At 37.2% G+C, this 116,073-nt stretch overlaps 2 protein-coding genes across 4 annotated transcripts; both read right to left on the reverse strand.

Moving 5' to 3' along the window:
- Positions 1 to 16,718: 16,718 nt before the first annotated feature.
- LOC110700142 (E3 ubiquitin-protein ligase CHFR-like) lies at positions 16,719 to 34,244 on the reverse strand. Of its 3 annotated transcripts, none has more exons than XM_021877635.1 (15): positions 33,883 to 34,244; positions 32,493 to 32,575; positions 29,356 to 29,453; positions 26,764 to 26,828; positions 26,565 to 26,656; positions 26,319 to 26,442; positions 25,363 to 25,449; positions 24,588 to 24,681; positions 22,892 to 22,999; positions 21,512 to 21,612; positions 20,230 to 20,295; positions 20,055 to 20,142; positions 18,023 to 18,083; positions 17,793 to 17,856; positions 16,719 to 17,021 (listed from the first exon to the last, which is right to left on the reverse strand). In XM_021877635.1, the coding sequence occupies exons 1-15, from the start codon at positions 33,901 to 33,903 to the stop codon at positions 16,890 to 16,892; spliced, it is 1,284 nt and encodes a 427-aa protein (XP_021733327.1). In that variant the 5' UTR covers positions 33,904 to 34,244; the 3' UTR covers positions 16,719 to 16,889. The 3 variants fall into 3 exon arrangements, with proteins under 3 accessions (XP_021733327.1, XP_021733325.1, XP_021733326.1); XM_021877633.1 differs by having other exon boundaries at positions 32,493 to 32,640; positions 33,883 to 34,243; XM_021877634.1 differs by lacking the exon at positions 20,230 to 20,295 and having other exon boundaries at positions 32,493 to 32,640.
- Positions 34,245 to 56,638: 22,394 nt separating this feature from the next.
- LOC110700200 lies at positions 56,639 to 65,041 on the reverse strand. Its single transcript, XM_021877707.1, has 7 exons — positions 65,009 to 65,041; positions 64,814 to 64,919; positions 62,614 to 62,666; positions 58,649 to 58,804; positions 58,507 to 58,560; positions 57,951 to 58,088; positions 56,639 to 56,884 (listed from the first exon to the last, which is right to left on the reverse strand). Exons 1-7 carry the CDS (start codon positions 65,039 to 65,041, stop codon positions 56,639 to 56,641), a joined length of 786 nt encoding a protein of 261 aa, XP_021733399.1.
- Between the last annotated feature and the right edge of the window lie 51,032 nt (positions 65,042 to 116,073).

Here is a 116,073-nt window from a genome sequence, read left to right on the forward strand (position 1 = left end):
GCTTTTTGTGAAAATTGTGGAATTGTAGGTCATTGGGAACAAGATTGTAGGAGTTCCATGGAGCAAGTTAATGCCCCCCAAACCTATAATAAAAATAAACCATACTCCAACACTTATAATCCTGGTCTCCAAAACCATTTATATCTTTCTTAACGGAGTACCAATGTGCAAAACTCTCCAACTCCACAACAACCACAACAACAAGCGCCACAACAAACACAACAAAAATATTACCAACCTCCTAAATAAAGGGCCCAACCACAAACTCCACCTCCATCTACTGACCCTGCCTTGTTAGAAATTAGAACGATGTTAGCTAGTATGCAAAAGCACATGCAGAGTAGGGATGCACAAATTGATTTGATCTTAGCTCACAATAAAATCATGGATAATCAAATTGCGCAAATTTCCCCTACTCTACAAACTCGCAAGCAGGGAGCTCTACCATCGCAACCAATACAACCTACAGACCATGAAAATGAAATTACTCTAAAGAGTGGTTCACACTATGATGGGCCTCCTATGCCTAAGGATGACGAACCTGTATTAATAAAAATTGCTAATCTTGATTCTGTTATACAAAATGATCTTGTTACTGGCCCTACAAGGCTCCACGGTAAAACTAACATTGCTGATGATACATTGCAGGGTACAACTCCAAAGAAAGTTACAACTCAAGACAAGAGTGGAGATGTACAAAAACCAGTTATCAAACTACCATTCCCTAATAGACATTTAAGACTAAGTGAGATAAGTAGTTTGGTAAGTTTCTGGAGGTTGTGAAAAACTTGCAGGTAATAGTTCCTTTCACAAGTTCCTGCATATGCTAAATTCATGAAAGATATCTTGACTAGGAAGAGAGCCTTTAATGAGGTAGAGACTGTAGCTTATACAAAGGAATGTAGTGCTTTATTGCAAAATAAATCTCCACCTAAATTAAAGGATCCTGGTAGTTTTTCTATTCCTTGTCATATTGGTAATGTCTTCATTGATAAAGCATAATGTGATTTGGGTGCTAGTGTTAGTGTTATGCCATCGTCTGTGTGTTCAAAGCTTAATATGGGTGATTTAAAAGTTACTAACATTACTTTGCAAATGGCAGACCGTTCTGTTAAATACCCTTTAGGTATTCTAGAGGATGTCCCTCTTAGTGTTAGTAAATTTTTTATCCCTGTTGATTTTGTTGTTTTATACATGGCTGAGGATACACAAATTCTAATAATATTAGGTGGACCTTTCCTCCACACTGCAGGAGCCATTATTGATGTAAAAAATGGAAAACTAACTCTATTTGTCGGAGATGATAATATCACTTATAATTTAGGGAAGGTTTTGAAAGGTCCTATGTTAGAGGAAAATTGTGGTAGTATTGATGTGATTGATGTTAATTGTGAAGATAGCTTATCACAGATCCTTGCGAGGGATCCCTTGGAAGAAGTACTTTGTGGTGATTTTACTACAGGTGATGCTGGTATTTGGAGCAGTGAGATGGATGTTATAGAGAAAGCTCTTGCAATTGAAGACCTTGACTCTAAGAAGAGCAAGAAGGTGGTAAAATTAGTTCAAGAATCAAAACCTGTAGAGGTAAAGAAATCTGAACTAAAACCTTTCCCTTCTCATGTAAAATATGTATTTCTTAATGAACAGGAATTACACCCTATGATCATTAGTACTGCACTTGATGGCCCACAAACTTCCTAACTTCTTGAGGTTCTACGAACCCACAAAAGGGCAATTGGGTACAGTATTGATGACCTCAAGGGTATTAGCCCTGATTTTGGTATGCACAGGATACACTTTGAGGACAATCACAAGCCATTTATTCAACCCCAGAGAAGGTTGAATCATAACATGCACGAAGTAGTCAAGAAAGAGGTTATGAAATTACTTGATGCAGGTATTATCTATCCTATTTCTGACTCAAAGTGGGATAGCCCTGTACAGGTAGTTCCTGAAAAGGGTGGGATGACTGTGATTAAAAATGATAAAAATGAATTGATTCCCGCTAGAACTGTAACAGGTTGGCGTATGTGCATTGATTATCGTAGATTAAATATTGCCACCAAGAAAGATCACTTCCCTCTCCCTTTTATTGATCAAATGTTAGACAGATTAGCTAATCATAAGTTCTTTTGTTATTTAGATGGGTACTCGGGATTTTTTCAAATTTTGATTCACCCTGAAGATTAGGAAAAGACCACATTTACATGCCCATATAGTACTTTTTCATATCGTAGGATGCCCTTTGGTCTATGTAATGCCCCTGCTACTTTTTAACATTGCATGATGAGTATCTTTTTTGAGTTCATAAAGTCTATCATGGAAGTCTTTATGGATGATTTTAGTGTGTATGGGTCTTCATTTGATGTATGTCTAGTTAATCTTATTAAAATTTTGAAAAGATGTGAAGAATGCAATTTGGTCCTAAATTGGGAAAAATGTCACTTTATGGTGATAGGAGTGGTTCTTAGTCATATTCTATCTGATAAGGGTATACAAGTAGATAAAGCTAAGCTTTCTGTGATTGAGCAATTACCTCCACCAGTTAATGTTAAGAGGGTTAGAAGTTTCTTAGGTCATGCGGGGTTTTATCGTCGCTTTATCAAAGATTTTTCTAAAATTGCCAAACCACTAACTCATCTTTTACTCAAGGATGCCTTATTCGATTTTTACTAACGAGTGTCTTGAGGCTTTTAATAGGATTAAGCAAGCTTTGATATCGGCACCTATCATATGTGCTCCCGATTGGAATTTTCCTTTTGAGATTATGTGTGATGCCAATGATTTTGCAATAGGAGACGTGCTAGGACAAAGAAAGAACAAAGTTTTGCATGCTATTTATTATGCAAGTAAAACTTTGGATGAAGCCCAAATCAATTATGCCACCACGGAGAAGGAGTTTCTTGCTGTGATTTATGCTTTAGAAAAATTTAGATCATATCTAGTTGGTTCTAAAATTAATGTTTTTACTGATCATGCAGCTTTGAAATATCTTATAGCTAAGGCGGAAACAAAGCCTAGGCTCCTCCGTTGGGTTCTCTTGCTCCAAGATTTCAATGTGGAAATTAAGGATAAAAAAGGAGCAAAGAATGTTGTTGTAGATCACTTTTCGAGGATCGGGTATGATGAGGATAAGGATTCTCTTCCTATAGATTATTCTTTCCCCGATGACCACTTGTTTGCAATTGTAGAGCAACAGCCTTGGTATGCCGATTATGCTAATTACTTGGTGGGCAGTACTTTACCTCCCGATTTGTCCTACCAACAGAAATAGAGGTTCCTTTAAGATGTTAAACATTATTTTTGGGATGATCCTTTTTTGTTTCATGAGTGTGCAAATGGACTATTTCGCAAGTGTGTTCCCAAATGGGAAGTCCACGCTGTACTTACAAAATGCCACAACTCACCATATGGTGGACATCATGGTCCCACCAAGACGGTTGCAAAGATCAATGAGTCGGGTTTCTATTGGCCTACCATGTTTAAGGATTCTCACTCCTTTGTTCAAGCTTGTGACTCTTGCTAGAGGACTGGCAACATCTCACAGCGGAATGAGATGCCTCAAACTGGTATTTTGGAAGTTGAAATTTTTTATGTTTGGGGTGTTGATTATATGGGACCTTTTCCCTCTTCAAAAGGGAATCGGTATATCCTTGTCGCCGTTGATTATGTATCCAAGTGGGTTGAAGCCATTGCCACACCTACCAATGATGCCAAGGTGGTCCATAAGCTCTTCAAGAAAACCATTTTTCTTAGTTTTGGAGTCCCTAGAGTCGTTATTAGTGATGGAGGATCTCACTTTCATGAGCAGAAGTTAGATACCCTTCTCAAGAACTATGGTGTCTACCATAGGACGGGTTTAGCTTACCATCCCCAAACTAGTGGCCAAGTTGAGTTTCTAACCGTGAGATTAAGGCTTTTCTAGAGAAGGTGGTAGAAAAGTCTAGGAAGGATTTGAGTGATAAGTTGGATGACACTCTTTGGGCGCATAGAACCGCATTTAAGACTCCCATTGGTACTTTCCCCTATAAAATTGTGTATGGGAAAGCATGTCACCTCCCGGCGGAATTAGAGTATAAGGCTTATTTGGCAATTATAGAGCCCAATTTGGATGCTAAGTTAGCGGGAGAGAAGAGGCTGCTACAACTTAACCAACTAGATGAGTTTAAGTTGATGGCCTATGATAGTGCACGTGTCTACAAGGAGAAAGCCAAGAAATGACATGACAAGATGATCCTTGCGAGAGAATTCAAAGAGGGTGATAAGGTTTTGTTGTTCAATTCTAGACTTAAAATTTTCCCAGGAAAGTTAAAGTCAAGGTAATCGGGTCCTTTCACTGTTAAAAGGGCAAACAAATTCGGTTCTGTGGAGTTATATGATGAACATGGTGGTGATTTTAAGGTAAACGGCCAAAGATTGAAATTATATCATGAAGGGGCTACAATTGGTGCAGTTGAATTACTTCACCTAATCAATTCCATCTCATCTTGATCGACATATGGTAAGAAGGTCGTGCGGGACCTAGATAAACCAGCGCTTTGTGGGAGGCAACCCGTATTTTCTTGCTTTTCAGATAGTTTTTCCCTTATTTTTGTCTTTTGAGAAGAAGAGAGGAGGGAATTTAATGTGTTTTAGAGTATTTTGTACAGGTAGGAAAAAAAGAGTTAGCTAAATTTTGAAGAAAATAAGGAAAAGAATCGGACTCATAGTGTTGTAGAGCGCCCGACCGGGCGCGAGAGGAAGTCCGAATATGAGCAAAATTTGCCCAACCGGGCGCAAGAGTGGAGGACGGAAAAAGAACCAACCCTGCCCGACCGGACGCAAGAAGAAGCAAATCCAAGGCTAAACATTCGCCCGACCGGGCGCGAGCCCAGCCGAATTTTATTCGCTAGATCGCCCGATCGGGCGAAGGGCCGCCCGACCAAGCGCGCCCTTATCCTTCCGGATTTCTCTTCTTTCTTCTTTCCTCCATACTTTCTCTCTCTAAAACCTTAATTTTCTCTTCCTTCTCTCTAAGATCTCTCCTCCATTTCTCACCCAACTCCAAAAAATTTTACATATTCTTTCTCCTCTCTTCATCCTCTACATTCCCCCACTAATTTTGTTTGGTTTTGACACAAATTTTTTTTAAGACCCATATTCAAGATGTTGTCAAAGAGGGCAAGAACTCAAGGAGGAAGAGGTTCGGGATCGAGTGCAATGCTAGACCCGGCTCAACAACTACCGCAACGGCCAACGATCAGAATTGCAACCTTGCAACAACGAGATCGGCTCCTCAACCTATATGAACGAGAGGTAGCTCCTCGGTGGTTACACCAAGACACCTTTCAATCTTCAGGTCTTTATGAGTATGTTAGGAGGTTCATGAACGATATTGGCATGCGTAAATTTGTAGATATGCACTACCCTACTTACCGAGAAATAACTTGTGAATTCCTTTCCTCTTTGAAAGTAGTTCAATCAAACAATGGACCTATTGTGCATTTTAGGTTGAATTATAGAAATATTAGTTTAACCTATGTTGATTTTTCTAATTTGTTTGAACTTGATCCCCATCCCCCACTTAATGGCATGAAGAGTATAAATCTAACGATATTTATTTTGCTTTGACGGGCAAACCTTGTCCGAACTCACAACAAGCTAGTGCACTACCTTTTCACCACCCCGTCCCAAAAATCTTTCAAAGATTCTTCGGGACTTGTTTTCTAGCTCATCACAAACCCCCCATAACACTCAAACCGATGAGCTGGCTATCCTAGGACACTGTGTGTATGGGTATGGGAAATTGAACATAGCTAGATACATTATCACCCATTTGAGTAGGCACGCCACTGCTTGTAGTAACAATGTCAAGACTCCTATTCATCTTGGCGACCTAATCACTAAGATAGCAATTAAGAAAGCGGGGTTCAACGAGTCTAGGTACGAGGGGTTAACTAACTGTGGGGAGGACACTCTTATAAACTTTTCGTATCTCCAATTCTTGCAATGGGTTATATTAAACCAACGCCGAGTCCTAGAGTGGAATTTGAGGGTGGGGAAGGATCACATACCCGTTTTCCCTCTCCCTAATCCTGAGTTGATCGCCTTCCTTCCTGGGCAAGATTCTTATACCTATGACATTCTACTTGCCGAAGCTCAAGGTCGGGCACAGCCCCGATCGCGTGCACAACCACCATCTCCACCACAGCCACAACCCGAGATGCATGTGCCACCACATGTGCCTCAGCCATCCCGACACCAGCCTAGGCCAGACCCCGAGACCATTTGGGACCTACAGAGTATAGGTCAAGCTATAGGTAGGGTTGAGCAGTCTTAGGGGGAGCTTAGGAGGCTAGTTGGTTCCCTAGATCAGAGGGTAGGATATGTAGAGAAGAACCAGGGTAGAGCACTTTTTCCCATGTACGACGATTATGCTCGTCGTGGTACTATATCGGATGATCTTATCTACCCTGACTGGTATCAGCCACCATCCTAGGGATACGTGGATCCCAACTCCCATGGCATTTACACACACTACTCCTCATTCAGTGGCTATGGCCAAGGCTTTCCTTTTGGGGGGATGAGGGGTATTGTTGACCCTAACTATTTTGGTGGAAGTGCTTCTGGTGGTGCTGGTGGTAGCGGAGGAGGATTTGGGATGATGGATGAAGATGGTGATAATTAGCCATACTGAGGCTAATTACCGAGTCAATAAGGACATTGTCTGATTTTATCTTGGGGAAGATTTTTGGTTTGAGGTATCTTATTTCTTCTCTCTCTTTTGTTTAGTATTTTTTTTTTTTTGCTTTCTTGAGTAGATTTTATTGCTTTGAAAAAAAAATACAAAAATATGATCCAATAAATGATAAATCATGCTTCCCTGTGCCCCATATATAAAAATTATTTTGATTCTTGGTATATGATGATGAGTATTGTGGATAGGTTAGCCATGATTTGATGTTTGATTGCTTGGATGCCCTAACATGAGTCAATTTTGTCCAACTACTTGTGAATATAGTGCTTGACTAGTTGATTTGGTAAGGAATGTGTGATAGTTCTGATATGTCAATGAAGTTGAGTATTGGTCTTTAACTATGAGTAATGTTTGTATGATTCACTAATATACACAACGGGGAGGACGAAGGCGTTTGTTCTTTTAGGTGGCCTTCAGACGATTTTAGATACATTTATTCCCTTCTTGCTACCCATGTTGTTGCCTTGACTTTTCATTGTTTATTTAGCCATATTACAAGCCTATTTTGCCCCATTGGTTACTAGTCCCAAGCTTGGCTTGGGGGAGCTATTAGTTAGTGAGGTGAGGGAGTTGTAGTGTGCGCATAATTTGCACAATGTGGGTAATAAGAGACGTTATTTATTTGTTCTTATTTTGTGAATTGGAAAAAAAATAGAAAAATTGTTGTTCAAAGTTGAAAAAATTCCAATGTGAGATAAAAGAAAAAAAAAAAGAGCAAAAGAAAAATTTGTTTCAATGTTCAAGTGTTCCAATGAAGGTTGCTCAGAATAAAAGAAAGAGAAAAATAAGTTTCAAGAACAACTGAGAAAGAAAAAAATTCAAGTTCAAAGTTTGTTTGTTCTCTCAAGTTCTATAATGTTATAATTTGTATGAGTGAAGTTGTAAGTGTTAGAAAATTTGTGAAATATTGGATTGGTTGTTTGGTGAATTTTTTTGAAGTTGAGATGAGTTTTGTTGGATATGATTGGTTATTATTTGTTTTTTACCTTGGTTTTACTAGGATTGGCTCCCTAAAGCATGGCTTTACTCTCACATTTTCCCAATTTTATCCTACCTTTTACCCTAACCTTACGTTACAAGCTTTAAATACCTTCCGACCTTTGTGCATAGAGTTGTATGGATGTAAAAGTAGTTGTTTATCAATGCAAAGAATGATTTGATTTATTTCGAGTCGACTACTAGGTTGAGTGCTTTTTTTCTTAAACACACGAGTGTTGTGAGTTTGGGAGGGCATTGTTCACATTAAAGGGGTTGGATGGAGAGCGATCGAATACATCTTATATCCGCTACATAAAGAGTGAAGAGTGCGTGAGCACTAGTTTTGAAATCCATATACACTTGTGGTTTTCTATACTTGACAATTGTTAGGGAGGATGAGTAGTTGGATGGATTTGATTGGTTGACTTTGATGCATATTTGTTGGATTTGCCTTGAATTTGTCATGTTTGGTTTTAATTGATTTTTGGGGTGAAGTATGTTTTATTTGTTCATTGATGAGCTCTTTGCTTTGTGACAAGCAAAGGTTTGGCTTGGGGGAGTTTGAAATGTTCATTTTATATAGTGATTTACACCCATCCCTTGGTCATATTTAGGAGTATTTTTGGCCCTTTGGAGCCACTTTTATTACTAATATGCGCTTGTTAGTGTTTTCGTAGTTTTGGTATTTTTTTTATAGGAAATTGCGGATTTGGAGCATTTTCCCGGACTTAATTGAGCCACTACGAGCATTGGAGTAGGATCGCATTCATATAACCACATTCCAAAACCCAAGGCCGCGTTGGAGCAATCAAACTGGTGATTAAGGGCTCGGTGAAGAAGAAGAGTTTGAGGCATTGGACTGAGTATTAAAGACCCAAAGAGGAAATCCGAAATTGAGCCAAGAAAATAGCCCAAATCGAAAGTCCATGTTGCCCGATTGCTCGCCCGACCGGGGAGTGCCCTCAACTTGAGGCGCGCCCGGCCAGGCGAGGCAGATAGGATGTATTAGCACTTCGCCTTGAAGCGCGCCCGACCGGGCGCGAGAAGAGGAAAATGTCAGCTGGAGGCAGGACCGACCGGGCGCGTGTTTTTGAGGGGTGTTTTGCGACTTATAATCTTCGTTTAAGTTGAGGATTTCTAGCTAAAGTAAATACGCTTTTCTAAGCAAGTGACGATTACGTCTTTCATTGGTTAATTTCTCAGATTTTAGTATTAAGTTTTTGGTTAATACTCTTGTTATCTCTCTCTACACTTTTAGTTTATGCAATTCATTATTTCCGTTTATTTTGGTAACGATTTCTTCCCCTTTTATTTTCAGTAATTAATTGCTTTGATTAATTGTGTCTTGTTTATTTATTTTGCATAGTTTAGATTTAAATATATGTGAGTATGTAGTTTTATTTCTAGGGTTTGGGGATCCATAAGTAATATGAAGGGGTAATTTACTATTGTTGATTGTTAATTCTTTGGTTGATTTCCTTTTGATAGACTTAATGCTATGCAATTAGATTAGGCCTGGTTTAATTGTATGAGTTATGCAATATTGATTCGAGATTCGAGAGATGAGAATTGATGGTTAAGTCAAGATTCGAGAGATGCGATTTAATACCAGTAGATTAATTCTGTGATTGTAATACGTAGCGAAAGCCCTTTATGATCTGATTAATTGATGCATTGATAATTGATTGTTGTGTTTTATCCTGAAATATTATTTATTGGTGACCTATACCCTAGGATTTGATTTATTGATTTCCTCCCTTATTCAATTTGTTTTAGTTTAATTATTCTCCTTAGTTCAATTCCTATAAAAATAATTTAGTTACTTGATAATCTAGATTATATTAATTATTTAGGAATATAAAGACCTGTTTCCCTGTGGATTCGACCCTACTTCCCTATCTATTTTAGTTGGTGGTTTTAGAAATTATTTTTTATTAGGGGATACGACTTTAGCCTGTTACCCCTGCAATTCCATGAATTGCACTTCATTTATCCATCATGTGTTGAACCGATGTAGCAGCCTCATCTTGCATTTCTAATTCAGGACACACTATTTGTTGGTTAGTTTCCCAATCCATTCCAACTACCGTAGCATTCATCCTGTGAGCACATAAAATAGAAGGTCTCAATTTCTTCATAGAACTCGACCCCGTCGAATCAAGAGAGGAGGAAAGTGATGGAAATTTGTGCTTTCGAGCACGAGCCAGAATATCCATATCAACCTTCAAACCCCATTGCCACGCCATATCCTCATCTGATATGGCCTTTGAAATAAAGGTCCGCTTCCCTGCTGCATTTCGTCTCCAAAGAGCAAAAGCTCCTTTTTTTAGACCACCTGTTAAGTGTGTTTAGGCGTTTAATTTTGCCCCAATTATAATCAGGAAAACTTTCTCTGACATTATCTCCACCTTTAGATTGCACTGCCTTCTTTTATCCCCAATTATTGAGAGTTTTCTTCGGGCAAGAAGGAACAGGGGAAGGAGTGTTAAATAGATCATCAATGTTGATTGTTGCGATCGGCGAGGTGGGGGATTTCGGTGTACCGAACTCAGTCAGAGGAAGATTAGAGAAATTTCCCCCCAAAAGGAGATGGAGAGTACGGCAGAAACGACGATCTTTATGCTCTAGGGTAAGGATGAACTCGCGAGCCCGAAAGCCTAAGTGAACGAGCTAATTAACGTCCTACTTGTATAAAACAATTAGCAGTGTTGGTTATTTCAATTTCTGTCAGAGAGAAGGTTGACCGTACGCTTCGACATCAGATTTAGCAACCGTGTTGAGGGTTGGGGAAGGCTCACAGGCGGCGACGCCATGATCGAGAGTAAGGGAAGGGATAAAGCTCTTGTTGCAGCCCGTCTTCTGTAGAAACGGGTGGGCTTGGAAGAAGATTCATCCTCCCACTTCAAAGGTCAAACCATTAACAAAGGGAGCAGAGGAGTTATTTAATAAACCCTCTGAAATCTGAGGAGGTGGTAGGCTTGTCCACTTGTTTTCACCAGTTTGCCTAGTGGATTTTGGAGAATGGCCCACCCAGATCAAGACCAATACCTGTTGAAGCAGTCATAGCAGCAGATAAAGAGTTCACAAAAGGAACTTGAATAGGATTAGAAATTACCACACGGGAAGCCTCAAGAGTGTCTTTAGGAGATAAAGCACATTGAGTATAAGGAAAGAACTAGGCATATGGGTTTCGACCCAGGCCCAGCCGAGTTCTAGGAGGGCTTACAACCCTAGAGATAGCTCCAGTGTCAGCCTCGGGAAAGTTAGAGAAATGCTCAAAGCCAGTATAATCGCCATCCCCACCAAGATTACGGTCCTCCAATGGTATATCCTCTGATACCACATGTCGAACAAGATTTGCTTCCGGGTTCCTGTACCTATCCATGTTAGGAAGGCCTAGAATGAAATTCAAGTAATAATTATAGTCACAGGGGCCGTATAAGACCCTCATGCCGTGATTTTCTAGAGCTGCAACACGGCACTTCAACCGCTGTTTAGCCACCTCTTTCTTTACTTTGCATCACTTCCGTGAATGTCCTACAAAACCATAACTTTTGCAAAAACGAAAGATGCCCTCATATCTAAAATAAACCCAGATGATTCTATCACCTTCTAATGGCACAAAATAGCCCGGAATTAGAGGTTGAGAAAGATCAATAGACATTTTCACACACATATCAGCATAGGGAGGAAGACCCTGACCGTTCAATTCAAACTCTTCTATATAACTAACATGAGAAAGATTTTGAGAAGCCCATTCACTAGTCTAATAAAGAAAAGGTAGACTATGAATCCTTACCCAGAGAGAAGCAAAGTCAAGATTAAGATGATGAGGGATGAAGGAACGATGATACCTTCGAAGATTGATGATTATGCCCTCGAAGAAAGCAGTCTTGAGTCGAACAATTGCTGTAAGATCCTGTGAATTAAGACATTCAAAGATATAGTACACACCAGCCTGGTGTACCCTGATAACACCCCTCCTCCATTTCGAATTTACAATATGCTGAACAAATTCAACAGGAGGAGGCTAAGGTCCAATGAAACTGCCCACAACACTTTGGTTGTAATTAATTGGACCCAGAAAATTAAAATTCTGTGATGAAGTGGCCAGACCACCCATATGTAAACAATCATCATTATCCAAGTCACCCAAGTAGTTTGGGTGCCTATAAGGAGGAATATTAACCATAGTTGCAGAAGAAAAGAGAAAGAAGAAGGAAAATGGAAGGGATTGAGATGGAAGATGAAAGAGCTCAAACTAAAAAAAAAGCTCTATTTACAATCAGATCAAACCAAAGAGTGGCTATACATGCCTTAAAAGTGGAAAAAAAAAAGAGTAAATTAGGTTAACTTGCAAGAGTACTTGCAATGATTTCAAAGATTTGGGTGAAAAAACTGGAGAATAGAAGAGTGTAAAACCAGATCGATAGCTATTGGGTGTTTGAATCTGTAGAGGAGAAGTTGAAGGGATTTTCAATCATGTGTTTGACAAGAAGAGATATCTTGCTCTGCTATTGGTTGCATGGGACTGTAGTATTCAAGGCAAAACTTAAATTGAATTGAATAGCAAAAAACCCACGTTTAGTGGGAGAAGCTCTCGGCAAGAGAAAGAAAGCTTTGAAAGATTTTATAGCAAAAATCCTTATAACATCTTCAGATGCTACTGCAAGGGATGGTGATGAGGTTTCTTAGAGCTATCAAATGAGGGCGGAAAGAGGGAGGTTGAACGAGGGTGAGGAGGAAAAAGCTTTGGCGAAGTTATATGATGAAGATGTTCAATATAAGTGTGTCCACTGCAAAAGCACTGGTTGGATGACTCGAAAAAAGTTGATTGAGCACTATTTGCGTAAACATGGAAGAGTTGTGAAAATTATCAGTATAAAGTGAGTTTTTAATAGGAATTTTGGGTACACTGTTGGAAAGTAAGATTTTCTCATTATCTTTATTTCGGTGAGACATTAATCTTTCTCATTGTTTCATTGAATTATTAAAATGAGTAAAGTGATATAAAATTATGTTTAACCTATCAATATCAAAAAATTATATGTGTCAATAATGTGCAATATAATATATACGTAGTTTCATGTAATTTGTTAATTTATAAATAATTATAATTTAACTTATTTTATTTTGATTTAATTTGAACCCACCTATGTAAAATGCTAAATTCACCCCTGCCATCAAGTTACTCCCTTATCCCGAATAACCCATGCATTATTCAATTGATGAATATAGAGTGAATTAATCTCAAAAACTAGTACTTCACTCATGTTTCTAAATTATTTTTCTTACTTTTTGTTTAACTTAACTCAAATCTTTATTTTTATTTTTTTTTGCTTTATTCCTATTTCGCATAAAATTATCCATCATAATTACAAGACAAGAAGCACTTAATCTTTATCATACCTTAAAGCACAAGCTTAATACGAAAATAATATGAAATAATAACTCTATCTATATAAACCAAACACCATGTGATCTTAATGTTGTGACCATAATTTACACTCCTTTACACCAACTCTCACCTAATCATAAGGTAAAAAAAAATTAAAAAAAAAAGCCCCTAAAAACTTCAAAAATAGAATAAAAGATACTGAGTACTCGGTATTATCTTCAATAATGTAGGAGGTGAAAGTCAATCCCGATATAGATAAAAGATGCAATAAACAAGATTGTTATATAATGTTAGAAAATCTTAACACAATGATATTCACTCTACATCACTTTCAATATGTTTTGCGTAAGGTGGAATTACGTTAATTTTATTGCAAAATGGTCAATTTAAAAATAACTTTAACAATTTTTATGGTAACTTTAACCACGTTAAGAATAACTTTTAATTTGTATAAATTTAATTGTATTTTAATGTGTAATTTCTAATAAATGCATGTTTAAAGACTAATATGATTAATTTAATTCATTATAAATATTTTTTAAGAGTAAAATTTTAGTTAACAAAATACTCTCTATCTCATAATACTTGACACAGTTATCATTTTCGTCCGTCCCAAAATGCTTGACACGTTACTAAATATGGAATAAGACCACAAACCCTAAAACCCAATTAAATCCTACATTTTCTCTCTCCTCATTACTCCCACTCCCCCACTTTTTGTTTTCTTACAATATAAAGATACAAAAGAGAATCCTTTATATAATAAACAAATGTTTTAAATGGACCCACTTGTAGTTTTGTTAAACTATGTGTCCACCCCAACGTCCCAAGTATTAAGGGACGAAGGGAGTAGTAATTTTTGTACTCCCTCCGTCCCATTATATAGTTCATGCTTGTGTTTTTTCACGGTATTAAAGAAATGGAAGAAAAAAGTGAATGAATTACATAAAAAAAGGTAAAAAGTACAATTATTGACAAAAGTTAGAGAGGAAAAAGCGAATGAAGTACATAAAAAAAAGGTGAAAAGTACAATTATAGACAAAAGTTAGAGAGAGAAAAGGGAAAAAAAGTACAAAGCAAGTAAAAAATTCAAGGGTAATTTAGGAATTACAATGATAAAGTTAAAAAAAAGGTATAATGGTCTTTACATACTATCCAAAATAGAAATAGGAACAACATTTTGGATCTCCAAAATAGGAAAACATGAACTATATTATGGGACGGAGAGTGTAGAATAAATGAGTAACTTTATTTAATTTATGATAACTTTAACCCGTCTTATAATAATTTAATAAAAGTCCGCCTTAATCAAAAATTTGTGTATCACTTTTTAGTAGAAATCTTCTATTTCTTAGATCTAATTTTGTGGAAGAAAATAAGATTTGAAGTTTGACTATATGAATAATTATGAGAGTAATGTTGATTTATGAAAAAGGTGCTATTTCGCAAATTTCTAATCTCATGTCAATTAACACCTGAATCCTTTTGAAATTTTTAAGATGTGACGGGACATCGAGTAATTGAAGTTTGAGATGTCAAATCTTTGAAAATTATAAAAGAAGAGAGGCACTTAGGATAAAAAAAAACAATATATATATATATATATATATATATATATATATATATATATATATATATATATATATATATATATATATATTTATTTATAATTTGATGTAATACATACAAGGACTTTTTACTCTCAAGTAGCTTATATATATTGACCGTTCAAGCTGTTAATGCTACTAAAGTTTTGGAGAATAATTTTCTAACTCCAATAATTTGAGCCCAACAAATTTGAAATTGAAATCCATGATTTTCTTGACTAAATTTCTGCATGTAAAAATGTTGATTATTGAGGTAATTATGAGAATAAAAAAAAAGATCGATAACTAACCTATATATTAATGTCAACTACATAGAGACAAGATTAAGAGAGCAAAAAGAACATTTGTCTTATAACAGGATTATGAAAAGATAGATAGTCTAAAACTCAATTATTGATCTGAGCTTAGCCATATTCCCATATGCTTTTTATTTTTTATTTTTATTTTTTTTAGCACGCTTATATTAATTCAAGGACATAGAGTCCATCAAAACATATGGGGAAATCTCATAAGGAGCCTATATGTGTTTGTTTAGCTTAACTACGTTGACCATAAAATGCAAAGGAGAGGTTGCATGCTTGCATCCACTAGAGACAATGATACTTGTGAGAGTCGAGTCAAATTCGAGTTAAGCCTTTAAAGTTATTTGATTTTAAAAAATTAAACTCAACTTCTAATGGTTGAATTAAAAAAAAAACCCTAGCCTCCTCTCTCTCTTCTCCTCTCCTAAACTCTAGCCTTCATTGTTAATTTTGAAGGGGTTTTCATTGGATTTCACTGGTAAAAAGCCCCAATCTTTATTTCTTTTAAGCTTTTTGTTTCTTAGGTTATAATAATGTCTCCCTTGAAAAAAATGGTTTATCTCCTTCAAAAGACAAGATTTTTTTCGATATCCTTTGAAAGAAAAGGTTTTTCGGACTCCTTTAAAAGACAAAGTTTTATTTGTGTTTAATTTGGTCTCTAGTTTTGCGGAGCTACGATTGATTGTGGCTCAGATTTGGGTTACGAAATCAGCACAAGAATTTTCTTTCTCACAAAATTACAAAGCGACGACAAATCCACTCAAAAAGTTGTATGAGACAACGAATCGAGAATGTGCTGAATTGTTATATTTATGTATTTGGATTCTTATCCCTTCCCCGAGAGCTATGATCCAAAATAAATTCCGTATTTTATAAGTTTTTGTTAAAATTAGTACCTATAAACATTGTGTAAGTTTAATTCTATTACTTGAAAGTGCAATTTTTACATTAAGCCAAGATATGACTGAAATTAATGTTAACAGCCTTTCAAGTCTAGCTAAATCCTAAAATCTTACTCTATTCAATAAAATCTCAAGTCAAAGTTTGCACAGTCAAATTCACCATTCATTATATGAGTACCAGTTATGAATACTTTTTCGTCTAAAATGGTCATGTTGTCCTAATGTCTCATTGCTAAGTATATAGCATACTCGTATTTTACATATATACCCTCCAAATTCCTCCGCTAATCACCTACATAAAGTATGTGATGTGGAAATTGCTCGTAAATCATTTATAACTTGAACAATATAACCACCTCTTCCGGACATTCTAAAATAGTGAATGCGGTTATTAATTTTGGGCAATGCAACTCCTAGTATCTCATGTCGTATTCCAAAATTGAATTTCTATTTCCTATTGCTATAAATGTTGGTATAATAACCACCTTGAAACATCATAATTAAGCGAAAAACCATTATTAACTGTTTAAATGAAGGGAATACAGAGTTGAAAGCATCAACACATAAGTCCAGATAAACTAATACTTCCTCCGTTTCTTTTTAGTTGACACGTATTTTAGTCACGTTTGTCAATGCACAAATTCAACCATTCATATTTTTAATTACCGATAAGCAAAAAGTATGAAAAGTTGATATTTTGAAAATATATATCGTGACGAATCTAACAAGATCCCACATGATTATAATTTTCAGTATGTATAAAGCACAAAATACAATCAAAGGAGAGAGTGTGAATAGTGCTAAAGTCAAAACTTGTCAATTAAAAAAAACGGAGGTAGTATAAAAGTAAAATTAAAATTTCCAAGAGTTAAGCAAGATTACACAACTACTTCAGAAATCAGCAGCTGACAATGCTGATCCTGGACGCCCCCCCTCCCAAACCAAAATTATTTTTGGTACTCTGCATCATGTATGGGAACCCCTGGTTGGTCGGCAAACATGATTACGCTTACGAGCATGATCTACACTGTGATGTTGCGTTCGACAAGCATGGCCATACCAGCAGTCTTGCCTGCTTGATGCCTCTGGCGGTAGAAGCTATAAAATAAACAAGGAAAGCAAACAATAATGAATGACAAGATTTGAAGGAGAAACATGCAAGTGCAGAAAGAATGAGAACAGGCACCCATGGCAAATCCAAAACATGGCAGAATATTCGGGAATCAGCTCATGTCTCATGAGTGGCAATTACTATAAAATTTACATTAACAGTTCCTCAACCTATCTCAAAATAATTTACAGATAATTATGACTTTTGAAATCAAAATTTGTCAATTATAACTAGTATTGAAATTTCAAGTTATATCAGTAATAAAAAGCTATACCAAAAATTTAAACATCAATTATAGAACAGGCATTTTAGATTTTTAACATAGCTACAACCTACAAATAAGCAAGTAGAGTTGATCGAGGTCAAATAAAGCTTGGCCAATTCCCGTTTATTGAGTAAATAAACAAGCTTAAACTTAGCAAATGAGCAAAACTTGGACAACTTCATGTTCAACTTATTAATGTTTGCGAATTCTGAGTAAATATTACAGAGCACAATTTGTGATATAATCGAGGCCTTTAGAGTGAGCTGAACAATCTAAGTAAGCATACTCATTTTGGGACCAGTCACTACAAACAAGACATGAAAGCCTTTTGCTTTAACTTGCACAATCAGGCGGTTATACCAGGACGGTAAATCAAGCAGATAATTAGCAAACATGTATAAGAGCCTACAATTACAAAACATTGGCAGCCTTTAGAGCTAAAAGTCTGTTTACTAGCAAACAAGAATAATGAAAGAATGGCAGAAGTGCTTACATGGATAGGCAATGAAATCCGGAACCAGTAAAGAAGAAATGAAACCAGTGTGTTGTAACAATCACTGCACAAAATTGGGCCAAGAAATGGCAAAGAATTTTAGGAAAACAACTATGAAATGCTAAGTGTAGAATTATGGATTGTGTCAAGTCAACCTGAGTTCTCCGAGTCAAACAGCACATGATATAACATTATAACCCTTATTATAAGAAAACATCAAAGCAACTTACCTGCAGACATGAGTGCCAGCAGTTATCATCTCAGGATGCTTCAAATGCAATCGTGAACGATCTGTGGGCCACACATAAAATTTTAAAAAAAATGCAGGTTCAGGGCTGCGTGCTCATTATGCAAATTGTTAAAAAAAGAAACTGCATGCTAAAAAAAACCAAAAACATAATCAAAGATATATGAGACTATGGGAAGCAAATTAAAGTTATTGGGATTAAGTTCCTAAACCAAACACAGAAAGTGCATGCCAAGTGACATTTGTAAGAATCATCCTTATTGCCTGTTTTTAATCACAACCATACCCATTGCATTAAAAAAAAAAAAAAAAAAAAAAAAAAGGATGATCTAGTCACTAGCTTTATTTAGAATTTAGATAAGCTCTGATATCATAACCAAGTCTAAAAGACATAATTTCAATCAGATGCACAGTAAGATTTCAATACATAGCCCAGCCTAGAGCTCAGAAAGAAATATATCAGTCATGGAGGGAAGTACGTATGTTAAAATGGTAATCATACAAACAAAAAAAATAAAAAAAATTACATTGTCACAATTGCTGATGGAGGAAGCTTGGTACTATATTGCTCTATGGTAAAAACAGGCCAAAAATTTCATTAGTACAAAGTGGTGTTATCAAGACCCTTTATAGAAGTTTGTAAAAAGAACCATAGTGTGTTAGGATGAGGGAAGTAAGGAGAGGTAGAGCAATGGAACTATTTTACTAAGATTTGGAATAGGAGAGGAAGGGAAATAATTGGAGGGTAAAAGAACCATCGTCACTTAAATGGGTGAAGTAGTTAGAGGAATAAGCTTCCAAGATTTGGAGTTTATTTTTATTGATGCAGCACCTTTATGTCTATGATGACACCTTGAAAATTGAGAAACAACAAGCCTCGAAAAGGATATTATCTAATGGGTGATAAGGAAAGTAATGTAGCTCCAACTAAGGAGAGTATTTTCAAATGGACTCCAATTATTGCTGAAACAAGCAACTCCTGAAGCAGCTTGTGGTGTAAACGACTCCTCAATCAGCCGCACTGCAAACTAAATGATGAACATAGTGATAATACAATAAATCATAAGTTCTGCAATTGGGAGTAGCCTAATAGTGTCTTCCCTGTGTTCTATACGAGAAGTTCAAACCTCCAAGTACACTATTTCTAATTTGATTGCCACAATATGGTTTTTTGATGGAAGATTGGTAGTTTCTGAACTATCATAAGAAATCCAATAACAGTTTTCTCTCCAATAAATCCATATCAATGAAAAAGGTTCATAAAAAGGAAAACTGTAAATTTGGGCCAGGAGAAACCCCAGACCCTTAGTGCCAATGATTATTTACCATGAAGATGCATCTTCTAGGTAGTGGCTGTGGACCTATGGTTCCAAAACTTATTCTTCAATTGGTATATTTGTTTCATCTTATCTTAATTTATTTCAGAAAAACTAAATTCAGAAAAAATAAGTTTTTTAGACAGTTACACACAAACAAGACAATTTCATACAAGATTAGTTCAGACAAAAATCTCAAAATTGATTCAGACAAAATATGTCCAGATAATTTCAGATAAGTTCTGATAAATTATTTTAAACAAAATAAGTTGAACCATACATTCTTAATCAGCATAATTTGGTAGAAGTCGATCACAAGTGAATTATTTCTGTAAAAGTTCTTTACATTATATTCTACTGCATGAAATAATGCTCAACACTGTGAATAGCATCCAGAAGGTAAACTCTAATATGATTTACTCGGTAGAAGATATGACATTTACATCTTAGCAGGTAGGAAAGATCACACAATGAAAGAATAGAGCATGTAAAATGAAATTCAATACATTCATGAGCTTAGAGCACCTAGAAGGTCCATTTCTGTGCTTTTTCTGAAATAAAAAAAAATAAAATAAATAACAATAAGGATTCCAGAAATTTGACAACAACCAGAACATCCTTCGAGGTTACATAACATCACCTCTTATGTATGACAAACAGTAACAAATAAAATAAAATAAAATAAAAACACAGCATTACCAATTTCTCGGTTGTCCAATTTTGTAATCCATTCAGCAATCACTTCTTGTAGTGTTGTACCCATCTGTCTAATGCACCTATTTGTGATCTACGAAATGAATCCATAAGGTAATGAACAAAAAAAAAAAAAAAAAATCAGAAGAAATTAAAAGCATCAACTTTATGCAATACACACATCTTGCTCGAATTCATTCCTTTCATGCGCTGTAGAAGGGATATTAAACACTCTGTGCTCCGAGATCTAAAAAAAAAAAAAAACAAATAGCACCAGTAGATATTATTCATTAATGAGAAGAAGCAACTACAAAAAGTCAAACGATGACCAGGAATACTCTAATAACAGGAAGAAAGTGTGATATCTGTTTACACATCATTTAGAAAAAAAAAACCCCGAGAAAGCTCCTGCACCGTAGGAATTGAGAATCGAGGAGAACAACTATATCCTATGTTACTCAGACTCAGTCTGACACAAGTGCGTGTCTAAGTGTCTAACTCGGCTATTTTGTGAAAATGTTTCCATGATTTTAGCCAAAATGAAGTGTCAAAGTGTCCCACCCATGTCGGAACGTTGAGGATCTAACACACGAACTTGAGGTGAAATCAAAAGTCCAAGTAACATCGAATGTATCCTAAGTGAAGTCTAGCAAACAAATTGAGCAGGTCCGGTGCACCTAAAACTGCGAATAGCACTTAATGATGCACCAAAAGAGAACTTAGAAAATTCAAAAGCACACATATAAGCTCAGACAGACAGCCAAAGGGAAATGGCAACCCCTACTAAACAGGATAAGGTGATTATCAATCTCCCAATTGGAAAAAAAAATTATGCACATCGAGGAAGATAGATTGATTTGCTTTCGCAAGAAATTCAACAATTTGCAGTCCCATCCTTGCCCCCAGAAATAGTGTTTTTATTAGTGCGCCCCTTTGCAGAGAAGATTTGGTAAAGGCTGCTGGTTGTTTGTAATAGAGTAACCTTAGGAGGGGCGATTTGAGAAGTCTAGTATTATTAGGTGTAATAGACTAGATAATCTAATTTGCATATTTATATAAATAAGCAGAAATTTAAGGCTGAAAGCTTGAAATTATATTAAACTTGCTAATGATTTCTTACAAAAGGTAGTAGGTTTAGCCTACAAATCTCATATTAGTAACTTTAAGTCACAACTCTCAAAAGGATTCACTCCAAAATTTTGCCTACCTTCTCCTTTCTCCCCTCTCTCTATTTATCCTAAAGCTAAAGATTATCAACCTAATGTAATAGACTAACCTTAGGAGGGGCAATTTGGAAAGTCTAGTATTATTAAGATACGTAATCAAACAAAAGACACATCAGTATGAATTAGATGATTTCAGAGCATGATACATTAAATGATTATAAATTCATCAAAAAAGAGCACAAGACACAATTGATACATGTAACCAAACGAAAGTACAAAGCCAATTTAAAAACATACAGGTCTGAAAGTTTCAAGTTGGCAGATGGGGTGATGATCTGTCCTAGTAACTCCCTGAGCGTGCCAATAAGCACCACAATATGTTCTATCGCAACCACAACCTACAAAAGATTGAGCAACTAGAAATTGGGATCATATTTTCAAAATCAAGTTGTCAGCAGACTTTACAACTACATAATACAGGAAAGAAAGATTTCAATTGGCAGAATCAAGACTTGTTCCAACAGTAGTACTAATAAACAGAACATCAAACTCATTATAGCTTTATTTTCATTTTAATGAACTGGTGTAATTACAATTCAGAAAGGCATTACTCCCTAACACTACCATCCATGGTTTGCAGCTGTTGCAGCCAAATATCTTGGTTGCAATAAGCTCCAAAGAGATAAAGGCTTTGAGGTATACAGAAATACATCCAAGAAGGGATTAGGTTACATGCTTAAGCAGAATGATAAGGTTATCGTGTATGCATCTTGACAATTGAAGCATGAGAGATCCACCCAAATCAGAACCTGGAGTTAGAGCTGCCCACAGCTACACAGAAGTATTTACCTAAAAGATAAAGCAATATTACCTCTACAGGACAACATTAAGATTAATAGACCACAACTCCACAAGAGTCTCAGATACATCCTCGCTCAAGGAACTATCTATGACACAGTAGTTGGCTTGAATTTTTTTTTTAAAAAAAAAATTTATGAAATGGAGATCCAATACCAAGAGAAAAAGCCGAAGCAATCACAGATGCATTTGAGTAAAAAGTCTAGGCATAAGTAGTGAAGAAATTTCAAGCTTGGTGGCTTAGCCTTGAAATTATAGCTTATGGTCAAGTCCAGTCTTGGTATAACTATTCACAATTATTATGACTCCATTAACATTTGTAGGGATCAAAACAAATCAACCTCAATTACTCATAATGATTGAACATATTCACCAATATAATATTTATAAAATGTTCAATGTTTCAAGGTTCTCGAGAAAGCTAATAATGATAATATTAGTGATCCATTTGGTAAGTGGTAATAAATGGTGGTTATGGGAATGAAGTGCATAAATTTGTAAGAAAAATCAATCTTCATTCTCATAACAATGCTAGTTCATCCCAAATCATCTATTTTACCTCACAAATTTTCAGTTTTTCATCGCCATCCAATATGACTTTGGGGGTGGAATTGGGTGGTAATGGACTTTTATAGAGAAAAACACAAGTTAGGGAATGAGATTGCATTATAATGGAAATTAAGATGTTGCTTTGCTTTTCAAATCATCACTTAAATTCATTTACATTACCTCTCTAAATAAGTCATAAGGCCTTTGCAGCCGTCGCTATCTACTAAATAATAAAGTAGGTCAAATAAAGTGAGAGATCTAAGAAATTACAATGTTGTGGAATGCTAATATCAGATCTTGATGGCATCATCCCACCACATGCATGGCATTGCAAATGGGCAATATTCTCAGTGCAACGGAAACCTCCAGATTGAGTTCCTGTAGTAAAACAGAAGTTGCATGCGTTAGATGAGGGGAAAATGGGGATAAAAGATTGTACTCCCTCCATCCTTTTATTAAGAGCTTATTTGGGTTTTTTCACAGGAATTAAGAAAGTTGTAGATTCCTTAAAACTAATAATTGGGATATGCATGTGGGGTTAGAGAGAGATAGAGAGAAAGAAAAAGTGGTTGGAAATTATTGATGAGAGGGAGAGAGAAAGTATTGGGAATTGATGTCAAAAGTACACAAAAGAAAAAGAAAAAGGATGACAAATCATCAAAAAGAAAATAATATTGTCAAAAAGTACAACCTTTAGATAGAAATAGGCTCTTAATATTGGTTACCCCAAAATGGAATACAGATTGTTAATAAAAAGATGGATGGAGTACAAAAGATTAATTGCCAAATGAAACCCACAATGTAAAGCATTTATTCATTCCTTAAATACATCATCATAGTGGACGAAAATTCTGATTAAATTAACTATTTTTTGTAATCCAACTAGAAATGCAGATATTACCACTACACAAGATCAAAGCCACAGCCATTTTTTACTATAAAAAAATGGAAAAACCAAATAAAAGTTGAACAAAAATCATGTGGGGGACAATTGGTGATTAGTAAATGGGTGCAAAAAAGTAATGTGGAACTGTAAAAAAAAATTATTTTCATTCAAAAAACCAATTCCCTACTTTCACATTCTCCTCAAAATTTGAACTGGAGTTCTTCTAACGATTTGTATAAGGTTTGTAACATCGAAATTGATATTGTATATAGTGCGAATCTGGGTTCTGAAGTTTCAAATACATAAAGAAGAACAGAAAGAGTCTAATTGGTCTCAAACATTATTTTCCTTTCTTCAATTCCTATCCAGACAAAAACTTGTATACATCAAACTGTATATTGTCAGCTACAACATAGAAGATTTAACAAGTCAAGTTTAGTTGACAGTAAAATTCACTTGCAAGTTAAGAAAATCTGATAATTAATCTAAAATATATTCTGAATCCCAATCATATGAATGAAGGTGTGATTTTCATTTCCAATTTGCTTCATTGGTATAAGTGATTTTTCAAAATAAAAGAATTTTTATGAAACAAGACGAGAACAAGAAAGAAAAATGCATGACCACATAAAGATGTGAAATTAGCCCATATCTTATAGCTACAAATTTGGAGCACTTTCTTAGCACTGAAAAAATAATTTATTTAAAGCACTATGAAAGGGAGTAATAATGATAACTCCCTCCGTCATTTATGGATCTTCCCATTTGCATTTCAGCGATATATAATGCACATCTTTGACCATGAAAATTTGACATTATGATAATACATATTGGTACAAACCTAAAAAGATCTGACATGATAATTTTTTTTTCTTATATCATCAAATACAGGAAAAGTTATCTTACTTTAACCTCTAGAACAGTAAGCACGAAGATCTTTAAAGAATTGATGGGAGTATACCATTTAGGCGTAAAGTTATATTAACAATCAATTAAAAAATTTAGGAGCATAAAATAAAAGTTACGAGATGCATGGTCAATTAAAAATATGTATTAACTGCTTAAACAAGAGTACAATACCACATTGAGGACATGGTAATTCCATTTCTACACGCTCTTCATGAATTAGTGAACGCGCCCTCTTTTGACGATTTCCTTTTCCGTTTGTAATGACCTAAAAAGCAAAAGCAATCTAATTGGTCTAAATAAAGTAAATGACGAGACTCTTTACCACCTTCCTTAACCCCAAACCCTCAAATTTTCATGAATTTCATGAAATTCATAAACAAGTAATTTTGGGGGCCAAATAATCTGGAAACAGGGGGAGAAAATTATGAAGAAGCATAAATATATGCAGAAAACAATTGACACCATTTAAGCAAGCTTATACAGAAACAAATCATTTAAATTTTTTGAATTCAATCATCAATTATAAATTGATAACAGGACCGTGATGAAAAGGAAGAAGGCTGTCGGGGAGAGGGATACTGGCAATATAGAGAACGGGAAATGGAAGGGAAAGCGTCATTATCATTTTCTGCTTAGGAGTTAATGAAATGAGCATGTAGCATAATATCAATGTAAAAAAAGAACAGGAGACGAAAGTTTCTTACAGCAATCATGTTATTGCATCTCAAAGTTTACTCTGATTTTCTTTGAAATTTCCCTTTTTAAAAATGATATAGCACCAAGAAATTAAAGAGATCAGGTTAACCTATGACATCATGCAACTCTAAAAATATTCACAAATAAACAACAACAAAACCAATTTTCAATGAGCGATAAAAAACTCTAGAGCACCATGATTATGGTCCTTATTAATATCTTAATCATAGATGCTGAAGTAACCACTCACAAGGTTGGATTTGATGGTTGCATAAGAATCTAATATAGCAAGTTCTTCCGCAGAGCGCCGTAATGAAGCATCTGCCTGCAAAATGTCCTACAGAAAAAAGAAGCACATCACTGAAGCTCACTCCAAAAGCTGCAAGCATTCTGATTTCAAAATCATGTAAAATGATTGCATTCTTCAATAATACTTCCTGAGATAGGCAATGTTAGGTCCAAATACTGGCAAAGTATTCTATATGACAGATGGACAGCTATCATTATCTTCTGTGGTTATTACCAAAAAAAAGGCTTTCAATACCACTAAAAATCAGATCAGAGATTAGTATTGTCAGCTTGTAGACTATTGTTTGCAAACAAATTAGGGCCCTGTCCTATTCACCTTATTTTCACTTATTTCCAGAAAAAACAAATTCAAATAAGTCCAGGCAAGATAAGCTCGGGGAAAATAAGTTCTAATAAGGGTTATTAAGGGCAACCCAAGTTCAAATCTCAACTAAAAGAAGCTTTAATAAGTCCAGATAAGATAAGTTCAAATCATTCCAGATAAGATAAGAAAAAATCAGGTGAATAGAGCGCACCCTAAGAGAGTTTCAGTTAGAGATCAATAAACAAACATGCTAACATGTAAGCTTAGACAAAGAACAATTGTCTTATACATTGACAACAGTGATGACAAGGCAGAGGTGGATTATATGAGAGTTAATATATCCAGTGATTAAAATTGCAAGATGGTATTAACAGAAAAGCACAACCAGTCTAACTTTACATCTAAACAATAACTCTACAATTTTGAACCGATACGTTCATCATATTAATTATGGCATACATGAATAAGATGGGTGAGAAGAAAACAAGTTGATAACTTTACGCTATTTTACATCACTCAACCGGCAATGCATATTAATCATATTCATTCCAAAAAATGGACATTTAGACAAAGGAGGAAGAATGTTGTAGCACCTCCTCAATACCATGAAGAAAATGGTTTCTTCCAACAAATTGCACAACTGCTCTACACTGGGGGCATAAGACACTAGAATGTTTCTTCTGACACCTCTTTAACCACTCTGAGAAGCACCCGTTGCTGATAACATCAAGAACATATGCAGCAGAAGCTGATTAGTCCAAGCAAATAATCCATTCCTTTTTAGCTTAAACCACTTAGGCTAGCCAATATAATTGTCAATGAAACTAAAATTGACAAACCAGAAATTATGAAGGCAAGGAGCTACTGTCACAACATCATGCCAAACATTCAAGCAAATGCAGCATTTTGTGTGCTCTGAATCTAGAAAAATCTGAAGAAAAAAACCACATTTGCAACCATAGTAAGAAGAAAAAAAATATATTTCAACCTCTTACTATTCAAAGTAGAACAGTTCTCAAACTATTAGCATAAACCAACCTTCAACTTATTCTCAAAGCGGTGTTCTTGGACAGGCATCACCTCAAATTTAAAGCTTAGATGCTCTGTGTACCAAAAAAGTTAAATTAATTGAGACCGTAAAACTCAGAATGTTACCAAGTGCTAGTGTTTCATATAATGATAGTATATCTCTGAAAATTACATATAGCCATATTGGAGACCTTGACACAGTAATGCAGTATAAGGAAAAAAATAACATAAAAAATAGGGTTTCGCGGGTGGGGGCGGTCGACGGTTTTGCGGTTAGGGAGGGGGAGGGGTTTCGTGGGAGGAGAGAGCTTTTAAGGTGGTTTGGGCCTTTAGGGGGAAGGGGAGGGGCGGCAGGGGTGGCTGGGTGGTGGGGGTCTTCTTGTTGGCCGAAGAAAAAAGGAAATAGAAGGAAAGAGGTGGTTGTGTGGTGGTGGTATGGTGGCTTTTACTCCCTTTCTTATTTATAACAAACAACTTAGTAAATGTATGAGTTTTTGTTTCCATTCACCCTGCTTACCTTTCTTAAGCTCATTCCCTTACTCTTTGATGAACCAAACGGCCCCTAATTATAAAGCTTTGAATTTCATAAAACAAAATTCTAAAATACTTTGGGTTAATAAGTGAGAATTCCAAAATTTAGAGGATAAAGTACTCCCTCTATCCACAAATAAAAGTCTCATTTCTCCCAAAAAAAAAAAAAAAAAAAAAAAAAGCCTTGTCTGTTGTCTCTAAAAACAGAATCTCGTTTCACTTTTAACTATTATGTATTCAGCTTTAATCAGCAAAACTCTACGATCTTTTTTATTTTTAATTATTCACTTTTAATCAACCAAGCCCCACTATCTTGTTTTTATATTCACCTATAATTAACCAAACTCCACTCCCTTATTTTTTTTATCCACCATCCTAAAATCATGTGATCAATGCAAATGGGACTTTGTCAAGGGACGAACTGACGAAGAGAATAACATTTGAACGAAAGCAATATGCTATAAACCAATGTTGCCTGATAACCTAATCCTCACGTATAGCACATTGAAAAAGGTGAATTATACTACACATAAAGTGGTAATTTTAGGCCCAGTTTAACAAATTGCGTAGTGCATCACATATCATACTAACTCTAATACTCGCATATTAGGCAACTTAGAGTTAAAACCAACCTGTGGTAAATAATATTTTAAATTGCATAATCATGAATAAGGTGCTTGCTTTAGCTGATAAAATTAGATTCACGTGATCCAAATATATTCATTGCTCATTATATTAATAGAAAGTCATTGGTTGCCTCATGAAATTTGTTTGTCTAGCTTTCTCATATTTCCTTTTGTTTTTAGTCATTGGTTGCCTCATGAAATTTGTTTGTCTAGCTTTCTCATATTTCCTTTTGTTTTTAGTCATTGGTTGCCTCATGAAATTTGTCTCTCTAAGAATTATCGAGTTTAGGCTCAATAAAATCTGGATTTGCAGAACAAAGCTAGGAGTTAATGAGTTATGCCCTCATAAAATTAGGGGTGGCAATTTGAGTCAACGGATCAAGTTCGGGTCGATTTCGGGTTGTGCTTAAAAACTACTTCCTCACTTTTTAATACTTGCAACACTTCTCTAAAATCGAAATGTTATAATACTTACAACACACTGTAATTGAAATTTTTTTTTGGTAAAAGCTATACTATTACCCTTATTTAAAGCTCATGACCCACATAATTATACTCCTAACAATCTCTAAACCCCATTTGATGTGTATTAAAAACATGTGGACCCACTTTTCTTGAATAACGTGAAAAAGTATGTGTTGCAAGTATTAAAAAACGGAGGAATTATTAAAAATAGTGTAAAACTTAATATTATTACAAAATATGATAATTAGGTCAAATTAGGATGAATTCGGGTTGTTCGGGTTCGATTCGGTTCGGATTCAGGTTTCTCTCAGTAACTTTGTGTTGTGATCAGGTCGGGTTATTGGGCTCGCATCAGGGATTGCGAGCACTACATTAAACTATGATGTTCTACTGCTTACAATCCATAACTGCCTACAATCCGAAGTTGTGGTTCAGTTACGTTTATGATTTCATCGCTTTATTTATCTTCTTCAGATTTAATGGCATATATGGTAGACAAGTTGATGGTGGTTAATGATGGTCAAGCTAATGGAGGTCTTCAATTCTTTGTCAGAGGTTATATGCTAGAGTTCAAGATACTAAACTAGTTTCACCCTTATTAAATTGAGCTTGCTTTTATTTATGTCTTTTTGAGTTTTATGAGCAAAATATGATATTAATTCATCATGAAAATGATTTGGTATACAACTTTAGTCTGGTTCTATGATTTGACCTATATTATTGTTTATATAAGTTCTAAGACACCAAAACAGCCTAACAAGTATTAAGTAATGCCCTTTCAAACAAAAGTTAAGTCCACTTCCTTCGCCGATAATCTTAAACAAACATGACAAAGTGACAAATATTGAGGATTAGCCTACAATTTGCAATTTGATATGTAGAGCAGAACATTCATTTTCACCACAAAGATAAAGTGAGGCCTTGGTTACATGATAATCATGTCCTAATATTGCAAACCTTCTAAAAATGAATAACTGACCTTTTTTAGTGGAAGCTGGCACTATTTCACAGCCACACTTAATACCAACTACATCTTCACTCTCCAATACAGCCCCATCAATGAGTATAAAATTTGACCTGCATTTATTATAAGATCACCAGAAAAAAGTAAGAGATCAAGGATAAATCTGGAATGCTAAAGGATACCTACATTTCAAAACAAGAAAGAGCAACAACTATATGAAAAAGATAGACCCTGCCCCTACATTAAATATATGGTTATCTGAAAAGGTAAAGGAACAACCTGGAAAGTAAATGGTACCTACACTTCAAAACAAGAATGAGCAAGATATATTTACTCATGGTTGGCACTGAGCCATGGTGAGCTGGCACACACCCCATGCCATGGTATGAAGACTATGAATAGGCAGCAGGCCAATGACATTCAATATCCTGAGTTACGACATTATACATAAGGGTCATGCCAAGCCAAGTCATGCCTCTCCACCAAGAATGCAGCCCAAACATGGCACAATAGGTAGCCAAGGCCAATGATTGCCATGAAGACTTTCTTAAAGGCACATTCAATACATCAAATGATGAATTGATACTCACTCCATATCACAATTACTTCATGTTTGAAATTGACACAGAGATTAAAAACAGCTGCTAAATATAAAATTAAAAAGGGAAAAACTGAAAGTCTATAACGAGGTCAAAACAAGTGAAGAGATTGGGAAAAGGAAAAAAAAAAGAGAGAGAGAGAGATAAGGAATAAAAGTAAGTGTTAGAGGAAGAACTTAGATTGTGAGAGAGGAATGCTTTTTAATATTATGTTTCTGGGGAAGCCCATCACGTTGACTCACTGTACCAGGAAGAGCCAGCCTCATGCCACCTAAAAAAGACAGCCTCGGCATAGCTGGCCACCTCAAGGAGCCTCATGCCGGCATGGTCGGGTGGAAGCCTCATAGATATATGTATAAAACAGATAATTAAATATAAGCTCATATACATACTCTTCTCAAAAGACAACTAAGGAACTCATCTGGAACGTCCAAACTACCATATCCGATGGTTATATTTTGCAATGTACAAACGGACATTGTCCCAGCATTTGAGGGGAGACTCTTCCAATCCAAATCTGCCAAACTGTCCACATATGGCCTTAACTCAAGCTTGCATCTCTTTTATACCTCCTCTTACTTCCTCCATTTCCAATGAGAGGGAAATAGCAAATTAAAATCCAACCCCCACCCCAACCAAACTGTTCCCAAAATGGCTTCGAGCCTGCATCTCCTTTTTCCCTCCTCTCACTGCCTCTTCTTCTGCTCTAGTGATGGGGAAATAGCTAAAAAATGAAACCCCCTCTCTCTCTCTCTCTCGTTCAGTTCACTTTGCAAAAGTGTAAATTGGCTCAACATAGAAGATAGAATCAAATGGCAAAAGGTATGATCAATCTTTATATTGCCAAACTTGGGTACATGTTTATATACCAGACTTTCCATGATCCAATTTACAATTTTACAACACTCGTGATACTCGGACTCTTTATTTCACCCCTCTCTCTCTCTCGTTCAGTTCACCCCTCCTTTTCCCCCTCTCTCTCTCTCTCGTTCAGTTCACTTTGCACAAGTGTAAACTGGCTCAACATAGAAGATAGAATCAAATGGCAAAAGGTATGATCAATCTCTATATTGCCAAACTTGGGTACATGTTTATATACCAGACTTTCCATGATCCAATTTACAATTTTACAACACTCGTGATACTCGGACTTTTTATTTCACCACAAGTATGCGACAATCAGACATGGAAGGACACTTTGACATTTACAACGCTATAGTGTTTAAGTAGTATATTTACTCCATATAAGTAAATTACACACCCCAAAGTCTCTTTTCTTCCCTTTGACCTTCAGTAGTCATGTCCAAGAGTTGAAAAGCAGTATCCTATGAATGAAAACCCTAAATATGAGGTGTCAAGAAGACAGGGGAAGTATATCATCACTATTGCTTTTATAGTATATAAAATCTATATAAGTAAATTGCACACCCCAAATTTTCTTTTCTTCCCTTTGAACTTCAGGCCCTCTCTCCATTTTCATTAGTTGTTAATAATGGAGTGATGGATCCAAATACCAAGTTAGGCATAAATTCCATAATATATCCCTACCGTGTCGTGTCAAAACAGTAACAACAAAAATGTCATCTACGATTAAAGTCAATGCCTCTTTTTCAATAGGTTATCTTCCACCTTTCGACATCTCCAAAACTCATACACCTCATTTTCAGCTCACCTCTATAGTATCTAGCAACCAACTTACCAACTTCATGCTCTGGACCCTAACCCACATTACACTATTCTGACCTTATCTCCCCAAAACTATGTTCCTCTCCCTAATCCTCTTCTTCCCTCTTCTGTCTAACTTTCATTTACTCTTGCAAACACATCTATCCAACAACTACCACTGATTCTCTTTTTGAGGAATGAACATCTATCACAGCCAATATATACATTTAACCATGTGACTCATGGTTCCCCTGCGAATCAAGATGATAACCTCAATGTGCCAAAGCTTTGACAAGCCACAAATTACACCATGATCAAGAGCAGCTACAGCGAACATTCACGTTCACATGCCTTGCCCAGCCATGATCAACGAGTTTCAGGCTAACTTACTCTTATGATCCCTTACTGCCTTCCTGGACATGATCATGGGTTCTTTGGAGATTTATATTCTTCAACTATTTGAACCTATCACATCATGGTTCTTTTAGAACGCAAGGGCATACACTTTTGAACCTATCTAATAAAAAGTGTATTCACGGTCAAAACTCAATGAAAGTACAACTATGATCTAAAACCTTAAGGCATAATGCATGTAATTGCTTAATTAAAAAATCAGTCATTCATGTAAATAATATTCTATACATGGTCCAATATTATTAAAAACTATAAGTTCATTAAAAAGTTTTTATACATCAAAAATCATATCAAGTGATGTTAAGAAAACTTGATTTTTTCTTTTTAAAAAAAAAATAAAATAAACCTACCCCTCCCCTCCCCTTCCCCCTCAAATATTTTGTATAACTCAAAATTCTACCCAATTTATTCTGTTTTGATAAAGCCCCTCATCAAAATCTATTAGCTCGAAAGGAAGCACGACAAGATGTGTACCTTTTGTTTCTGATAGTGGCTGAACATCGATCAGAGTTCCTTATTATCTGGCACCATTCAAGCTTATCAGAAGTAGACGAGATCTGTGAACATACAATTGTATTATCTGAGCTAATCTCAATGCTTGCATAGCTTGAATCAGATGGCACTACAAAGATGTAAAAGAAACTAAAGGTTATTTGAACTCGTATGTTAAGAAAATGAAACCAACAATAATTTCTTTTCAAAACATAAAAAATCATATTCGCTGGTTCTAAACAAAGGTCCATTCAGTGAAAAACACATGATCAGAAATGGCATCAAAAGAAAGTGTATTTGAAATGAAAACAAGATGATGCCTCACTGGAAAAATCTTCCCAACTCGCCATTAAATATTATGTCATACTCATCTAGCATCAAATTTCCTAAATTAATATCCTGCTACAATATACTTTAATCTGGTGTTTGACGGAAAGCATCTCGAGAAACTTTTGGTTTAAAACCAATTACAATATAATAATAAATAAAAATGAAGAAGATAAGAAAAGAAAAAACAGAAGGAACCCCCTAAAACTGAACCTTTGCTATTGGATTGAGGCAGTATATCCCATTACTTGTCTGTCCTCTCTACAATTATAAATTTCCTAATTCCTAAAGTCCTAGTAAAACTGTTCAATACAAGCATGCAATTTGGTCTGTTTTGGCATGATTTACAAAAGGAACTAAGCTTAGCAAAAAGTCAATGTCTCAAGGTAGCAAGGTACTACTCGAGCAGGAATAAGCGATAGCCACAGCGATTTCGGGATTAGCAAAGTTATTCCATGTACAATGACTCTAAAGTTGAACTTCCATATAGTTACAGCTAAAAGACGGAAACTTTTGGATGGGATGAACAATGAAATACTTGTTTTTTTTTTTTAATTTAAAGAGTGAACATGAAATACATCCAACAAAGGTATTGACGATTTGGCATTTAGCAAAAATACATTGTAATTACCAATAAAAATGTTATTTCATAACACTAAATTTAGACATTCTAACACTTGGAGACATAAATTGGCACAATTGCGAAAATTAGAACCTTGGAAAAATCTTTAATTCTTGCTAATATCAGTAATCTACTTCCAAAAGAAAAATGCAGTCTTGTAAACAAAGAAAAGCATCCCACCATAATCAAACACCAAAAAAATGTATGATTATATCTAATAATTTACAAAATGCATGATAACAGAAACTAAGAAAAACCCAGTTCATAATTCCATAAAATTCACAAATTCCAACATATAATAGCATTAAAGGTCAATTGAATTAGGAGGGTTTTCTTCCAAAAAAAATATTGCCTAGAAAAATTCCAGAGAATAATGGTATAACTATATGATAGACAGAAATTTAAATATGGAAATTAATGTACCAAGTTTGGCCCAAACTTCATCAGTGGAATTTGAACCAGATGATTGCCCAACGTCCATTGAATTTTTTTTCTGGGTTTGATTTTTTTTTTTTTTTTTTTTTTAGATTAATTTTTCTTAAATTTTGCAGAAAAAAAAAAAGAATTGGATTTTTAAAATGGTGATGAAAGTGGGTTGCCACTATAGAGAAGCTTGTGAAGGAAGATGGAGACTAAAAGAAACCAATTTGCTACCTCCTTGGAGTAATTCGTACGAAGTACTACTACGTAGTATTTACTTTGGTTTTTTATTTGTTTTATTTAAAGTAAAGAAAAAAAAAATAAAGACATTAATAAACAAGGCCGCCCCAATTACTCAAAATGAGAAACAAAATTACACATAAAATTGATTTTTTAAGAAGTTAAATTTGTAAAATCAAAGGTAAAACCACTACTTTAAGTAGCGGTTTATGGGCAAAATCGCTACTTGGTTTATGGAAAAATCGCTACTTTAAAACACAGTAAAAAAAAAAGTGCTCTTATTTACGTATTTGCCATTTGAGAAACATAGTTTGTTTCTCATGTTGAGAAAGTTGGAATTTCTCTTAGTAAACATGTTCACGAAATTGTTTGTTCAAAAAAAAAAAAAAAAATAAATAAATAAATAAAAATAAAAAATAAAAAATCTTCACGAAGTTGTAGGTTGATTTTGAGCACGAACAATGGCTAGCTACAATATGCATCTTTGTTTCCTATGTCATAATTAAGTTATAAGCTTTTGAAACTATGGCGGGAGATCAAATAGGAGACCCACACCTAGGGCGAGGATGGTCTCGGCTTCACGAGTCGTGGAGCGAGGATAGGTATAAAAATTATATCCGCCATGATTGATGGGGCGGTGGAGGATAATTTTATATTGTATCTACCCCATATATGCCTTGCCCTGCCTTATTCGCCCGTCCCATTTCGTACTAGCCTCATAACAGCACACATATATTAAAAAAATTCTTTTATATCGTTTTATAACAATCTATATCTAGTCTATAATAAACCAATAATGTCACGTATCATACTTGCCTTTAATTTTTTTTTTCTATTTATTAAAACATCTATAAAAATTATTAATTTTGGTAATTCATCCCATGTAATCAATGTTATCTCTTTATGTTCCCACCTTTTCATTTTTGGCATTATGAATGCCACGAAGTATAACGTTAAAATCATTATGTATTCCATAACATGCAAAATTCAATTAATTAATTAAGGAAAAATTGTCTAAAGCAATTCAACTTTTTGTTGGTTGTTAGGGAATTATCCAACCTTTCTATTATTTCAGATTTCAAAATAATCCAACCTTTTATACCCATTTTCTCGTAGCAATTCCAGTAGGTAACCAACCCGCTGCAGCCGATTGCCAATCCATGTTTCACTTCCTTATTGGATTAAATTTTTTTATTTAAAATTTTAAAAGTAATTTTATTTTTATTCTTGTAAATTGAAAACTCGTCTCTCCTCCATGATCCACCTAAAAGCCCATCTCTCCTCCACCTGAAACCCATTTCTCTCCTCCTCCCATCACTAAAACCTCATTTTTTTGCCACCTCAACACCCACCACCAAATCAAAAACCCATATTTTGCAAAGTGTAAGAAATGAACTTTGACTTGAGTTCTTCTTTTTTATCTTCTGAATTTCTGATTGCATTTTCCTTTCATCTTTGTCACCTTTGACAGCATCGTTTTCTTACTAGGTGGTTGAGTATCGTTGCCATCTAACAAGAGGAGGTCTTGTTAGTTTGAGCACCAAGAGGAGAGAGAGATTGGTATTGAATTGGTCCTGTTAACCCGAAAATTCAATTTCCTTTGGTTGATACTATCGTTAGTGTAACACCCTAAAATTCCTTCCTTTTAACATACCTATTTTGCCCTTTTAAAAATACGAAATAGGAAATGCTAAGACATTAATGTAACACCCTAGAAATTTCTTTCCTTTAAAATACCCATTTTGCCCTTTTTAAAATACAAAAAAGGAAAATCTAAGACATTACCGCCACCGTGAAAACGGCTAAGGCAAATATCAAAGACTCACACACAGCGGAAGACTACTTTTAAAACCATTTAAACACAAGTCAACTTAAAAAAATCAAACCAAACGAAACTTAAAGTCAAACAAAGTCAACCTACAACTTGGAACCATTGTAGGCCCTTAAAACCCAATCAATATTTACAACTTTTGCGTTAGTCTCATGATTATAGTAAAATAAATAATATTCAAGCAAATAAAACATATCATATTCCTATGAGAACTAAGCATGATTCGCTCATCACTCATGCCCTTCATGAATATGCTTCATCACTTGAAAAGCTTCTCTCTACTTGTCCCCACTACTCGCCATTAGAAATGGGTCATCGTAAGGCCAAGGTAAAGACAAGGCCATACAAACACACAATCACCAAAACTGAGTACATAAGCGTAATAAAACACACTAACATGCTTTTATCCTAACATCACACAACTTACCGTGTAGCACCTGTTTACAAGCATACAAAACATTCAACACCTAACTAGACCAATACCAATGTTCATTTAATTTTGATTACACACCAAACGGGTTTCTAACCAAATCCCTGCCTCAAATAAATTGAGGTAAACTACACCGGGAGCTAACCGGGTCGGCAAATGTCACATGAAGTGACTGGACGTCCTGCGCATAATAATAATAATAATAATAATAATAATAATAATAATAATAATAATAATAATAATAATAATAATAATAATAATAATAATAATAATAATAATAATAATAATAATAATAATAATAATAATAATAATAATAATAATAATAATAATAATAATAATAATAATAATAAGGAAAATACAGTGTCTTGTACTCCCATTAGAAGTTATGGTCAAATAAAAAGTCACATAACTCCCCCCATATGTTCATACTCAAGGTATATACGTTCCAAGAGTTTTGGTGTGTAATCTCTTTTACTTTACGTTATTTACATATTATTAGACTCGGGGATGACTCTCAAACCATAACACAATCAAACATTATCATTCATTCAAGCAATCAAACATACCAATTTAAGTCTTGAATAATTAGTGACCACATAAATTTAATAGTTGAACCCTCTTTAATCTACCTCAGTGTCAAAGACACCTTAAACGCACAATGCGCCGCAAATCCTATCCATCGTTGTTAGAAACACCTTAAGTGCATAATAAGCACCGCAATAAAATTTATTCCTATGTACTAAGACACTTAAATAGCTTCTTCCTCATGCTTATAACACCAATAAAAATTATATGAACCATAATAAAATTCCTTTTTCATATTCCAACCAAATTAAACATTTAGTTTAATCAAACATGCTCTCTAACATGCCAATAATAAAAGTGTGGTTCATAACCAACATGCCAACATAATTAATTCCAATCACCAATTCACCATAAATAATTCATACATTACAAATCATCCACCAACATCAATCCAATCACAAATTCCAATCAACACCTATCATGATACTACTTGGAATTAATTCATCAAAGCCTAGCATGCTTCTACATATTCAAATAAATACCAAGTACGCGAACGTACCTTGAATATGATCTCAAAATCGCCACGACTAAATAAAATCACTAACTTGAAAGTCTCCTACAAACCAAAATTATAAAGAAGTATTAATACCTCTTTCACACAAATTTCCAGCAATATATACTCTCTTTAAATCACTCATAAACCCTCTAAAATAAATCTGAAATTTAATTTGAAACCCTTACATTTATTCCCAATTAATGGGTAATTAAAAATCCTATCAAGAAATTTAATTATAGCTTATATATAAAAATTCCAACATTATTAAAACTTATAAAATTTCTGTAATTTAGTTTAAAAATATTAATTTCAATAGTTTTAATCAATCACAGTCAAATTCCATCAATAGATATTAATTTCGAAACCTAGGGTTTTCAATTTGGGGCTTTTTAATTTAAAATTAAATCTGAAAATTAATATACAAAATACTTATTATTAAACATTCTAAAATCATCACAAAACCCAAAAACAATAATTAGATTAAGGTAGATTTAATTAAAATTTAAAAGAAAGTTTTTTTTTGTAAACCACTGGCGCACAACCACCAAGGCTGGCTGTCGCCGCCTGGTGGTTGCTGCTTCCGACGAGCACTGCTGGTGGTGGCCACCGGCCAGTGGTGGTGTGTGGTGGCCGACCAGCGTGTGTGGTGGTGTGTGTGGGTGGTGATTAAATAAATAAATTAAAGGGGAAGGGGAAAAATTAAGGGGAAAAAGAAAATAAGAGGAGAGAGAGAATTTACCTTTGGGTGCACTCCATCTTAGACATATGATGGTATTTATACCCTCTCTCATAACCTCCTACTTACTACCCTTAATAATCTCTTTCCTACTCAAACTAGGATTTTGACTTTCTTTAAAACTTTGACTTTTAAAAATTATCTTTTATAAAATAATATGCCCCAATATTTCCAAATCATAAATTAAAATATTTTCAAGATTATTAAATAATTAAAAATACACTTTTAATAAAAATCATTCTTTTTAAATTAATGAAAAACCCTAAATAATTCATTCTGAATTATTTAAATACTTTTAAGAAAATACTTATTTAAATTAAAATACGTATAAAAATACGGGGTATTACAATTAACGCCACCGTGATAACGGCAAAGGGAATTATCAAAGACACACAGCGGAAGACTCGTTTCAAAAATCCTTTTTAAAACATAAAATCTGACTCAAGTCAAACCGGCGACGAAAGTAAATTCAAACCCAAGTCAAATAAAAGTCAAACAAAGACAATCTACAATTTGGAACCATTGTAGGCCCTTTTCAAACCCAAACCAAATAATTAAAATCATTTGTGTTAGTCTCACAAGCAATAATTAATAATTAAAGCAAATAAACACATCATATCCTCATGGAAACTAGACAAGATCTTCACTCATGCCCCCAACATGAATATGCCGCCTGAAAATCTTCTCTTTACTTTGTCCCCACTACTCGCCATTAGAAATGGGTCGTCGTTTGGCTAAGATAAAGACAAGGCCAACAAACACACGAACACACAATCAGCAATGCTGAGTACATAAGTGTAAACGAAACACACTAACATGCTTACAACCTAGCAACACAACCTACCTTTAAGCACCTGTTTACAAGCATACAACAACAATTCCTTAAACTAGACAATTCAATTGCTTAATTATTTGATTACGCATCGAGCGGGTTTCCCCCCTAACCTGCCCCTAACAAATGCGTACTAACACGGGAGCGAACCGTGCCAGCATAAAAGAATCACTCATAAGTGGTGGAATTCCTACTTAAAGGACCTCGGTTAAACATTAAATTAATTAATCATGAAACTTAGACTCGACGTGAAGACTCGAAAAGAAAAGACCGAACCATCACGTGGCGATGGAACTGTTGCTGCGCGCTGGCTTCATCGCAGCGCGATATGACTATCGCGTCGTGATAAAGCTGGCGTTCTGCGGCACAAACCAAACTTCCGCTCTAAAACTAGAGCGTTAGTTTAATTTGTTTTCAGTAATTCTCTCGAAGGTATAAGCTTATAGTCTCACTAAGTCAAGTAAATTTAGACTTTATTAATTCAAATTAATTAAACAATTAATTAAGCAAAGTCCATTTAGTCAATGATTAGTTTGTTTAGACTTTATTTACAAACACAAGTCAACAGAAGAGGTTAGTTCATCACAAGTAAGGTATGCACAAGCAAGGAATGCACAAGTAGTCAAATAGTCACAACATGATGCAATGAGTTAGCAACTTAACCATGGTTCTAGCTCTCTAAAGTTCAAGGATTATGGTAGTCAAAAGAGGGTCCATGGTTATGAGTCCGAATGCATCGCGCGGAAGCCTTACCTTTTTAAGGGTTGGCATGGGACCCCGCAAGTTAGACTTGCTTCCATGGTTTGGTGAATTCGCAAACTCGGATGTACCCGTCGTTGCACGGAGCGTTCGATTGGGTAGATGGAGTGTTAATTCCCAGGGGCTAAGACCATATCTAGAACACATACATATGAGTTCATAAAAGTCGGAAAAACTCAATCAGGAAGTAGAATCGGTGAGACAGTACTAGAATCGGTCAAAACAAGAAGGTATATTCCTAGCTCGATGTCGCGAGAAAACAGAAGCTATCGCGCAGCGATAGCTCTATCGCGTTGTGATAAAGATGCCGCATGGTGATGGATCCTGTCGTCTCGTGATAGTTCCTGCGCGTCGCAGTATCTTTTCGATTCTAGTTGTGAAATATATTTCTGGCCTTTCCTACGTGTAAAAATCCTATGTTTTTGACGCATTTTGAATGGTCTTTCCAATGCGGACCTTTTTATGCTTATGCCACAATGTTAATCAAAATTACGCACAAGAATATCTAGAATCTTTCAAGTCTCATCCACTCAATCAAAGTCGACTGCCAAATAAATTTTAGGAATCAAAATAGAAATCCTCCCCAGCATCGCCAAAAAACTGTAGGGAATATTTTAAACTTAACTTTGAGCCCCATTGTGGTCATGAATTTAAACATGGTGGCGTCTAAACGGAAGGAAGCAAGAGATAAAAGAGTCGCCAACAAGTTTTAGGAAATTATAAACCTTTCACGGGTGTGAAGGTTACACCCCATTCACGATTACGAAGATTGCTAACTCTATAGTGGTCCGGAACCATGACTTGATATTCGGGGATGATGGTACGAATTGAAAGGAATGGTGTCCTTCAAACAAATGTATTATTCCTATAGAGGGTTCAAAATTAATAAGAAATCTAATTATTCAGTGAGGTTAAGTGATCGGAATGCCTAGCTGAAGGCCGCTTCCGATCAGTAATATTAATGAATAATTAATATTACAGCTTAATCTTGACTGAACCCTTCGAGTCACACCCAATCGTGTTTTAATCTAAAGGATTAAATGAGTCAATAGAGTTTTACGAACAAAGATGTCGGATTCCGAGCTTAGAGCGTCGTAAGCCAAGTCGAATTTGGTAAAAGACGGGACGGAAAAATCCGCCAAACGACAAGTCATAACATATAGCACTAGCCTCGGAATGGCCGAGCCAACCCAGGGCTAGAGCAATATGGCTAGCAAGGCTGCGACATGCCGAGCTAGCTAGCATGCTAGCATCGCTGGCTAGCTGGCACAGCAAGGCCAGCATCGCTGGCGCGAGCACCAGCCCTGCACCATCGCAAGCAAGGCCAACAACAATAACTAGCTGGGCCTTGCGCGAGGAAGCAGCACAATAGCAGCAGCTTGCAAGCTGTGCTTACGGTAGGTGCACTTAGCACGCCTAGCAGCAGCCCGCGCGCATGCATGCGTGGCGTGCTTGCTAGGGTGCACGCACACACGACCAGCTAGTAGGCCCAGCCTAGGGGACAAGCCGCCAGCGAGGCAGCCTTGGCACCCAAGGCAGGCCATGCCAGCTGGCGTGTTGCGAGTAGGCGTGTGCGTGGAGTGGTTTTGTGGGTTTTCTTGGGGAGAAAGGGGAAGGTGGTCCCCCCTTGTGGTCCTCACCTAACCCCTTGCTCTCCTCTTGCCACTTATTGTTTGGTGATTCATTTGGCTTTTAATTTGATTTTAGAATTAAATTAAATTATATTTTGCCTTTTCACCAACTCTCCCACATTGATGGGAGATGGGATTTCAAGGGCTCCTTTCCCTATAAATACCAATCATTTGGCATTGCGAAAGAGCACTTGAGTTGGTAAACTTAAAGGGATCTCCAAAGAGAGAAAACCTTTTGTTGTAATACTCTAAGTAATTTTTGGTCTAGCCCCGACTAAGCTTCAAGACTCTACGCTTTCAAGTCCGAGCTTTAAGTTAGAGCGAAGCACGCTACAAGGGTAATGATTCTGTCCCTCTCACTTCTTGTTAATCATGTGATTAAGGTTTTAATATATGCTTAGTTACTTTAATTTGTGTGTGGATTTTGGGCGGGTTTCCTTCCGCATGGTGTTGGACATCAAGAAACCCAACAGCGGTATAAGAGCTGCGTGCATTTAATTATTGTAATTAATAATTAATTAAGGTGATTTAAATGGATTTAAATTTCTGATTTTGCTTTCTAATTAGATAAGAAGCTCGTTTTAAATTAGTTTAATCTCGTAGTTATGCTAATTTTGGCTAAAGAACCCAGATTTTGACCCAAAACTAGTGAATTTTCGGTGGAATCGACATTCTAATCATTTTTAATTCACTTAGTAGGTGCTCCAGAAGCAAAAATCCTCCCAGAAACAAGTTTTTCGAGGGGTTTTTCGTTTTAGATGAAAAGTTTTAAATCTTTAAACCTTGATTAATTGTGGCATGTTAATGTTAGATTATGTGTATGGTTACACCATTAATCTACTACAATAATAACCCTTATTATGCAAGTTTATGAAGTCATATTGGTGCTTAATTTGGTGAGTTCATTTTTCACATAAATTTGCAATTTCACATTTTTGCAAATTAATTGCTTCAAGTGTAATTGTTTATGGTGAATTTGTATTTTTGAAGCCCCTAAAATGTTAAAGATCCAATCTTTAATTATTTATTTGGTTGGAACTTAACTTTCTAAATTCCATGTTGAACTAATTTTTGATTTTAATCATGTTTGAGTTGATTAAAGTCTTAAAAGTTCAAGCTTGTGATTGAAATTTGATTACTCTTCATATTGGAAGAATGTAATTTTTCACGTTTACACAAGTTAGTGTTGGAAAATATGTCATTGGATGATTGTGTTTATTTTCCAACTCCTTTTATTCTGTCAAATCTCATTATTAATTTATGTTTGGTTAAATTAATTGTGAGAATAACCCTAAATTTTTGTAACATCAAGTTGAGCCAAAAATATAATTTAAAGAATGGTTCTTAAATTAATTTTGGTTTGTGCACTTAAAATTGAATTTATTTAAGCTGGAATTGTTTTATTTTCATTTTTGCTCAATATTGGTTCTAAAAATAATTTACAATTAATTTTATGTCACACAAAAAAAATCGGGATAATCCCGAGGCACAAGCACGCAAATCGAGGCACAAAGCCACGAGCACTACCCTCGGCCAGGTGGGCTGCTTGCGCATCCCGCCGAGAAGTGCGGTCTGCTTGTGCGTGTGGTGTGTGCGAGCAGCACCTGCGATGGTGCAGTGCTATTGCGCTTTTAGCGGGACGCTTGCGTGGGCTGCGATGTGCGGCTGCGACCAGTACGAGCTCCCACAGCAGTAGGCCTTTGAGGCCCTCATTTGCGTGCGTGCAAGCATGTTGGTGTGGCCAGCATAACGCACTTGGTGCGATACTGTCAGCCACATGCAGGTGCTTGGGGCAGCAGCCACGCAAGTCAGCCGTGGCTCAGTGCCTAGCAAACCAAGCCTCATTGCTTGATGCTAGGCACTCGAGCATCGTAGGGCTTCGCGTTTTGCGATTTTTGTCATTTTTAATTATTTTATTTAATTATTAAAACGAGGCTAGGCCTCGGTTATTGCCGGCATTTGCAAAATAATTTTGGCAAAATTTGGGTAAACCGGCTTAATTAAATTAATTGAATTAATTTTAATTAAGTTGGATGCGGAATTTAGTGGGAGCTTCATTAATTTTTGAGCTTATTTTATTGCGTTTAATCACATAATCGGTTAACAACTTTGACTAGTTTTAATTAGGCGTGTTAATTGGATTAACCACCTAAGTTAGTTACTAGTTTGCGCGTGTTTTACTTTATTGCTTGTTTTACTTTGTAAAATGCATGGGCCATTCACGTTAGTGAATGAATGAATGGAATAAATATTCTATCACAGGTTTTACAAAATGGCAACTAGTGGGGCCCGATTAGGATAGTAAATACGGACTGCGTTCCGTTTGTATTTTTGTAAATCTAAATACGGACAGCGTGCCATTAAGTATTTTTGTAGTTAAATTATTTAGATTAGTCCTACCTTTTCTAATAGTTACATAATTGGTGGTGATGTCTCGAAGACGGGGTTTCTAAGAAGACGAGCCAAGAGGATGCAACGAAAGCCCTTGAAGATTTAAAGACTGAAGTTCAAGGGGTCATGCTAGTTGCCAAATGCATCTTTAATTATGCTTTATATATTTTTTTGCTTATATAATTGCGATGTTAGATGCATTTTTAGGATTTTGAATGTTGAATGATTAGTTTAGTTCACTTAAATCAACCAACATAGAAACCCTAAGTCCCAAAGAAAATTGAGTTAAATCTGTCATTCCAAAATGACACTTACGGAACTAATGAGAATAGTAATGGGCTATGCCAAAGAAAGGAATTACTACTTTCCTAGGGAAGTAAGGCATGTTGATGCGCTTGCCAAAGCAAGGCATCGCATACACCTTAGTTTTGGTTAGACTCAACGATATCTGTAAGGAGTCCTTAGATGTCATGGCAATGGAGATAAAACATCAAGAAAGCATTAGATGCGACGTTTTATCGAACCAAGAGTAGCTTAGAGCTATTAGCAATTGGATTGCTTACCTTAAAATATTAAGTGTTAAGACAAGCCAAAGCATGCTTAATCACTTTTTGATTTTTGGGATCTTGGAATCGTTTTATTCTCGCCTAATTGGGACAAATTTTTAAATGTGTGGATAAAACGCTTAATAAGATTGAAATTTTGCATGTATGTTTTAAATTTCAAACTTATTATGTTATTATCTTGATAAATGGTTATACTTTGCACTTATATTTTTAGTATTCTAAATCAAATTATAACGTTTCCAACGATTGGTAAAAGGAAATCTTTTGAGAATGGTTCTTAAGGAAAGAAAAGGCATTTCTAAAATACAATTTCTCATAAATGACTTCTATGGCTTAGTTCGAAAGGACGGTTGGACATCATGTATTCAAAATAATAGTTAGTTTTGATAAACATGAAGTATTGAGTTGAAAAACTCAAATTGTCAATAGATGACAACCAACATATCTTTTCGTTTCATACACTAATGAGTAGGACTCATTGATGTAGTAATTCAACTACGAATTAATCAAAAAGATGGAACTTTGTTTTACGGCACATTAGATGCCTAATTATATCTAACAAAGTATAAAAGTCAAAACACTTAAAGAAATGGTTCTTAAAGTTATGAGATGATGTATGACAAGAAATATAGGAAACAAGGAACAAAGAAAAGGAATTTGAGATTCCAATTCTACCTAAGAGTTCATGTTATCGTAGTTAAACTTAGCAACTTATCTTCACAATTATTAGATACTGCTTGAGAGTTCCACTTTCGAAGTGACCTCAAAACAAATGAAGTTAAGATAAATTATTGACTTACAAGCTTGGAATAAAGCAAGTGGTGCTTAAATCAGTTGTAAGGTCATTTGCTTTGTTTAAAGACCTTTTAAAGCTAAGACTGGAACAAATAAATGGTTATTGTGTTCCATAATTAGCAAACGATCCGTTTACACACGGAAAGACTTACATACAAAGTAAAAGAGCAATAGTTATTGGTTTTATTTGAATGACATGATTGCTTACGCCATGAGTCAAGGATGCTTGATTATAAACAAACATTTCTCTAACATGAAAACTCACAAGGTTCAAGTCATGGACATGATTTGTGTTCCAAACATCTTTAGCAATGTCACATCGACAAGAACTTACTCAAGGCTCTATTTAATCTTGGGCACCGTGCCGTGCCGGGCCGCCGCGGGCCGTGCCTGGCGGGCCACGGGCTGGTTCGTGCCGTGCCGGTCGTGCCGGCGGGCCCAGGATTTCGTGCCGTGCCATGCCGGCCATTTTCACAGGCCAGCCCACGGCACGGCACGGCCCTCGTGCCTGGCGGGCTCGTGCCGTGCCAGCCTGCGGGCTGGCCTGCGCAGGCTGGTGCAGTTTTCAATTTTTTTTTTTTTTTTTTTTTTTTTTTTTAATGACAACATTATAAATTAATAAGTTTATAATGTATATAAGTTATAAAATTATAATTATAAGTTTTATAAGGTAACTTATAAGTTTATAACTTATAAGTTATAAGTTATTAAGTTATGAATTTTATAATTATAAGTTGAATATTTATGTTTTATAATTTGTATATTCAATATTTATATTTATATATTTATTTTATACTATTACTTTAAAATTTAATGTTTATGATTTATTAGTAATTGGTATAATTTTTTTTTTTAATATGAATTTACAAATTGTAACAAAACGGGGAAAAAAGGCAAATTGGACTTTGGATGTGAATAATGCGTACTTTATATTATTATTACTTGAGTTGAGAAAATTGTACAATGATAACAATGATAAAAATCATACAATGATGGTATTAAACAAAAATTGGAAAATGATAAAATTGATATTTTTAAAATCGTACAATATACAATAATTGTCTATTCTTCTTCTCCTTCTTCTTGCTCGTCTTCGTCTTCGTCTTCGTCTTCGTCTTCGTCTTCGTCTTCGTCTTCGTCTTCGTCTTCGTCTTCGTCTTCGTCTTCGCCTTCGCCTTCAAGGTCATCGGTAGTTGCATAGATTGGGAACTAGCCGAACCCGAACCGGAAGCGGAGGTTCCTTCTTCGTTGTCGTTGTGGTCGTAAGAACGGTCTTGTGAGCGATTTTCCGCATCCAACCAATCTTTGAAACACACGCACATTTCTAGTGTTTCGGGTTTTAGACTTGTTCTTCTATCGTCTAAAACCCTTCCGGATGCGCTGGAAGCTCGTTCGGAGGCGACGGAGGAAACTTGGATAGCAAGAATGTCTCGTGCCATTGCCGCCAAAGTTGGATGCTTCGAGCTTTGTTGTTTCCACCATGCAAGGAGGTCGAGGCTGTTTATCTCATCGTCGTCCATGCCTTTGGTGAAGTCGTAACTCAGGTACATCTGCAACTCCGAGACGTCGCTTTGCGTTCTCCTGATTGATGAATCACCTGAAAACCTTGAAATCAAGTTAGTAGCTTGTGAAAATAAATGTTTGGCCTTCTTACTTACGTTTTTGGATGGTTGGGAAGGCCCTGAGCGAGGAACGGTGCCATATTTGGCTTCATAGACTCTATATAAAGCAAAAAACTGATCCTTCACATTAGTCTTATAGTTTTCTACATCATCGTCAAGAAACATGCATTGAAAGTAAATGTCAACTAACATAAATGTGTTTTCATACTTTTTCCTAGGATCTATTATGGAAGCAAAAATATAAATCAAAGGAATCTCACTATAATATTTACGCCACTTTTTTTCCATTGCTGGAAGATACTGATCATAATCACTTTGATCGCGATGATCAGCGAAAAGTTGGGCGAGTAAGCATGCATTAGAAAGAAAGTTTTGAGCACAAGGATTGTAAACAGTAGAAAAACAATACGTCATGTTATATAATAACTGTAAAAATTGCATATATCTTTCACAGTTATTCCAATCATCATCATACAAAGCATTTTGTGGAAATTTTTGGTTGTAAAATAATGTTAACGGGCCCTTGTACTCAATTGCCTTTGTTAACATGTCATAGGTGGAATTCCACCTAGTTGGGCAATCGGTTCTAATTTTTATTACCCTTATCTTTTGTTGTTTTAGAAAACTCTTCCATTCTTGGTATCTCATGTTAGAGCTATTAATAGACATAATAGCATCTCTGATTTTGCTGTAGTATGGGCCAATTGCCCGAACTCCATCCTGTACACATAAGTTAAGTACATGGCAAACACATCTAGTATGAAGAGCTTCACCGTCTAATAGTACATCGGTTAAGTTTTGTTTGATAAGATTAGCTGTGTATGTCATAGAGGTTGCATTATCAAAAGTCATAGACATCATTTTATCTCGAAGGTTGTATTCGTCTATTGCTTGCATTAAATGGTGAGCAATGTTAATGCCGGTGTGTGGGTATTCCAGCATTTTGAAATGTATTATTCTTTTTTGTAACATCCATTGATCATCTACCCAATGGCAAGTCACACATAAATAGTGATATTTATAACCACTATCCCAAGAATCGGCTGTTAAAGATACTCTACAGTTAAGGTTACTCAATTCGGCTTGTAACCGGACTTTGTACTCTAGGAAATTTTTCATTGCGGCGGAACGAACGGTTTTCCTAGAGATTCTTTTATGTTGGGGTTGTAGTGCTTTGTTAATGTAGGTGTTGAATGCGTCACTTTCCGAGAAAAGAAAAGGTTGTTCGGCGTGTACTATCATTTTTCCTAGTTCATCCCTATCCCTCTCATAGTTGTATGTAAAGCCGTATGGATGGAATTGGGAAATTTTGGGCTGGGTTGGATCACTAGCTGGTTTTGCACAAGCTTTCATGTGTCTAGATAAGTGTCCCGTCCCGTTTTTGGTAATTGCCGTGAATACACTATTACATGTTTTACATTTTGCCCATTGTTCACCATCTTTACTTAGGACAAAATAACGCCATACCTCACTCCTTCGGTTTTTCAAAAGTAGCATCTCAGTTTCGGTTAACCATTCATGATGTGTGTGATGATTAGTAGGGGGACTAGTGGGAGTGGCAGTAGAAGGGGTAGAACCGGAGGGAATTCGGGTACTTTCTTGGCTACCTTGGCTAGAACAATAGTTTTGTTGATTACCGATATAATTAGGTGGAAATTGGTATGGTGGTAGTGGAAATTGGTTTAGTGGTGGTGCTGGAAATCCCGACGTATTATATGGCTCATAGCCCGGGGGGAAGTAAATGGGGTCATTGGTTTGACTCGTAATTTGGGGGCTCGTTGTATTTGGTGGTTCCCTAGAACTACTACTACGGATAAGTCGGCCTTTCCCCCTAGACCTAGATGATGGGTTGTTCGATGCCATAATTAACAATTAATTTTTTAATAAAAAGTGGTTAACTATAATAATAATAATTAATAACAACAATTTTAACAATAAAAATATCAATAATAATAATTAATAACAACAACTATAACAATAACAATAACAACAAAAATAAATAATAATAACAACAATTGTAACAATAATAATAATTAATAACAACAATTATAACAACAACAATAACAATTAACAACAATAATAATTAAACAAGATTATTCTAATAATAACAATAAAACAATAATAAATTTAAGATTAGTTTAGATCTTACAACCGTGCTTCAACGCTCCACTAATTACGATTACGAACTTTTTAATTTTTTCCGATATTAGGAAAATAATTAGAGAATTTAAGAGAATAATTAGAGAATTTAAGAAAATAAGGATTATTAGAGATTTAGAGAATATAAGAGATAAGAAGAAGAGATTGTGATTTTGTGATTTGGGAATGAAATGGAGGTGAGTATTTATAGAATTTTTGGCAAAAAACTAGCCGTTTTATAGCCGTTGGCCCGCGGGCCGTGCCTGCGGGCCAGCACGGCGGGCCATGCCCGTGCTCGTGCCGGGCCGTGCCTGGGAATTCTCCACCGTGTCCGTGGCACGGCCCGTGGCACGGAAGTTGAACTTCGTGCCGTGCCGTGCTTGACTTCGGGCCGTGCCGGGCTGCGCCGAACGGCGGGCCGTGCCGGGCGGCACGCGGGCCAACCCGGCCCGTGCCCAGGTTTAGCTCTATTGATAGAATATTGACAGTTGATCGATTCGGAATTGTTCTAAGGCAAGTAAGTCTTACTTGTCGAAATCGACAAAGAAAGGAGTGATTGTGCTTGGTATAGACAATTGACTCCGAAAGCTAAAGAGAATTCCATTATTTCAACGTTTTCACAAGAATTTGAATGAATATGACTATATTCATCAAATGTGAACAAAGTGGATCTTGAGTAGCTCAAAAATTCAGTGAAGTATAGAATTGACTTGGCAAGATATCAAAACGTCTAGATTAGATCGAGTGATGTTTGCTTGAACCAAGAGTGATCGTACCAAAGTTATTGGAATTTCATAATTAGCTCCACAAAGAATATAGGATGTCTTGACGGAGACCTCGATGCCATTTGGAAATGACTCGAATGATGATGGATCACATCCCTTCCTATAAAGTTCTTAAAGATTTGCACAAATGACTAGTGTTACACTAAACAAAAGTAAGGGAAGCTAACAATGCAAGACTGGAAATGTCCCCCTATTAACAGTAAGGAACATGTCTTTGTTGTTTACAAGGCCTCTCGAAGAGCGAGACTATGAAAATGCATGGCCGTGCTCAAATGGATTTTCGAAATCATCTGCTTATTGATAGTCGAACTTAGAAATTGAGAAACACTTCTGGACGTAATAAGAATAACGAAGAATCTTACCTTATAGTTCACGAAGAGACATTAAGTGACATAGGAAATAGGCTATACATAGACAGCGCACTTGTTCGGAAGGACAAGTGGGAGATTGAAAGAAATGGTGTCCTTTGAATGAGTGTATTATTCCGATAGAGGGTTCGGAATTGATTAGAAAGCTAATTATTCAGTGAGGTCATGTGATCGGAATGCCTAGCTGGAGGCCACTTCCGATCATTAATATTAATGAATAATTAATAGTACAGCTTAATCTTGACTGAACCCTTCGGGTCACACACAATCGTGTAACCGAACCAAAGAGACAAATTAATCTGAATGATTAAATGAGTCAATAGAGTTTTACGAACAAAGACGTCAGATTCCGTGCTTAGAGCGTCGAAACCGAGCGTCGAAACCGAGCGTCATAAGTCGAGTAGAATTTGGTAAAAGACGAGATGGAAAAATCAGCCAAACGACAAGTCATAACATATAGCCCTAGCCTCGGAATGGCCGAGCCAACCGAGGGCTAGAGCAATATGGCTAGCAAGGCTGCAGTATGCCGAGACAGCTAGCATCGCTGGTGCGCATGCTAGCATGCTATGACCAGCCCCGTACTATCGCAAGCAAGGCCAGATGCAATAGCTAGCTGGGCCTTGCGCGAGGAAGTAGCACAGCAGCAGCAGCTCGCAAGCTGTGCTTGCGGTAGGTGCGCCCAGCATGCCCAGTAGCAGCCTGCATGCATGCGTGGCGTGCTTGCTAGGGTGCACGCACACACGACTAGCTAGCAGGCCCAGCCTAGGGGCCTGGCCGCCAGCGAGGAAGCCTTGGCGCCCAAGGCAAGCCACGTCAGCTGGCGTGTTGCGAGTGGGCGTGTGTGTTGAGTGGTTTTGTGAGTTTGCCTGGGGAGCAAGGGGAAGGTGGTCCCCCCCTTGTGGTCCTCACCTAACCCCTTGCTCTCCTCTTGCCACTTATTGTTTGGTGATTCATTTGGCTTTTAATTTGATTTTAGAATTAAATTAAATTATATTTTGCCTTTTTACCAACTCTCCCACATTGATGGCAGATGGGATTTCAAGGATTCTTTTCCCAATAAATACCATTCATTTGGCATTGGGAAATAGCACTTGAGTTGGTGAACTTGAAGGGATCTCCAAAGAGAGAAAACCTTTATTCTAATACACTAAGTAATTTTTGGTCTAGCCCCGACTAAGCTTTAGGGTAGGGGCTGGCTCGGTTCGGTAGCGAGGGTGTTATCCATTGGAGGTTCGCGCATTTGCGAGACTCTACGCTTTCAAGTTTGAGCTCTAAATTAGAGCGAAGCACGCTACAAGGGTAATGATTCTTTCTCTCTCTTCTTGTTAATAATGTGATTAAGGTTTTAATACATGCTTAGTTACTTTAATTTGTGTGCGGATTTTAGGCGGGTTTCCTTCCGCATGGTGTTGGACATCACGAAACCCAACACGAATCCAACCTAAAAGAGATTGAACACGCCCTTAATCGGCCTCTACTTAATTCTTATGATATTCATTTGCGCTTTCCGATCAACATACATACAACAAGTTAGCCATAAACCCGTTTAATCTACGTTGGTTGATTATCAATTCACAAGTAAATCTATTATTGGCGATCATTTGAATTAAAATCATATTAAACTTAAATCAAATTATTAATTATCTTATTAGGCGTGATTTCACGTACAAATTCCCTTTAAACCTGCAAGAAGGGGCGTGATCAAGAAAATATCAAGAATAATCAAGCAATGTATAATTGACACAACAATCATCATCATAATAATAATATCATCAAAATATTATTAAAACATGATTAGTAAGATCCTAAGCATGATACTAAACGGATTAATAACAAATCCTAGCATGTCACTAATAATAAAGATCAAAGATTTAACCTAAACACGATGCTAGAAAGCATGGCATTAGGAATATTAATTAACATCCTAAACATGATACTAGAAATTAAAATAACATCCTAAGCATAATTTCTATATCAAAGAAATAAATAAGTAATCGAATTACTTACTTTGATGTCCCGTATTTCTTTCTATCAAAACAATACACACGTTAGTAACTTCAAGAAAGATTAAATCAAACAAATAAATCAAATAATAATTGAAATATAGATTTAGGACCAAACCCTCAGAACTATCAACCTTTCACGTCAAGGTCGAAGACAACTTCGAGCTTGGCTTGGAGTACTCAAGGCTTGTGAATGAGGTATGGTGTTTTCTTGGGAAAAGTATCAAGGATGTGTGTTTGGATGTGTTTAGGCTAAGGCTAGAAATTAATAAAGAAGAGAGAGAGAATAGCTTAAGCTTAGATAGGAAAGAGATGATAAATGTTGGTGATCAAAGTTGTTGATGATTTAAAACGGGGGAAAACGACCTCTATTTATAAGAAAAAACGAGGGTCGCAGTTTAAAAAAAGAGTCAAAATCCAACTCGGAGTAAAACAGGATCCATCGCGGCATGACAGGCTTATCGCGACGTGATGGTTCTATCGCTCAGCGATGGTTTTGGAAGATAGAATCCTTACGGAATTCGACTTCCAATCTAATTGGGTTAATTGAATTTCCGTACGTATTCTAACTTTATTAGAATTAAAATCATTGAAAAATAAGTGTTTTATCCGATGTAAAATTCTTAAGTCTTTATCTTTTCAAACACTGGATAAATTAGAACTTTCGAGAGGATTCTAGAAGCTAATAATAAATCCTAATGGATTTAGGATTGAAAACAACCTTCTAGAGGATTTTAGAAGCTCATAATAAATTCTAATTGGTTTAGGAATGAGGTTAAGGTTAATGAACCCTCCACACGGTCATTGGGTCGTAGATAAGGCTCGGTTTGGGCTCGGTTTAGTAATTTGGCCATAACTTCTTCGTTATAACTCGGATTTGGGCTTATAATATATCGTTGGAAAGATCTTTTCAAACCCCATCCAACTAAACAATTATTTGACCTATTATATGGACCAAAATAGACTGTTTTGGACGTTTTTATAAAGAGGACACGAAAGGAATGATTTTGGTTTAAAACATTTTAGAAAAGGTTAGAAATGGTCAGGGGTTAAGGAAAATTCACGAGACTTTTCAACTCTTCGCCTAAATCGATAATCAAAGACGTGAAAGATACTTATAACTGGATTTGGTTTTTGGGTAGACACAATTAGGTGTCTACAATCATGTTAAGTTGTTGTTGTGATACTTGGAATGATTGATTTGCTTATCCATGTCTTATATATAAGCATGTGAGTATGTTGGAATTATTATGATGGGCTTGATACAAGTTGAAAAGATTGAATCATGTTATATTATTTATTATTTATCATCAAGAAGGCATGTATTTATCAAGCAAGCCTTATATATATGAAAAGAGTTGAAGTTATATTTATTGAGCATGATTTATGATTTTAGTCTCACCCATATATTATTCGAGTTGAGTCAAGAAAGTTAGTTTATTTAATTACTCACTCACAAAGTTGAGGTCGAGTCAAGGAAGTTAATTTATTTATTACTCACTCACATAAGTTGAGATTGAGTCAAGAAAGTTTAATAGTGCATTTTATGCACCAAGGTAGTAATCGTGCAAAGTTGTGCACAAAACTAAGCAAGGAACCTTAATTAAAATAAATTGTATGTGCTCACAAATAAATTCAAGAAATAAATTGAAGTATGTGTTGGTGATTGTTGTGTTGTATTCTTGATTGATTGGTAGGAGTCATCACATGTTAAATTGGTAAATCACGTAAAGTGTATGAGGATACGCTCCAAAACTCTTGGAACGTATATACCTTGAGTATGAACATATGGGGGTAGTTATATGACTTTATATTTTATCATACCTTCTACAGGAGTATAGGACGATGTACTTTCTTTTATTAGTGCGTTATAATTCTGTCACTTATGTGACATAGCAGGTGCCAACTTGGATAGCTCCCTAGTTGGAAGCCCAATATTTATAAGGGCTAGTTAAGGAAGAAACATGTTCGATGCGTAATCCAAAACTATTTATTAATAATTAATATTGATAGTTTTGAGTCAAAGGTAAGTTGACTTGTGAATTGTATGACGAGCATATATTAGTTATTATTGCTAGGATGATCATGTTAGTGTGCTAGTTTTATAGGTGCATATGTACTCAGTTTTTGCTGATTTGTACTTTTGTATTTGGATTTTCTTTGGATTGACCCTACTATGATCTATTTATATGATGAGTAGAAGGGTTGAAATAAAGAGAAAGAGGCAGCTCGAAGCATGAATAGCATGATGTGATGAGTGTTGAGAGTTACTTGTTATGCTTTATTAGATTTATACTTTTAGTTGATTGATTATTCATTTTGGACTAACATTGTTATGTTTTATTTTAAATTGGTTTTTGAAGGGCAATGTTTATACTGGTTCCAACTTATGAATGTTTGTTTTAAATTTGTGAACTCAAGTTATTTGTTTTAAAAGTTTTATTTTAAGTTAAGAATTCCGTTGTGTGACTTTGAAAAGCCTTAGTCATTATCACGGTGGCGGTGTTATTTTGGTTATTTTCTAAAAATGAGTTTTAGTAGAATAAAAAGGGAGTTTTAAAGAAGGGAATTTCTAGGGTATTACAGCCCAGACCCCAAAACCACCACCCCCACTCGCCTAGACATCGATTGAAATTATGATATTCATGAAATTCAATTATGGGCGGAGGAGAAGGCGGAGGATAGAGAGAGGGAGGGTGGAGGTGGTGGTTCAGGGTCTAGTGGGGTTCTAGGCGGTGTTCGAGTTCGAGTTCAAGGTCGAGGTTTGATGGTGGCTGGGTGAGGGTAAGGATGAAAATTGGGGTGCCTAGGTTGGTGGTTGGGTAGGTTGTTTTATTTTATTTATTTATTTTATTTTTTTTTAAAAAAAAATAAAAATAAATCTAACCATCTAACCATAGTTAACTTTAATTAACATTTAAGTAAAATAAGGTTATAATTGGGATAAAAATCTTAATTAGGGTCATTTTCTACAAAAAAAAAGGTGGTCACCATTTCAGTGTCTTAAAATTAGAGGGTCACCATTGAGAGTTTCCCAAAATAAAAATATGTCAACTTAGAAAAACATGGAGGATGTATATCTTATTTTATTGTACGTATTCTTAAATGACGAATAAATATCACATGCATTAGCATGATTATAATTTGGTAGCTAAAAAAAAACACATGTCACTCACCTCCTACTTTTTTCAATATAACATACTTGTATGTCCTTACTACAACAATCTCTACTTTATTAAGTGGATTTGGCTTATTTAATTTAATTTAACAAAAGGCAAATCATATGAAAAAAACGAACTATAACTTCTCTCCTAAACCCTAACCCCCATTGTTAATTTTAAAGCGCTAACTTAAATTGATTTTTGCCGAAGAAAAGCACCGATCTTTGTTTTCTTAAAGATTATTTTGCTTTTGGTTTTTTTTTCGGTTTTATAAATAATGATTTCTTCTTTTGAGAGAATTTTTTCTCCCTCAAAAGAAAGGGATTTCGATCTCCTTCGGAAAACAAGGTTATTTCGATCTTCTTCGAAAGACACAATTTTTCGACCTCTTTTGAAATACAAGGTTTGTCTTCTCTTCTCGAGAAAGAATTTTCTTATATTAAAATCGAGGATAGTAGATCCAATGGGCGCTGTGAAGTTGTTTTGTTATATGCGAGATCGCAAAGGTTAACAACTTTTTTGTTACAAACAAATGAAAAACATCATCACCACTACAAATGATCATTAGATTGTCGTCTCTCCAACAAAACTGTATTTTTCAGCGATATAAGTGGGAGATATTCCACACTACAAGATTTACTTGGTGATTATAGTTAAGGAAATTTTTTATCTGATTCAATATGTTATGTATTATTTAAATTAGAATTATTTTTATAGATGTCGTAGATGCATATGTTTGACTTAAAACATTGTTTCTAAAGTTACTTTGACTATCTATATCAATCTTGATTATATGTAAGTTAAAATAATGAATGTTATAGTATGATAATTTGATGGTACACATTGAGTTTATTAATACAATAAACAATTAAAATAATGACATTTACTACTGTATATTAGTAAATAAAAGTGGTCAAAGTTAGAATATAAAACGTGTGCAAAGTCAAGTGGATGCATCTATCAATAAACAGGGAAGTATTATATAGTATTAACGCTTTTGCATATGAGCATCAAGAGGTTTTAATTGAATCAATGCAAGTATTTTCATCGTAATTATGTAACAACTAATTGTATAATGATTATCGGTTTATGACTTTGTTTCTTAATAGAAAAAATTGAGCATTTTCTACATCCAACATACATAATTACACGATATTAATAACTCACTACATACATAAAAAAAATTAAAAAAAAAAAAAACGCAACTCTTTATTATGTTCAAATGTTAAAAAAAAAAGGAACAAGATGAGATTTTTACTTAAGAAGTACCTCCATAAAATATCACCTGAGCTGAATCATAATCTTTATAGGTGTGATCTAAAACAGTGTAATATGGATCGCAATCCCAAACCTTGTTAGTGTCTTCGGGATATAACACATTCTTAAAGGTTACATCAACATACGTAACATGTAATTTGCCCCTGAATAATACGGAGGCTCGTCTCTTGCTTTCAAACCATTGCCCATATCAGGAAGAGGAGTGCTCGAACTATTTGATCCAAAATCATAAATCTCACCTCCCCATTCAACTTTACTTGCTACTAATGCCAATGGAATAAATAATTCTTTGGGCCAATATCCAATTGCTTTTTTTTCTGCGCCTATGAATAACCACCAATATTCATCTTCTTCGGACTACACCCTCGTAAAAAAATAAAAAAATAAATGAACATGAGTATATATTAGTGTAGATAAGTATGTTACACTAACATTTAAATAGTAGTTTCATGAAAATAATAATTTTTATAGAATAGAGATTAGAGATGGAATTTAAAAAGTTTAGATTAAATTAAAAGACTTGTATAAACTCTAGTGCACTATTGATTATTATTCTCTTCATTTTCCCATATTTATTTATCAAATACTTCATCTTGATACCCACCTCTCTAATTTTTTTAGTGAGAGTTGAGTATAAATCAGCATTGTTTCCTATACATTTCATTTATATATATAAAAAAAAAATCAATTATTGTAAGAATGCATACATATTTACACATAAAAAAAACAAACAAACATATATTTATGTAAATTATGAAACTTATTAAAATTTATGTTTATATATAAGATAATTATTCCCCATATTGATTGTGGAAAAAGTCTTACTCTCTCCGTCCCTTATCTACATGCCTATTTCTCTTTATTATGTGGGAAATAAATATTAGAAATAGGCATGTAGATAAGGGACGAGGGAGTAGTATATTCTTTGTATTCGCAAGGACATACCATGACATTTTTGTAAATAATGTAAACTATTGAAATTTAAGGTTTCACATAAAATATACTACCTCCGTTTTTTATTAGTTGACACGTTTAAACTTTAGCACTATTCCCACACTTCCCTTTGACCAGGGTTTGTGATTTATACGTAATGAAAAATATAGTCATGTGGGGTCTTGTTAGATTCGTCACGATATATATTTTTAAAGTATCAATTTTTAAAATTTTTGCTTATCGGTTATTAAAGATATTAACAGTTGAATTTGTGCATAGGCAAAAGTGACTAAAGAAACGTATCAACTAAAAAGAAACAGAAAAAATAGGTCCGAACAGCTTTAAGTACTATGAGCTCAAAATTCACTTTAAGATGATTATTTATTTCATAACATTTGAGGTACTTAAATTAACTCTTAACACGCAAAATAAATAAAGTTGGTAGCTGATTAGCCAAATAAAAAGGTTGAAGAAAAATGTGAAATTATACCTTGACAATTGATAAATTCCAACCCAATTGTTGTCCTCCAATTACCGAGTATGCAGATGGAACCATGCCCAAAGCTACATCTGTAGCCACTTGAACAAAGCCTGGACATTGAAGATTTATGCAACCTTTCCCCTGAGCCTATTAAAGATTTCATGTTACAAAAAACATGAAAGTTACTTCATAAATTGTTACAAGTATTTCATCAAGATAAGATTATTGTCATCGAAAATATGATGTGTGTGAGATAATCTAGGCCAAGACATTGTTTGCAATCTAACACGTGCACAATATGATCCTGTATAACGGACATGTTTTTCCACACTTAATCACATTCAAATCAAACGCCTTTATAGACAACAAAATTTACTAACTAGTTTTTAGGCACGGGCATGCATCGAGCTACAACATTAACCTCATGATTCAAGTTATCTATATTTAATTTTGAAATAGTGACATGTAATATGATAATATATATATTGGTGATTAGCACTTTATTTTTTTAGTATAGATTATTTTACACTATGTCATATATATAATACTTAATTAGAATACTTACCGAGAAACTTGCATACAAATGTGATTCATTATCATGGAATACATTAGGATTTACCTGAAGATTGATCACATCAACAAAAGAAGAGTATTATAAGTATAATGTAAAAAAATAGTACTACAACAATGTAAAAAAAAATTCGTACCATCCATCCAGCTTCAAAGCTATCTTCCCCATTTGAAAGTTTTATTCTTGTAGAAGAAACTTGATCATTAGTGTATATACGAGGTTTATAAATAATGGGTGTAACACCAGCTCCAAAGAACTTTCTCTTTAAATTATTAGTATGAACTAAAGCAACCTGCATCAATGAGTAATGGTTAATACCTTAAATTTGATTTTGAAGTAATTGTAATCATAAGATGATGAATCAGAATTTAATTAGAATATTTACGAAAGTAATGGGAATTTAAAGAGCAAATAGCTTTTTTAATTAAATTATTTATTTAATAAAAGTATTTTAAGGATGAGACACGTGGCAATATCGGGTGAATCGGATATCGAATATCAATTTATTATTAATTGTCATCCCTACTCTAATTGAAGAGTTTTTGAACTACTTTATAATTTGAAAATTATTGGAGGATAAACATGCTATAAATACATGATGCAGCAAAACAATGGTGATAAGGTACCTAGTTGAATTTTTTCATTTGAATTATTCTTGGATGATTTGATTATTTCATTATTGCAATTGCACTTTTGTTTGTTTATCACATTGAAGGTTTGGATTCTGATCATTAGAAGATTAATTTTTGCATATTGTACATGTTTAACAAAATAAAATTATGGTGCTTCAAGAACCGATTTTCATCATGTATTCATATATAATACGAAGTAACAATTAATTTTCTTGCTTTATACAATATAAAGCTAATTGTACTATAGAGTGTTTTGTACTTTTGTTATTATTTTGAGAGTATTACTACTTTATAATGTTGATATATATATAAAAAAAAGGAATATTTGATATTTACCGCCTACTATAATTCATGTTTTAGTAAATACTACAAACAATTTTTTTTAACTTTCCACCAACAATTATTCAAAACCTTAAATTTTACCACTAAATTGTCCAATGCCTCAATTGTGACATCATGGTGGGCCTCACTTAATCACCAATCTAGCATTACATTATTGTGAAATGAAAACTAGTATGAAAACCAAAACCCATAAATTTAGGTAGTTGTTTGTTTTAAACAACCATTTCCTCTCCTTTTAACCCCTGTTGTCGCCACCTGTCCTCACTTTTATTTCTATCGCACTTTCTCTTTATTTATATTTTTCAACACACTTCTAAATCAACTAGTTTCGGGTTTGGCATTATGGGTTTCAGGTTTTTAGGGTGGTTAGGGTGCCTTTTCGGTTGGTTTTGATCTGTAATCGGTGGTGGAGGTGGGCTTTTGGGTGTGTGGGTGGGGTGGGTAATCAGGTGGTGGGTTGTGTTTTTAGTTAGGTGATAAGGGTGGGTAATTGGTGGTTTCAATGGGTGTTCGAGTGGGTGGGGTGGATATTCTAGGGTGTGAGGCAGTGGGTGTTGTAGTAGGTGGGCGGCATGGTGATGGTGGTTAGGGCGTTGACGATATCACAATGGTAGTGATGAGGCGGTATAGGCTTGCAGTGGTGGTGCGTAGGTGAGGGTGGCAATGGTTGGTCTGGTATGGTGGTTGTTAAAAAATGGGAATCCAAATACCTTGGGGTGAGTGTGGGGAATCAACTTAAAGACTATGGGGAATTAAGTGGGGAAAAGAAATAATATAAAGATGTGTTCTATTCACCTGATTTTAACTTATCTAAATTTAATTGGGCTTATTAGATTATATTAAAACTTATTTTAGTTGTAATTTAAATTTCGATAACCCTTATTAGAACTTATTTTTCTTAACTGAACTTATCTAAATGTAACTGAACTAACTTAAACTTATTAGACCTAAAATAAGTAAAAATTAGGTGACTTGAACAGGCTCGTGTTAATAAAACATTAACAAAGGGAAATAACTCTTTTACTTCCCTTACCCTTTCCCGAATACCCCATACCTAACTAAAAACATTATATACATATATATATATATATACTTCCTCTGTACTTTTTTTATCGCATCACTTTGACTTTTACACTATTCACATTATCTTCTTTGACCATCTTTTGTGATTTATTCGTAAAGAAAAACATAGTCACGTGGGATCTAGTTAGATTTATCTCGAAATTTACTTTTCAAATATCAATTTTTTATAATTTTTACAAAGGTATAATTAAAGATATTAATAGCTAAAGTAATGCATTGGCAAGCGTGAAACCTCCTATAATGCAATAAAAAAAGAATGGAGGAAGTATATAAAAGAAAAAAAAAAACCTTACGCAATGTAATTTGGGGCGAGGAGGTTGAAGGCTACCGACAGTAGAATTTTGAGTGGTTCTTAAAATGGGAACAGTCCCTATAGGGCAATCACCTTCTTCAAGTCCAAAGCCATAAATTTTTTTTCTTGAAGTTCTTTTAACAATTTTGGTAATAACTGTGCACATAATAAAAATCAAAGGACAATAATGTAAATGAAATTTGATTTGAAGTATCGGGTACCACCTAGTTTACTTAGAAGACTTTACCAACTATAACCTGTTATCCACAAAGCATGAAATCTCCCTTATAATGATTTTGATATTTTAACAAAAGTGCAATACCTCTACCGGCCTTTTACAAAGTTTGAAAGGGCTCTCACATATAGTGTACGGACATTTATACTACTAAAAATGTTTGTTTATATATTTGTTCCATTTAAAAGTTGTGAAGATCTTTTCTTTTTTATTCCCATTACATTAAAAAAAATGAAACCTCAATTAAGGCTAAATTGATTAATTATTCTCAAATAAAAAGTTGTGTTCATTTTAATTATATTTAAAGCCACTCCATGTATCTTTTACTCTCTGCATTTTTTGTGTGATACCTTGTTTAGTTGATTTGTCTTAATAATTACTTTAAAAATATATCAAATATCTACATTTTTGAAATTTGATATATTTTTTTGAAATTATTCTCAAATAAAAAGTAAGAATAAATGACAAAAATTGACAACACATTTAAGCCATATTTACTTTACCTTATTTTTAATTATTTCATATCAAATAAATCAAATAATAAAAAAAGTTCATATCATATCAGATCAGAAAAAAGAGTTTTGACATACTACTTTATCGTATTATGTGTGATTTTTTATTGCTAATTATCTTTAATTCGGTAATTAAAAAATTATGAAAATTACATATGAATAAAATACTCATTATTATTAATCTAGCAATACCCAACTTGATATATTTTTTCTTTATAGATTATGGTATACATAAGCTCAAAGTTTAGTCAAATCAGACAATCAATTCATATCAGATCATATCATCATACTAGACTAGATCAGAACCGACCATATAAGTCCGGATAAGATCTATTAAGCAATAATAAGGTGAACTAAACAAACCCTTATACAACAAAGTAACTTGCCTTAGATGTGTGGTGTTTTAGTAATGGATGTTTGAACGTTGGTTGTTTGTAAAAGTCTACACAATCATAAACACCATGTTTTGTCTGTTGGAGATATAGAAAAAAGTTTAGAGTAAAATATATTTTGTTACATAAGGATTACAAAAACACTTGTGTGGACCTGGTCCACAATAATATTATTGTGGACCCGAGATCTATACACACGCAACTGACATTATATTGAATATAGTGACCATTTTTTTTAACATAGGAACCTTATTTTTAACATAGTAACCTTTATTAAAACTACTACAACGTTTAATAATATTGTGAACTTGAAATACGACGCTATTACCCTAATTTTAGCATAGTGGCCTTTATTATTCATATTGATTAGTATATAAAATATTTCATTACAAAAATATCCACTTAGGCCTATATATTACCAAAATAATTTTTATTTCAACATAGTGACCTTTTTTAAAATTATAGTGACCCTTTTTTTTGTTAATAAAACAACCATACTTTCTCTAATGTTAGTGGTCCACAATAAATTAGTGTGAACCAGGTCCATTTAAGAATTTATATAAGGATTAAGCATTATATGGAAAGAAAATGACATAATCATAAAGTAACATACCTTGATAATCTTATGTTCATTAGAGAAGGTTGTGCTACATAATCCAGTAAAAACTATTGAAGAATAAATAGCTAAGATTAATATAGAAGTCATTTCTAATTCAACAACTAATACCTTTGATATGTTTGTGCCAATAGGAGTGTGTATGTGTATTGTGTGTGTGATATGGTGCTTAAGTAGAGAAATAAGACATTAATATGAGATCACAAAATTAGTAAATAATCAAGACTCTGCTAATTTGATTAGCGGAGGAGATTTATTTCCAAAAATAAAAGATTATTAGCAAAATCATACTAAACAAAATGGAAACATATCATACTTAATTAATTTTGTGACTAAGGCCCTATTTTATTTATTCACCTTATTCAAATAGTATTCAGTAAAAATAATATAAGGTCAATAAAAATAATTTAGTAAATATAAGTTTAGTTGTTAGAAAAATATCATGTACAATAAAAATAATTTAGTATTATACATGGCAAATGTCAAAGTTCAATAATGAAGTCATCAATTAGTTAAAATGAACTACACATAAATAGAGGCCTAATATGTTCCATCATAATATTGATATAATTTTATACACTCCGATCCTTTTCATTTTCTACGTTTTGACCATTTTTTTTCTGATAAAAAATTTTCAAATGTACTAAAAAAAAAGGGGAGCGAAGGGAGTAACTAGTAGCTCCTATAAATTGACTAATAGAAATTATAAACTTATCATTTAGAAAGATACAGTCTTATACTTGTTATATAGCGTTATGCTATTGACTTATAATGTAACCACCTAAAAATATACCCAATTTTTTGTTTAACCACCTGAATTAATTTTTATTCTAGATTATCATCTATTTTTTTTTTATTTATTTATTATACCATCACTTGAAAATTTTCCCAAACCACCCTAATTAACACCTCCCTTTGAATGGATGATTCTAGGGTGATCAAACTATTTTTTTTTATCACCATAAGCCTAACTACATGGCACTCTCTAGGCCATAAAAAATAATGTTGTCACTCTATATATATATATATATATATAAATATATATATATATTTCCGAAATTCATTTAATTGATTTTCTAAATTGCTAAAATGATTTATAAATCAATATTAAATATTCATGGAAATTGGAACCTCAACCACCGACCACCGCCTCTAGCTGCCAGAGACCGCCGACCACCGCCCCTAACTCCCGGAGACCACGAATCTAGCATCCTTACCTACCGGCGACCACCAACCAAGTATTATAACCTGTCGGCGACCCAAGAATCTCCATTTCCCTTTTCCCCTTACCGCGAAATCGCCGCCGACGCCCCAACTCGAACCCTATCTCTAACCTGAAACCCTATGAAATCAGCCCCACCATCGTCGGCGACCTAAGCCCACCACTACCGGCGGCTCGTCCCTCTCCCTTTCCCCTTACCGCAAAACCGTCGGTGATGCCCACGAAACCCAACCTCTAACCCGCCGACCAAACCCTATCTCTAACCAAAAACCACGAAATCAGCCGGGGGAAGGGGGGGTGTTGGAACAAGTGCTTTGGTGTGTGAATTTTGTGGAAAAACAAAAAGTCCCACATTGGTGGGAAAGGGAAGTTTGTCCTCCTTTATAATATAGAGTGTGGAGAATTTGGGTGTGGCCCTTGGGCTACCCACATTTTGTGGAGAGGGAGGACTTACCTACCATGCCAATCTATCACACACACACGTGCGCCGAATCGGGTCAGGCTGGGTCGGGTCGTGTTTATAAAGTAAACTTAATTTTTGCACAGTTTTTTGAACAAGGCTTAATTACGTGATTAGTGCCTTGATTTTTGCTAACGGTTTTGATTGATTTAAATTTCCTGTTATTTATGTTAATCAATTTTGAACGTTGTTAAAAAATTGGTTTTCTAGCCGTTTTTCTCGACCGTTTTTTTTGCTATTTTTTAGGCATGATTAACACTTAATCAGCCGTTATGCTATTACTGGGTTTGAAAACGGCTTTCTGGTTTTGGTTATAAAAGGAGAATGAGTTCAGCTTTTCAAACACAACAAAAAACACAGAAACAATTATCTCCTAATCTCTGTTCTTCTTAAAAACTTCTCGAGCAATTTTATTATAGTTTTGGTGTTTAGTTTCCTGGTGATTCAGTGCAAATCCACCGGTACTTTATAATTTCGAGAGACTGTTTCATCCTAGGGGACATCCGATTGCGTACGAGCTGCTTGCACAACTTCGAGGCAGTACCATGAATGTTCTAAAGAGAGCGACATAGTCCGCGACTCAGTCTCATTCCTGGTAACATTGTTCTTACTGTTTTGTTTCTGCAGTTCAGTTTACAACAATTTTAGAACAATCTTTTCTGCCTTCCGTAATTATAATGTCTACCGAAGATATGACTATGTTCAATGACCTTAACAAGTCCTTCCGTTTTGAAGGCGCTCATTTTAAAAGGTGGAAATAGAAAATGCAGTTTTTCTTGACTGTTAAAAAAGTGCATTCTGTATTGGCTGTCTCTAGGCCTGTTATTCCTGATAATGCTGAACAAGATGAACTAGTTTATTGGAATAGTGAAATCGAAACTTGGAATGAAACTGATTTCATGTGCAAGAATTATATACTTAATGGTCTGTCTGGTAACCTGTATGACTATTATAATTTGGAAATACTACTAAGGATTTGTGGGATGCCCTACAAAAGAAATATGACACTGAAGAATCCGGTGCCAAAAAGTATGCTGTCAGCAGGTACCTGAAATTTCAGATGACTGATGATAAGTCTGTGGAGGTGCAATCCCACGAACTTCAGAAAATTGCCCATGAGATAGTTTCCGAAGGTATGGCCCTTGATGAACAAAATTGCTGGTATTATTGACAAGTTGCCTTCTTGGAAAGATTTCAAAAATAACCTCAGGCACAAGACTAAGGAATTCTCCTTAGAAAGTTTGATCACTCGGCTCCGTATAGAAGAAGAATCCAGGAAACAGGACCAGAAGGAAGAAATCTTATAGGTCACTGCTAACAATGCTCCTAAGCGGTCTGCTGCAGTTCTCAAGCCTGCTGGTAAGAGTTTCAAACCTCAGAACCGGAAGAATAACTTCAACAAAAGTAAACAAAATGTTCAAAAGAACAATGGAAAGAAACAGTCTCAACCCCCTAAGAATGGTACTGGTCAATTTCTATGCTATAGGTGTGGAAAACCAGGCCATATGGCACGAAAGTGCAGGAACATGCCTAACCCTGCAATTGCGCAGGCAAGCATGATTGAAGAGCCTCTTGTGGCTATTATTACTGAGATCAACCTTACAGGTGGATCAGATGGGTGGTGGGTAGACACTGGTGCTACGCGCCATGTCTGCTATGATCGTCGGATGTTTAAAACATACTCTGAAAAGACCGATGATAAGAAAGTGTTGTTAGGTGATTCCGATTCCACTAATGTTGCTGGTATTGGTAATGTTGAGTTAAAGTTTACTTCTGGCAGGACTCTCATTTTGAAGGATGTACTGCACACTCCGGAAATGAGAAAAAATTAGTTTCTGGTTTTTTTTCTTAATAAGGCTGGTTTACACAAACCATAGGCTCTGATTTATTTACTTTAATTAAGAATGGAATGTTTGTAGGAAAAGGATATGCTACTGATGGTATGTTTAAACTGAATGTTGAGTTTAATAAAATTTCTGATTATGCTTATATGTTGTCTTCCACTGTTAATATTTGGCATGCTAGACTTTGTCATGTGAACAAAAGACTTATAAATAATATAAGCAATTTAGGCCTTATTCCTAATATTTCTCTCAATGGCTTTGATAAATGTGATTTTTGTAGTCAAGCTAAGATTACAAAAATACCTCATAAGTCGGTTATTAGAGATTCAGAACCGTTAGACTTAATTCATTCGGATATTTGTTAATATAATGGTACGTTGACCAGAAATGGACAACGATATTACATCACCTTTATTGATGATTGTTCTGATTATACTCGTGTTTATTTGATGAAAAATAAAAGTGATGCTTTTGAAATGTTTAAGTTGTTTGTGACAGAGTTTGAGAATCAGTTCAACAAGAAAATAAAAAGGTTACGAAGTGATCGTGGAACTGAGTATGATACTGATGCCTTTGTAGAGTTTTATAATTCACATGGTATCATACATGAAAGGTCAGCCCCTTACTCTCCAGAAATGAATGGTAAGGCTGAAAGGAAAAATAGAACTTTTACAGAGTTAGTAGTTGCTATTTCTTTAAATTCTGGTGCTGCTGATCATTGGTGGGGAGAAATCCTTCTCACAGTTTGTTATGTCTTGAACCGTGTTCCAAAGACTAAGAGTAAGGTTTCTCCTTATAAAATACTTTGTAACAAACAACCTAACACACTACTAGGAATAGGCATATTTCCGAGGGAAATCTTCCGACGGACTTTAATTCCCTCGGAAAATTCAAAAATTCTGAGGGAAATTGACTTTGTAGGAATAATTCGTCGGAACGGTTCCCTTTCGACGGAATATTCCGTCGGAATTGTTGCGACGGATTGGACTTCCCTCGGAATATTGATGTTTCGACGGAATATTCCCTCGGAGCAGCTTCCGACGGAATTATTTCCCTCGAAAATCACAGGTTCCGACGGAAAAGTCCGTCGGAACCTATGATTTCCAAGGGAAATAATTCCGTCGGAAGCTGTGATTAATTAAAAAAAAACGTAACTTCTACAGTCTGCACAGAAGCGAAAACAAAAAAAAAACGAAAGAAGAGAGAGAAGGCGACAGGAAGAGGAAGAAGAAGAGAGAGAGAAAGGAAGAGGGAGAAGGAGGAAGAGGGAGAAAGAGGAAGAGGGAGAAAGGGGAAGAGAGAGGAAGCAGAAGAGAGAGAAATGGAGGAGGAAGAGAAAGAGAAAGGAAGAAGGAGAACGAGGAAGAGAGAGAAAGGCCTCCACCCAGCCGCCGCCGCCGCCACAGGGCCCCCTCCGCTGCCGCCCCGCCGCCGGTAAGGGTTTGTTCATATTGTTTTTTATTTTTTTTTTCCTTCAAACCCTAACCACCACCTTTGAACTATGGTGTACGGGAGTGTTCACCTAGTGGTGAAGTTGCTGGCGAGTCAACCACGACCAGCCACCGCCGCCGTCGCCGCCACCAGCAGGTTGTTTGCTTTTTTCTTTGCTTTTCTGTTTTGTTTTTTTGTTTTTTTAGTTAATTATTCAAGCTTAAATCATAAATGTAGTTCATGCTTTTGTTTGGTGTTAATTATTTTTGTTAAATTTGAATATTTGTAGGTTTTGTATGTTGAATTGTTTTTTTGGCAATTACAAACTCAGATCTACAGGTTAGACATTATTTTAAAGCTAAATTTATAAATTTAGTACATACTTGGCATGTTAAATCCTAATGGTGTGTAGATATGTGGTAGGTTATTATTATTTTTAGTTATTGTATTTACAATTTGTTATATTTATATTTCAATTTGTTGAAATTTTTGAAATGAATGTGTTTGTGTTATAATATGTTAGATTAGTGTAGTTAATTTAAGTATAGTTTTTAATTACTTTATTATAACCCGTTACTTTAGTTTGGTATAGTTTAGGGTAATATGTTAGTTTAGTGTAGTTGTATTATAATAGGTTAATTTAGTTTGGTTTAGTTAAATATAATAATGTATGTTGGTTTAGTTTAGTTTAGCTTAATATGATGTATGTTAGCTTACTTTATTTTAATATAATGTTGTTTAGTTTTGTTTAATTTATTATAATGTAGGTTGGTTTGGTTTAGTTTAATATGATGTATGTTACATTACTTTACTTTAATATATTGTAGCTTAGTTTAGTTTAATTTATATAATGTATCCTATTTTGGTTTAATATAATGAAATTTTAGTGTAGTTTGGTTTTGTTTGATTGGTTTATTTGAATATTATGATATTATGATATGTTAGTTTTCTTTAGATAAATTATGATATATTTGTTAGTTTAATGTAATGCAAGTTAGTTTATATATATATATATATATATGTATATATATATATATATATGTATATATATATATGTATATATGTATATATATATATGTATATATATATATATATATATATATATATAATAAATGAATCATTTGCATAATCATATGCCTAGATACCCGTTCAAGGCATACACATTAGGAGTATGTCTTGAATAGTCCCCAGTTGGGACTGTCCTTGTACGCTTATTCTCACTTAGGTGGTGAATGTAAGCCTTGTTTTTTATTCTAGGGAAAATCCTGCCTTTTCATGCACTTCTCTACCGTGTTCTCTGGGTACATATGTAGGTGTGTATAATCGCCTACATCGTGTACTTGGAGAACTGTAGGGAAATGCTGGCGGATTTTCCATAGAATTGAAAACCTGGGTTACATTCACTAGTGAGAATAAACGTACAAGGATGGGTTAGGTTGGAGTGATAAGGACCCTTTGGAAGCATTTCAAATCTCATTTGCATTTCCATAACGCTGTGGTGGATAATGACTGCGAAATACCGTTCATGACTAATGTGTTTGTACATATGCGTGAGCTGTGTAGAAGTTGTAATCATGAAAAGAAGAGAACGTAGCTGGATGTATAAAAGGACGATTGGGCAAAGTATTAATCCAGATTTCGTGAAAGGAGTTGATGAATTCATTCAGTACGTCAGAGATCATCCCGGGAGTAGTAATCCGGATGAGGTTAGGTGTCCATGTGTTAAATGTAAGAACAAACGCCTTTGGAATGTGGATACGGTTAAAATTCATCTGTATGACAAGGGTTTCGTACCTAACTACTATGTGTGGATGTGTCAGGGGGAGGGGTATCCGGGAGTTCCCGAACGGTGGTCCAATGAATATCATGACATGGTTTTGGATGCTTTTGGTCATAGACAAGATCAAGGGCATTCCGAGGAGGCTAGTGTTTCATCAGAGGAGGAGCCTAATGCAACTGCTAAGCATTTTCTGGATTTGTTGAAGTCTTCTAAAAGGCCATTATACGAAGGGAGTTCTTTGTCTGTGTTAGAGATGGCCGCTAGAATCACTAGTCTCAAATGTGACTATAATTTGCCTCACAGATGTGTTGATGGGTTTGCTTCTTTGCTAAGTGAGGCAATTCCGAACAACAATCATATGGCCGACACTTTCTACGAGGTGACGAAGATTGTGAAGGGGTTGGAACTGTCCCATCAAAAGATTCATGCGTGCCCAAAAGGGTGTATGTTGTTTTGGAAGGATGATGCTCAATTGTCTGAATGCAGGGTGTGTGGCAGCGACCGATACAAGCAGACTTCCAAAGGTAGCCTAGTGCCTTTGAATGTTCTATTTTATTTCCCGATCACACCCAGGTTGCAAAGACTGTTTGCAACGAAGAACATTTCGGAGGAAATAACATGGCATTCGAAAAATCCCAGAGTTCAAGGCACAATGGCACACCCTAGTGGCAGCGCAACTTGGAAGCACCTCGATTGTCGGTTTCTAGAGTTTGCTTCCGAGCCTCGTAATGTGAGACTTGGCTTGTGTACAGATGGTTTTGCTCCTCATGGTAAGTTTGGGGGTCAATATTCTTGTTGGCCTGTCATTTTCACCCCTTATAACTTGCCTCCCTCAATGTGCATGAAAAGACAATTCATGTTCCTTTCGTTGCTCGTTCCTGGTCCTAAAAACCCTAAGGGAAACTTGGATGTTTACATGCAACCGTTGATAGAGGAGTTAAAACTGTTGTGGGAAGTTGGCACGGCTACTTATGATATTTCGAAGAAACAGAATTTCAATCTTCGAGCAACCATCTTATGGACCGTTAGTGACTTCCCGGCTTATGGCATGTTGTCTGGTTGGGCCACGGTTGGTAAGAAAGCTTGTCCACATTGCATGGAGAAGACCAAAGCATTTTGGCTTGAACATGGTGGTAAAGTTTCTTGGTTTGATTGCCACCGGAAATTCCTACCGACAGATCACCCTTTTTGGAACAGTAAAACAGCATTCTGTAAAAACAAAGTAGAGAAAGGAGCCCCTCTACACATCATGTCAGGAGAGGATCTGTGGGAATGTGTTAAGGACCTTCCGAAGGCTACTGATGGACCCGATTCAATTAAAAAGGCTGAAAAATGAAAAGAAGGGGTGGTTCAAGCAAAGCACCTTGTGGGAGCTCCCATATTGGAAGCATCTCCTCATTCGTCACAACTTAGATGTCATGCACATTGAGAATAACTTTTTTGATCAGTTAATTCACACTGTAATGGATGTGAAAAAGCTTACGTGTGACACGCCTTCAGCTCGGAATGACATTGCTAAATATTGTAAACGTCCCGGCTTCATCTTCAAGAGGATGATAGAGGAAAAGAGGTAATGCCAAAGGCTCCATTCGCTCTTGACAAGGCTCAGAGAAAAGTTTTGTGTGAGTGGGTTAAACAGCTGCGGTTCCCTGATGGTTACGCCTCCAATTTGAGCAGATGCGTAGATTTGCAAGCGTGTAAGCTCTATGGAATGAAAAGGCATGACTGTCACGTGTGCATGGAGAGGATGTTGCCCACGGCTTTGAGGGAATTGCTTCCTGGCCATATTTGGAATGCAATTACAGAGATCAGCCAATTCTTCCGCGACTTGTGTTGCTATACAACATCAGTTAGTGACATGGAGCAATTGGAGAAAAACATACCTGAGATCCTCTGCAAGCTTGAGAAGATCTTCCCTCCTGCATTCTTTAACTCCATGCAGCATTTGCCTACACATTTGCCGTACGAGGGGAAGTTATGTGGTCCTGTACAATACATATGGATGTATCCCTTCGAAAGGTAAATCAAATACCCTTATTTCACATCCTTTATTTTACAACCTAATCAATTGTTCATACAGTTACATAACAACTGTAATTGCAGGTTCCTTAATCATTTGAAACTAGAAAATTAGGAACAAGGCTCGAGTTGAAGGGTCCATATGCAATGCTTATCTCACTGAAGAGATAGCAAACTTCTGCTCCAATTACTTTCAGTCGACAGTTGATACTAAAACTCGAGATCTTGGTCGAAATGTGAATGCCGACGTTGAGTCCACATCGGACGACGCTGAATACCAGAGTTGTTCAAAGAGGACAGTGGTCGTGTGTCAAATGAGGGTAGAACTCGGTTCTTAGATGACAAAGAACTCGAGTGTGCACATTTGTTCGTGTTACAAAACACCGGCATTCTTGGCGAATACAAAAGGTATATTAGGCCCAGGTATTCAGTGTATTCGTATTTACGATCATTTACAATGATGACTTTGTAGATTTACAATGTGTTTTTGGCCTCGTAGGAAGTTTGAGGACTACATTCTTAGTACTCGACCTTTCCTGCGTAGAGAAGATGTCATGGAGAATTTCGAAACTGAATTCTCTGATTGGTTTCATCACACGGTGATATACGCGGTGTAACCGTGAAATAATAATGAATTTTACATGTTACATTTCAATTCATTGAATTCAGGAACCTTGATGTTGATATTCAACCACTTTATAGGTGGTCAAAGAGAAGACAAATTCGGATGTCCTGCGAGCGTTGTGCATGCGTCCCTTCAGGCGAGTTCGTACTTGGGGCCAGATTTTTGTAGGTGGATTTAATTTCCATACACATGCCCATGGCAAGCACAAATCCACCATGAATTATGGTGTGTGTGTATCAAGTGAGGATGGCGGAGAGTACTTCGGCATCTTAGACGACATAATTGAACTTGTCTACACGGGACCCAAGAGACTGTACAAGATAATTTTGTTTAAGTGCAATTGGATGGATTGTGGTAGGGGAATGAACATACACAAACAATACAAGATAATCGAAGTAAATCATACTAAGAAATACCCCAAATATGATCCATTTGTTTTATCTTACCAAGTGACTCAAGTGTACTACGCATCATACCCTAGCCTGAAACGGGACCGAGTTCAATGGTGGTCTGTGTTTAAAACACATGCAAGGTTAGTGGTTGATGCTCCGGTGGACTTAGAGTTTCTGCAATCACCATCCCCAACATTACATGCAACGCTTTGCCCGCCGAGTGACATTCCAGACTACGCCATGGATGATGATGATGAAGACGATGACGATGGCTTTGTGATCTTAAGTGATGAAGACGATGAAGCTAGTATCGGATCTAGTGATAGTGACGATGATGATGACATCGATGTAGTATTAGATGATAGTAGTGATGATTCTAGTAGTGAAAGTAGTAGTGATGACTCTAGTAGTGAAAGTAGTGATGAGAGTACTGAATAGGAGAAAATGTTAATCTCCTTTAAACGTATGCTTCTTATTGTAAAATCAAAATATTAATGAGGCTTATGTAAAACTTTTTAGTGTTTGTATAAAAGCCATATTACGTTGCACCGCACTCCTTATTTATAATATCTTATCATTTTATTAACATCTGATTCAGGTAGTCATGGCGGGTTGAAAAAGTGGGCAGTCGTCGAAGAAAGTAAAGGGGAGAAAGACAATGACCGCCCGCGCCCTGTTCACCGACGACCAGGATGAGGAGATGCACGAAGCGGAGGCCATCGATTTGGGTGAGGATCAAACGGGGCCATCCACTCCTGCAGAAGATGGGCCACGGGATGAGTCAGAGGACGAGCCACAGGATGAGTCACAGCTCCCATGTTTGGACCCTACTACGCTGTGGTAATTACATATCATGATATGGATGATCATATACAAGGCTTATATTACATATTTCGAACTTGTTTAACATTGTTGTTTCCCGTTTGTTATAGGTTTGATGATCCTAAGGTTTGGAGTGCGGTATCCGGTACGATTACTGGATACTACCGAGCCCCTTGGAGGAACTTCTCCGAAGTGCCTCCAGCTACGAAGGAACACTGGTGGAACTTGTTCAGCGTATGATATTTTTGAGTCTTGGTTAATACATGTTTTAGCTATTGTATTGATTTAGTTTTGTGTATAACTTTTGTATTTTATCATTTACAGGCACAATACAGATGGGCACCTCAGATGGACGAGCTAGTGAAGATCACATTTCGGAGGAGGGTAGCCACATGCCTGCGTGACATGTTCCACATCATCACGCACAAGATGAAAGGCGCCAGGCCAAGTTGGTTGAGTGCGGAGCTCCACAAGGAGATGATGGACATTGTTGCTAACGATCCAACATACAAGGAGAGGTTGTCGCAGAACCAGAAGAACAGAAGGGGCGGTTCTATGGAAAATCCCGTTTGAGGGACCCACTTTCAAGGTTCGTTGGCAGCTACCCAACATGCAAAAAGGATGGTAAGTTTATTTAAAAATATCTTATATTACAAGACATATTTGTGTATTTCAATGTAAAAAGGGTTTGACATGGTTAACGATTATTCCTTTTTTTTTGTATCAAAGGCGGCGAAGGACAAGGGCTAGCTACCAACAGCTCCTGAGCTGTTTCTGAATACACACTTCAAGGAGCTGCCTGGGAAAGGCACAGTGCCAGTAAACCCCACAGCTCAGGAAATTTCGGTAACAAATTCCCTAAAATTTTTTCCTTGGTTCATTATTCATGAATAGGTGTAGATAAAGAAATAGTTCATTTGGTCGAAAAAGTAGTAAATGGGCAAGGAATAGGTCATATAGGCCATACTTGGTTCAATTTGGCTCCAAATGCGTCCCAAACCTTAGGGACTTGTAGTTTTTGTTATTTCACGGCTTGTAGCCCTTAAAATACCTAAACAATGCATTTTTAAAGAAAGAAATATTTTATTTGGTCGAAAATGAATAAAATGGGCAAAGAATAGGTCATATAGGCCATACTTGGTTCAATTTGGCTCCAAATGCGTCCCAAAACGTAGGTACTTGTAGTTTTTTGTGATTTGAAGTCATGAACCCCTTAAAATACCAAAATATGCATGTTTAGAGAAAGAAATAGTTCATTTGGTCAAAAACTTAGAAAATGGGCAAAGAATAGGTCATATAGGCCATACTTGGTTCAATTTGGCTCCAAATGTGTCCCAAAACGTAGGGACTTATAGTTTTTTGTGATTTGAAGTCATGAACCCCTTAAAATACCTAAAATATGCATGTTTAGATAAAGAAATAGTTCATTTGGTCGAAAACATAGAAAATGGGCAAAGAATAGGTCATACAGGCCATAGTTGGCTCCATTTGGCTCAAAATGCGTCCCAAACCATAGGGAGTTGTATTTTTTTGGCATTTAAAGGCATTTACCCCTTAGAATACCTGTAATAGAGATGTTTAGAGAAAAAATAGTTCATTTGGTTGAAAACATAGAAAATGGGCAAAGAATAGGTCATACAGGCCATAGTTGGCTTAATTTGGCTCCAGAATGCGTCCCAAACCTTAGGGAGTTGTAGTTTTTTGGCATTTCAAGGCATGTACCCGTTAGAATACCTGTAATAGAGATGTTTAGAGAAATAAATAGTTCATTTGGTCGAAAACATAGAAAATGGGCAAAGAATAGGTCATACAGGCTATAGTTTGCTCCATTTGGCTCAAAATGTATCCCAAACCTTAGGAACTTGTAGTTTTTGGTGATTTCAAGGCCTGTACCCCTTACAATACCTAAAATATGCATGTTTAGAGAAAAAAATAGTTTATTTGGTCAAAAATGAATAAAATGGGCAAAGAATAGGTTATATAGGCTATACTTGGTTCAATTTGGCTCCAAATGCGTCCCAAAATGTAGGGACTTGTATTTTTTTTGTGATTTGAATTCATGAACCCCTTAAAATACCTAAAATATGCATGTTTAGAGAAAGAAATAGTTCATTTGGTCAAAAACATAGAAAATGGGCAAAGAATAGGTCATATAGGCCATAGTTGGCTCAATTTGGTTTAGCTTATTTGTATAACTTACTACCTCGTTTGTTCCCTTTTATATGTTTATCTTGTAGGAGGCCTACCAAAAGAGGGTTGAGGCGGCTAGCACTCAAAGGATTCAGAAGAGTCCGAATGAGATGTACTGGGAGACAGTGGGTGGTCGGAACAAAAAAGGACGTGTGAAGGGACTAGGCGAAAGTGTTGACCTGTACTATGGCAGCCAGATAGGTCGTCGACTTTCCACCTCTTCCATGCAGTACACGCTCTCCTTTGTTTCTTAGATGCAGGATCAGATGGAATCCAGGGTCCAAGCTCTTCGGGAACAAATGGAAGCCCGAGTTCAAGCCCAAGTTCAAGCCCAACTACAAGCCCAAATGGAAGAAATGGAGAAGAGGCTGGAAGAAAGGATGATGGGTCGTTATGCCAATGACCCATGTTCCAAATTGCGACCTCCATTTCGAGATCCCAGGGACGACGACCCAGGTTTTGGTGGAGCTGGCCAGGGCTCTCGCGCTGTTGTATAACATTGATGAACTTAGTGTTTGTTAGTTCTAATTTTATATTAACTAAGTGTTTATTGTAAACATTGGAATTAGTATCTATATATATATATATATACATATATATATATGTATATATATATATATATATATATATATGTATATATGTATATATATATATATATTTGCACAAAATATTAAGTGAGTAATATAAGAAGCAGGAATTACAGGTTTGTCCCGAAGGAAAATATATAGCCAAAATAGAAATTTGCCGTCGTTAATTCCGTCGCAAGGTTCCGACGGAAAAAATTCCGTCGCAAACAAGAAACGTTCCAACGGAATTATAATCCCTCGGAAAGGGCGGAACTTCCGATGGAATTATAATCCCTCGGAAAGGGGGGAACTTCCGACGGACATAAATCCCTCGGAAAGGGGGAACTTCCGACGGAATTATATTCCCTCGGAAAGGGGGAATTTCCAACGGACAAAAATCCCTCGGAAAGGGGGGATCTTCCGACGGAAAAATCCGTCGGACGGGGAGAACGTTCCGACGGAAAATTCTGTCGGAAGGTTGGAAACTTCCGAGGGATTCACGTCCGTCGGAAGCTTGCGACGGACCTCCACTTCTGGTTAAACTTAGATTCCGAGAACGTGAAATCCGTCGGAAATTCCGTCGGTAAGGACTTTTTCGACTGAAATTCCCTCGGTATAACCCAAAATTCCTACAAAGGGGTCTCCGACAACGTCTTCCGACGGATTTTTAAGGTATACAGACGGAATATTTCCCTCGTAAAACAGCTGTTTTCTAGTAGTGACATTTCTTATTTCAGAACTTCGGGTTGTCTAGCATATGTTAGGATCCCTGATCCTAAAAGAGTTAAGTTAGCTAGTAGAGCTTATGAATGTGTATTCATTGGTTATGCTATTAATAGTAAAGCATATAGATTCTTTGATTTGAAAGGACGTGTAGTTATTGAATCTAATGATGCTGACTTTTATGAGGACATGTTTCCTTTTAAGTCCAGAAATAGTTGGGGTTCGTCCTCCTCTATTATTCCTGAAGTCAGGGGTAACTCACAAGACTTGAATGCTGAACCTGAACTAAGAAGGAGCAAACGAGCTAGAGTAGCAAAAGAATTTGGCCCGGACTTTGAAGTTCTCAATGTAGAGGAGGATCTATCTACCCTCCAAGAAGCCCTAGCCTCAGTTGATGCAGACTTATGGCAAGAATCCGTAAGTGATGAAATGGACTCACTTGAGTCTAATCGAACTTGGCACTTAACCGAGTTGCCACCAGGTTGCAAAACAATTGGGTGCAAATGGGTCCTAAAAAGAAAGTTGAAAGTTGATGGCACCGTTGATAAGTATAAAGCTCGTTTGGTAGCTAAAGGCTACAGACAAAGGGAGAATATTGATTTCTTTGATACTTATTCACCTGTAACTAGAATAACTTCTATTAGTGTGCTAATGTCTCTTGCTTCCGTTTATAATCTTGTAGTTAATCAGATGGATGTAAAGACTGCATTCTTGAACGGTGAATTGGAAGAAGAGATCTACATGGACCAACCGGAGGGCTTTGTCATCCCAGGAAAAGAGCATCTGGTATGTAAATTAGATAAGTCTCTTTATGGTCTCAAACAAGCACCTAAATAATGGCATGAAAAATTTGATAACTTAGTCATTTCACATGGTTTTAAGATAAATGGTAGTGACAAATGCATATATGTAAAATTTGAAAATGACATTTGCACTATAATTTGTCTGTATGTGGATGACCTGTTAATTTTTGGCTCGAATATTCACGCTGTGAACAATGTAAAGCTGTTGTTGAATGCTGAGTTTGATATGAAAGATCTAGGAGAGGCAAATGTAATCCTTGGAATTAAGATTACTAGGACAGAAAATGGAGTTTCTTTGGATCAATCTCATTACATTGAGGAAATCCTAAACAAATATGGTTACTTTGACTATAAACCTGCCGGTACGCCTTATGATCCCAGTGTAAAGTCATTTAAGAACACTGGTGAAGCCGTTAGGCAATCTGATTATGCGAGCGTCATTGGCGGCCTTTGGTATGCCACTGATTGTACTAGACCCGACATTACCTATGTCATGGGATTATTATTAGGCTGGTTTACTAGTTGTCCCGGTAATGAGCATTGGCATGCTATTGAAAGGGTCATGAGATACCTTAAGAGGACCATGAACCTAGGATTACATTATGAGAGGTTTCCAACTGTACTAGAAGGCTATAATGATGCTGACTGGAACACCTTATCAGATGACTCTAAGGCTACTAGTGGATATATTTTCTCTATAGCTGGTGGAGCTGTATCTTGGAAGTCTAAGAAACAGACTATTTTGGCTTAGTCCACCATGGAGTCAGAAATGATAGCACTAGCTACAGTTAGTGAAGAAGCAGGTTGGTTAAGAGACCTGCTAGGTGAGATTCCCTTGTGGGAAAAACCGTTACCGGTTGTCTTGACCCATTGCGATAGTATTGCGGCTATTGAAAAAGTTCAGAACCGTTATTGCAACGGTAAAAGACAACAAATACGTTGTAAGCATAGCACTGTAAGAGAATATCTCTCTATTGGAGCTGTTAGAGTGGATCATGTACGCACTGAGAATAATTTGGCTGATCCTTTGACGAAAGGATTGGCTAGAGAGAAAGTCCATAATTTTTCTAAGGAAATGGGATTATTGCCAGTAAAATGAGTCACACATAATGGTAACCCAACCTATAGACTGGAGATCCCAAGAAATAGGTTCAATGGCTAATAACAAGTAATGGAGTGATATGAGTTGATTATGTTCAAAAGACATAAATTCCTAAAGCGATCAAGGATGAGTTAATAGGAACTCTAAATGAAATCTATACTCCATTTGGAGTGGAGTACCTAGCTACAGGAGTACTCTTGATAGATTCACCTATGTGAATGTGGAAGTGAGGCCGCTTCCTATGAAATGTGTGGCAGCATTTCTAGAGCGTTCACTATACTGGGATAGACGTGCATGGCTGTAATAGCACGAGTCTGTAACAACACCAAGAATAGGTCGTGTGTGGTACGTTGTCAGAGATAGGGTTCAAAACTTCGAGTTACCCTTGTTAAATCTGAATCGTACTTACTACGCCGAAGTTCAAGTTGAAAAACACTTTTGTTTATGCACAACCTATATGTGTAATTCTGCTCGGAAATGTTTTCAAAAAATTCAAGTGGGGGATTGTTGGAACAAGTGCTTTGGTGTGTGAATTTTGTGGAAAAACAAAAGGTCCCACATTGGTGGGAAAGGGAAGTTTGTCCTCCTTTATAATATAGAGTGTGGAGAATTTGGGTGTGGCCCTTGGGCAACCCACATTTTGTGGAGAGGGAGGATTTACATACCATGCCAATCTATCACACACACGCGCGCGTCGAATTGAACCGGGCCGGGCTGGGCTGGTTCGGGTCGGGTTTATTAAGTAAACTTAATTTTTGCACAGTTTTTTGAACAATGCTTAATTACGTGATTAGTGCCTTGATTTTTGCTAACGGTTTTGACTGTTTCTACCGTTATTTTAGCTGACCGTTTTAATTGATTTTGTTCCGTTTTGACTAATTTAAATTCCCGTTATTTATGTTAATCAATTTTGAACGTTATTAAAAATTGATTTTCTGGCCGTTTTTCTCGACCGTTTTTTTGCTAATTTTTAGGCATGATTAACACTTAATCAGCCGTTATGCTATTACTGGGTTTGAAAACGGCTTTTTGGTTTTGGCTATAAAAGGAGAATGAGTTCAGCTTTTCAAACACAACAAAAAAACACAGAAACAATTATCTCCTAATCTCTATTCTTCTTAAAAATTCTCGAGCAGTTTTATTACAGTTTTGGTGTTTAGTTGCCCGGTGATTCAGTGCAAATCTACCGGTACTTTATAATTTCGAGAGACTGTTTTATCATGGGGGACATCCGGTTGCGTACGAGCTACTTTCACAACTTCGAGGCAGTACCGTGAATGTTCTAAAGAGAGCGACATAGTCCGCGACTCAGTCTCATTCCCGGTAACATTGTTCTTACTGTTTTGTTTCTGCAATTCAGTTTACAACAGGGGGTGTGTCGGCTGGAGAGGCAGGCACGTCGCCGGCGATATGGGAAGAATTCTGGGCGGCGAAGGGGAGGGGAGGGGTTGGCTGGGCGGTGTTGTTGGTGGTGGTGATTTTTGTTTTTTTTCTTTAATCATTTTTTAGGAACTTTAATTGATTTAGTTATTGTTGTTGTTATGGTTAATTTTTTTTAAGAGAGTGGTTATTGTTATTTTAAGTATTATTATTAATTATTAATATTAATTTTTATTGTTGTTGTTATGGTTATGGTTATTTTTTAATTAATTATTATTAGATTATCATGATTTGCATTGAAGTTCTTGCTCTAGTTTGTTCATATTTGTGGTCATCCAATAAAAAGACAATTTTGATATGCATTTATTTCATTTGTAATCTGTTGTGGATGATTTTTACTGATAAAGTATGTGCAAGTTTTTAACTAGATAGTTTAATTCCTTTATCGTGAAAATTTTGAGTAATTACAATTAAACACTTTTGTAGTAGTAGCCTGAATCAATTGCAACTAAAAGCTCATGTACTGGAGGCTAGTTGCTTAATTGTAGTATTAGTATGAATTTAATGACGGATATTGCTTTTAGGTTTGGAGTCTTCAAAGAAATTTATTGAAGTCAAATGGCATAATTGAAATTATAAATTAAAACTATTGGTGCACAGGTGCAATTACAATAAACTAGGAGATTTGAATATATTCTTGAATTGGAACTCCATTGTGTTATAAATTAAAAGAATTGCAAAAGTCCCACATTGAAAGAAAATAGAGAGTATTAACATGGAGAGTTTAGAAAAAAAATAGAAACTTAGCCTCTCTTTCAATATTATGAATAACCTGGCTAATTGCAAAGCAAGGGTGGCGGTTGTGTAATAATACTTCATCCCTGCTACATCGTATCTTGAAAGCTAAGTATTTTAAAAATTCTGATTTTTGTGAGGCTTCAAGAGGTTTTGATCCCAGCAACAGTTGGCTATCTATTTGGGGAGCAAAATCCCTCCTTCTTGAGGGGTTGAAGTGGCGAGTGGGTAATGGGACAAGCATAAAGGTATGGGATGATGTTTGGCTTCCGGGAGATGGTACTCACTTTGTTCGTACTCCTCCTCCGAATCACAATGCGAACAAGAAGGTTAGCGAGCTAATTGATTTTGATATTATGAAATGAAATTCTAAGTTGGTGAGCACAACTTTTCAGGCAGAGGAGGCAAATTTGGTAATGAGTATTCCGTTACCTTACACACCAGTGGAAGATAGGAAGAATTGGTGGCCTACTGATGCGGTGTCGAAACGTACACAAATTAATAAAAATTATCCTAAAATTACTAACTTGTAATTAGCTGAAGTAGGGGTCGATCCCACGAAGAACGTGCTTGCAAATAACTAATAATAAGATCTAAAACACTTAACTAAGACTCAAAACAGTAAAAGAAACTATAAGGGGGAGTTTAAGGATAAGTAACAACTAACAACTAAATCTAACTAGGAATTTAAACTAACAGGAACAAGAACAGAAAAGGAACTTGAGATATTCAACAACTATACATAGAAATCCACCATGCAAATGTATAATCTCGGACATAATACTTAACCTTTTAGAATAGCTTGACTTATAGAACAAGTTCCTTTGTTTCCCCTTAATAATGGTTAGATCCCGTATGACTTTCACTAACCCTAACCAATAGATAACCCCTATACTACGAGCAAGGAATTTAACCTGATGACAACATTAGGAACTAGGAAAACATCAAGCCAAGACAACCACAACACTCCGGAACTTACGTGATTTAGCCTCGATTGAGAATTACTTTTCAATTAATAGAGTGGAACGTCCTCCTCTACAATTTTGCTACTTCATTAATGTTCCCAAACAATTACGGACTTAGTAGTATTAATTAGCAAAAGAAATCAGACCCAAACAAATAGTTGTACACCTACTTATAAGAAATCATCATTTATATGAACAAAACAATAATTCAAGAATACTCTAAAGCATTAATCATTAAAACCAACAATACTTGTCTCAAATACTTAATACATGGCTTCAAACTATTAGTTACCGAGCATAACAAGCTAAGGACTCATAACACAGAGATAAGAAAAGAAATGAAACAAGAACCCATCAAGTTCCTCAGATTCGGATCTGAGTTCCTCTCAAGCAGCTCCGAGTTCCTCCGCTGCAATGTATCACGAACAGTGACAAACGACTCCTAACCCTTCAGGGGTTTTGGAGTGAAGCCTCTCTTCTCCAGCGCCTGCCCTTTTTACTCTAATTTCGTGGCTTTAAATAGGATAAGAGATAATTTGGAATCTTTCAAAGATAAGGAAAGTAATAAGATAAGATTGTGAAAATATATCTCTTTCCATATCTTAACCAATTGATAAGATCTTTTGTTTAATCAAATATATCTTTTCCAACTGCTGTAGATCTTGTAAATTATTCCCCAATACTTCCCAAATTCGTGGATTCAATGAACCTAGACGACCAATACGTGCCCAGCCAGCAAGCTCTTTTCATCTCCGTCAGTTTATCAAGTTCCTCCGCAGGAACTTCTATTCGCGTTTCACATTGGCTCCTTTATTTGGTTCATCATTTTATCTTCCAAAAACACTTATTAACCTATAAAACACGCAAAAGAGAAATAAGCCACAAAATATCAAAAAGCTAAATAAAGACACTAAAATACTTTAGGAACTAACCTAAAATCTAAGAAACATAGGTATAAAGTGTCGGAAATGACACTCATCACCTACCTCTAATGGCATCTATAGTCTGCGATCAATTTATTGGCTAGGAAGAATGGGGCATATGAGGACATGGGAACTTTATTATGGTGAAGAGGAAAGGGATGTCTGGAAAATGGTATGGAGTTTAGGAGGACCCCTAAAGCTGCACTTTGTTTGGCGTGCTTGTAAAGGATCCTTGGGTACCATGGATGTATTGCATAGACGTCATATTCGCAATTCAAGTGTGTGTTCAATCTGTGGAGCTGAAACAGAAACCATAATCCACTCTCTTTTCTATTGCAAGCATGCTCTGAATATTTGGAATCTCAGTGAGTTTGGTGCTCTTATTGCTGACGCCCCCCACGAGTCTTTTGCAGAATTTTTTTGCTGGTTAGTGAGCAAGGTTAAGAATCCCAGCTTCGTGTAATCATGTGTTTAGCTTGGGCATAATGGCACTGCCGAAACAAAGTTATCTTTGATGATGTTAATGGTGTTCAGGTGGCTATGGGCTTTGTTAAGCTCTGTGAGGATTATGGTGTGTATAATGCGAAGGTTGGTGGTCGTGTGTGTGTGGCAGGGGCTGCTATTCCTTCGAATGTAGCATGGAAACCACCTGAGCAACATTTTTCGAAGATTAACGTTGATACTTATGTGCCTGGGAATGCGGGGGTGAGCCTTGGTGTTGTTATCAGGGATGAGAGGATGGCATTACTTTTAATGGCTGTGCGAAAGACAGGGTGTAGATGGCAACCAGATTTTGCTGAGCGGCTGCTGCGAGATTTGGGGTGGAGATGGCGAACAGGCTGGGTTACGCTAATGTAGTCCTTGAGTGTGATGCTTTGAATGTTGTTCGTGCTATTGCTGAGAATCAACAAGGAGCTGCTCCTATTTTTACTTTCTATGAGGATGTTAGGCGTATTATTGTTGTGTTTTCTTCTTTTAAGTGTATTCATGTTAGGCGTGCGGGAAATACCGTTGCCCATTTAGTCGCTAGATTGGAGACCGAGATTAATTCTGAACGTGTTTGTATGAACTTGTTCCCCTAAAGTTTTCAATTTTTGGCAGGCCTTGATATGATTTAATATTATTTTTTCCGTTTGCCCTAAAAAAAATGAATAACTTGGCTCCTATTTAAGGCTTGGGTTATTTAAACATTGACTCTATTTACTAAGTCTGGGCCCAAATTTGTTTGGGCTTAAACTTTATGACTTTATCTAGCCTTTTTTTACTTTAGCTATGTATAAAGTTACAAAAAAAAACCCAGTTATCTTAGTAATTACCAAGATTGTGATATATATATATATAAATAAATATATATATATATATATATATATATATATATATATATATATATATATATATATATATATATATATATATATATATATATATATATATATATATATATATATATATATATATATATATATATATATATATATATATGAGATCCTGTGTGAACTAGCTCGAATAATATGAGATCTTGTGTGAACTAGCTCGAATAATACGAATTGCGAACTAATCTAAGTCGTCCCCACATTAGATCTTACAATCTACAATTCAACCGCCTCATTAAGGGTATTTTCGTAATTTCCATTGTTGAATGAGCTCCGTTCTAACTCTCTCTATCTCACTTCTTCTTACATTCTCTCTCTATGTTCTTACTTTCTCTCGCTACCTTTAATCCTTCTGAAGGCGATTTCGCTCTTCGAGTTCACTCTTCCATTTCGCTCATTGAATTTATCGATTTTCCTCTTTAATTTCGCAAATTCTTTGATTGTTCTTCTGTGTTTTTGTTCTTGCTGTGATTCAATCATTCTGGAGAGGCACTTTTTAGAATTTCTTTTGTTTTTTGTTTCGTGTATTTTGTTATTGATTGACCAAATAATTAGGGTTTTTTGCTTTGTTTTTGTTCAATTTCATTTTCGATTTCTATTATTATTGCTTTTCGTTTGATTTCTATTTTTTTTGTTCGACTTCGTTTTGTTTTTGATTTTACATATAATTAGGGTTTTTGATTGTTAGTTTTTGGTTTGTTTTTGTTTTTCTTTATTGATTTTTGCTTTAATTTTTGATAATTATTGATTTCGTTTGATTATGTGATGCAAATTTTTAAAATGTTTACTTAAATTTGATTATGTTATGTTTTACTACTAGTGTTTTGATTATTTGATGTATTCTTTTATTTTTGCTTTTACTTTTATATGTTTTTTTTATTTACTTTATAGTTATGATCACTTACTATTTGTTAGAGGATTTAATTCTGTTAGTTAAATCTATTCTCTTTTACGTTAATTTATTAACTTGCTCTTGATATCTGGTTTAATCATATATCAATATCTAAAACAGATTATAAAGTAGTGAATGATCAAGCACTTGCACATTCTATAAATATTTCATTTCCTCATTTTTTTTAATTGTTTTTCCTTTACTTTTAGTGATGTTTTGTCTAATTTTAATTTGGATTCATCTACTTTTCAGGATGATATTTGAAATAGTTAGGTTGTCTTCTCCTAATGTTCATGCTGGAGATGTTAATGTAAGCATTTTAAAAACTCCTTCTCATGTTGTACTACCTAGGACAATCTATAATTCTAAAGGTGGTAAAGAGTTTATTCCTGGTTGTTCTATGGAAAAAAGCCTATTTTTGGAATGAAATTTAATTGTCTTCAAGATGGAATGGATTTTTATTATAAGTATATGCTAGTGAATGTGGATTTCAAATCCGTAGTAATACTAGCAAGGTAGAAAAGAAGTTGACTGGCCCTGATGGCAAAAAGGGTGTTATACTTATTAAATACTACCTCTGTTTTTTTTATGTGCAACTTTGACACAAGTTGCGGTTCACGAGGTAAAAGATTGAAGGGCAAAGGTTAGGAAAGTATAATGGTGATTAATATATTATAGGAGTATGTAATTAAGGTGGAGAGAGAATGTTTGGATAATTAATCAAACCATCCACTGCCACCACCAAGACCAGCCACCACCGCTGCCGCCTTCACCAACACCACCGCCGGCTTCACCACCACCACTACCACTACCACCCCCACGAAACCACCACCACAACCAACCCCACGAAACCACCACCACAACCAACCCCACGAAACCACCACCACCCTCACGTCTTTCCCTTCTTTTTCCGGCAGCCCCCTCCCTAACCAAAAAACCCAGAAATCTAACATTCCCCTCCACCACCAGCCCTAACCACCTCTAACCCAGACCACCCCACCACCCAGACCCACCCCCAGACCACCCCACCACCCAAACCCACAACTAACCCAGACTACCCACCACCTAGACCCACCTCTAACCCAGAAAAAAAAGATGGAGAGAGAAAGAAAATAGACCAAAACCACTTTTACAGTTTGGAAAGAATAACACAGAACAATTAATTACTAGTCACAGAGCACTTAGGAATTAATATATGCAGAAGTATTTAGAACTTACTGGAACATCTTCCTCCATCGTTTGGCTGAAAATGAAACCCAAAAAAAAAATAAAGCGAAAAAAAAGATGAAGAGAGAAAGTCGTGGTCATAGGGAGCAGAAAGCCGGTGGGATGGAAGGTGGTTGTGAAGGAGGAGAGAGAATGGTGGTGGGTGGGGCGGTGGTCGTGACTCTTGAGGGAGGAGGGTGAAAAAGATGAAGAGATGAAGAGGGTGAAGGTGAAAGAGATGAAGAGCAGAGATGAAGAGGGTGAATGGGTGGTGGGTTTAGGAGATGACTAAATGGGTGGGTAAAATTAAGTGAATGATTTTAGATTAGACAAAAAAGTTATTGTGATTAAAATAAGATAAGGGTAACATTAAGAAATTAAAATCTAAATTTTTAAGTAAGGGTAAATTTGTAATTTTTTAGGTTTTTGTTTACTAAAAATAGAAATAAAATAGAAAGTTGCACATAATTGTAAGCGGACTAAAATGGCAAAAGTTGCACATATAAAAAACAGAGGTATTATTTGGTTTGTAACAAAGAAGGTTTTGTCAATGATTATAAGAAAGATTAAAAAGATGTTGAAGGTGCTGATTTTAAGAAAGAGACAGTCAGTTGAATTGGTTGTCCTGCTAGGATTAAGTTTAAGTATTGTGATGTTGGAAAGTATGTGGTTTATTTCTTTAATGAAAGCCATTGTCATCCCTTCTCAACTCCTACTACCAGACAGGTCACTAAACAATATGATGGCTTAACTTGTGTTCATAGGTTGTTTATATTTTGATAATTCAAAGTTGAATATTGGTGTTGTGATGTCATATAGGATTATGAAAGAATATTGTGGAGGTTATAAACATGTGAGAGGCACTAAAAATCAATTTAAAAACTTTTCTCGTGAGTTGAAAGTTTATATTTCTGAAGCTGATGGGGCTATGTTTATAGAAAATCTTCAACCAGAAAGTCAAAAACAGTAATAGTGGTTATTATTTGGACTATTGTGTTGATGCAACTAGGCATCTAACACGAGTTTTTTGGGCTGATCCCATAGGTAGAAAGGACTTTCAATTGTTTGGGGAATTCACTTCTTTTGATACCACATATGATACAAATAAATACTCCTTAGTGTTCAGCCCTTTTACTGGAGTTGACCATCATAAACGATGTGCCAAATTTTGTGCAGCCTTGTTATCTAAAGAAGATGTGGAATCTTTTGTATGGCTTTTTCAGACTTTTCTAAAGTGTATGGGAAATGAGACTTCTTGTCTTATTACTGACCAAGACCCTACAATGGGTATTGCAATACAGAAAGTTTTTACCAAAATGAAACATCGATTCTTCATGTGGTACATTATGAGGAAAGTGCCTGAGAAAGTGGGTACAAATTTCTATAATGACACTGACTTTTTAAAAGAACTTTGTGTTGTTGTTTAGGACAGGGAAATCGAACCTAATAAGTTTGTTGATGGTTGGAATACTGTGATGGAATAATATAATTTGGTAGCTCACGAATGGTTTGCTTATATGTTTAAGATCAAGCATTTCTAGATCCCAGCCTATTTTAGGGATTTATTTATAGGTGGTTTGTTAAGATCTACCTCTAGATCTTAGGGTGAAAACAACGTTTTTTGTAATTTCGTAAACCCTCATGTGTCATGTGTTGAGTTTTTTCTTCGCTACGAAACAACCTTAAATGCACAGAGGCATGAGCAAGATGAACAAAATAGACTGAACAAGGATTTGCCTAAACTGATCACTCCATTAAAGTTAGAAAAGCATGGTTCTTTAGTTTACACTCGTTCTGTTTTCTATGAATTTCAACAAGAATGCGAGGCTGCTTGTTTTCTTGTGGTAATGAGAGCTGTAATTCTACTTATGATGATGGAGTTAAGTTTTCCATTGTTGTAGATAATGAACGTCAAAGGAATTTTGATGTTACTTTTGATTTATCTACACTAGAGTGTACTTGTACTTGCAAGATATTTGAGAGTCAAGGTGTTCTGTGAATACATATATTATTCATCATGAAAGGTAAATCAGTATCTGAAATCCCTAAACATTATGTTTTGAATCGTTAGAGAAAAGATGTTAAGAAGAAACCTACATCAGTGGATGAGACTTCTAAATGTTATAAAAAAAAAAAGCAACTCATCTCTGATGTGTGGTCGAAAATGTTCTCATGTGTTAGTCTACCAGAGGGTTGTGAGGATGATCTGTCTGATTTTGTTAAGTACATGTCTTCATTTGAGGAAGAGTTTATGAAAAAGAACAATGGTGAAGGTATGTTACTTTTATTCGAAATTTATTTACTTTACTACAACTTATATAGATTTTGAATCTCATGTGTAAGTTTCAAAGAAGGCATAGAAGTTGATATTCAACTCTTTGTTGGATCTAATGCTGTTGATGTAGATAACTTGCCTCCAAACCAATGCCTTAACAAAGGGTCTGCTAGAAGTTCTAAACGCTTGAAGAGTGCCAAAGAGGTAGCTATTGAAGAAAAAATCAAAAACGGGAAAACTTGCAGAGCTTATGGGCTATCAGGTGTTTCACATGACAGTAGTGTTGGGTTTCGTAGAGTTGGACGCTACGAAACCCAACAGTGGTGTCAGAGCCGCACTCTTTTTAATTATTGCAATTTGTAATTAATTAAGGTGATTTAAAATGGATTTAAATTTCTGGTTGTGCTTTCTAATTGGATTAGAAGCTTGTTTTAATTAATTTTAAAACTCGTATTTTTTTTTTTAAATTTTGGCTGACGAACCCATATTTTGACTGAAAAATAGTGTTTTTTGGGTGGAATCCATGTTCTAAATTGTTTCTGATCCTTTTAGGACTGTCCAAAAGCCAAAATCCTCCTAGAAATATGTTTTTCGAGGGGTTTTTTTGTTTTTTGACAAATTTTTTTTTAAAATCTTTATTCCTTGATTAATTTAAGCATGTCAAGGGTAGATTAAATGCATTGTTGCATCCCTAATCTACAGAAATTTAAACCCTTTTAAGCATGGTTATGAAGTCATAATGTGTGCTTAAGTTCCTAGCATATTAAAGATCCAATCTTTAAGTGTTTAAATGGTTGGAACTTTGATTCTAAATTCCATATTGAACTAATGAAGGATTAAGTCATTTTTTAGTTGATTAAAATCCTTAAAGTTCAAGTACTTGTGATTGAATCTTGATTAATCTTCATATTGGAATATGTAATTTTTGTCTTTTTACACAAGTTAAAAGTTGGAAAAAAATTTCATTGGATGATTGGTTTTATTTTCCAACTCCCTACTTTGTCAAAACTCATTATTAATTTGCATATTGGTTAAATTAATTATGGGTATAGCCCTTTTCATTTTTAAACATCAAGAAAGACCTAAATTGTTCAAAGGTAATTTTGGATGATTTAGGCTTGTGCACCATTAAAATTGAATTTAATTAAGTTGGACTTGTTTTATTTTCATTTTTGCCTTAAGTTAATTCTAAAATAAATTTAGAATTAATTTTATGTCACACATAAATCGGAGTTGCTAGGTGCGTGGCTAGGCTGCTGGAGTTGCTTGGGCAAGCTGCTAGGCAGCATGGCAGCAAGCCCCAGCCAGCCTGCCATACGCAGCCAGGCGCCAGCAAGCATGCTAGCATGCGCGGCATGCGTTGCGTGCTGCTGGTGCTGGCTAACGTAGCGTGCCATGTTGGGCGAGGATGCTAGCACCCAGCATAACAGGCGCAACACAAGGGCCTGCATAACAGCCTTGGTGCGCAGCCCACAAGGGTTTTGGGTGGGTCGTTTTTTGCTTAAATTTGGGCTATGATTTTTGCAAAAAAAATTTGTTGTTTTAATTATTTAATTATTTAATTTTGAACGAGGCTAGGCATCGGTAGCTCCAGCACTTGCAAAATATTTTGACAAATTTTGGGTTAAACCGGCTTAATTAATTAGATTGATTAAGTTAGATGCGGAATTTAGTGGGAGCTTAGGAATTTTCGTGAACGAATTGCGCCTTAATATACATAATATGTTAAACAACTTTGACTAGTTTTAATTAGGCGTGTTAATCGGATTAACCACCTAACTTAGTTACTAGTTTTCGCACGCGTTATGCATTGTTACTTGTTTTTCTTTGTAAAATGCATGGGTCATTCACATATAGTGAATGGATGAATGGAAAATATATTGTTTCACAAGTTTCGTGAAAATGGCAACTAGTGGGGCCCGATTAGGATAGTAAATACGGACTGCGATTTGCTATGTATTTTTGTAAATCTAAATACGGTCTGTGTACCATTGAGTATTTTTGTACCTTAATATTTAAATTAATCCTAGTCGTAGTAGCTAGTATTATTTTGGCAAAGATGTCTCAAGACGGCGTTTCTATGAAGACGAGCCAAGATGAAGACCCTTGAAGATTTGAAGATTTCAAGGGGTCATGCTAGTTTCCAAATGCATCTATTTTATGCTTTATATATATTATTGTGCTTATATATATATATTTGAATGTTAGATGCATGTCTAGGATTTCAACATGTTGCGATGATTAGTTAAGTTCACTTAAATCAACCAACATGGAAACCCTAGGTCCCTATAATATTGAGCTTAAAATTTGCCATTCCAAGAACAACACTTACTGAACTAATGCGCGTACGTGATAGGCTACGCCAAAGCGAGGCATCACTACCTCCCTAGGAACGTAAGGTATACTAGGTATATGAGTTGATCTTGATTAAGCTCAACGATATCAGTAAGGAGTCCTTAGATGTCGTGGAAAAAGAGATAAAATGTCAAGAATGCATTAGATGCGACGTTTTATCAAACCAAGAGTAGCTTAGAGCTATTAGCAATTGGATTGCTTACCTTAAGATATTAAATAGCCAAAGCATGCTTAATCATTTCTTAATCTTTAGGATCTCGGAATCATTTTATTCTCGCCAAAAGGGACAAATTATTAATGTGTGGATAAAATGCTCAATAAGATTAAGAATTTGCATGAACGCTTTTAAATTTCAAACTTATTGGTTTATGAATGGTTTTTCATTTCAAATTCTTCCAATTGTAGAAACATGTCTGCAAGTAACTCAAACAACAATTCTATGTGCCCAGAACTCCTCGACAAGTTGGCCTTTTGCCTAAACTTGGTCAACTTCAAAGAGTGGGAGGAGGAACTCAGGAAAACTCTTCGGAATTGTTCCTTGGAGTACACTCTTGACACTCCCATTCCAAGCTTCTTCTCTAAGGGAATCATGACCGATGAGGCTCATGAAGAATGGTCTTCCAATTGCAAGAAAGTCTCATGACTTATGGCTAATTTCATCCCGGGAGATTGGAAGGAAATGCTTTATTTCCTCCTACCTTCCGGACATGTTCCTCAAAGCCCTTGAGGACGTTGTCAATGTGAGAGTCACCAAGAGTCTCAATAGCAACTATGATGGACTTGTGTTTGACCTGACTAGGTCTCTCTCAAACATGAGGATAAAGCCCCCTAAAAAGGGTTGTCCTGCTAAGGAAAGATGCCAACTTTGGTCAAGGGTCTATAATACTAAGCTGAGATCCGGTATGCCCCTCCGACCTCATGTGTTCAGAATGACTAGGCTCTTCAAACACATGGAGCTTCTAGGGATCCCAGTGGAAACTGTGATGGCTGGTGACATTTTTCTTGCTTCACTCCATTCTGGCTATGATGCACTTAGAGTGCATATAGCTGCGGGTAAGGAGACATGCTCCTTTAGAGAGGTGGTGCAACTTCTTAACCGAGCTACTTCCTATGGAGCAACCGAAAGGCCTTTAAGACCAAGAAGGAGGGAGTTCAAGAAAAAGGCAAAGATTCGTTGCTTCTATTGTGGTTGGGAAGGCCACAACAAATGAGAATGTAAGATCTTTCGCAAGGATAAGGAGGAGAGGAATGTTCTGACTACCTCAGGTATCTTCCTTGAACACTTGTGCATTAAGCAAATCATAGGTATTAGATACCAAATATAACTCACTTTATGTTGCCTTTTCAGGGACCAAGTGAGAAGCTTATCAAGTGTACGTGCAAAACGAGCAAACGACGAAGATGGTTTTTCGATCGTGCTTGCATGCATCATTTTGTCTATGACTTGTAATTAAACTAATCTTAGTTTCATCATGCTTTTGAACATACTATGATCTATGGTGTTGGACACCAAGTTGTTTTGATCGTAAGACTTTGACAATAGTTGTTTCAACATGTCTTGTTTATATATGTTCAATGGAAATTGCATGTTTTTACATATGATTAGACAAATGTTGATACCGCTGACAAAAACTAAGACTTTCATTACCTTCACCGACGACTATAGTAGACATGGTTATGTTTACCTTATGTCGAATAAATTTGAATCCTTTGAGAACTTCAAAGAATTTCAGAGTGAAGTTGATAATCAAATTGGCAAGAAGATTAAAGCACTTCGATCGGATCGAGGTGGCGAATATTTGAGCCATGAATTCGACGATCACTTGAAAGAAAATGGTATTCTTTCAGAGCTGACACCTCCTGGAACTCCTCAATGGAACGGAGTATCTAAAAGGAGAAATTGAACCTTGTTAGACATGGTTCGATCAATGATGGGTCTTAGTGAACTTTCTATCTCTTTCTGGGGACATGCGCTACTAACTGCGGCACTAATACTTAACCGTGCTCCGTCAAAAGCTGTTGAAAAGACTCCATATGAATTATGGACTAAGAAACCTCAAAGGTTGTCTTTTCTTAAGATTTGGGGTTGCGAAGCATATGTCAAGCGATTAATTTCTGACAAGCTTCACCCGAAATCAGACAAGTGTTTCTTTGTGGGCTTCCCAAAAGAAACCAAGGGTTATTACTTCTACAATAAATCCGAGAACAAAGTGTTTGTTGCTCGTGATAGTGTCTTTTTGGAGAAGGAACACCTTTCCAAAATGACAAGTAGGAGGAAAATCGAACTCGACAAAGTTCGAGAGGACGAGCAACAATGTCAACCTGATAAAACTGATAATCAAAATGCTTTAGAAGCAGTTGATAAGATTGGTCAGAATCAAACAGACAATGTAAATGCTCAACTTATTACCCTTCTTAGGTTGCAACGGCTAAGATCTCAACCAGACAGATACCTTGGTATTATCTTAACTGAAGATCAGGACATCCTAGTCATGGATGGAGATGAGCAAGCGACATACCAACAAGCTATGACGAGCCCCGACTCTACTAAATGGCAAGAGACCATGAAATCTGAGATGGACTCCATGTCTGAAAATCAAGTTTGGGACTTGGTAAATTTGCCCGAAGGTTACACACCCATCGGTTGCAAATGGATTTTCAAATTGAAAACAAACAAAGATGGAAATGTATCAATATACAAAGCTAGACTGGTGGAAAAAGGTTACAGGCAAATCCACGGGATTAATTATGATGAAACCTTTTTCCAGTCGCAATGCTCAAGTCCGTCCGGATCATCCTAGCGATTGCTGCATATTACGATTACGAAATATGGCAAATGGACGTCAAAACCGCCTTCCTTAATGGGATTTTGGAAGAAACTGTGTATATGACACAGCCGGAAGGTTTTGTTGATCCAAACAATGCTGGAAAGGTATGCAAGCTTAAGAAGTCCATTTATGGACTGAAGCAGGCAAGCAGAAGTTGGAATCTGCGATTTGATGAAGTTATCAGTAAGTTTTGCTTTATCAAGAATCCAGATGAGTCTTGTGTTTACAAGAAGGTCAGTGGGAGTAACATCGCATTCCTAGTCCTATATGTCGATGACATATTGCTCATTGGAAACAGCACAAAATTATTAGAGTCCGTAAAGGGCTTGCTGGGAAAGTGCTTTTCAATGAAGGACTTAGGAGAGGCACAGTACATATTGGGCATCAAGATCTATAGGGGTAGATCTAAGAGGATGATTGGATTGAGCCAGAGTACTTACATTGATAAAGTACTAGCACGATTCAGCATGGAGAATGCCAAGAGAGGGCACCTACCCATGTCCCATGGCGTAACTCTCAGCAAGAAACAATGTCCACAAACACTTGTTGAGCGGGAGAGAATGAATCAGATTCCGTATGCTTTCGCTAATTAGATCGATCACGTATGCCATGATATGTACTAGGCCTGATGTATCGTACGCCTTAAGTGCTACGAGCCAATACTAATCAGACCCAGGAGAGGCGCATTGGACTGCGGCCAAGAATATCCTAAAGTACCTGAAAAGGAACAAGGATAAATTCCTAGTCTATGGTGACCACAAAGACTTGATTGTTGAAGGTTACACTGATGGTGGCTTCCAGACTGACAGAGACGACTTCAAGTCACAGTCAGGTTACATATTTTGCCTAAATGGAGGAGCGTTTAATTGGAAAAGTGCTAAGCAAAGCACCACTGCAGATTCTACAACTGAAGCCGAATACTTGGCAGCTTCGAATGCAGCTAAGGAGGTAGTTTGGATTCGTAAGTTCGTCAATGAACTTAGTGTTGTACCCTCCATCAAGGGTCCAATAGATTTCTATTGTGACAATAATGGAGCTATTGCTCAAGCTAGAGAGCTAAGAGAGCACCAGAAGGTCAAACATGTCCAAAGGCGATTTCACATGATAAGGGAATGGAAATCCGAAAGTGAAATCAGAATTTGTAAGATCGGGACGGATGACAATGTGGCCGATCCTTTGACTAAACCTCTGCCTCAAGTGAAGCACAACAAACACGTCGAGGCAATGGGAATCAAGCACGTTGGAGATTAGCTTTGAATTCCCTATACATGTGTTTTAATTAAACTAAATGTCTTAATGTAAAACACTATGTAGAAACCATTCATTTATGGAGTAATCAATTTTATGCAAAATTACTATTCACTCCATTGTTATTTAATTGCAGTTTAGAATTAAATAATGAGTCCATTCGATTTATGAGAATATTCAAAACAGGGTATCAAGACCATGTCTTGGATAAAGAAACACCTGTTAAGTGAACATTGAATATTTAAATCGAAAATTATCTCTCATCAAGGTCATTTAACTGATGGACAATCAATGACCATTGGAGATTAGTGTGTAGTATGATTTATAGCACCGTTTCTTGTGCTGCAAGGACATAGTAGTCATAAATCATTTGCACAGGTGCTAGTTTGGAACTACACCGGATTGACCTGTGAGAGTACTTTAAGAGATTCAAAATCGTCATTAATACATTTCTCATTATAACTATCGGAACCTATTTCCTCGGCCATGAGTATTGTGAAGTTCTCTTGTTTGAGTAATAGTCTCTTTGATGTTGTCAAACATCTGCCGTAACCGGGGACTATAACGGGAACACTCGGGATATTAGGTCCTCTTAGTCAGAGAGGCTTACTGTACAAGACTGGGAATGTCCCCCTATTAACAATAGGGAATATGTCTTTGTTGTTTATAAGGCCGTTCGAAGAGCGAGACTGTGAAAATGCATGGCCGTGCTTAGATGGATTTTAGAAATCAACTGCTTATTGACAATCGAACTCGGAGATCGAGAAACACTTCTGGACGTAATAAGGATGACGAAGATTCTTACCTTATAGTTCATGAAGAGACATTAAGCGACATAGGAAATGGGCTATACACTATATGCACACTTGTTCGGAAGGACAAGTGGGAGATTGAAAGGAATGGTGTCCTTCCAACAAGTGTATTATTCTGATAGAGGGTTCAGAATTATCAGGAAGCTAATTCTTCAGTGAGATCAAGTGATCGGAATGCCTGGGTGGAGGCCGCTTCCGATCTGTAATATTAGTGAATAATTAATATTACAGCTTTGTCTTGACTGAACCCTTTGGGTCAAACCCCAACGAACTGCCGATCCAAACCGACGAATCAATCTGAAGGATTTGATGAGTCACTAGAGTATTACGAACACAGACGTCGAATATCGAGCCTAGGGCGTCGAGACCGAGTGTCGCAAAATCAACAAGCAACAAGTTCGAGCAAAGTCGTAGCATCACATTGGCCTAGCCATGTGGTTGCTAGGCTAGCTCGAGCTAGCATGCACCTAGCATGCTAGGCGCTGGCGCTAGGCAAGGCCTAGCATTGCTAGCACATCACCATCGCAGCATGTGTGTGCGTGTGTGCGTGCATCGCTAGCACAGCACCATCGCAGCATGCGTGTGCGTGTATGCGTGCATCGCTAGCACATCACCATCGCAGCATGCGTGTGCGTATGTGCGTGCATCGCTAGCCAAGCAGCACCAGCCGTAGCAACGTGCTGTGTGTGCTTGCTAACGTAGCAGCACGCTATGCGTGTTTGCGGCATATGCGTGTGTGTGTGTCTTTGCATGGCAGCACCAAGCACAACGCCTAGGCCTCGCCTAGCAGCAGCAGCATGTGTGGCTCGCTAGCAGCACGCACGCGCTGGCTGGGCTGTGCGTGCTTGCTTTGCTGGCTGGCTACCCAACCTTGGTGCTAGGCGCCAGCTGATAGCCTTGGCAACCAAGGCAGGCTGCCAGCTTGCCTATGCCTTGATGCCAATTTGGAGAAATAGGGACCAAGGCTAGGAGCCATGCCTTGGGGAGCAAGGCAATGGTCCCTCCCCTTGGTTATGGTCCTCACCTAACCACTCCTCTCCATGTGCCACTTGTTGATTGTTGATTGCTTTATCTTTTAATTTATTTTTTATTTAAATAAATTAGTTAGAAATGCAAACTATCCCACATTGATCATGAATGGGAGTGCAAGTTGCATTTCCCTATAAATACCCCATGATTGGGTATTTGGAAATCAACTTGAGTAGAACTCAAAAAGGCATCTCTTATTATTGATAAAACCTTTAAGTTCATAAAACTCTAGTTTTATATTTGGTTAAGTCTTGACTAACCCTCGGGATGAAGATCGTTTGGGTCGGGTCGTGGGTACGAGCCGTTGGAGGCCGTCACGCTTGTGAGGCTTTAAGCTTCGAAGTAAGAGCTCAGTTTACAAGCGAAGCACGCTTTAAGGGTATTACTTCTTTCTCACTTCTCTTAATTATTGATTAATTATGTGTATGCATGCTTTATTGCTTTAATTATTGGGGCGGGTCTTGGGCGGGTTTCTCTTCCGCGTAGCTTTGGACCCTTGAAGCATGGTTCTTTAGTTTACACTCGTGCTGTTTTCTATGAATTTCAACAAGGATGTGAGGCCGCTTGTTTTTCTTGTGGTGTTGAGAGCTGTAATTCTACTTATGATGATGAAGTTGAGTTTTCCGTTATTGTAGATAATGAACGTTAAAGGAATTTTGATGTTAATTTTGATTTATCTACACTAGAGTGTACTTGTACTTGCAAGATGTTTGAGAGTCAGGGTGTTCTGTGCATATATATATTATTCATCATGAAAGGTAAATCAGTATCCGAAATCCCTAAACAATATGTTTTGAATCGTTGGAGAAAAGATGTTAAGAAGAAACCTACATCTTTGTAATTCCTTTTTTTAATATAATATATTCACTAAATTTACTTTAAGCATTTTCTTTTTAACTTTGTAATACATTTCATTTACTTTAAGATTCTCTTACATTTCATTTAATTTTCTATATTATTTTGTATATAATAGAATTGGGTAATAGAATTTAATATTTGTCCTTAGTTATATACATTCATCTCAAATTTATGTTACAATCACTTTATGTATAATTAATTTTATCTCATTTATGTATAATTTATATTACACTTTATGCAAACAATTTTTGTTTACTTTTAATAATTTTTTTAAAAATTTTTAAAGATATTTCTTTTACTTTTTATGTAATAGATATTTAAAAACACAAACATTTTTATTTAATAAAAATATACACCACATGACAGAGTGAACCAAAATAGACACACAACATAAAATTTATTCTCATAAGTTCAAATAAAAATATCTATTACTTTAATAGATAATCCTTTACTTTAATAGATATTTCTTTTATTTTTAAAAACTTTTGCTTACTTTTTAACTCATTTGAGACCTATAGTCTTTTAATGACTGGGTCTAGGTTCCAGATGCCAAACTTTGTTTCTTTCAAACTCATTCAATTCTGCTTGCATAGCATTAATCCAGTCCGCATCAGTTAAAGCTTCAACATAGTTCTTAGGTTCCATGGAGGATAGGAATGCATAGAAAGCACAAAAGTTCCTAAGCAGAGATCTAGTCTGAGTTCCTTTAGCAATGTCACTTATAATTGCCTCCACTAGATGTGATCTCTTATACTTCTAGGACTTAGGTTGAAAGTATTTGATGGAATACAACCTTTCTTGTGTAGCATTGTTGACCAGTACTTTAGTTGAAACTTCTCCTTGAGTTTCAGCTTGGACTTCTACAGAAACTTCCATTTTCACTTGTTGATTCTAGAGTGGAGTTCCTGGTGCTTCCACAATTGTTTGCTCTTTATTTGCTTTATGATTCTCTTCTCCTTCCTTTTTAGGGTGCTACTTTTGCAATGATGTTGATTCCTCATCTGGATCATACTTTCGCACAAGTCCAATTTCAAAATCATCATCACCTTCTTGTACATCAATCAATTGTTCAGTTTCATCAAAAATAACATGTACATATTCTTCAACACACATTGTTCTCTTACTATAGACTATGTAGGCTTTACTATATAAGGCATATCCTAAGAATACAGCCTCATCACTTCGCTCATTAAACTTTCCCAAGTTTCTTTTACCATTATTATGAACAAAACACCTACAACCAAAAGATCTAAAGTAAGAAATATTAGGCTTTCTCCCTTTGATTAGCTCATATGGAGTCTTGTTGGTGATGACTCTAAAAGTAACTTTATTTAGTATATAGCATGTTGTATTCACTGCTTATGCCCAGAAGTTCCTAGGCAGTCCACTGGAAATCAGCATTATTCTAGCCATATCCTCAAGGCTTTTGTTCTCGCGTTCCACCACTCCGTTTTGTTGTGGTGTTCTTGGGGCAGAGAAGTTGTGATCCATTCCATGCTCTTTGCAGAATTCATCAAACTTATAGTTTTCAAATTCTGTTCCATGATCCGATCTGAGATGTACCAGTTGATTACCTGTTCTTCTCTGTTCCTTCTTCACAAAAGCAACAAACTCATCAAATGTTTCATCTTTGCTAATAAGAAAGAAAACCCACGTAAACCTTGAGAAATTATCAACTATTACCATAACATACCTCTTACCACTTCTACTTTGGATTCTCATTGGACCACGGAGATCCATATGAATGAGTTCTAAAGGTCTTTTGGTACTGACAATATTTTTAGGTTTAAAAGAAACGCGAGTTTGTTTTCCTCTGACACATGCATGACACACTTTATCATTTAGGAACTTTATAAAAGGTAGACACCTTCCACAAGTTCCTTTGATCTAAGCTTATCAAGTAAGGAAAACCTTGCATGACCAAATTTGTTAGGCCATAGCAAGGGATCATCCTCAATAACACTAAGACATGTCAAACTACTATTTGGAACTTCATTGAGATCCACTGTATAAGTGTTCCCTTTTCAAGTTCCGTCCAGTATAGTGTTCCTAGTGTCATTGTTGATGATTCTACATGAATTAGAAGTGAAGCTGACAGAGTTACCTTTATCGCAAAATTGCGAAATGCTTAACAAGTTGTGTTTGAGACCCTCGGCCAAAAAAACATTATCAATAGCATGGGAACTTGACTTTCCTACTTTTCTAATGGCAATAATATCGCCTCTCATGTTGTCTCCAAATGTCACAGTCCCACCATAGTATGCGTCCAGTGAGAGAAATCTTGATTTATCTCCAGTCATGTGCTTAGAACAACTGTTGTCGAGGTACCACGTGTTGTTCCCCCTTACTAGAACCTACATGAAAAATCAAATGTTAGTGTCAGGAACCCAGGTCTTCTTGAGTTCCTGTGTTACAGATGCAGAGTCAGATTTCCTAATCTAATTCTGTCTAATTTGATTTTCATTCTTGAGAGTGCTCTTTTCTTTCTTAGGACATTTGTTTTGCTTATGTGCTGTCTTACCACAGAAATAATAGACAATACTACTAATTGGCAAGTCAGCATACTTCTTTTCTTTCTAGAACTTCTTCTTGTACCCTAGACCTTCTGTTCTTTTAGCTTGAGCATTAGCAATCCATTCTTGTACATTGTACTTGTTTCGGGGTTTTCTGGTGTCCTGCGGGAGAGTTACAATTTCGGGACTGGAACCGTGCGCCTGTACCTGCAAAATAACGAAGACTCCGGGTGGTGGGAGCTCCGCCTCCGACGATCAAGTTAGTACTTGCTTTAGGAGTAATAAATGCGGAAAAAAGGTAAAGTGTGTTCTCTCGGGGAGAGTAATTAATTGACTTCACCCCCTATAGTGAGGATTAATGAGGGTATTTATATGCCTTGGGATGCGTGCGTGTCTTAGGTTTAGGTCAACCTAAGACAGATTGGGCTTCCACAAGACGTTGGGCCTAGGTGGCCGGTTTGTCCATTTGGCATGGGGGAGGACACGTGTCATGTCATACCTGGTCCATGGTGGACTGATCAGCACCTATTGCGTGGCAGGCTCATATTGGCCCGTGCGGCGGACACATGGCAGAACCTGATTGGTCCACTTGTCAGATGGTGATTGGTAGGGAAAAATCCCCTAATCATTTTCCCCTCACAGGTGGCACGTGACTGTTCACATGTCACCTGTGACAGGTGTCGGCCTGTAATAGGCGACGGTCTGCTACAGGTGTCTCTTAGTGAGTGGCCGAAGGTTTTTCCCGCTCATTTTTGAATTTCTATAAGTGACCCTTCGACTTCTCCTTTTGCCTATATAAGGGCATGTTGACCAAGTCTTTTGTTCACATTTGCGAACTTTTTCAAGAGAACCCTCGAACCCCTGAACTTGAGCTCTGACACTTTGCAACCTCTGACTTTCCAGGACGACTGTTTTACTAGGCGCCTACTTTGATCAAGCTTTTCAAAACTTAAGTTTCAGGTAACCGTCTGTTCTTTTATTCTTTCTGCTTTTGCACTTTTTCTTTCTTTTTTGAAAATGAGACCTCAAAAGCATCTGGCACGGCCTAGGTTAGCGATCATCCGGTCACCAGGGATGGCTGAGTCTAGGACTAGGGGTGCCGACTGCCCTGCGGTACTTCAAAATTTGCGCAAGTCCCGGAATCCAACTGTCTTCGTATCTATGCAAGACAGTATGGCAAGACCAAAAAAGACCAAGAGAATTGAAAACTCAAACGGCTCCTTTTTCCGTGTTCCAATTAGTGAAACATCGGACCAACCGCCTGATACAGCAGGGAACCAAGGCGGCCCTTCAGCCGAGAGCTCTGAGGAGGGAGCTAAGATAGTTCCTTCTCACTTTACTGTTGACCTAGCCAGTCAGCAGATGGCCCTCGAAGAAGAAGAGGGGTCAGCCCCCTCAGGGAGTGGGGAGGAGTCAGACTCTTCTGGTAGCGAGTCTGACTCTAGCTCGTCGAGCCGCTTATCCATAAGCTCAGAAGAGAGGCATGCTCGCTTGCATGAGACAAGAGCTTCTCATGCGGCTGAAAAGGGAGAGGGCTGGTCGGAACCATCCGCCTCTCATAGGGAGTTGAACACTCCTTATTACTGTCACGTACCCAAGGACCAGATCAAGGCCATGAAAGAGCGAATAGACACCTTTCTTTTGGACCATACGATGGGTTCGGATTATTAATTATTTGTGCCGGATGGCGAGGACACAGTCGTCTGGCCCGAGGGTTCCAGCTATGGGGACCCCTGTTTTGGCTGTTACGAGGCGGCCATCAAAGCTGGATTGCGATTTCCCTTGCATCCGGACGTTCAGCAAATCCACGATGGATACGAGGTGGGGCTTTGGCAATTAGCCCCGAACTCTTGGTTCAATATCCTTGGCTATGTAGCCGGATGTGAGATGCATGGGGCGGAGTCGAATTTCGAGGCGTTCGCCCATATGAACTACCTCAGCCGGACCCCCAAGGCAAGCGGTACCGACTGGTACCAAATAACGAGTCATAAGGGCTACCTTATGACCAAGGGCAAAGAAAATAAATGGAAGGATTGGAGAAACACCTTCCTCATCATTTCCAGCTCAGACCGCCTGCTGAACAAACGCTACAATAGGTGGAACAGGAATCCACCTATTCTAGCAGGCGGTCGCAGCATGCCGCTTGTTTCCCTTAAGGCCAGGGAAGAGATCCTGGACCGAGGGCTTTTTAAAGTAGAGCTTAGGGCAAACTCTTCTACTGGGGTGCGAGAGCAGGTGCCCCTAAACTGCGTCCCAGAGTTTTAATGGCTCTATGACAAGTTTTTCCTGGCCGCTTGTGGCCTTAGCAGTCGATCCTCTAGAGGTAGCCGGCCACTTGAATATATGCACCCCTTTTTTAATTTGTTTGAAAATTTTTCTAACTCTTGTGGTTCTTATTTGTAGCTGAAGCTATGGACCAAATCTCTGCCTCCAAGAAGGCGACTGCAATGCTGCGAGCCTCAATTATGCACCAGAAGCAGACCGCTTCTGATTCTCCTGCCAAGGAAACGCCCACAGTGAGTTTCGATCCTTAGAACTTGCCTTTGAAAAGCTGCTTAATAATTATTGACCACTCGTCTTTTTTTTTTTTTTTTTTTTTTTTTTGCAGACGGGCACTTCCAAACCCTCATCCTCCCATCAACCGGACTCGAAGGTTCGGAAGGCGACTGGTGGGAGTACGCCTGGATCTGCCAGGAAACAATCGGCTGACAAGCAGTCGGCCACCCCACAAAGTGTGGGGAACCCATCACTTGTTCTCAGTCGGCCGCCTAGAAGTATAGCCTGCTCTACTGGACTTGGCTTATTTCTTAATCACTTTCTTCATATTCTTGATGTTTTTCTCTGTTTTTGATGCAGGAGGCCCTACAAAACCGGACTTGATCCAAATGGCCAAGTCCATGATTAAGGCTGTCCCTCAAGAGGAGAGGGATGTGTTCAAGGGAGTCGGCACCCTTGACCTAGACGGCATCATGGGTCTCCTTTCTGAGGTAGACTTGGAAAGTTTTTTTTTTTGACTACTTTGCGTGCCGCCTGCTTTTCTAAAATCTGACGCCTGGTTTTTCTTTCTTTCAGACCATGCTGAGAGTACACGGCCTTCGAAGGCCGATCAGTTCCAAGAACAAAGAGGTAAAGGCTGCAAAAGCTATGGCCGCCTCTGACGTTGATAAGGCAATGTTTTAAATTTCCCAAAATGAAATTTTGACAACTGATATTCTTTATTATCAAGCGCAGGCCACTTCCACCATCCGGACTGAGTTGGAGGCGGCCAAAAAGAAGAACAATGAGCTGGAGGCGAAGGTCAAGAGCCTCAACGATGAGCTCCGGCCCCTCAAAAACATTGCCCACAAAGCTGAATGTCTGTAGACATCTCTTGATACACTCAAGGAGCGCCTAGAGACGCAGGAGGCGACCATCACCAAAGATCTTAATGCAAAGGCCGAGGCCGAAAAGATGGCTTTAGCTCAGGCCATGATGGAGGACTCGGCCCAAATTATGAGGATGACTTTGAAAACCCTCTTTCCTAAAGCTCACTATGCCGCCTGGGAGAAAAAATTCAACGCTTGTACTGAAAAGTACAACCAACAAATCATAAGGCAGGCGACTGAGGAGGACGAGGCAGCCGAGTCCATCTCAGAAGAAGTGGAGGAGGTGGCCCTGCAGCCGATTAAGGTGGATGCATCTAAAGAAGCTGGCCCTGATGCCGAGACAAGTAAGAAGGATGCCTCCCAAAGCCAGGCGACCTTTACTGATCAGGCGGCAGTCAATACTGAAACCCTGCCTCAATCTTGAAGTTTCTATGTCTTTAACTTTTCTTCGGCCTGTGTGCCGATTATTTTTGTATCACTTTACCCGGCCAGGGGGCCAGGGTATTTGAATATTTTGCCGGTCTTTATAGCCGGCTGTTTATATGAATTCGGCGACCATCTTTTTGTCGTCTTTGCTTATTGAATTTTCTTCGTACTTTATTTTGAATAATTTGCTAAGTGTCGAGGATCCGGATCCTTGATATCCGCTTGCATGTTATGCTGACTGTATTGTAAGCCAAAAAGTTGCGAACAGGTACAAAGTAGTGTACAAAGTAGTGGCTTGCCTATGCCCCTGGACGACTGGTCGTCTCGGTTCCAGGTTAGGCGATCAGTCGGCCATTTGTCCAGTCGGCCCCCAACATTTTTTAGGCAATACGTTAGATTTTGTTCAACTTTTTCAAGTTAAGAAGGAACAGGCCGCTTATAGCTGGCCTGCCTGTTTGTTAAAATAGAAATAGTTCGTGAGTCCTTGCTTGCCAAAAAGCAGTCGACCTACGAACCAGATTTTCAGACATGTTTAGTCTGAAGAGAAATCATCTCAGCAAGATCGGGGTACGAGAGCTCAGGTTCGCCTTTAGGCAGGCGGACTTGTTATACCTTTTGAATCTCGGCTAAGTATTATAGAGTGACCTATGGGTAATATTTGAGGTTACTCATTCGTCATTTTTATGCTTGAGTAGTAGAAGCACCAGGCGGCGGAGGCCGGCTGGTCCCCTTGATTTGTCAATGCTTGTTGGCTATTAACTCAAGAGGTACCGGCTGTACTTATCCCAAGTAATACAGTCGGCTATCCGACGCGGATGTTAGTTGCTAACACTCATTGGATTAGTGATAGAGTTATCCTTGTCTCAAAAACGACTACGTGGTTGTCTTTGTGGACAGTCGTATAGGTTTCGTGTAATTAGTTTATAGAACAATGTTCCATCCAAAAGGGAGCTGCTCTCTGCGACAAATTTCATCCGAATGGATGCCGCCGGACGCCTGCTATGATGTTGGGACAGGTCGGATTAGTTTTTAAGTTGGATCAGTTGGCTGGGCGCCTGGTCTGATCATTTCATCCATAGGCCTGAGGTAGTTCATGGTGAACTAAGTATGGGAGAGTAGCCGACTGTATAGGTACAGACGGCGTACCCCTACTAATTGAACGCATATTTGAAAAGTATAGAGAGTAACCGACTGTTGTACCCGTAGGCATGCCCCTCTTAGTACAAAATAGATGAAGTGAAATAGCAAACTTTTATTCGTAGCTCTCGACTATTTACATCATTCAAAAATAATACTTTTTGAGGTTATCTACATTCCAGGTTCGAGGCAAGGGTTGGCCATCTAGTGTTTACAGGCGGTAGGTACCGTCCCGAACCTCTTCATAAATTCGGTAGGGTCCTTCCCAGTTGGGAGTTAGCTTGCCCGACTCATTAGCCCTACCGACTGCTTCCATTTTTCTTAGTACAAAGTCACCCACTTTGAGTGGACGCCTATGCACCCTTTTATTGTATGACCTTGTCATTCTCAGGCGATAAATTTCATGGCGCAGGGCTGCATTGCCCCTTTTTTCTGGAAGTGAGTCCAATGCCAGGCGCATGGACTCCCAGTTCGACTCATCATCATACAGCATTACTCGAAGAGTCGGCTCATAGTGTTCAATTGGAAGAACAGATTCTGCACCAAAGGTTAGGAGGAATGGAGTTTCTCTAGTCGACCCTTTTTCAGTCGTCCTAATGGCCCAGAGAACATGTGGTAGTTCATCTGCCCATAGGCCGCCTTCTCGTTCAATCTTCTCCTTAAGTCCATCTGAGATGATCTTGTTGAAAGCTTCTACTTGGCCGTTTGCTTGAGGACGACCGACTGATGCAAAACAGTGTGAGATGCCTTGGTCTCCCAGCCAATTTTTTAGAATAGGCGTCTCAAATTGGGGACCATTATCAAAAACCATAGACATGGGCACCCCAAACCGAGTGATGACATTTTTCCAGTTGAATGAGATCACATCCTTCGTCTTGATTCCCTTAACAGCCTCAGCCTCTACCCTTGGTGAAGTAGTCGACTGCAACAAGTATATACTTTCTGCCGCCTGTAGCAGGCGTATAAGGACCTAGGATATCCATGCCCCACTTAGCAAACGGTAGTGGACTATGGATGGCAGTGAGATCAGTAGCCGGTCGGTGAATTAATTTGCCAAACCTTTGACACTTGTCACATTTTTTCACCAATTCCATGGCGTCTGCTTCTAAGGTAGGCCAGAAGTAACCCTACCGAATTGCTCGTTGACCAAGCGTACTGCCGCCTTTATGAGAGGCGCAATATCTAGAGTGCAGATCTTCTAAGACCTCTCGCCCTTTTTCTGGGGTAACTCATTTCAAGAAAGGTTGAAGGTACCCTCTCTTGTGGAGTTCCCCTTTTATTATCTCAAAACTGGACGCTCGTTTTTTCAGTGAAGCTGCTTGGTGATGATCATCCGGCAAGGTGCCGTCTGCTAAGTATGCCCTGATTGGGTCCATCCAGGTTGAACTTCGATCCAGAATTCCAATAGGATCCTCTTCAATGCTTCTCTTCTCCATTACTTCTCAGAAGACAGTTCTTGGAGTATCACAGGAGGCCGAGGAGGCCAATTTTGAGAGAGCGTCTACCTGATTATTTTCAGACCTAGGCACCTGAGCCAGATGAAACTCTTCAAGAGATCCGACTGCTTGTCGTACCGCCTGTAACTATTTGATCATGGCCGGATGGGTTGCGTCGTATTCGCCATTATACTGACTCACTATCAATTGTGAATCAGAACAGGCGTCTATCTTTCTTGCCCCAGCCGCCTTGCACATGCGGATACCGGCCAGTAAAGCTTCATATTCTGCCTCATTGTTCAAGGCTTGGAAGTTGAAACGTAAAGCATACTCATACCTATCGCCCTCTGGCGACTGATATATGACGCCTGCTCCACAACCATTTTAGGTGGAGCTCCAGTCCACATAGACCTTCCAGACTTGATCTGGAATTTGAGAATCAGAGAGCCGAGTCATCTCTACTATAAAATCAGCAAAGGCTTGCCCCTTTACTACTTTCCTGGGCTCGAATGTGATTTCGAGGCTTTGAATCTCTATTGCCCATTTGATCATCCGGCCTGACGACTCCATGGTTGTCAGTGGCCGCTTGATTGGTTGATCTGTGTACACGACGACTGAATGTGCCAAAAAGTAAGGCTTCAACTTTCTAACGGCCATGAAAAGAGCAAGACCGAATCTTTCCACTAAGGGGTACCTCAACTCGGCATTCTTCAACACATGGCTGACAAAGTAGACTGGGAGCTGGCAGCCGTTTCTTTCAGCAAGGAGGACGGCACTTAGGGCATGGTCAGATACTGCCATATACATGTAAAGCACTTCTTTGGGCAGGGGACTGACCAGCCTTGGCAAGGAATGCAAGTGAACTTTCAGTTTTTGGAAGGTCGCCTCAGTATCCGGCCCCCATTCAAACCTTGCTTTCTTCTTTATTGCCTGAAAAAAGTAAAGGCACTTATCGCCTGACCGGCTGAGAAATCTTCCCAAAGCCGCCAGACAACCTATTAACTTCTGAACCTCTCGAACGGTGCGGGGCGACTGCATGTCAATGACCGCCTGCACTTTCTCAGGGTTCGCCTCTATACCTCTCTGATTGATGAGGAATCCGAGAAACTTCCCAGACTCAAACTCTAAAAACACACTTCTTGGGATTGAGCATGACATGGTGCCGCCTGAGTGTAGTGAATGTTTCTCGGAGGTCCGCCAGATGGTCCGTCTAAAGGTTGGAATTTACAATCATATCATCTATGTATGCCTCGACATTTCTTCCAATTTGGTCAAAGAAGACCGTATTTATCATTCTTTGGAAAGTGGCCGGGGCGTTCTTCAAACCAAACGGCATGACCGTGTAACAATATAGCCCTTGATCAGTGAAGAAGGCCGTCTTCTCCTGATCTTTCTTCCACAAAGGGATCTGATGGAAGCCAGAGTAGGCGTCCATGAAACTCATCAAAGCATGGCCGGCTGTTGAGTCGACCAGACTGTCAATTTTTGGCAGTGGATAGCTATCTTTGGGGCACGCCTTATTCAAATCAGTGTAGTCCACACACATTCGCCAAGTACCATTCGGCTTCTTTACCAGTACCACATTTGCAACCCAGTCAGGGAAGTAACATTGCCGAATGAACCCTGCATCAAGCAGCTTTTTAACCTCAGCGGCTGCCGCCTGACTTCTTTCTTCACCATGGTTCCGCTTCTTTTGCCTGACCGACTTCTTTTTCGGATCCACAGCCAATTTATGTACCGCTAGGTCAGGACTGATGCCTGGCATTTCATGAACTTCGAATGCAAAAATGTCTTTGAATTCCTTCAAAAAATGGTGCAAATCTTCACCCAATATTTCAAGAGCAGTCGTCCCAACCTTAACTGTTTGGTCCAGACGTGAGTCGTCCAGCACAACATCCGTATGCTCACCAGCCGGCTGAGGGTGGATTTCATCCGACCGCTCCTCGGCCAGTGATTGCTATCTTTTTTCTCTTCTCTCGACCCCCAATTGGGCAGCCTTTCTTTTCTTGCCGCCTGCTTTTTGAGCAGGCGCATCCTCCTTGACAGGTTCAAGGTCAGTTTTTTCACCACTTGGGCCAGCAGTTGGAACAGTGGGTTTGATATCCGAGATGTAACACTCTCGAGCCATCTTCTGATCTCCCCTTAGGGAGCCGACTGTTCCATCATCCTTCTCAAATTTGAGCAGCATAAGAGAAGGGATAATGACAGCTTTAGAGTTGTTTAGGGTGGGTCATCCCAAGATCATGTTATAGGCCGAGAGTTCCTCAACCACTAAGAACCGAACCACCATGTGACGACCCTCCCCTTTCTGACCCAAGCAGATGGGTAGATCCACTCGTCCTACCGGGTGTACGACACCTCCTCCAAACCCTACTAAAGGGTGGGATACCGGATGTATACACTCAGTTTGGTACTTGAGCTTTGCCAAGAACTTGCTACTGACGAGATCAGAAGAACTACCGATATCTATGAGGATGCGGCCAACTCTTTGGTTGGCCACCTTGCAATCAATGACAATGGGGTCGTCATGCGGCCCCCTAACACCTCCCAGATCTTCCTCTGTGATAACAATCTCTGGGAAGGAACTCTTGGCGATCCGTTCTTGGTGAACGGAATTAACATCTAGCCGCCTGACATTGTCTTTGTTGCCTCTGATAGTTGGGCCGCCTCCTGAGAAGCCGCCTGCTATAGGTAGACGACTACGTCATCTGTATCAGAATTGTCGGCCTGCTGATGATTCTTTTTGGCTGACTTCTTGTTCTTTGGGGAAGCATTCCCCTTGGATTTCTTGACATAGGAGTCAAGGTTGCCTTTTTCAGCCAAGCGGTCCAGGTAGCGCATGAGGCTGATACATTCGTTGGTTTCATAACCAACATCTTCACGATAATGACAGAACTTATCCTAGTTCCGATTACTTGCAGAACCCTTCATGGGGGCCGGCTTCTCGATTGAGATCCGGCTCTTGATTTCTTTCAAGATAGCTTGTCTATCCTTGCTGAACACATACTTCGGAGAGTATGGTTTGAACTCTTTCTTCTTTTTCTGGGCCGGCTGTCCAGAAGAGTCGGCCGCCCAGACTTCTTTCCTCTTTTTCTCATCTTTATTGGCCTACTGCTTTGGTCAGCTTTCTTTTTTGTCAGACCTCCTTTCGTCTGACTGCTTTCCAGTATTGTAGAGATCAGTCGCCTTTATATAGGCTTCAGCTTCAATCAATGCTTCCTGGAGAGTCGCAACCCTCTTTCGAACCAGGTTAAACTTGAAGGTCGACCCATCCTTAAGACCTTTGAAGAAATCAGTGTAGGCTACCTCATCCGGCAGCCCTTGATTTGAATTCTCATCAGGTTGAACCGCCTAATGTATGAACGGAGCCCCTCTTTTTCACCCAGCTGAATGGTCCCTAAATCAAGGGTCGTCTTCTTTGCAAGAATGTTCATAGCAAAATTGGAGGTGAACAAGTAGGCAAGCGTCCTGAAATTATTCACACAACCAGTCGGCAGGTTGCTGATGGGCGTTAGAACGGTCGTACATTCCACACTCAATCAAACACATTTATTAACAAACACCTTACAAACCAAGCATAATGACAAGTAAGAGTTCGGTCCACAAGGAACAGGATATGATTGCCAAAGATCTTTACACTTAAGCTAACTCGAAGTCAATTGGTGAATTGGGGTTCGTCAAGAAGACAAACAAACTATGGTTCTAAATCAATGAATTAAAGATACTAGGGAATGAGATCCACTCAACCAAGGCAAATAGGCAAACGGGGAGTAAAATAGACAAGATATAGCAAGGACTATATGTAAAATCAACCTCATGCAATTAGAAAACAACTCACACTACTAAACTTAGATTCCTCATTAGTTTAGCAATAGATGATACATAATCAAATTACAATAAGTAATGACGTACTCAATTTACACTTCCATGTCAAATTAGGCATATCATACTATCAAGCTCCTTAGTCAAGGGTAGCTAAACCTATCATGAGGAACTAAGAAGAAATCTCATATAATCAATTTAATTGCAATACAAACATCAATGCTTCTCCCACATTTGCATAGTTAACCCAAAAGGTCGAGCTTCACCCAACCCCTAGCAAGAAGACTACTCACAACTCATGTTATCAACATGCAATCAAGAATTAGGGTTCTAAATACTTCAATAATTGGGGAAAAGTGGTTAACAATTGAAATAACTATCATCCAATAACAAATTACCAAGAACTAAGAAGATTTAAATAACATGCAAATACCAAATAAAATCTGAAATTAAAAGGAAGAAGGTTGGAAATTACTAATTGAAGCTTCAAATGTTGAATACAAATTGCCAAACTTTGAGAATAATTCTTGAATTTCACTAATACAATGATTTGATTTGATGAAAACTAAGCTAAATTAATCCTAAGGAATGTTTCAAACTAAGAGAGGTTTCTGAAAACTAGGCTACTGTCCTTCTTCTCTTCTTTTTTTTAAACGATCTCAAAAGGACCTTAAATAGTCCGTACAAAATTGGCTGAGATCGGGAAAAGGTCCGACCGAACTCTGGGTAGGTTCGGTCGGATTCAGGGTAGGTTCGGTCGAACCCTGTGTAGGTTCGGTCGAACCTCCCTGATCCTTGTTTGGTCGAACTTTTGAGGTTCGACCTCTCCTGCAAAATTGCTGAAAACTGGTTTGACACCGCCTTCACTGCACCCTGGAGGTTCGGTCAAACTTTTCAAAAGTTTGACCACACCAAGGTTCGACCGGACCTTTCAGAGGTTCGGCCACACCTCCTCTTGCACTTCCTTTTCTTGCTTCCTCTCCTTCCCTTTTGCTCCTCTTGCCTTTGTCCATGGCTTCCATACTTGGCCAAGGGGCCTCCCACCGTGCATAGGACTGTCACGGAACCTGCAGAAGATACCAAAGTTCACGAGAGCATGGGGATGATAAAATAATGCATAAAGATTATCAAAATAAGCGCAAATAAGCATTACTTTTCATCAACACAAAAAGAAGCCATAAGAGGATAATGAGGTGGAAAAACCTAAGAAAAATAAGAGGAAAAAAAACCTAAATACTACCCCTAAGAGTGACATAAATGTCACTCATCAAACTCCCCCACGCTAAGCCTTTGCTCGCCCTCGAGCAAAGCAAAGGAAAAAGAACAAGGGAGAAAGAATTAGTTATTCAAACATGCAAGGAACAAAAGAAAAACCGAAATTTTTTTAGCAAAAGCAACAAGCCATTTAAACCCCAAGGTCGCCGATGAGGACGAGTTGTGATCTCGTGAGGGTTTCCAGAGAGCATACCCCACAACTCTTACAAAATTGCGTTCAAGACAAACCAAAAACAAGGGAAAGAGAAACAACAAATCCAACACAAATCATAGCCAAATCGAGCTTTTGGAGATAACAAACATGAATGAGTGTCAAACTTTCTGAGTAGTAGAAGTGAGCATGCAAGGGGATGCCGAAAGTTGATTGAAGGATAAGTTATGCTAAGCATAGTGAACTCAAACATGCACCACTCCCCCCGCATTCCATACAATCTTACCGCGTTCCCTCATCTAGATTCAAATCCGCCCTTGGAGATAGCATCAAGTGACTCCTCGAAGGAGCCGGAACAAAGATAAAACACTGCAAAATAGGGGAACCCGACATCTCACCAAGTCATGCCTTCTCCATATGCTTGAGTTCCAGCTCCCTCCACCGATTAGTGACTCAACCAACCTAGGTCAACAGGACATTGAAAGGGTTGTAACGATGGCTAGGGGGTAAGGGTGTGGAGGAATTTGGAAATTGGAGCTTAGCCTAACCGTGAAGCAAAGGGTGATCAAGCCTCTTTTTCAAAATCAATCATCAACCAATTTTCAAACTACGTTGCCACAATCTTGAACTATAATGCCAAACACTTTTGAGCTTTCGCTTTCCTCTTACATCTTCATTCATCAACTCTTCGTTTGTCACATTCCCTCTGTTTTTTTTTTTTTTAGCTTCAAAGGCTTTTTCTAGGATTTACATTTGCTTTTCTTGAACATATATTCACAAAAACACTGCTTCACTTTCCAAGTAGAACCATTCCCTTCCAAATTTCAAATCAAAACTACAATAAGCCCTCATGGCTTGAGCTTCACGATTCTAAGGGTGAAAGTAAAACAAAAGGGCCATGGGCTTGCAATGTGCTATAACCAAGGAGGGGAAGATTCAACATGGTAAGGGCAAATGCAACCCAAAAATACAAAAGAAAAAAAAAACTAATACTAGAAAACAAAAATAGTCACTGAATGAAGAATGCCTTTGTCATTCGTAGGTTAGTTCGGTCTCGATCTCGAGAGCCAGACGCCAAGTTCTAGATCTAAGCATGCCTTGGTGAGGATCCTACGCCGCTCATACAAGTAATGTTGGAGGCTTGAACAATAAAGCTCACATCGGGTTACAAAAACCATCTCTAGGGCTTCAAATCCCCTAATGAGAGCAACACCTTCTTACCACAAACAAGTGAATTTGGGTTCGATGGGCCTAACGAGTTCTAGAACAACTACCTTAGCATGAACATGTCCCAGAGTCAACCAATGGCAATCCTGAAGCATGCAAACTTATAACACTCAAGAAGCAAAGCATTCAAACACACGAGTCAACATTATTATGCTCGAAATGAAAATGAAACAACTAAGCTTTTCGTGGTTTGCCATGAATAAAAAGGAAAATCTTTTTCATTTTTTCACATTTTTCGAATTTTTTTTTTTATTTTTTTTAATGCAAGGAGTACAAGAGAGATAAGAGGCTAGTAAACATATAATTCTCAATCGACAAACAAAGATCGTTCGGCATCAATACCAACGATCACCAGATTCCGAGGAATCAAATGCAAACAACCTCGAACAATCAACTCCATTCTAGTCTAAACTAACTATGCACACAAAGAAAAATAAAGGAAAGTAGGGAAAGATCTCACCAAATGCTGCTTGAAATAGAACACAAGGCAAAATTGCGATCTCACCAAGGTTTCCGGAGCTTGAGTTGCTCCTTATCCCATCATTTTGTGCTTCCGTTTTCAAGCTACAAGGAAAGTGAGCCAAAAGAAAAGAAACACTACAACTATACAAAGAAAAGTTAGTGAACAAAAGGAAAAGACTAGAATTATAAACAAAAGAAAATGATTGACAAAAAGCTATCTACAAAATTTGGATTAAGGGATTTGGATTTTGGGATTTGGATTTTGAGATTTGGATTTTGGGATTTGGATTTTGAGATTTGGATGTATTTTGATTAGAAGAACCTCTATTATTATTGTTGTTCCAATTGTTCCGATTATTAGAGTTTCCCCCTTGGTGAAATTGCCCTTGATTCCCATAGTTTCCTTGATTATTATGATTATGGTTACCATAACCACCTTGTTGGTTGTAGTTACCTTGGGGATTTTGGTCCCTTTGGTTCCTACTTCCCCATTGATTTTGATTATGGTAATCGTAATCATTTCCTCTTTGGTTATAGGAATTCCCCCCTTGTTCTCTTCTATTTGGTGGTAAGTATCTTTGATTGTCATTCCTATGTCTATTATCATAAGACAAGGCATTGACTTGTTCATTTTCATTTTCATTACCATCTTCGTATTGGGGTTGGGTTTGGAAATCATAATTACAAGAAGAGGTATCATGGTCATAAGACCCACAATTTTCACAAAACAAACATCCATGAGGCATGTTATTAGAAGTAGAGGGAGAAGAGTTAGAATTCATACCTCTCCCCTTAGATTGGGAGGGATGCTCTTGTGTTGAACTAGAGGTCTCTAGTTTTGCCTTAAAGGACGTCATCTCCTTTCCAAGGTTGGCGATTTGGGAGGTCAAATTGTTGATGGCATTAAGGTGATCAACGGAGTAAACCGCATTTCCTCCCTTGTTTAGAGAATCTCTCTCTCCTTCTTGCCAATCCATGTGGTGCCTCACCACATCCTCAATTATCTCTATGACTTGCTCCTCCGTCTTGTTCATAATCGGGCCACCCGCTCCTGCATCCAAGCTAGTCTTTCCTTGTGGGCTCAAGCCCCCATAGAAAATTTGAAGCACTTGATATGACGGAATGCCATGATGAGGGCACTCCCTTTGATATTCCTTGTATCGTTCCCATGCTTCATAAATGGTTTCACTAGCTTTTTGACGGACCTTGGATCAAAGCTCTTGCCTCGGCCGTCTTCTTTTGGGAATGGAATCTTCCTAAGAAAGCCGTGGTGACCTCGTCCCAAGTTCTCAAGGAGTTAGGCCTCACCTCCTTCTCAAGCCATTCAAGAGCTCTTCCTATCAAAGAAAAAGGAAACAACTTTAGTCTCACAAACTCTTGAGTTACCCCATTTACCTTGATCGTGTTACAATATTTTTCGAACTCGTTCAAGTGTGCAAGAGGGCTCTCATGTTTTGCTCCACTATATTGCCTCCTTTCAATCAAATTAATCATTGCGGGCCGAATCTCGAAGTCATTGGCTTGAGTAACGGGTGGAGAAATGCCGCTTAAAGCTCTATAAGCTCCCGGAGTTCCCAACTCCTTTAAAGGTCTTTGAGGTGGTGGTTCCGCGTCACCCATTTGATCTCGATCCTCCTCGAAATTGGTCTCTCTAGCTGGGGGAGTAGTAAACGGCCTAGAACCGGCTCTTTTTCTCCTTCTATAAGTTTGCTCAATCTCGGGATCGTAAGGTACCAAGATCCTGTTATGAGTTCTGTGCATACACTCTCAACAAACGCAATTAGTACCAAGGCTACAAGTGTAGCCAAAAAGAGACAATCTTTTTGAAATTTTTTTTATGGTGAACTAGACTCAAGTAATCAATTAGCTATCAACAACATCGTTCCCCTGCAACGGCGCCATTTTGATGGGCGTTAGAACGGTCGTACATTCCACACTCAATCAAACACATTTATTAACAAACACCTTACAAACCAAGCATAATGACAAGTAAGAGTTCGGTCCACAAGGAACAGGATATGATTGCCAAAGATCTTTACACTTAAGCTAACTCGAAGTCAATTGGTGAATTGGGGTTCGTCAAGAAGACAAACAAACTATGGTTCTAAATCAATGAATTAAAGATACTAGGGAATGAGATCCACTCAACCAAGGCAAATAGGCAAACGGGGAGTAAAATAGACAAGATATAGCAAGGACTATATGTAAAATCAACCTCATGCAATTAGAAAACAACTCACACTACTAAACTTAGATTCCTCATTAGTTTAGCAATAGATGATACATAATCAAATTACAATAAGTAATGACGTACTCAATTTACACTTCCATGTCAAATTAGGCATATCATACTATCAAGCTCCTTAGTCAAGGGTAGCTAAACCTATCATGAGGAACTAACAAGCAATCTCATATAATCAATTTAATTGCAATACAAACATCAATGCTTCTCCCACATTTGCATAGTTAACCCAAAAGGTCGAGCTTCACCCAACCCCTAGCAAGAAGACTACTCACAACTCATGTTATCAACATGCAATCAAGAATTAGGGTTCTAAATACTTCAATAATTGGGGAAAAGTGGTTAACAATTGAAATAACTATCATCCAATAACAAATTACCAAGAACTAAGAAGATTTAAATAACATGCAAATACCAAATAAAATCTGAAATTAAAAGGAAGAAGGTTGGAAATTACTAATTGAAGCTTCAAATGTTGAATAC

Source organism: Chenopodium quinoa, unplaced genomic scaffold (assembly GCF_001683475.1).
Source record: "Chenopodium quinoa cultivar QQ74 unplaced genomic scaffold, ASM168347v1, whole genome shotgun sequence".
In the NCBI taxonomy this organism is placed as follows: domain Eukaryota; kingdom Viridiplantae; phylum Streptophyta; class Magnoliopsida; order Caryophyllales; family Amaranthaceae; genus Chenopodium; species Chenopodium quinoa.

What these genes read in the sequence shown, in the direction of transcription:
- LOC110700142 (XM_021877633.1), bottom strand. Translation starts at nt 33,940, where the DNA reads ATGGACGTTGGGCAATCATCTGGTTCAAATTCCACTGATGAAGTTTGG. An exon ending in CAACCATCAAATCCAACCTT is followed by an intron (nt 24,682 to 25,362) that starts GTGAGTGGTTAC and finishes TTTGCTTTTTAG; the next exon opens with GTCATTACAAACGGAAAAGG. An exon ending in TATTAGCATTCCACAACATT is followed by an intron (nt 21,613 to 22,891) that starts GTAATTTCTTAG and finishes AATCTTTTGTAG; the next exon opens with GTTGTGGTTGCGATAGAACA.
- LOC110700200 (XM_021877707.1), bottom strand. Translation starts at nt 65,041, where the DNA reads ATGAGCGCCTTCAAAACGGAAGGACTTGTTAAG. An exon ending in CGAAGTTGTGCAAGCAGCTC is followed by an intron (nt 62,667 to 64,813) that starts GTACGCAATCGG and finishes ATTCTTCAATAG; the next exon opens with TTTTTACTGGATTATGTAGC. An exon ending in GCTTTGAAGCTGGATGGATG is followed by an intron (nt 58,561 to 58,648) that starts GTACGAATTTTT and finishes ATCAATCTTCAG; the next exon opens with GTAAATCCTAATGTATTCCA.